Genomic DNA, 144,179 nt, shown 5'->3' with positions numbered 1-144,179 from the left:
GGCGGAAAGGCTTTGGGGAGTCAGGAGGTGAGTCACTCACCGCAGAATACCCAGCCTCTGACCTGCTGTTGTAGCCACAATATTTATATGGCTGGTCCAGTTAGGTTTCTGGTCAATGGTGACCCCCAGGATGTTGACGTTGGAGGATTCGGCGATGGTAATGCCGGTGAATGTCAAGGGGAGGTGGTTAGATTCTCTCTTGTTGGAGATGGTCATTGCCTGGCACTTTTCTGGCACGAATGTTACTTGCCACTTATGAACCCAAGCCTGGATGTTGTCCAGGTCTTGCTGCATGCGGGCACGGACTGCTTCATTATCTGAGGGGTTGCGAATGGAACTGAACACTGTGCAATCATCAGCAAACATTCCCATTTCTGACCTTATGATGGAGGGAAGGTCATTGATGAAGCAACTGAAGATGGTTGGGCCTAGGACACTGCCCTGAGGAACTCCTGCAGCAATGTCCTGGGGCTGAGATGATTGGCCTGCAACAACCACTACCATCTTCCTTTGTGCTAGGTATGACTCCAGCCACTGGAGAGTTTTCCCTCTGATTCCCATTGATTTCAATTTTACTAGGGCTCCTTGGTGCCACACTCGGTCAAACGCTGCCTTGATGTCAAGGGCAGTCACTCTCACCTCACCTCTGGAATTCAGCTCTTTTGTCCATGTTTGGACCAAGGCTGTAATGAGGTCTGGAGCCGAGTGGTCCTGGCAGAACCCGAACTGAGCATCGGTGAGCAGGTTATTGGTGAGTAAATACCGCTTGATAACACTGTCGACGACACCTTCCATCACTTTGCTGATGATTGAGAGTAGACTGATGGGGCGGTAATTGGCCGGATTGGATTTGTCCTGCTTTTTGTGGACAGGATATACCTGGGCAATTTTCCACATTGTCGGGTAGATGCCAGTATTGTAGCTGTACTGGAACAGCTTGGCTGGAGGCGCAGCTAGTTCTGGAGCACAAGTCTTCAGCACCACAGCTGGGATATTGTCGTGGCCCATAGCCTTTTTTTTTATTCGTTCATGGGATGTTGGCGTCGCTGGCGAGGCTGGCATTTATTGCCCATCCCTAATTGCCCATGAGAAGGTGGTGGTGAGCCGCCTTCTTGAACCGCTGCAGTCCGTGTGGTGACGGTTCTCCCACAGTGCTGTTAGGAAGGGAGTTCCAGGATTTTGACCCAGAGACAATGAAGGAACGGCGATATATTTCCAAGTCGGGATGGTGTGTGACTTGGAGGGGAACGTGCAGGTGGTGTTGTTCCCATGTGCCTGCTGCCCTTGTCCTTCTAGGTGGTAGAGGTCGCGGGTTTGGGAGGTGCTGTATCGCGGGTTTGCAGTATCCAGAGCACTCAGCCATTTCTTGATATCACGTGGACTGAATCCAATTGGCTGAAGACTGGCTTCTGTGATGGTGGGGATATCGGGAGGAGGCCGAGATGGATCATCCACTCGGCACTTCTGGCTGAAGATGGTTACAAACGCTTCAGCCTTGTCTTTTGCACTCACGTGCTGGACTCCGCCATCATTGAGAATGGGGATGTTTACAGAGCCTCCTCCTCCCGTTAGTTGTTTAATTGTCCACCATTATTCACGACTGGATGTGGCAGGACTGCAGAGCTTTGATCTGATTCGTTGGTTGTGGGATCACTTAGCTCTGCCTATAGCATGTTCCTTCCGCTGTTTAGTATACATGTAGTCCTGAGTTGTAGCTTCACCAGGTTGTTATCTCATTTTTAGGTATGCCTGGTGCTGCTCCTGGCATGCTCTTCTACACTCCTCATTGAACCAGGGTTGATCCCCTGGCTTGTTGGTAATGGTAGAGTGAGGAATATGCCGGGCCATGAGGTTACAGATTGTGCTGGAATACAATTCTGCTGCTGCTGGTGGCCTACAGCGCCTCATGGATGCCCAGTTTTGAGCTGCTAGATCTGTTCTGAATCTATCCCATTTAGCACGGTGATAGTGCCACACAACATGTTGGATGGTATCTTCATTGCGAAGTCAGGACTTCGTCTCCACGAGGACTGTGCGGTGGTCACTCCTACCAATACTGTCATGGACAGATGCATCTGCGACAGGTAGATTGGTGAGGACGAGGTCAAGTAGGTTTTTCCCTCGTGTTGGTTCTCTCACCACCTGGGTAAGGACGGCAGGTGTGTGGGTGGGTATCTCTGTGTGTGGGTCTCTCTCTGTCTCTTGCTCTCTGTCTCTCTCTCTCTCTGTCTGTGTGTGTGGGTGGGTCTCTCTGTGTGTGGGTCTCTCTCTGTCTCTTTCTCTCTGTCTCTCTCTCTCTCTGTCTGTGTGTGTGGGTGTGTCTCTCTTTGTATGGGTCTCTCTCTGTATTGAGTCCAGGATGGAACATAAACAGCTGCCCTTTTAAATCTTGTTTAATCCCCTCGTCATGTCTAATGGAAAGATACCTTTTTCCCTTGGAAAATCTCTGTCTGAGCCAGCCTGCAGTCGATCCTCTCGGATTTACAGTGCCTTGTATAGCCATGCAGGCAGGCACACTTCAGAGCTAACAAACCCGGCCGTGATATTGAACAGGGCTAATGTGGTGGTGGTGACTGCTTTGGAAAGGCTTCAAAAATGCTGCTGTAAATAGAAGCTGCTGCGGTGTGAGGCAGGTCTAACCGTGACCATGACTTGCCAAGGTCATTTAGTTTCTCCAAAAGAGAGCTAGGTGGTTTCCAGCTCAGGAGGCTTGATGAGAAAGTGGAAGGGAAGCAGATGGCAGAGCAAGCAGGAGTGAGTGAGCAGAGGCATCACCAAGGAAGTGTCTGGTCAGATGGGCCTGCCCTCAAAACATGCACAGTGACGCACAGATACGGAAACAGCTGCAGGTTGCAGCTCCGTCTTCAAACCGTCACAAAGACACTCATCTCAAAAGTAAAGCTTTGATATTTTCAAATTGAAGGACTTCAGGTTGATTTTGTTCACAAACCCAATCATCAGTTTCCTAATACAGTAGAGGGCCAGGCTGAATACAGAAAATACAGAGGAGATCTAGAAAAGGGAATAAGAGGGGCAAAGAGAGAGTAGATTAGCGGGTAACATAAAAGGAAACCCTTTTATAAACATATAAATAGTAAAAGGGTAGTCAAGGAAGGGTGGGACCGATTAGGGACAAAAAGATCTTGTGGAGGCAGAGGGCATTGCTGAGGTACTAAATGAATACTTCACTTCGGTCTTCAATAGAGAAGAGGATGCTGCCATTGTAGCAGTAAAGGAGGAGGTAGTAGTGATATTGGATAGGATAAAAATAGATAAAGAGGAGGTGCTTAAAAGATTGGCAGTGCTCAAAGTAGAAAAGTCACCCGGTCCAGATGGGATGTATCCTAGGTTACCGAGGGAAGTAAGGGTGGAAATTTTGGCGGCTCTGGCCACAATCTTCCAATCCTCCTTAGATATGGGAGTGGTGCCAGAGGACTGGAGAATTGCAAATGTTACACCTGTTCAAAAAAGGGGAGAGGGATAAACCCGGCAATTACAGGCCTGTCAGCCTAACATCGGGGGTGGGAAAACTTTTAGAGACAATAATCTGGGACAAAATTAATTGGTACTTGGAAAAGTAGGGGCTAATAAATGAAAGTCAGCACGGATTTGTTAAAGGAAAATCATGTTTGACTAACTTGATTGAGTTTCTTGATGAAGTAACGGAGAGGGTTGATGAGGGTAGTGTGGTTGATGTTGTGTATATGGACTTTCAAAAGACATTTAATAAAGTACCACATAATAGACTTGTTAGCAAAACCAAAGCCCATGGGATTAAAGGGACAGCGGCAGCGTGGATACAAAATTGGCTAAGGGACAGAAAACAGAGAGTAGTGACGAACGGTTGTTTTTCAGATTGGAGGGAAGTATACATTGGTGTTTCCCAGGGGTCGGTATTAGGACCACTGCTCTTTTTTATATATATTAATGACCCGGACTTGGGTACAGAGGGTATAATTTCAAAGTATGCAGATGACACGAAACTTGGAAATGTAGTAAACAATGTTGAGAATGGTAACAGACTTCAGGAGGACATAGACTGACGACTGACATGGCAGATGAAATTTAACACAAGTGTGAAGTGATGCATTTTGGTAGGAAGAATGAGGAGAGGCAATATAAACAAAATGGTACAATTTTAAAGGGGGTGCAGGAACGGAGAGACCTGGGGGTGTATGTACACAAATTTTTGAAGGTGGCAGGACAAGTTGAGAAGGCTGTTAAAAAAGCATATGGGATCCTGGGCTTTTTTAATAGAGGCATAGAGTACAAAAGCAAGGAAGTTATGCTAAATCTTCATTAAAACACTGGTTAGGCCACAGCCAGAGTACTATGTTTAATTCTGGGTATTTAGGGATATGAAGGCCTTAGAGAGGGTGCAGAAGAGATTTACTAGAATGGTGCCAGGGATGAGGGACTTCAGTTATGTGGAGAGACTGAAGAATCTGGGATTGTTCTCCTTAGAACAGAGAAGGTTAAGGGGAGATTTGATAGAGGTGTTCAAAATCATGAAGGGTTTTGATAGAGTAAATCAGGAGAAACTGTTTCCAGTGGCAGAAGGGTCAGCAACTAGAGGACAAAGATTTAGGGTGATTGTTAAAATAACCAGAGGTGACATGAGGAAACCTTTTTTTACACAGCGAGTTGTTATGATCTGGAATGCGCTGCCTGAAAGGGTGGTGGAAGCAGATTCAATAATAACCTTCAAAAGGGAATAAATACTTGAAGGGAAAAAATTTACAGGGCTACAGGGAAAGAGCAGGGGAGTGAGTAGAGCCATTGGATAGCTCTACCAAAGAGCCGGTACAGGCATGAAGGGCCGAATGGCCTCCTCCTGTGCTGTACCTCCTATAATACTACCTGCCAGCTGGCTTTTTTTTAAAAATAAATTAATTCTCAGGATGTGGGCATTGCTGGCAAGGCCCATCCCTAGTTGCCCTGAGAAGGTGGTGGGCCGCCTTCTTGAACTACTGCAGTCCGTGTGGTGAAGCTGGTGTTGGGGAGGGAGTTCCAGGATTTTGACCCAGCGACCATGAAGGAACGGCGATCTCTGTCCAAGTCAGGATGGTGTGTGACTTGTGCGGGGGGTGGGGGGATAGTGATGGATTGGAGATGTGTTGTGGGGAACCCAGCAGGTAACACTGAATCATCCCATCACCTTTCTCAAGGAGATAGATATATTTCTTAATGCTAAAGGGATCAAGGGATATGGGGAAAAAGCGGGAACGGGGTACTGAGTTAGACGATCAGCCATGATCATTTTGAATGGCGGAGCAGGCACGAAGGACTGAATGGCCTACTCTTGCTCCTATTTTCTATGTTTCTATGTTTCCCCTCATTCTCCCCTCTCCCAGGTTGATCCCTTTTCTTCCACATGGGGTGGATCCTGGGTACAGTTACCGCACTGTGGCAGGCTCAGGGTCTTTAGCTGCTAACTAACTTTCCGCAGCACTTTCTACTAGTTCAAAGCATGAGCCAAAATAAAACCCAGTGAAGGGTTATATATAATCGAGGTAACCACAGAAACCTAACTCTACCCAAAGCTCTGGTATAAAACTCACAAACTGTTGGTACTGTTTTTGAAATAAAGTCAGCCTTGTTAATGCATGGAAGTTGGTTGGCATTTTCTCCCCTCCCCTCGAGGTACTAACTCCTGGGGTACAGTTCCATGGCTCCGCTCCCCATCTCTCCTGTAGGTGCTGTCTGCTGCTGTATTATGGTGCTGAAGGTTGTTTAGCTCTACGATATTAATTCAACTGGCCATTCATTGTGTGTAAGTGGGCAGACTATTCCAGTGCATTGGTAGGGGGGGGAATGAGCGAGGGAGGGCACTCTCCCTCACTGTCCAATTTGGGGGAGGGAGGGCACTCTCCCTCACTGTCCAATTTGAGGGAGGGGGGCACTCTCCCTCACTGTCCAGTTTGGGGGAGGGAGGGCACTCTCCCTCACTGTCCAATTTGGGGGAGGGAGGGCACTCTCCCTCACTGTCTAATTAGGGGGAGGGAGGGCACTCTCCCTCACTGTCCAATTTGGGGGAGGGAGGGCACTCTCCCTCACTGTCCAGTTTGGGGGAGGGGGGGCACTCTCCCTCACTGTCCAGTTTGGGGGAGGGAGGGCACTCTCCCTCACTGTCCAATTTGGGGGAGGGAGGGCACTCTCCCTCACTGTCCAGTTTGGGGGAGGGAGGGCACTCTCCCTCACTGTCCAATTTGGGGGAGGGGGGGCACTCTCCCTCACTGTCCAGTTTGGGGGAGGGAGGGCACTCTCCCTCACTGTCCTGTTTGGGGGAGGGAGGGCACTCTCCCTCACTGTCCAGTTTGGGGGAGGGAGGGCACTCTCCCTCACTGTCTAATTAGGGGGAGGGAGGGCACTCTCCCTCACTGTCCTGTTTGGGGGAGGGAGGGCACTCTCCCTCACTGTCTAATTAGGGGGAGGGAGGGCACTCTCCCTCACTGTCTAATTAGGGGGAGGGAGGGCACTCTCCCTCACTGTCTAATTAGGGGGAGGGAGGGCACTCTCCCTCACTGTCTAATTAGAGGGAGGGAGGGCACTCTCCCTCACTGTCTAATTAGGGGGAGGGAGGGCACTCTCCCTCACTGTTCAGTTTGAGAGAGGGAGGGCACTCTCCCTCACTGTCCAGTTTGGGGGAGGGAGGGCACTCTCCCTCACTGTCGAGTTTGAGGGAGGGGGGCACTCTCCCTCACTGTCCTGTTTGAGAGAGGGAGGGCACTCTCCCTCACTGTCCAGTTAGGGGGAGGGAGGGCACTCTCCCTCACTGTCCTGTTTGGGGGAGGGAGGGCACTCTCCCTCACTGTCCTGTTTGAGAGAGGGAGGGCACTCTCCCTCACTGTCCAGTTTGGGGGAGGGAGGGCACTCTCCCTCACTGTCCAGTTTGGGGGAGGGAGGGCACTCTCCCTCACTGTCCTGTTTGGGGGAGGGAGGGCACTCTCCCTCACTGTCCTGTTTGAGAGAGGGAGGGCACTCTCCCTCACTGTCCAGTTTGGGGGAGGGAGGGCACTCTCCCTCACTGTCCAGTTTGAGGGAGGGGGGCACTCTCCCTCACTGTCCAGTTTGGGGGAGGGAGGGCACTCTCCCTCACTGTCCTGTTTGAGAGAGGGAGGGCACTCTCCCTCACTGTCCAGTTTGGGGGAGGGAGGGCACTCTCCCTCACTGTCCAGTTTGGGGGAGGGAGGGCACTCTCCCTCACTGTCTAATTAGGGGGAGGGAGGGCACTCTCCCTCACTGTCCTGTTTGGGGGAGGGAGGGCACTCTCCCTCACTGTCTAATTAGGGGGAGGGAGGGCACTCTCCCTCACTGTCTAATTAGGGGGAGGGAGGGCACTCTCCCTCACTGTCCTGTTTGAGAGAGGGAGGGCACTCTCCCTCACTGTCTAATTAGGGGGAGGGAGGGCACTCTCCCTCACTGTCTAATTAGGGGGAGGGAGGGCACTCTCCCTCACTGTCCAGTTTGGGGGAGGGAGGGCACTCTCCCTCACTGTCCAGTTTGGGGGAGGGAGGGCACTCTCCCTCACTGTCCAGTTTGGGGGAGGGAGGGCACTCTCCCTCACTGTCCAGTTTGGGGGAGGGAGGGCACTCTCCCTCACTGTCCAGTTTGGGGGAGGGAGGGCACTCTCCCTCACTGTGCAGTTTGGGGGAGGGAGGGCACTCTCCCTCACTGTCCAGTTTGGGGGAGGGAGGGCACTCTCCCTCACTGTCCAGTTTGAGGGAGGGGGGCACTCTCCCTCACTGTCCAGTTTGGGGGAGGGAGGGCACTCTCCCTCACTGTCCAGTTTGGGGGAGGGAGGGCACTCTCCCTCACTGTCTAATTAGGGGGAGGGAGGGCACTCTCCCTCACTGTCCTGTTTGGGGGAGGGAGGGCACTCTCCCTCACTGTCTAATTAGGGGGAGGGAGGGCACTCTCCCTCACTGTCTAATTAGGGGGAGGGAGGGCACTCTCCCTCACTGTCCTGTTTGAGAGAGGGAGGGCACTCTCCCTCACTGTCTAATTAGGGGGAGGGAGGGCACTCTCCCTCACTGTCTAATTAGGGGGAGGGAGGGCACTCTCCCTCACTGTCCTGTTTGAGAGAGGGAGGGCACTCTCCCTCACTGTCTAATTAGGGGGAGGGAGGGCACTCTCCCTCACTGTCTAATTAGGGGGAGGGAGGGCACTCTCCCTCACTGTCTAATTAGGGGGAGGGAGGGCACTCTCCCTCACTGTCCTGTTTGGGGGAGGGAGGGCACTCTCCCTCACTGTCTAATTAGGGGGAGGGAGGGCACTCTCCCTCACTGTCCTGTTTGAGAGAGGGAGGGCACTCTCCCTCACTGTCTAATTAGGGGGAGGGAGGGCACTCTCCCTCACTGTCTAATTAGGGGGAGGGAGGGCACTCTCCCTCACTGTCCTGTTTGGGGGAGGGAGGGCACTCTCCCTCACTGTCTAATTAGGGGGAGGGAGGGCACTCTCCCTCACTGTCTAATTAGGGGGAGGGAGGGCACTCTCCCTCACTGTCCTGTTTGAGAGAGGGAGGGCACTCTCCCTCACTGTCTAATTAGGGGGAGGGAGGGCACTCTCCCTCACTGTCTAATTAGGGGGAGGGAGGGCACTCTCCCTCACTGTCCAGTTTGGGGGAGGGAGGGCACTCTCCCTCACTGTTCAGTTTGAGCGAGGGAGGGCACTCTCCCTCACTGTCCAGTTTGGGGGAGGGAGGGCACTCTCCCTCACTGTGCAGTTTGGGGGAGGGAGGGCACTCTCCCTCACTGTCCAGTTTGGGGGAGGGAGGGCACTCTCCCTCACTGTCCAGTTTGGGGGAGGGAGGGCACTCTCCCTCACTGTCCAGTTTGGGGGAGGGAGGGCACTCTCCCTCACTGTGCAGTTTGGGGGAGGGAGGGCACTCTCCCTCACTGTCCAGTTTGGGGGAGGGAGGGCACTCTCCCTCACTGTCCAGTTTGGGGGAGGGAGGGCACTCTCCCTCACTGTCCAGTTTGGGGGAGGGAGGGCACTCTCCCTCACTGTCTAATTAGGGGGAGGGAGGGCACTCTCCCTCACTGTCCTGTTTGGGGGAGGGAGGGCACTCTCCCTCACTGTCTAATTAGGGGGAGGGAGGGCACTCTCCCTCACTGTCTAATTAGGGGGAGGGAGGGCACTCTCCCTCACTGTCTAATTAGGGGGAGGGAGGGCACTCTCCCTCACTGTCCTGTTTGAGAGAGGGAGGGCACTCTCCCTCACTGTCTAATTAGGGGGAGGGAGGGCACTCTCCCTCACTGTCCAGTTTGGGGGAGGGAGGGCACTCTCCCTCACTGTCCAGTTTGGGGGAGGGAGGGCACTCTCCCTCACTGTCCAGTTTGGGGGAGGGAGGGCACTCTCCCTCACTGTCCAGTTTGGGGGAGGGAGGGCACTCTCCCTCACTGTCCAGTTTGAGGGAGGGGGGCACTCTCCCTCACTGTCCAGTTTGAGGGAGGGGGGCACTCTCCCTCACTGTCCAGTTTGGGGGAGGGAGGGCACTCTCCCTCACTGTCCTGTTTGAGAGAGGGAGGGCACTCTCCCTCACTGTCCAGTTTGGGGGAGGGAGGGCACTCTCCCTCACTGTCTAATTAGGGGGAGGGAGGGCACTCTCCCTCACTGTCCTGTTTGGGGGAGGGAGGGCACTCTCCCTCACTGTCTAATTAGGGGGAGGGAGGGCACTCTCCCTCACTGTCTAATTAGGGGGAGGGAGGGCACTCTCCCTCACTGTCCTGTTTGAGAGAGGGAGGGCACTCTCCCTCACTGTCTAATTAGGGGGAGGGAGGGCACTCTCCCTCACTGTCTAATTAGGGGGAGGGAGGGCACTCTCCCTCACTGTTCAGTTTGAGGGAGGGAGGGCACTCTCCCTCACTGTGCAGTTTGGGGGAGGGAGGGCACTCTCCCTCACTGTCCAGTTTGGGGGAGGGAGGGCACTCTCCCTCACTGTCCAGTTTGGGGGAGGGAGGGCACTCTCCCTCACTGTCCAGTTTGGGGGAGGGAGGGCACTCTCCCTCACTGTGCAGTTTGGGGGAGGGAGGGCACTCTCCCTCACTGTCCAGTTTGGGGGAGGGAGGGCACTCTCCCTCACTGTCCAGTTTGGGGGAGGGAGGGCACTCTCCCTCACTGTCCAGTTTGGGGGAGGGAGGGCACTCTCCCTCACTGTCCAGTTTGGGGGAGGGAGGGCACTCTCCCTCACTGTCCGGTTTGTTGCGGGGGGGGAAGGGAGGGCACTCTCCCTCACTGTCCAGTTTGTGGGGGGGAGGGAGGGCACTCTCCCTCACTGTCCAGTTTGTGGGGGGGAGGGAGGGCACTCTCCCTCACTGTCCAGTTTGCGGGGGGGAGGGAGGGCACTCTCCCTCACTGTCCAGATTGGGGGAGGGAGGGTATTCTCCCTCACTGTCCAGTTTGAGGGAGGGAGGGCACTCTCCCTCACTGTCCAGTTTGGGGGGCGGGGAGGGAGGGCACTCTCCCTCACTGTCCAGTTTGGGGGAGGGAGGGAGGGCACTCTCCCTCACTGTCCAGTTTGGGGGGCGGGGAGGGAGGGCACTCTTCCTCACTGTCCAGTTTGAGGGAGGGAGGGAGGGCACTCTCCCTCACTATCCAGTTTGGGGGGCGGGGAGGGAAGGCACTCTCCCTCACTGTCCAGATTGGGGGAGGGAGGGTATTCTCCCTCACTGTCCAGTTTGAGGGAGGGAGGGCACTCTCCCTCACTGTCCAGTTTGGGGGGCGGGGAGGGAGGGCACTCTCCCTCACTGTCCAGTTTGGGGGAGAGAGGGAGGCCACTCTTCCTCACTGTCCAGTTTGGGGGAGGGAGGGAGGGCACTCTCCCTCACTATCCAGTTTGGGGGGCGGGGAGGGAAGGCACTCTCCCTCACTGTCCAGTTTGGGGGAGGGCACTCTCCCTCAATCTCCAGGAGTGAGGTGGGTGGGTGGGTGGGAGTCCCATGGCACCTTGAGTAAATCTTACCCCAACTTGGGAGCATTGAGGCCAATTGTAGAGTGCCCTCCACTTCCCCAGCACAGAGCAGCGATCCAAACCTGAGACCTCTGAGCGATATGACATTCCACAGTGCATTTACCCTTTGAACTTGAACCCATATTTAATGCATCAGCTGATTTGCTTTCCAACAGTTAAAGATGCTAAAAAGTGTCAACCATGGTTCAGTGGGTGGCACTCACACCTCAGAAGGTTGTGGTTCATACAGCACTCCAGAGACTTGAGCACAGACTGATACTCCAGTGCAGTACTGAGGGAGTGCTACACTGTAGGAGGTGCCATCTTATGGATGTGACGTTAACTGAGGCCCCGTCTGCTTTCTCAGGTGGATGTAAAAGATCCCAGGGCACTATTTCGTGGAAGAGTAGGGGATTTCTTTCCGGTGTCCTGGCCAATATTTATCCCTGAATCAACATCACTAAACAGATTATCTGGTCATTGTGACATTGCTGTTTGTGGGATCTTGCTGTGCACAAATTGGCTGCTACATTACAACAATGACTACGCTTAAAAAGTACTTAATTGGCTGTAAAGCACTTGGGACATCTTGAGAACATGAAAGGCGCTATATAAATGCAGGTTCTGTCTTTGCCTCACTGTTGGAAGAAAGCAATAGCTTCTTATTACTGTCCAAGCTCACTGTCACTATTACTGTCCAAGCTCACTGTCACTATTACGTCCAAGCTCACTGTCACTATTACTGTCCAAGCTCACTGTCACTATTACTGTCCAGGCTCACTGTCACTATTACTGTCCAGGCTCACTGTCACTATTACTGTCCAAGCTCACTGTCACTATTACTGGCCAGGCTCACTGTCACTATTACTGTCCAGGCTCACTGTCACTATTACTGTCCAAGCTCACTGTCACTATTACGTCCAAGCTCACTGTCACTATTACTGGCCAGGCTCACTGTCACTATTACTGTCCAGGCTCACTGTCACTATTACTGTCCAAGCTCACTGTCACTATTACGTCCAAGCTCACTGTCACTATTACTGGCCAGGCTCACTGTCACTATTACTGTCCAGGCTCACTGTCACTATTACTGTCCAGGCTCACTGTCACTATTACTGTCCAGGCTCACTGTCACTATTACTGTCCAGGCTCACTGTCACTATTACTGTCCAGGCTCACTGTCACTATTCTTAGTTAGGTTTTAGCAACCTGTAATGGTGGGTGTGTGAAAACTTCATGCATTGTCGATTAGATTTGTTTAGAAATACCCAGCAGAACAATTATAAATTCAGTTCTTGAGCAAGAGCTGTGTCGGTGGAGTATATAGAGCTGTCCGAGCTGCAGGCATTGCGAAGCATCAGGGAGGGGGAGATTTATCTGGATACTTTGACCCAGGAGGCAGTCACATCCCTTAGGTGAGGTAGTAGTTTAGAGTTGGTCAGTGGTCAGGGACAGGAGGATGTGACTGGCAGGTATGGGGACCCAGGATGCAGTGATGGAGGAGCCTCAGCCTTTGCCCTTGTCCAACATGTACGAGGTACTTGCTACCTGTATGGATGAGAACAAAGACTGCAGGGAGGATGGGCAAACTGATCACGGCACTGTGGTACAGGAGGCCATTCAAGTGGGGGGAGTAAAAAGGAATATGGTAGTGGTAGGGGATAGCATAGCCAGGGGGATAGATACTGTTCTCTGCAGCTACGACCGGGAATCCCGAAGGCTGTGTTGCCTGCCCGGTGCCAGGGTTAAGAATATCGCTTCATGACTGGAAAATAACTGGGAGCATGAGAGGGAGGATCCAGTTGTTGTGGTCCATGTAGAACTAGGAATGAGGTCCTACTGAGGGAGTTTGAGGAGCGAGGGTCCAAATTAGAAAGCAGAACCTCAAAGATAATAATCTCTGGATTACTACCTGAGCCACACACAAATTGGCAAAAGGTCAAACAGATCAGAGAGTTAAAAGCGTGGCTGAAAGAGTGGTGTGGGTAGCACGGAATTCATGGAGAAAGTACTGGGGAAAGAGGGAGCTGTTCCATTGGGACGGGCTCCACTTAAACTGGGCTGGGACCAGTGTCCTGGCAAATCGAATAATTAGGGCGGTAGATAGGGCTTTAAACTAATGGGGGGGAGGGTTCAGGTAAGGGTAAATTTATATGTCTAAAGAGAAAAGTCAAGGCTGTAGAGCAGAGTAGTGATTTGGGTGAAAACAAGTAGTGTGTGTCAGCAAGGGACAGAGTTTACCTAAGGTAATAGGGCATTAGTGACTAAGGTCACATCAGAGAAAAATAGTAAAAAGTTAACATTAAAGGCACTTTAACTGAATGATACAAATAGAGATAAAAGGGTTTGATCTAGTAACCATTACTGAGACGTGGTTGCAGGGTGACCAAGGTTGGGAACTAAATATTCCAGGGTATTTGACTTTTAGAAAAGATAGGCAAAATGGAGAGGAAGAGCCCTCATATAATAAAGAATGAGATAAAGGCAGTAGTCAGAAAGGATCTTAGCTCACAAAATCAGGATGTAGAATCAGATGGGTGGAGCTAAGAAATAACAGGGGCAGAAAATGCTGGTGGGCGTAGTTTATAGGCCCGCTAAAAGTAGTTATAGAGTTGGGCAGAGTATAAATCAAGAAATAAAAGGAGCATGTAACAAGGATAATGCAATAATCATGGGGGACTTTAATCTTCATATAGACTGGGCAAATCAAATTGGCAAAAGTAGTTTGGAGGACGAGTTCATGGAATGCATTCGAGACAGTTTTCTAGAATAATATGTCGAGGAACCAACTAGGGAACAGGCTATTTTAGATCTAATATTGTGTAATGAGACAGGATTAATTAGTAATCTCATAGTAAGGGATCCTCTGGGGCAGAGTGATCATAATATGATAGAATTTCACATTGAGTTTGAGAGTGATGTAGTTAAGTCCGAAACTAGGGTCTTAAATTTATGGTATGAGGGGCGAGTTGGCTAAAGTAGATTGGGAAATTAGATTAAAAGACATGATGGTAGATAAGCAATGGTGAATATTTAAAGAAATAATTCATAATTCTCAATGAATGTACATTCCCTTGAGGAATACAAACTTCATGGGAAAAGTGATCCACCCGTGGCTAACTAAAGAAGTTAAGGGTAGTATTAGATTAAAAGAAGAGGCTTATAATGTGACCAAGAAGAGTAGTAAGCCTGAGGATTGGGAGAGTTTTAGAAATCAGCAAAGGATGACCAAACAACTGATAAAAAGGGAGAAAATAGAATATGAGAGTAAACGAGCAAGAAATATCAGAACAGATTGTAAGAGCTTCTACAAGTATGTAAGAAGGAAGAGAGTAGCAAAAGTAAACGTGGGTCCCTTAGAGGCTGAGACAGGAGAAATTATAATGGGGAATAAGGAAATGGCCGAGACATTAAACAAATATTTTGTATCTGTCTTCACAGTAGAAGACACAAAAAACATGAATAATGGGAAACCAAGGGTGTAATGAGAGTGAGGAACTTAAAGTAATTCATATTAGTAAAGAAAAATTACTGGAGAAATTAATGAAACTAAAAGCCAACAAATCCCCTGGACCTGACGGCCTACATCCTAGGGTTTTAAAAGAGATGCTGCAGAGATAGTGAATGCATTGGTTTTGATCTTCCAAAATTCCCTAGATTCTAGAACGGTCCCCGTGGATTGGCAGGTAGCAAATGTAACCCCGCTATTCAAGAAAGGGAGAGAGAAAACAGGGAACTATAGGCCAGTTAGCCTGACATCAGTAGTAGGGAAAATGCTAGAATCCATTATTAAGGACATAGTAACGGGGCACTTAGAAAATCACAATCTGGTTAGGCAGAGTCAACACGGTTTTATGAAAGGGAAATAGTTTTTCACAAATCTGAGTTTTTCGAGGATGTAACTGGCAGGGTAGATAAGGGGAACCAGTGGATGTCGTATATTTGGATTTTCAAAAGGCATTCGATAAGGTGCCACATAAAAGGTTGTTACACAAGATACAGGCTTATGGGACTGGGGGTAATATATTGCCATGGATTGAGGATTGGTTAACAGACAGAAATTAGAGAGTAGGAATAAACGGGTAATTTTTGGGTTGACAGCTTATAACTAGTGGGGTGCAGCAAGGATCAGTGCTTGGGCCTCAGCTGTTTACAATCTATATGAATGACTTAAATGAGAGGACCGAGTGTAATGTATCAAAGTTTGCTGATGATACAAAGCTAGGTGGGAAAGTAAGCTGTGAAGAGGATGCAAAGGGATATAGACAGGTTAAGTGAGTGGGCGAGAAGGGGCCAGATGGAGTATAATGTGGGGAAATGTGAAATTATCCACTTTGGTAGGAAGAATAGAAAAACAGAATATTTTTTAAAAGGTGAGAGACTAAGAAATGTTGGTAGTCTGAGGGATTTGGGTGTCCTTGTTCACATCACAGAAAGTTAACATGCAGGTACAGCAAGCAATTAGGAAGGGAAATGGTATGTTAGCCTTTAATGCAAGTGGGTTGGAGTTTAACAGTGAGGAGGTCTTGCTGCAATTGTATAGGGCTCTGGTGAGACCACACCCGGAGTCTTGTGTACAGTTTTGGTCTCCTTATCTAAGGAAGGATGTACTTGCCTTAGAGGGGATGCAACGAAGGTTCACTAGATTGATTCCTGGGATGAGAGGGTGTCCTATGAGGAGAGATTGAGTAAAATGGGCCTATACTCTGGAGTTTAGAACAATGAGAGGTGATCTCATTGAAACGTATAAAATTCTGAGAGGGCTTTACAGGGTAGATGCTGAGAGCTGCTTCCCTTGACCGGAGAGTCTAGAACTAGGGGTCATAGTCTCAAAATAAGGGGTCGGCCATTTAGAACCAAGATGAGGAAAAATTTCTTCACTGAGGTTTGTGAATCTTTGGAATTCTCTACCCCAGGGTCTGTGGATGCTCAGTCATTGAGTATATTCAAGACTGAAATCGATAGATTTTTGGACACTAAGGGAATCAAGGGATATCGGGATAGGGCAGGAAAGTGGAGTTCAGGGAGAAGATTAGCCATGATCTTATTGAATGGCGGAGCAGGCTCGAGGGGCCGTATGGCCTACTCCTGCTCACATTTCTTATGTTCTTAATATGAGGGTGAAATACTGGTGGGTACAGGTCTGTCGCTGTATAATGGGTACAGTACTGGTGGGTACAGGTCTGTTACTGTATCACACTGGTACAGTACTGGTGGGTACAGGTCTGTCACTGTATAATGGGTACAGTACTGGTGGGTACAGTTGTGAATCAGTCTAACAACCTGTCCATGTTAAAAAAAAAAGGGATATGAAGAGAGAGATATGCTTGCAGGATTGTTTCTTTGGGTTGAGAGACGTAACCATTGAACAGTATAGAATCCCTGAGCTTCACATCTCAACAAAACGGGCGAGTTGCATCATTTAATTCTCCCTGTGCTGCTTGTAGCCGCTCTGGTCTATTTCGAGAGGTGGAAGGTTCTGCTGGATTTTTCTGCCCTTCCTGTTCTCTCTTTTTAGGAGGAATAAAAACGTGTTGTTTGGCTTTGAGGAGAAGCTGGTCGGAGGGTAAGGGAGGGTTGCAGTGGGCTGGATGCAGCAAGTGGGCAGAGGCGACAAATGGTGAAGGATTGGCGATAGAGGGCCCAATTCCATGTAGTTAGCGATTTTGGTTTTCCAGACCTACTCCAAACAAGAAAGGGATTTCCCCTCCCCCCAATCAGCTAATTGGTGAGTGAGATTTTAATGGGAGAACAATGGGAGTAATAGCAGAGTTCACTTTAGGTGGGGTTCGTATTGGCTATTGGTTGGGGGGGGGGGGGGGGGGTGGGTGGGGGGAGCCTTTGTTTAAGATGAGGGCAATCATCACAGAGCTTCTATCCACCAGCATGCTCACCGTTGTCATTGGTGTCTATTTCCTGCCTGTTCTTTGTCATTTCGAGGAGTGTGTTTATCGCCATTGGTTGTTTCTGGGGTTTGACTTTGTCGCCATTGGCTGTTTCTACGTTTGACTTTGTCGCCATTGACTGTTTCTGCGTTTGACTTTGTCGCCATTGGCTGTTTCTTCATTTGACTCTGCACTGCTCAATTTGATCTTCTAAAATGGAGAAGGCTGACTGGCATCTTCAGCCCAATTTTTAGAAAGCTTGGTGTTGTGGGACCTGGCACACTGTGAACAGCGCCACACAATGCTTGCTGACATTGGATCCCAGTCCTGCTGTTTGTAGCTCAGGATGTGGGGTTTGGGCATCCATGCTATCCCACAGTGCATTGTGATTGCCGCCTCCCGATTTAGTGATTGGGGAGGGGAACCTGCTCGCTTGGCCGACTCGGCGATTAGTGGCTTGCAATGCTACCGCCCACAAATAGGGGGAGCCCACACTTTTTTAGTCACATTAAATTCTGTCCGAGTAAAATTAAAGTCACCTCGAGAGTACAAAGACCAGGATGGCGAGTTTTAAAAATGAGGAAGTTGTGGAGTGCAAAGTTTTTTCACCAAAGCGTAATGGGATTGTGCCAAGAATTACCACGGTCTTTGAACGGTGGGTGCAAGAGACAATGAGATGAGTTTCTGCAGAGAAAGAATTCAGGGATATAATGAAACAGGAGTAGAGGTGTTTCATGCGACAGGCTCGTTGGCCTAATGAGATTTTCCTAAAAATAAAATCCTTATGCTCCTGCAGGCACATTTACTCATCTGTAAAGGGACAGTTTTTGCATTAATGTGCCAACTTTAAGTCTCCTTTTACCTATCCCAAAGTGTAGGCTGTGGCTCAGTGGTACCACCCTCTCCTCTGAGTCAGAAGGCCGCAGGTTTGTGTCTCACTCCAGAGACTTAAGCGCATAACCCAGGCTGACACTGAGGGAGTGCTGCACTGTCGGAGGTGCGTCTTTTGGATGAGATGTTAAACCGAGGCCCATCTGCCCTCAGGTGAACATAAAAGATCCCACGACACTATTTCGGGGGAAAAAAAAGCAGGGGAGTTGTCCCCGGTATCCTGGCCAATATTTATCCCTCAACCAACATCACTTTTTAAAAAAAACACATAATCTGCTCGTTATCACATTGCTGTTTGTGGGATCTTGCTGTGTGCAAATTGGCTGCCGTGTTTCCTACATGACAAAAGTGACTACACTTCAAAAGTACTTAATTGGCCGTAAAGCACTTTGGAATATCCTGAGGTCATGAAAGGCGCTGTATTAATGCAAGTTCTTCCCATCTATTATTTCTTTTCGTTCTTTTTATCTATTCTTCCATGGCCGTATGTAAGTTTTATAACCTGTACCTCTTTGTTTTGCAGGCTCACCGCTCAGTACCTTTACCCACAGGCCATTGTGCAGCCCGGAGTGGTCCTCCCAACCCAGCTGCAGTCGGTGACCTCCCCTTTCATTGACTATACCGCCTACGCCCAGTACGCCGCCTATGATCAGTACCCGTACGCCGCCTCGCCCGCTGCGAGCTACCTTGGATTCGGCTACTCCGCTCTCCAGCAGCCGGTGGCAGGCGGGAGTCCCGCTGCTGCCACTTTCGTTCAGTATCCCCCTCAACCACTGCAACCGGACCGCATGCAGTAACGGAAATGGAGGGAGGGAAGGAGGAAAAAAAAAACAAGGACCTCGCACCATCCACTCGGGACTGTTATTTTAAAGTGGAAAGCCACATAAGCGATTAATGGGATATTGCTGTCAAATCTGTTTGAGCGGGTGAATATCGAGAGCTGTTTGGAAGTATTATCGGGGGCAGAGGGCAGCCACCGGGGATCTGGGCTCCTCGAAGACGGGTCATCCCTTTCAGCTTATCCACTGGAAAAAGTGTCTTCAAACAGAAACTGAACATTAATCACGAGCCAGGAAAGCGGAGGTCTCTTGCCCTCTCACTCTCTGTCCCTCTCTCTCTTTCTCTTTCTCTCTCTTTCTCACTGTTACCCTCTCTTTCTCACCGTTTCTCTCTGTCTCTGGCTCTCTCTCACTGTCCCCTCCTCGCTCTCTCTCACTGTCCCCTCCTCGCTCTCTCTCACTGTCCCCTCCTCGCTCTCTCTCACTGTCCCCCTCTCGCTCTCTCTCACTGTCCCCCTCTCGCTCTCTCTCTCACTGTCCCCCCTCGCTCTCGCGCTCTCTCTCTCTGTCCCCCTCTCTCTCTTGCTTTCTCTCACTGTCCCTCCCTCGCTATCGCTCCCTCTCACTGTCCCCCTCTCTCACGCGCTGTCTCTCATTGTCCCCCCCCTCGCTCTCTCTCTCACAGCCCCACTCTTGCTCTCGCGCTCTCTCGCTATCCCCCCCCTCGCTCTCTCTCGCTGTCCCCCCCCCTCGCTCTCTCTCGCTGTCCCCCCTCGCTCTCTCTCGCTGTCCCCCCCTCGCTGTCCCCCCCCTCGCTCTCTCTCGCTGTCCCCCCCCCTCGCTCTCTCTCACTGTCCCCCCCCCCCGCTCTCTCGCTGTCCCCCGATTGCTCTCTCTCACTGTCCCCCCCTCGCTCTCTCTCGCTGTCCCCCCCCCCGCTCTCTCTCGCTGTCCCCCCCCCTCGCTCTCTCTCGCTGTCCCCCCCTCGCTCTCTCTCGCTGTCCACCCCCCCTCGCTCTCTCTCGCTGTCCCCCTTCTGGCACTCTCTATCCGACTGACCCCCTCTCTCTCTCTCTCGCTCTCTGACTGTCCCCCTCTCGCTGGCTCGCTCTCTGACTGTCCCCCTCTCGCTGGCTCGCTCTCTGACTGTCCCCCTCTCGCTCGCTCGCTCTCTGACTGTCCCCCTCTCGCTCGCTCGCTCTCTGACTGTCCCCCTCTCGCTCGCTCGCTCTCTGACTGTCCCCCTCTCGCTCGCTCGCTGTATGACTGACCCCCTCTCGCTTGCTCTCACTCGCTCTAGCTCTCTCCCGCTCGCTCTCTCCCGGTCACTCTCTCTCGCTCCCTCTCTCCCCTTCCCGCTCCCTCTCTCCCCTTCCCTCTCTCTCGCTCCCTCTCTCTCGCTCCCTTTCTCCCCCTCCCTCTTGCTCAATCTCTCTCGTTCTCTCCCCCTCCCTCTCCCCCTCCCTCGCTCCCCCTCCCTCGCTCCCCCTCCCTCGCTCCCCCTCCCTCGCTCCCCCTCCCTCGCTCCCCCTCCCTCGCTCCCCCTCTCTCGCTCCCCCTCCCCCTCTCTCGCTCCCACTCTCTCCCTCCCTCTCGCTTCCCCTCTCTCGCTCCCTCTCTCCCCCTCCCTCTCCCCCTCCCTCATTCTCCCCCTCCCTCCCTCGCTCTCTCTCCCCCTCCCTCGCTCTCCCCCTCCCCCTCTCTCGCTCCCCCTCCCTCCCTCCCTCCCCCCTCCCCCTCTCTCGCTCTCTCTCCACCTCCCTCTCGCTCCACCTCCCTCTCTCTCCCCCTCTCTCGCTCTCCCCCTCCCCCTCTCTCTCGCTCTCCCCCTCCCCCTCCACCCCTCTCTCTCTCCCCCCCTCCCCTGCTCTCTCACCACCTCCCCCTCCCTCGCTCTCTCTCCCCCTCCCTCGCGCTCTCTCCCCCCTCCCTCGCTCTCCCCCTCCCTCCCTCTCTCTCCCCCTCCCTCCCTCCCTCTCCCCCTCTCTCTCCCCTCCCCCTCTCTCGCTCTCTCCCCTCCCCCTCTCTCCCCTCCCCCTCTCTCGCTCTCTCTCCCCCTCCGCCTCTCTCGCTCCCTCCTGCTCTCTCTCCCTCCTGCTCTCTCTCTCCCCCCCCGCTCTCTCTCTCCCCCCCCCCGCTCCCTCTCTTCCCCCCCCTCCCTCTCTCCCCCCGCCCCTCCTCCCTCTCTCCCTCCGCCCCTCCTCCCTCTCTCCCCCCGCCCCTCCTCCCTCTCTCCCCCCGCCCCTCCTCCCTCTCTCCCCCCGCCCCTCCTCGCTCTCTCCCCCCCCCCTCCTCCCTCTCTCCCCCCCCCCCCCCTCCTCCCTCTCTCCCCCTCTCACTGTCCCCCTCTCGCTCGCTCTCACTGTCCTCCTCTCGCTTGCTCGTTCTCTCTCACTGACCCCCTCCCGGTGCGTGCGCGCTCTCTCTCTCTGTCCTCCTCTTACTCGCTCGCTCGTTCTCACTGTCCCCCCTCTCGCATTCTCTCTCACACTATCCCCCTCTCGCTCATTCGCGTGCGCTCTCTCGCTCACTCTCTCACACATTGTCCCCCTCTCGCTCACTCGTTCTCTCTCGCTCACTCACTCGCTCTCTCTCTCACACTGTCCCCCGCTTGATCACTTGCTCTCTCTCGCTCACTCTCTCTCTCTCACATTATCACTCGCTCTCTCTGTCACACTGTCCCCCGCTCGATCACTCGCTCTCTCTCTCACACTGTCCCCCGCTCGATCACTTGCTCTCTCTCGCTCACTTTCTCTCTCGCTCACTCTCTCTCACACTATCCCCCGCTCGATCACTCGCTCTCTCTCACTGTCCCCCGCTCGATCACTTGTTCTCTCTCGCTCACTCTCTCTCTCTCACACTATAATTCGCTCTCTCTCTCTCACACTGTCCCCTGCTCGATCACTCGCTCTCTCGCTCACTTGCTCTAGCTCTAGCTCTCTCACACTGTCCCCGCTCACTCACTTGCTCTCTCTCGCTCTCTCTCTCACTGTCCCCCGCTCGATCACTCACTCTCTCTCGCTCACTCGCTCTAGCTCTCTCACACTGTCCCCCGCTTGCTCACTTGCTCTCTCTCGCTCTCTCTCTCACACTGTCCTCCGCTCGATCACTCGCTCTCTCTTGCTCACTCACTTTCTCTCACACTGACCCCCGCTCGATCACTCGCTCTCACTGTCCCCCTCTCTTTCCCTTTCTGTCTCTCAGTGCCCACCCCTGCCCATTCCCCCCGTTACATAATGTATCCTCCCCTCATCCCCACCTCTTAGAATGAAGAGTAGCAGACTGTTTATTGTAAGGTACGAACTGCAGCAGACATGATGCAGGAAGATAAAAGAACACACACAAAACGCTATTTTTGTTGTATAAAAACTTTTATTATTTATCAATGCCTTACAGAGAAAAAAAATTGTGACTACTTTTTAATATTTATTGCGATGAGCTGTGAATCGCAACTGGGGAAAGAAGAAAAAAAAGGTTAGTTATTCAGCTACCAGTGTATAAATTATTGTAAGTAGATTATAAATTAATAGGTTGCTAATTAATTTCAATATGCAAAAAAAAACTTTGTTGGAAGGGAAGCAATATTTCTGTAGTCAGAACACTGTTCTATTTTCTTAATTTTGTAATTAATCTTAAGATCATCTCAACTTGGGTATATATTTTTTAAAGAAAAGCTTTTTTTTTTAGAAAGCCAATTATATATGAACAGGACAGTCATTTTTACCGATTTAATGATGCAGTATTCATCTCACCTTCTATTCAATACCCTGTAAGGTACTGGAACTTCCTATTTGTACACCTGCTATGTTGAGAAGTAAACTGACTAGATGTCTGAAAGATTTGGATACCAAACATTTTATACCCAGCTGAAATGAATGAGAAGTTTTAAGTTATAAATGGAATTTAAAAATTTCTTTTTTTTAAAGAAAGTTTTTTTTTTAAAAAAAGCAAAGTGTTTTAGGCTCAAAGCTACAATTATATAACGGCATTCCTATCAGACTGTAGCTGGTACTGGGAAAAATGTTCAATATTCTATTAAAGGAGCATAAATATCAAATCAAAGGTGGCCGTTCTCTTGCTGGTTTCCTGCTCGCACTAAGCTGGTTTGATTCTGTAACTGGGAGGTTGAACATTACACTGAGCTACCACAGCCTGCCGCTGTGATGATGGAGGGAGGGCTGCAGGTTAGATGTCTTCCCCCAACCCCCCTCCCATCCCGCCCCCATCCACAACAATGTCCAGGTGCCAATCTAGATGACACGGCTGGGGGTGTGAGGAGGGTAAATGAGAAGTCGCCTGGTACCTGCTGCGGGAAGAATTGATGGAATAGCAGAGGCAGCATCTGGCAAGCTCCTCGTCGTTCCGGTGATGGTAGTGGAGGCCCAGGTAGAGGTTAGCTGATCATCGCTGCAGCAACCCGTCCTTGTGTGGCCTGGAGTCTAATGTAACGAAACCGTGCTTTTAAAGGACTCTAGTTAAACTCCCAATCCCACTTCAAAGCATGTCTTGCAGGGACCGTTGTTACATTCACTCTTTCCTTTAACCTCTTGGCAGCTCCCAATCCTGGGGAGCTGGCCAGCGAGCTCAGTCTTGCAGCTGTACATGTGGCTGCAGCAAGGGGCTGTGAATGTCCTGCCTGCTGGGCAGTTTGGGGGAGGCCTTAGTGCAGTGATGTTGCCGGCAGATTACCAAGGCACTACTGAGAACTAAACCCAAGGTGGTTGTATCTACATGTTCTAAACTACAAACTGCTGACCACCTGACTGCTTCAGGCAGGCCACATTGAATCTAAAACCGCTTGCTTGATCAATGGCCAATTTCTTCCAAAGAGATATCTATAAACTCTATGATACGCAACATCTTACCCATTCTGTGTTCCTGCTAAATGTTCGTTGGGAACCAATTGCATGGTCCAAGTTTCCTTTCAGGGGTTAATTTAGTGCTGCTCACCTACTGAGCCAACAGAGTAATGATTCCCCTAGGTGTAGTTATGGGTGGAAATGTCCTTTCATTGTTCAGAATGCAGCCAATATTGAAAGACGGCCTCATCCATCCCAGAATTAAAGTCTCCCAGAATCCAGTCATGCGCACTTCTTGCCCTTCAAGGTTCTGCATCCGCTATGTGATCCCACCCAAATGCTGTAGCAGGCGGGACAGGGAGGGGGAGGGGTAGGAGCAATGTGTCCCTCACTGGCAACTATTTGCCAAGAACTGTTCTGCATCACTGAAGAGCTCTAAGCAATGTTGGGGTCTGGGGAGGGGATGGTGGAGAGTATCAATGGAATGCAGCACTTAGATCGGAATAATCCACAACCTCTACTGGAGCAAAGCCTCAACCAGCTGCTGTGCCTGAAGAAGTCGCCACAGGAAAGGTTTTTCTTTCCCACGGTATATCCCAAAGCTCATCCTATTAATGAACATAAGAGTTTCTAAAGAACAGAAAAAGACCATCTATATCATAAGAACATAAGAAATAGGAGTAGGCCATACGGTCCCTCGAGCCTGCCCTGCCATTCAATAAGATCATGGCTGATCTTCTACCTCAACTCCACTTTCCCGCCCTACCCCCATTTCCCCTATTGTCCAAAAATCTATCGCTCTCAGTCTTGAATGTACTCAATGATTAAGTGTCCACAGCCCTCTGGCATAGAGAAGTCCACAGATTCACAACCCTGAGTGAAAAAATTTCTCCTCATCTCAGTCCTAAATGGCCGACCCTGTATCCTGAGCTTATGCCTCCTAGTTTTAGACTCTCCAGCCGGGGGAAACAGCCTCTCAGCATCTACCCTGTGATCACCTCTCATTCTTCTAAACTCAAGAGTATAGGCCTATTCTACTGCATCTCTCCACATACCTGAGGAAGGAGGAAGTCTCCGAAAGCTTGTGAATTTAAAATAAAATTGCTGGACTATAACTTGGTGTTGTAAAATTGTTTACAATTCTCTCCACATAGGACAACCCTCTCATCCCAGGAATCAATCTAGTGAACCTTTGTTGCGCCGCCTCTAAGACAAGTATATCCTTCCTTAGGTAAGGGGAGCAAAACTGTACACAGTACTCCAGGTGTGATCTCAGCAAAGCCCTATATAAGACTTCCTTACTATCATACTGCAATGTCAAGTGTCAACCTTGGCTGAGTGTGGTAGCATTGTCACCTCTGAGTCAGAAGGTCATGGGATCAAGTCCCAATCCAGAGAATTGAGCACAAAATCTAGGCCAACACGCCAGTGCAGTATTGAGGGAAGTGTTGCGTTGCCGGAGGTGCCGTCTTTCGGATGAGACGTTAAACCGGGGCCCTGTCTGCCCACCTCAGGTGGACGTAAAAGATCCGACAGCACTATTCAAAAATAGCAGGGGGGTTCACCCAAGTGTCCTGGCCAATATTTATCCCTCAACCGATATCACTAAAACAGATTATCTGGTCATTATCACATTGCTGTTTGCGGGATCTTGCTGTGTGCAAATTGGCTGCCTCGTTTCCTACATCACAACAGTGACTACACTTCAAAAGTACTTCATTGGCTGTAAAGCGCTTTGGGACATCCTGAGGTGGTGAAAGGTGCTATATAAATGCAAGTCCTTATTATTTCTTTTTCTTTTAAAAGGTGAGTCAAGGTGAGAAATATTGATGCTGGGGAATGGAAGTCTTCCCAGTGTCAGTGCTAAGTAAGCACTCCCAGGTCAGGTATAGCACAGTCAAAGGCAAAGTAAAACTGCCTCGAATCTGCTCCAACAACGGGTGAAACTTTTAGCTTCAATGGGGGTGTAAAGCTGGCTGTTTCGGATAGGCCGCCCTTTATACACCCCGTCTGATTTTTCTTCCCACAGCAGAAATGGCGGCCGGGCTTGGTGTATAACGACCTGCCAATCCGACACAGTCAGCTTTACACCCCCACTGAAGTTGAAAGTTCCGCCAAATGTGCCTCAACTCCACCTTCAGAAAAGCACCTCTTTCTGCACCTGTGAGACATTTTTATGCCATTTTCAAACTTGTGGCGTGTCTGTCCTTCATCGTGCTAATGACAAACTCTCGCAGTTTTGTGCTGTAGTCTATGCCCACTAGGAACTGGCTCAAGACTGACCAAACTGACCTCACAAAGATGGCACACGGAGGCGCCATCATTCTGGGTTGCATTTTGGGATTAGGTTTGGATTTTCCCCATATCCTGCTCTGCTGAAGATGGTGCCTGTGAGGATAAGGATGTAGGCTGGGGGGAGGACAGCCAAAATGCTAACCATGGCACCATGGAGCAGGCTTTATAAGGGGGGGAGGAGCAGAATAGAAAGGTTGTAGTTATAGGGGATTCGATAATTAGGGGATAGATAGCGTCCTCTGCAGCCATGACCGTGAGTCCAGAACGGTTTGTTGCCTACCTGGTGCAAGGCTAAAGGATATCTCGGAGCAATTGGAGAGGAACTTGGAAAAGGAGAGGGAAGATTCAGTTGTCATGGTCCATGTTGGGACTAGTGACATAGGGAAGAAAAGGGAGGAGGTCCTGCTAAGGGAATATCAGAAGTTAGGAACTAAATTAAAAAAACAGAATCTCAAGGGTGGTAATCTCGGGATTACTACCCGAGCCACATACTAATTGGCATAGGGATAAACAGATGAGGACAGTGAACGTGTGGCTGAAAGACTGGTGTGGAAAGGAGGGGTTCCATTTCATGGGACACTGGCACCAGTACAGGGACAGGAAGGAGCTGTACCGCTGGGACGGGCTCCACCTGAACCGGAATGGGACCAGAGTCCGAGTGGAAAGGATAAATAGGGTTGTGGATAGGACTTTAAACTAGTAAGATGGGGGGAGGGATCTGGTGATAATAACATCAGTCTGAAGATAAAAGAAATAGGAAATGAGAGTAAAGGTCAGACCAAGGTAAGGAATAAGGGTAGCAAATGATTAGGGAACATGTACAGTTATAGAACACAAGTGCAAAATAACTGTTAAAAATATAGTGAGGGGAACAGTTATTAAAAACAAATTAAATTGCCTGTACTGCAATGTGCACAGAATCTGAAACAAAACGGGGGAACTCGAGGCAATCATTTGTAGCAAGGAGCCGGATGTAGTAGGGATAACTGAAACATGGTTACATAAGGAACAGGACTGGCAGTTAAATATTCCAGAGTATAATGTATTTAGAAAGGATGGGAAAGGAGAGTGGGGGGGGGGGGGGTAGCTGCACTAATTAGAGACAACATAATGGCAATAGAAAAAAGGGACATACGCGACATCACAACAACAACAACAACAACATGCATTTATATAGCGTCTTTAACATAGTGAAACGTCCCAAGACACTTCACAGGAGCAATAATCAAACAAAATTTGACACCGAGTCATTAGGACAGCTTGGTCAAAGAGGTGGGTTTTAAGGAGCGTCTTAAAGGAGGAGAGAGAGGTAGAGAAGCGGCGAGGTTTAAGTAGGGAATTCCAGAGCTTAGGGCCTACGCAGCTGAAGGTATGGCCACCAATGGTGGAGCGATTAAAATTGAGGATGTACAAAAGACCATAACTGGAGGAACACAGAGGTCGTGGAGGGTTGTGGGGCTGGAGGAGGTTACAGAGGTAGGGAGGGGCGAGGCCATGGAGGGATTTGAAAGAAAGGATGAGAATTTTAAAATTGGGCGTTCCTGGACCGGGAACCAATGTAGGTCGTCGAGCACAGGGGTGATGGGGTGATGGGTGAACGGGACTGTGCGAGTTAGGATACGGGCAGCAGAGTTTTGGATGAGCTCAATGGGCACCAGGATATAGCAGTAGAAAGGAGAAACAAGGTGCACAAAGGATTGGGAGAGACAGATAGCGCTAGAGTAAGAAATAGTGCGTTATTTGACTAAAAGAGAATACGAGAAGGTCTAAGATAGGTTTAGAGTGCATGTGTGTAAACGCACAAAGCGTGGTAAATAAGGTTGGTAAGCTGCAGGTGCAAATAGCCACATGGGAATATGATGTAGTGGCGATAACGGAGACCTGGCTCAAAAAAGGGCAGGATTGGGAACTAAATATTCCTGAATACAATGTGTTCAGAAAAGATAGGGAAGGAGAAAAAGGAGGTGGGGGGGGGGCGGAAGTATTGATTAAGGAGAATATTGTAGTGCTGGAGAGAGAGGACGTCCTGGAGGGGTCAAGGACAGAATCTATTTGTTTAGAGTTAAGTCACAATAGAGGCACCATTGCACTACTGAGTGTATTCTATAGGCCACCAACTAGTGGGAAGGATATAGAGGAGCAAATTTGCAGGGAAATTACAGAGAGGTGCAAGAACTATAGAGTAGTGATAATGGGGGATGTCAATGATCCTAATATAGACTGAGATAGTAATAGTGTAAAGGGCAAAGAGGGGGAGGAATTTCCGAAGTGTGTTCAGGAGAACTTTCTTGATCAGTATGTTTCCGGCCCAGGAAAGGAGGAATTGCTGGATCTGGTTCTGGGGAATGAGGTGGGTCAAGTGAAGCAAGTGTCAGTGGGGGAACATTTAGGGAACAATGATCATAGTATCATAAGGTTTAGATTAGTTATGGAAAAGGTCAAGGGGAAATTGAGAGTAAAAATACTTAATCGGAGGAGGGCCAATTTCAGTAGGTTTTGAACAGATCTGGCCAGGGTAAATTGGAATCAAAGATTGGCAGGCAAAACTGTAATCAAACAATGGGCAGCCTTTAAAAAGGAGATGGTTCTGGCACAGTCTAGCTACATTCCCATGAAGGAAAAAGGTAGGGCAACTAAAGCCAGAAGCTCCCTGGATGACAAAAGAAATAGTGAGTAAAATGAAGCAGAAAAAAGGGACATATGACAGATGTCAGGTTGATAATACAAGTGAGAACCAAGTTGAATATAGAAAGTACACAGGAGAAGTGAAAAAGGAAATAAGAGGGGCAAAGAGAGTGTATGAAAATAGACTGGCAGCTAACATAAAAGGGAATCCAACAGGCATGTAAACAGTAAATGGGTAATAAGAGGAGGGGTGGGGCCGATTAGGGACCAAAAAGGAGACCTACTTATGGAGGCAGAGAGCACAGCTGAGGGACTAAATGAGTACTTTGAATCTGTCTTTACCAAGGAAGAAGATGCTGCCAAAGTCATAATAAAAGAGGAGGTAGTTGAGATACTGGATGGGCTAAAATGAGGAGTTACTAGAAAGGCTAGCTGTACTTAAAGTAGATAAGTCACTCGGTCCGGATGGGATGCATCCTAGGTTGTTGAGGGAAGTAAGGGTGGAAATCTAATCCTCCTTAGATATGGAGATGGTGCCAGAGGACTGGAGAATTGCTAACGTTACACCCTTGTTCAAAAAAGGCTGTAAGGGTAAACCCGGCAACTACAGTCCAGTCAGTTTAACCTCGGTGGTGGGGAAACCTTTAGAAACGATAATCTGGGACAAGTATGGATAAATAAAAGAAAGCCAGCACGGATTTGTTACAGGCAAATCGTGTTTAACTAACTTGATTGAGTTTTTTGATGAGGTAACAGAGAGGGTGGATGAGGGAAATGCAGTTGATGTTGTGTATTTGGACTTTCAAAAGGCGTTTGATAAAGTGATAAAGTAATAGGCTTGTCAGCAAAATTGAAGCCCATGGAATAAAAGGTGTAGTGGCAGCATGGATACAAAATTGGCTAAGTGACAGGAAACAGAGAGTAGTGATGAACAGTTGTTTTTTGGACTGGAGGGAGGTGTACAGTGGTGTTCCCCAGGGGTCGGTACTCAGACCACTGCTTTTTTTGATATATATTAATGACTTGGACTTGGGTGTACAGGGCACAATTTCAAAATTTGCAGATGACACAAAACTTGGAAGTGTAGTGAACAGTGAGGAGGATAGTGATAGACTTCAGGAGGACGCAGTCAGGCTGGTGGAATGGCTGGACACATGGCAGATGAAATTTAACGCAGAGAAGTGTGCAGTGATACATTTTGGCAGGAAGAACGAGGAGAGGCAATATAAATTAAATAGTACAGTTCTAAAGGGGTGCAGGAACAGAGAGACCTGGGGGTATATGTGCACAAATCTTTGAAGGTGGCAGGATAGGTTGAGAAAGTGGTTAAAAAAGCAAAACGGATCCTGGGCTTTATAAATAGAATCCGGGGGTTCTGCAGGTGACACCTCTCTGTCTGAACACGGTGATTGCCTTGGCAACGGGCAGTTGCAGGGGCAGTCTGTAAACACCATGTATTGTTCTATATGTATAAATGCGTAGGCTTCAAGGAGCTCCTGAACATTTACCTGAGGAAGGAGGAAGTCTCCGAAAGCTTGTGAATTTAAAATAAAATTGCTGGACTATAACTTGGTGTTGTAAAATTGTTTACAATTTATAAATAGAGGCATAGAGTACAAAAGGAAGGAAGTTATGTTGAACCTTTATAAAACACTGGTTCGGCCGCAACTGGAGTATTGTGTCCAATTCTGGGCACCACACTTTAGGAAGGATGTGAAGGCCTTAGAGAGGGTGCAGAAAAGATTTACTAGAATGGTTCCAGGGTGAGGGACTTCAGTTACTTGGATAGACTGGAGAAGCTGGGGTTATTCTCCTTAGAACAGAGAAGGTTGAGAGGAGATTTGATTGAAGTGTTCAAAATCATGAAGGGTTTAGATAAAGTAAATAAAGAGAAATTGTTCCCATTGGCAGAAGGGTCAAGAAACAGATGACATAGATTTAGGACGATTGGCAAAAGAACCAAAGGCGACATGGGGAAAAACTTTTTTATGCATCAAGTTGTTATGATCTGGAATGTGCTGCCTGAAAGAGTGGTGGAAGCAGATTCTACTGTGGCTTTTAAAAAGGAATTAGATAAATACTTGAAGGGAAAAATTTTGCAGGGCTACAGGGAAAATAGCTGGGGAATAGGACTAACTGGATTGCTGTTACAAGAGCCAGCACGGGCTCGATGGGCCGAATTGCCTCCTTCTGTGCTGTAACCATCCTATGATTCTATAAGTTTATGGAGGGTGGAAGATGGGAGGCCGACCAGGAGAGCATTCGAACAGTCGAGTCTAGAGGTAACAAAGGCAAGGATGAGGGTTTCAGCAACAGATGACCTGAGGCAAGGGCAGAGACGGGCGACGTTACGTAGGTGGAAGTAGGCGGTCTTGGTGATGGAGGGGATATGTGGTCAGAAAATCAGCTCAGAGTAAAATAGGACGCCAAGGTTGCAAACGGTATGATTCAGTTTCAGTGGCCAAGGAGAGGGATACAGTCGTGGCTAGGGAACGGAGATTGTGGTGGGGGCCGAAGGCAATGGCTTCAGTCTTCCCAATATTTAGTCAGAGGAAATTCCAGTACTGGATGTTGGACAATCAGCGTGACAAATGAGAGACAGTGGAGGGGTCGAGGGAGGTGGTGGTGAGGTAGAGCTGGGTGTCGTCAGCGTACATGTGGAACCTGACGTCGTGTTTTCGGATGATGTCGCTGAGGGGCAGCATGTATATGAGAAATAGGAGGAGCCAAGGATAGATCCTTGGAGGACACCAGAGGTAACGATGCGGGGTGAGAAGAGAAGCCATTGCAGGTGATTTTCTGGCTTCGACTGGTTAGATAAGAATGGAACCAGGCGAGCGCAGTCCCACCCAACTGGACGACGAAGGAGAGGCGTTGGAGGAGGATGGTGCGGTCAACCGTGTCAAAGGCTACAGACAGGTCGAGAAGGATGAAGAGGGAGAGTTTACCACAATCACAGTCACATAGGATGTCATTTGTGACTTTGATAAGGCCCGTTTCAGTTCTGTAGCAGGAGCAGAAACCTGATTGGAGGGATTCAAACATGGAGTTGAGGGAAAGATGGGCATGGACTTGGGAGGTGATAACACGTTCTAGGGCTTTGGAGAGGAAAGGGAGGTTGGAGATGGGGTGGTAGTTGCAAGGACAGATGGGTCAAGGGTTAGTTTTCTGAGGAGGGGGGTAATGACAGCAAATTTGAAAGGTAGGGGGACAATACCTGAGGAGATGGAACCGTTAACAATATCAGCTAACATGGGGGCCAGGAAGGGAAGTTGGGCGGTCAGCAGTTTGGTGGGAATAGGGTCGAGGGAGCAGGAGGTGGGTCTCGTGTCAAGATGAGCTCGGAGAGGTCATGAGGAGAGATAGGAGAGAAACTAGAGAAAGATGCTGTTCAGGGCTAGGGCAGGGGGGATCCTTAGGGGAAAGGAGGGAAGTGGCAGAGGCAGCTGAATGGATGGTCTCAATCTTAGTGACAAAGAAGTCCATGAGCTCCAATAAGAGCTCTTCATTAATATAGAAGCAGAATCCATATGGATTGAGACAAAGGATAAGAAGGGATTGATCATGTTAATAAGGATATTCTACAGACCACCTAATAGTGGAAGGGAAGTGAGAATGAAATATGTAGACAAATCTATGAAATGAGTAAAAAAAACATTGAATAATAATCATGGGAGATTTCAACTATCCACAAATAAACTGGCAAGTAGATGTAGGGAAAAGGGAATGGAGTTTTCAGTGTACAGGACTCCTTTCTTACCCAGTATGTGAGAAGCCCAACAAGAGAGGGCCCACTGCTGGATCAATAAGTGTGGGGGAACAACAAGACAATAGTGATCATAACATAATAAAGTTTAAACTAATGATTGAGAAAGCTATAAGTAAGACAAAGACCAAAGTAATAGATTGGAAAAAGTTAATTGAGAATGGAACTAGGGAAGGAAACTTGGAAAATATTTTGAAAAAGAGATAGACAGCAGTGGGAAATATTTAAAACGGTGATCGATAGAGTTCAGGAGAAATATATTCCTCTAAAAAACAAGAACAAAGTAGCCAATAATGAAACACTATGGATGAATAAAGGGATAGGGTAAAACTGAAACTAAAGAAAAAGACATACACTAAGCACATAGACAATAAAGGAGAGCATGACAAAAGGAAATATGAAGAGGTTAGGAAAGAAGTCAAAAAAAGTTGGGAAAGCAAAAAAGAAACTACGAAACTAAATTATCAAAGAATATTAAACAAAATAGTAAAGTATTCTACAGACACATAATTAACAAAAGAAAAATCAGGATAGGGATAGGGCCACTAAGGGATGCACAAGATAAACTCCCAGGTAATGACAGTGAAATGGGAGAAATATTGAATAATTACTTCACGTCAGTATTTACCAGGGAAACTAACAAGGTGATCTTTAATTGTTACAAATTCAGAGCAGTGGTTACCTGCTCGGATTCAGTGATGTCGGTCACTCCAGTAATCGGGTCACATGTCTGCTACGTTTCAGAGACGACTCACGAGGCCCAGTATCTACTTGTATGATAGTATAACCCGGGGGATGTAACTCTGTCCCTTTGACGTACAGACTGGATACAGTAAACACGCACATGACCCCACGTGTTCCTCTCCGATCTTTGGATTGGCAGTACTGATGAACACTCTGGTGAGACAAAGTTGATGCCCAATCGCGAAGTTGGTTTATTTTGCAGTATACAAAAGACTGAATAAGTGAAGCAATTCCAGACTTTTAAAAACTTCTCCTACAATCCTTCCTGTAACAGCAAAGGTATGTGACATGGAATATTCACTTCTTGTTTTATGGCATTTTGGGTCAGCTTCTAGTAGGGAAAACTGACCGGTTATACCTTAATTCCAAGCTCAGACCTGGACATACCTTCTCACAGCCTTTGTTAGGTCTGACTGACCAGGAATATGGGATTTTCTCTCTTTGTTAATTCTGAATCCCAGGAAGCAAAATCTCACCAGATGACCCTGGCAAGTACCCCTGCTGAACTCAAATGAATTGAGTCACCTCAAACTAGCCTTCATTGTCTGAGGCATGCTGATTCAGACACCCCATCTGAATCTTAATCCACGTCTCTAGCCCTGCTGTGCAGCGATTTTAACTCCTTGATAGCTCAGTTTAATCAATAGTAGCATTTTTAACATATCGTACCAAGGTCTCGTCATGACGGCATTGTCAGAAATCCTGTAATGTGACATATCTCCCTTCCCCAGATTAGATCCCCTTAGACGTGAGCACTGCACTCACTCATGAAGACCATGCACTCAAATTAGGTATGCCACTGTGACTGCCGATCATCCCGGACCCCGCAAGCTGCGTTTAGACCTGCCTGGGAGATGTGCAACATTGTGCCTGGTTCCTCTGACTTTTTGTGTGATGCTTGGGCAGCCTTCTTTGATTTTCAAATTTCCTCTCAGCTCCTTCCAGTGGGTAGGGGAAAGTAAGGATTACACCCTTCTCCAACACCTCTCCTCCGTCATCCAGCTGGGTAGGACTGCTCTTGCCTTGCTCCATTCCTATCGATCCAGTCATAGCCAGAGAATCACCTGCAATGGCTTCTCTTCCCGCTCCCGCACCGTTACCTCGGGTGTACCCCAAGGGTTTATCCTTCGCACCCCCCTCATCTACATGCTGTCCCTCGGCGACATCATCCGAAAACACATCAGATTTCACATGTACTCTGATGACATCCAGCTTAGCTCTCTACCACCTCCCTCGACCCCTCCACTGTCTCTGATTTGTCACACTACTTGTCCGACTGAATGAGCAAAAATTTCCTCCGACTAAATATTGTCTTCGGACTCTTTCACAAACTCCATTCCCTAGCCACCGACTCCATCCCTCTCCCTGGCCACTGTCTGAAGCTGAACCAGACCGTTCACAACCTTGGCATCCTATTTGATTCTGAGGTGAGCTTCTGACCACATATCCTCTCCATCACCAAGACTGCCTACTTCTACCTCCTTAGTATCGCCTGTCTCCACCTCTGCCTCAGTTCATCTGCTGCTGAAACCCTCATCCATGCCTTTGTTACCTCTAGACTCGACTATTCCAATGCTCTCTTGGCCGGCCTCCCATCTTCCACCTTCCGTAAACTTCAGCTCATCCAAAACTCTGCTGCCCGTATCCTAACTCGCGCCAAGTCCTGTTCTCCCATCACCCCTGTGTTCGCTGACCTACATTGGCTCCCGGTCCGGGAACGCCTTGATTTTAAAATTCTCATCCTTGTTTTCAAATCCCTCCATGGCCTCGCCCTTCCCTATCTCTGTAACCTCCTCCAGCCCCACAACCCTCCGAGATCCTTGCGTTCCTCCAATTCTGCTTTCTTGTGCATCCCCGATTTTAATTGCTCCACCATTGGTGGCCGTGCCTTCAGCTGCCTAAACCCTAAGCTCTGGAATTCCCCAACTAAACCTCTCTGCCTCTCTCTCCTCCTTTTAGATTCTCCTTAAAACCCACCTCTTTGATTACGTTTTTGGTCACGTGTCCTAATATCTCCTTATGCGGCTCGGTGTCAAATTTTATTTGATAATTGCTTTGAAGCGCATTGGGACATCTTACTATGTTAAAGGTGCTATATAAATGCAAGCTGTTGTTGTTGTTCTCATTTTAGAATTCTTTTAATTGGATTGGAACTTGCAGGTAGGTAGGTTTTAAGGACCATCTTAAAGGAGGAGCAAGAGGTAGCGAGGCAGAGAGGTTTAGGGAGGGAAGACTGGCTGTTTAGAAAGGCAATTCCACAGCTTATGGCCTAGGCAGCTGAAGGCATGGCTGCTGATGGTGGAGCGATTAAAATTGGGGATGCGCAAGAGACCAGAATTGTAGGAGCGCAGAGGGTTGTAAGGCTGAAGGAGGTTACAGGGATGGGGAGGGGCAAAGCCATGGAGGGATATACAGCATCTTTCACAACCTCAGGATGTCCCAAAGCACTTCACAGCCAGTGAAGTATTTTTGAAATGTTGTCACTGTTGTAAATGTTGTCACTGAGGCAGGAGTGTTACTGGAGTGTCAACCTGATTGGTCTAAATGGCCAACGTTTATCGCTCACCCAACACCACCAAAAACAGACCATCTGGAACCTTGCTGTGTGTAAATTGGCTGCTGTGTTCCCCTACATTATAACAGTGACTACACTGTATTCAAAAATAAATCATTGGCTGTAAAGTGCTTTGGGATGTCGCAAAAGGTGCTTTATAAATGCAAGCACTTTCTGCTGAAGCGTAACGGCTAGGAATATTCCAGATTGTCTATCTGGTCTGTGCTGACTAAGGCAGCTCTAGGCGGCTGCTAAAATTGGCCTTAGTACCTTGGGTTAGGGAGTGAAGAAATCAGCCAGTCTTCCCGTTCCTGATCGCCATCCAGGACCTCGTGCTGCAGGAGATTGTTGGTGTGTGGAAGCCGAGCAAGGACAAGATTGGCCTTGATTGACATGTCTATGCTCCATGGCAAGTTGGGAGTAATATCGAGTAGCTAAAGAATTGTACCCAACATGAGTTGGCACTTTCAGGAGAGGTGGGGAGAAATCTGGTGGGTGGGGGTTGGGTAGGCGCAGGGGGATAGGGATGAAGCTACTGTCTATGCTTTGTTGGCACTGCACCACCAGTTCTGTTGGTTAGTAGCACCGTCAGGAGAGGCCAGTGAAAGAACGGGCATTGGACTGTTTGCAGCACATACTCTTGGCATTGAACTGAGCACCAATAACCAGGAGATGCTTATTTAATGAGTAATCCCAGAAGCTTTCTATAACAATGACAGATCACAAAGCCCTGAATGTGTTAGTATTTGTTTAAAAATGTATGGCCTAAAGGAAAAAGAATCTTGTTGGGTTTCATTCAAACTATATGTACTGTAAGTCCTATAAAATGAGAGCAATCCATTTTAAAAAGTATGTCATTAATCTACTTTCTCATCAGTGTTATTGACTAACTTCCCCTGGCAGTGAGCCAGTGGTTGTTTATCGTGTGACTTTCCGTAATGGCGCTGTTGGAATTGGTGAAGTTGTGTCCTGGTAGGGTTGCCAACTCTGGTTGCACGTATTCCTGGAGGTTTCATCGTGTCTCCTGATGGCTTTAAGGACATTTGATTTGAAAGATATTACACCAGTAAACACACTAAATAGGGCTGTCAATAGGACTTTAAACTAGTAAGATGGGGGGATGGGTCTGGTGAAAATAACATAAGTCTAAAGATAAAAGAAATAGGAAATGAGAGTAAAGGTCAGACCAAGGAAAGGAATAAGAGTAACATAAACAGTCAGAGAACAAATACAGTTATAGAACATAAGTGCAAAATGACTGGTAAAAAAAAAGTGAGGGGAACAATTATTAAAAACAAATTAAATTGCCTATGCAGTAATATGCACAGAATCTGAAACAAAACGGAGGAACTGGAGGCAATAATTTGTAATAAGGAGCCAGATATAATAGGAATAACTGAAACATGGCTACATAAAGAACAGGACTGGCAGTTAAATATTGCAGGATATAATATGTTTAGAATGGATGGGGAAGGAAGGGGGGGTGGGGTAGCTGTACTAATTAGAGACAACATAATGGCAATAGGAAAAAGGGACATAAGTAACATTGAGATAGAAACAGAATCCATATGGATTGAAACAAAGGATACGAAGGGATCGATAACATTAATAGGGATAGTCCACAGACCACCTTATAGTGGAAGGGCAGTGGAGGGAGAAATATGTCGACAAATCCATGTAATGAGTAAAAAACATTGAATAATAATCATGGGAGATTTCAACTTTTTTATTCATTCATGGATGTGGGCGTTGCTGGCAAAGCCAGCATTTATTGCCCATCCCTAATTGCCATTGAGAAGGTGGTGGTGAGCCGCCCTCTTGAACCGCTGCAGTCCGTGTGGTGAAGGTTCTCCCACTGTGCTGTTAGGTAGGGAGTTCCAGGATTTTGACCCAGCGACAATGAAGGATGGTGTGTGACTTGGAGGGGAATGTGCAGGTGGTGTTGTTCCCATGTACCTGCTGCCCTTGTCCTTCCAGGTGGTAGAGGTCGCGGGTTTGGGAGGTGCTGTCGAAGAAGCCTTGGCGAGTTTCTGCAGTTCATCCTGTAGATGGTACGCACTGCAGCCATGGTGCGCCGGTGGTGAAGGGAGTGAATGTTTAGGGTGGTGGATGGGGTACCAATCAAGCGGGCTGCTTTGTCCTGGATGGTGTCAATCTTCTTGAGTGTTGTTGGAGCTGCACTCATCCAGGCAAGTGGAGAGTATTCCATCACAGTCCTGACTTGTGTCTTGTAGATGGTGGAAAGGCTTTGGGAAGTCAGGAGGTGAGTCACTCGACGCAGAATACCCAGCCTCTGACCTGCTCTTGTAGCCACAGTATTTATGTGGCTGGTCCAGTTAAGTTTCTGGTCAATGGTGACCTTCCAGGATGTTGATTGGTGATTAAGTGCCGCTTGATCGCACTGTCGACGACATCTTCCATCACTTTGCTGATGATTGAGAGTAGACTGATGGGGCTGTAATTGGCTGGATTGGATTTGTCTTGCTTTTTGTGGACAGGACATACCTGGGCAATTTTCCATTGTCGGGTAGATGCCAGTGTTGTAGCTGTACTGGAACAGCTTGGCTAGAGGCGCGGCTAGTTCTGGAGCACAAGTCTTCAGCACTACAGCCGGGATGTTGTCAGGGCCCATAGCCTTTGTTACATCCAGTGCACTCAGCCATTTCTTGATATCACGTGGAGTGAATCGAGTTGGCTGAAGCCTGGTATCTGTGACGGTGGGGATATTGGGAGGAGGCCGAGATGGATCATCTACTCAGCACTTCTAGCTGAAGATGGTTGCAAACGCCTTGTCTTTTGCACTCACGTGCTGGACTCTGCCATCATTGAGGATGGGGATGTTCACGGACCCTCTTCCTCTCGTTAGTTGTTTAATTGTCCACCACCATTCACAACTGGATGTGGCAGGACTGCAGAGCTTTGATCTGATCTGTTGGTTGTGGAATCACTTAGCTCTGTCTATAGCATGTTGCCGTGTATCATGCATGTAGTCCTGTATTGTAGCTTCACCAGGTTGGCACCTCATTTTTAGGTACGCCTGGTGCTGCTCTTGGCGTGCTCTTCTACACTCCTCGTTGAACCAGGGTTGATCCCCTGGCTTGTTAGTAATGGTGGAGTGAGCAATATGCTGGGCCATGAGGTTACAGATTGTGCTGGAATACAATTCTGCTGCTGCTGATGGCCCACAGCACCTCATGGATGCCCAGTTTTGAGCTGCTAGATCTGTTCTGAATCTATCCCATTTAGCACGATGGTAGTGCCACACAACACGTTGGATGGTGTCCTCAGTATGAAGACAGGAATTCATCTCCACAAGGACTATGCGGTGGTCACTCCTACCAATACTGTCATGGACAGATGCATCTGCGACAGGTAGATTGGTGAGGACGAGGTCAAGTAGGTTTTTCCCTTTTGTTGGTTCGCTCACCACCTGCCGCATGCCCAGTCTGGCAGCTATGTCCTTCAGGACTCGGCCAGCTCGGTCAGTTGTGGTGCTACTGAGCCACTCTTGGTGATGGACATTGAAGTCCCCCACCCAGAGTACATTCTGTGCCCTTGCTACCCTCAGTGCTTCCTCCAAGCGGTGCTCAATATGGAGGAAGACTGATTCATCAGCTGAAGGAGGACGGTAGGTGGTAATCAGCAGGAGGTTTCCTTGCCCATGTTTGACCTGATGCCATGAGATTTCATGGGGTCCAGAGTCAATGTTGAGGACTCCCAGGGCCTCTCCCTCCTGACTGTATATCACTGTACTGCCACTTTTGGTTGGTCTGTCCTGCCGGTGGGACAGGACATACCCAGGGATGGTGATGGAAGAATTTGGGACGTTGGCTGAAAGGTATGATTCTGAGAGTATGGCTCCGTCAGGCTGTTGCTTGACTAGTCTGTGGGACAGCTCTCTCAATTTTGGCACAAATCCCCAGATGTTAGTGAGGAGGACTGGGCTTGGTTTGCCTTTGTCTTGTCAGGTGCCTAGAGGTCCGATGTCAGGTGGTCCGTCCGGTTTTATTCTTATTATGACTTTTTGTAGCAAGATTGTACAACTGAGTGGCTTGCTAAGCCATTTCAGAAGGCGATTAAGGATCAATCATTGCTGTGGGTCTGGAGTCACATATAGGCCAGACCGGGTAAGGACGGCAGATTTCCTTCCCTAAAGGACATTAGTGAATCAGATGGGTTTTTACGACAATCCAGTAGTTTCATGGCCATCATTACTGATACTAATGTTTTTTTATTCCAGATTTTTAAAATTTAATTAATTGAATTTAAATTCCCCAGCTGCTGTGGCAGGATTTGAATTCATGAGTCTGGATTATTAGTCCAGGTCTCTGGAGTACTAGTCCAGAAACATAACCACTATGCTACCGTACCCATAAATTGCCCCAAATAAACTGGCAACAAGAGGTAGGGAAAGGGGAAAAGGGAATGGAGTTTTTACAGTGTGTGCAGGACTCCTTTCTCACCCTGTATGTGAGAAGCCCAACAAGAGAGGAATCACTGGTGGATCTAATAATGGGAAATGAACCAGAGCAGGTAAGAGAAGTAAGCATAGGGGAACATCTAGGCAATAGCGATCATAACATAATAAGGTTTAAAATAATGATCGAGAAAGACGTAAGACAAAGACCAAAGTAATGGATTGGAAAAAAGCTAACTTTGAGGGGATGAGAATGGAACTAGGGAAGGTAAACTGGAAAAGAAACTTTTGACAGATAAGGAGATAGAACAGCAGTGGGAAATATTTAAAACGGTGATCAATAGAGTTCAGGAGAAATATATTCCTCTAAAAACCAAGAACAAATCAGCCAATAATGAAACACCATGCATGACTAAAGAGATAAGAGTAACATTGTAACTAAAGAAAATGGCATACTCTAAGTACATAGACAATAAAGGAGAGGATGACAAAAGGGAATATGAAGAGGTTAGGAAAGAAGTAAAAAAAATTAGGAAAGCAAAGAGATTAAATTATCAAGGAATATAAAAAGAAATAATAAAGTATTCTATAGACAAATAACAAAAGAAAAAACAGGATAGGGATAGGGCCACTAAGGGATGCACAAGATAAACTCTCAGGTAAGACAGTGAAATGGCAGAAATATTGAATAGTTACTTTGCCTCAGTATTTACCAGGGAGACTAACAAGGTGGGCAGGATATTAGAAGATATCAATAAAGATATAAAAAGATTTAAGATAGAAAGGGGGAAGATAATAGATAAACTAATCAAACTTAGAGAGGATAAAGCCCCTGGTCCGGATAGATTGCATCCAAGGATATTAGAAGAAGTTAGGGAAGAGATAGCAGAAGCACAACTGCATATATATAACAATTCATTAGAAAAGGGAATAGTGCCAGAGGACTGGCGGACAGCTAATGTTATTCCTATATTTAAAAAGGGAGATAGAATAAGTCCAAGGAACTATAGACCAGTTAGCTTAACGTCAGTGGTAGGAAAGATAATCTGGAAAAAGAAAATAAAGAGTAGTCAGCATGGATTTCAGAAGGGAAAGTTATGCTTGACCAATCTTATTGAATTCTTTGAAGAAGTAACAGAAAGGGTAGACAAGGGTAATGCAGTAGATGTAATACATTTGGATTTTCAAAAGGCCTTCAATAAGGTACCACATTATAGACTCATGACTAAGGTCCGAACATGTGGAGTCAGGGGACAGGTAGCAGAATGGATAGCAAGCTGGCTACAAAACACAAAACAGAGAGTAGGGGTTAAAGGTAGTTATTCAGACTGGCAAAAGGTGGGAAGTGGAGTTCCACAGGGATCGGTGCTGGGACCACTGTTGTTCACAATTTACATTAACAATTTGGACTCGGGAATCGAAAATACAATTTCAAAATTTGTGGACGACTCCAAATTGGGAGTGTAGTTAATACAAAGGAAGAATGCGCCAAAATGCAAGAAGTCATTAATAAACTTGCAGCATGGGCGTGTAATTGGCAAATGAATTTAAATATAGATAAGTGTGAGGTGGTACATTTTGGCAGGAAGAATAAGGAGGCCACATATTGCTTGGGTAAGAAAGATCTAAATGGGGTAGAGGAGCAAAGGGATCCGGGGGTACAGATACACAAATCACTTAAAGTAGTGACACAGATTAATAAAGCCATAAAAAAGCAAATCAAACACTCGGGTTCATTTCTAAAGGTATGGAATTCAGAAGTAGAGAAGTTATGTTAAACTTGTATAGAACCTTGGTTAGACCACACTTGGCGTACTGTGCACAGTTCTGTTCTCCATATTATAAAATGGATAGAGGCATTGGAGAAGGTGCAAAAATGATTCACAAGGATGATACTAGAACTGAGACGATATACTTACCAGGAAAGGCTGAACAGGTTGAGGCTCTTTTCTTTAGAAAAGAGAAGGCTGAGGTGTGACCTGATAGAGGTCTTCAAGATAATGAAAGAGTTTGATAGAGTAGACAGCGGGAAAATATTTCCACTTGTGGGGGGGAGTCCAAAACCAGAGATCATAAATATAAGATCGTCACTAATAAATCCAATAGGGGAATTCAGGAGAAACTGCTTTACCTACAGTGGTAAGAATGTAGAACTTGCTAGCACAAGGAGTAGTTGAGATAAATAGTATAGATGCATTTAAGGGAAAGCTAGATAAGCACACGAGGGAGAAAGAAATAGACAGATATGCTGATAGGGTTAGATGGAGTAGGGAGGGAGGAAGCTTATGTGGAGCATAAATACCGGCACAGAACAATTGGGCCGAGTGGCCTGTTTCTATGCTGTAGACTCGATGTAACTCAATTTCATGCTTTGCTGTTACTAACACCAGCGATCTAACTTTCAACCAGACTCATTTGAGGGTCAAATTCATTTGTTTATATGCATTTTGTCAATTGTAATGTTACAATCGATTGAAAGGAGACAGTCTGGCCACTAACCACTCATGAAGACAACATTAGAAAGAACTTGCATTTATTTAGTGCCTTTCACGACCTCAGGATGTCCCAAAGCATTTCACAGCCAATGAAGCACTTTTGAAGTGTAGTCACTGTTGTAATGTAGGAAACGCGGCGACCAATTTGTGCACAGCAAGCTCCCATAAACAGCAATGTGATGATGACCAGATCATGTGTTTTAGTGATGTTGGTTGAGGGATAAACATTGGCCAGGACACCAGGAGAATATCCCTGCCCTTCTTCAAATAGCACTATGGGATCTTTTACGTCCACCTGAGAGGGCAGACGGGCCTCAGTTTAACATCTCATCAAAAAGATGGCACTTCTGATTGTGCAGCTCTCCCTCAGTACTGCCCCTCCAATAGTGCAGCGTTCCCTTAGTACTGCCCCTCCGACAGAGCGGCGTTCCCGCAGTACTGCCCCTCCGACAGAGCGGCGTTCCCTCAGCACTGACCCTCCGACAGTGCGGCGCTCCCTCAGCACTGACCCTCCGACAGTGCGGCGCTCCCTCAGCACTGACCCTCCGACAGTGCGGCGCTCCCTCAGCACTGACCCTCCGACAGTGCGGCGTTCCCGCAGCACTGACCCTCCGACAGTGCGGCGCTCCCTCAGCACTGACCCTCCGACAGTGCGGCGCTCCCTCAGCACTGACCCTCCGACAGTGCGGCGCTCCCTCAGCACTGACCCTCAGACAGTGCTGCACTCCCTCAGCACTGACCCTCCGACAGTGCGGCGCTCCCTCAGTACTGACCCTCAGACGGTGCTGCGCTCCCTCAGTACTGACCCTCCGACGGTGCGGCGCTCCCTCAGCACTGACCCTCAGACAGTGCTGCGCTCCCTCAGTACTGACCCTCCGACAGTGCGGCGCTCCCTCAGCACTGACCCTCCGACAGTGCTGCACTCCCTCAGCACTGACCCTCCGACAGTGCGGCGCTCCCTCAGTACTGACCCTCCGACAGTGCGGCGCTCCCTCAGTACTGACCCTCAGACGGTGCTGCACTCCCTCAGTACTGACCCTCCGACGGTGCTGCACTCCCTCAGTACTGACCCTCCGACAGTGCGGCGCTCCCTCAGTACTGACCCTCAGACAGTGCTGCACTCCCTCAGTACTGACCCTCCGACAGTGCGGCGCTCCCTCAGTACTGACGCTCCGACAGTGCTGCACTCCCTCAGCACTGACCCTCCGACAGTGCGGCGCTCCCTCAGTACTGACCCTCAGACAGTGCTGCGCTCCCTCAGTACTGACCCTCAGACAGTGCTGCACTCCCTCAGTACTGACCCTCAGACAGTGCTGCGCTCCCTCAGTACTGACCCTCCGACAGTGCGGCGCTCCCTCAGTACTGACCCTCAGACAGTGCGGCGCTCCCTCAGCACTGACCCTCAGACAGTGCTGCACTCCCTCAGTACTGACCCTCAGACAGTGCTGCGCTCCCTCAGTACTGACCCTCAGTACTGACCCTCCGACAGTGCGGCGCTCCCTCAGTACTGACCCTCAGACAGTGCGGCGCTTCCACAGTACTGACCCTCAGTACTGACTCTCAGACGGTGCGGCGCTCCCTCAGTCCTACATTAGAATTCGTGAAGAACCTGCCCTCCGGAGATTTCACCAACATTGTAACCAGGTGACCGTAAACCTCGGCTTGAATCTCCAGCCCTCCCGTTTCCCCGGAGACTCCCCCCGTGCCCTGGGGCATGAAAGGGGATCTGCCCCTCCTGCTCTCCCCGCACGCGCCTCACTCGGCGCGGGAGACTGGTGAGCGCGCGGCCGCGGAGGGCTTGGCTCGAGATTCGGACACGAGCCGTCAATTCCGAGTGAGCGCGGCGGCCGAGCCTGCGCACAGCTGCTGGCGGCGCCACTGTTGCTATAGCAACCGGGGCTGGCGCGCTTCCCACTGCTTGTGTCCGAGTTGCCGATTCCCGATCATTGGTCTCTCGGGTTGCTCGTGGCATAGGCTGGGATCCATCTTAAATTGTTGGAGACTCCAGGACAGTCCGGGAGGGTTGGCAGCCCTGGGTGCTATTTGAGCACGGACTGTCCCAGCTGGTTGTGAGCGAGGCCCGGCGGACAGGGCCCGGCGATAGAAAACAAACGGCAGCAAACTTCACAGGAACCATGTCACCGGGAGCCGAAGGCCAGATAATGACTGTGTGAATGGATCCGCCACAGCGAGTGGGTACGAAGTGTCTGCAACACACTCGGGGTCGTGTCACTGTCACACATTTGGGGTCGTGTCACTGTCACACATTTGGGGTCGTGTGTGTCAAACACTCGGGGTCGCCACATAAGAGGTTAGTGTGCAAAATTAAAGCACATGGGATTGGGGTAATATACTGGCATGGATTGAAAATTGGTTAATAGACAGGAAACAGAGAGTAGGAATAAATGGGTCTTTTTCGGGGTGGCAGGCGGTGACTAGTGCGGTACCGCAGGGATCAGTGCTTGGACCCCAGCTATTCACAATATATATCAATGATTTAGATGAGGGAACTGAATGTAATATTTCCAAGTTTGCTGACGACACAAAACTAGGTGGGATCGTGAGTTGTGAGGAGGATGCAAAGAGGCGTCAAGGCGAATTAGACAAGTTGAGTGAGTGGGCAAATACAGGGCAAATGCAGTATAATGTGGATAAATGTGAAGTTATCCACTTCGGAAGGAAAAACAGAAAGGCAGAGTCTTATTTAAATGGTGATAGATTGGGAAATGTTGATGTACAAAGGGACCTGGGTGTCCTTGTACACCAGTCACTGAAAGCAAACATGCAGGTGCAGCAAGCAGTTAGGAAGGCAAATGGTATGTCGGCCTTCATTGCAAGAGGATTTGAGTACAGGAGAGCAAGGATGTCTTATAGCAGTTATACAGGGCCTAGGTGAGACTACACCTGGAATATTGTGTGCAGTTTTGGTCTCCTTACCTAAGAAAGGATATACTTGCCATAGAGGGAGTGCAGCGAAGGTTCACCAGACTGATTCCTGGGATGGCAGGGATGAGGAGAGATTGGGTCGACTCGGCCTGTATTCACTCGAGTTTAGAAGAATGAACAGGGATCTCATTGAAACGTATAAAATTCTGACAGGGCTAGAGAGACTAGATGCAGGGAGGATGTTTCCCCTGGCTGGGGGGTCCAGAATGAGGGGTCATCGTCTCAGGAGACGGGTGGGACATTTAGGACTAAGATGAGGAGAAATTTCTTCACTCAGAGGGTGGTGAACCTGTGGAATTCCCAATCACAGAAGGCTGTGGAGGCCAAGTCACTGAATATATTTAAGAAGGACCTAGATAGATTTCTAGACACAAAAGGCATCAAGGGGTATGGGGAGAGGGCAGGAATATGGTTTGAGGTAGAGGATCAGCCATGATCGTATTGAATAGTGGAGCAGGCTTGAAGGGCCGAATGGCCTACTCCTGCTTCTATTTTCTATGTTTCTGTGTGTCACTGTCATACACTCGTGGCCGTGTCTGACACACTTGGGTCATGTCACTTACACTCGGGGCCGTGTCTGTCACACACTTGGGGCTGTGTCACTATCACACACTTGGAGCCACGTCTCTAACACACATTCGTGGCCGTGTCTCTAAAACAAACTCGGGGCTGTGTCTATTGCACACTTGGTGCTGTTTCTCTATCACGCACTCAGGGCCGTGTCTGTTACACACTTGGGACCGTGTCTCTATCACATACTCAGGGCCGTGTCTCTATCTCACACTCGGGGCTGTGTCTGTTACACACTTGGGACCGTGAGCTCGATTTTAAAACAAAAGTCTGGGTGCGTTGGGGGCGGGCCCGGGCGCAATGAAAATCGACTTTTCAAGGAGAGGGCAGAAATCCTGACTCCAAGACACCGAAGAACACGCACGATCCTGAGTCATCTGGGTGAACGCGCCATTCCCGAATCTGGAAGTTTTAATTGCCGGTGGGACGATATTTAAACCACGAAATCAATTAGCTAACGTCGTTAAAAATGAATAAATGTAATTTAGATTGAAGGCAAGCTGATTTCAACGCTGCCTCAATGTGTTTCCCGTGCTGTGTGAAACACGGCATTGGGAAGTTGTCAGGTTTCAGCCGGCAGCCATTTGGACATTTAAATCCCTGTTTGACAGATGGGGATAAAGGGTCAGTTATTGCAGCAGGGCACTCAGTTCTCTCAGACAGATTTTTGGCTGGGAGATCTTTGTGTTTACACTGAAAATTCTTGGTTTCCACTCAGAATTGCTCTGTTTACACATATTTACCAACTTTTCAGACCCCCTCAAACAGACATCATCAGGAAGGGGGGGGGGGGGCACCATGCCTGCATTCACCACTACATCCGAGGACGAGCAACATCACCATCCTCACCAGGCACAGCGTGCACTTCCGCCACTTGTGGCTCCACAACATAGTGCTGCGCCACAGGCACAGTCTTAAAATTAGAGCCAGGCCTTTCAGGAGTGAGATTAGAAAACATTTCTACACACAAAGGGTGGTAGAAGTTTGGAACTCTCTTCCGCAAACGGCAATTGATACTAGCTCAATTGCTAATTTTAAATCTGAGATAGCTAGCTTTTTGGCAACCAAAGGTATTAAGGGACATGGGCCAAAGGCAGGTATATGGAGCTAGATCATAGATCAGCCATGATCTTATCAAATGGCGGAGCAGGCACGAGGGGCTGAATGGCCTACTCCTGTTCCTATGTTCCTATGCAAAAGAGCACAGAGGGCAACAACAGAGAGAACGATGTCGCAGGAGGCACTACCCTCATCAGAGGGTCTACAGACCGAGGCTCAGCTTCCTGGCTTCTCTGAGGAGCAGTCCATATGGAGGCTGAGAGTGAGTCGCCAGGTGGTCGCAGACATCTGCAGCCTCCTTCATGCCAAACTGCTCCCGGCTGGGCCTGGCAGCATCTCATTACCCTTCGCAGTTAAAGTAACCACTGCCCTCAACTTCTCCGCCTCCAGATCATTCCAGGGTGCCACCGGTGACATTGCCGGGGTCTCTCAGTCGTCTGCACACAAGTGCATAAGACAGGTCACCGACGGTTTGTTTCGCAGATTCCACGCTGTGGCTGGCTTCCCACGGGTGCAGGGTGTAATCAATTGCATGCATATAGCAATCCGAACACCTCCACACAAGCCAGGACTGTTCATCAACAGAAAGGGTTATCATTCCATCAACACTCAGCTCGTTTGTGACCACCGCAAAAGATTTCTTCACGTGTGCGCCAGATTCCCTGGCAGCTGCCACGATTCATTCTGAGGGAATCCAATATCCGAGGTCTTTTCCACGCACCGAATACCCTTAAGAGCTGGCTCCTTGGGGACAAGGGATACCCCCTGCACATGTGGCTGATGACACCTCTGAGGAACCCCATCAGCGGGCAACAGCGTTGATACAATGACAGCCATATCGCCACCAGGTCTATAATTGAACATGCAATAGGATTGTTGAAGATTCGATTTCGGTGCCTCAATCGTTCTGGGGAAGCGCTTCAATATGCACCAGCGAGAGTGGGTCACATTATAGTAATGTGTTGTGTCCTGGACAACATGACGCAACAGCGAGGGGGACCGGGTGATGAGGCCCCATGCCCTCATCCAGCATCCACATCTGCCATCCACACTGAGGAGCAGCAGGAGGAGGGGTAGGAGAAGGAGGAGGATGAATCCATGGGCAGAGCAGCGACTCACCTGGCTGCACGTGAGGCCAGGGAGTCACTCACATGTGAACGGTCCTCATAAGATCAGAAAGTGAGAATAGTCCAGTCCTCACATCACCTGCAAAGAACAGTGCCAACACCAGCCCTCCCTTCCCCCCCCCCCACCCCGCACAAAACAGTCCTGCAACTACACATGCACCCACTGTAAAGTCACCCACGGGGTGGCATCAAGTTTCGTCATGATGAAGCACATGAAAGGGCGCTATCACAAAAACCAGTCAAGAATGGGCAAGACTTGGCAGTAATGGTGAGAACGATAACATTTAATGTGACTTTAAAAAAAAACAAATATAAATAAAAAACATGACAGTCTGTCGGACACCCTTGTGCATACCCTTCGTGATCACAAAACCTTAGCCTTTCTCTTCCTACTACTTCTACGTAGTGCAGCAGAGGTAGTAGCAGATTGCTCATGTCCATGGCTGGACTGCTTAGATGCTTTCGGCCTACGTCCTCTAGGTTTTGGAGCACATGAGGGCCCCTCCAAAGACTGCTCCACCTGCACCTGTGCAGAGGCAGACTCGGCCACCTGGAGAGGAGGCAGCATTTATAAATCACAGAACAATACCTGGTGATTACAGATAGTCTTTTCAACTGCCCGTTGCCAAGGCAACCAAAGTGTTCAGACAGATAGGTGTTACCTACAGGGCCACCGAATATACAAACGGCCAGAACAAAAAAAAAACAGAGAGAGAGGCAGAAACATCCGGAAGGAAAAGACAGCAATTGACCCGTTATATTAAAAATAGATAACTTTTGTTCGCTGGTGGGGTTACGTGTAGCGTGACATGAACCCAAGATCCCGGTTGAGGCCGTCCTCATGGGTGCGGAACTTGGCTATCATTCAGGCCCTGACAACGGCCCTGACAAGGAACTTGATAGCCAAGTTCCGCACCCATGAGGACGGCCTCAACCGGGATCTTGGGTTCATGTCACGTTACACGTAACCCCACCAGCAAACAAAAGTTATCTATTTTTAATATAACGGGTCAATTGCTGTCTTTTCCTTCCGGATGTTTCTGCCTCTCTCTCTCTCTTTTTTTTGTTCTGGCCGTTTGTATATTCGGTGGCCCTGTAGGTAACACCTATCTGTCTGAACACTTTGGTTGCCTTGGCAATGGGCAGTTGAAAAGACTGTCTGTAATCACCAGGTATTGTTCTGTGATTTATAAATGCGAGAGGTTCGAGGATTTCTTGACATACTCCTGGATCACATCACTCCTACCACCCTGCTGGAGAATAGTTTGGAGGACATGAATGGTGCCTTGAAAGCCCAATTGTAAAGTTTCTGTCTGCCTCTTTAAGGCAGCAGAACGTTGTTCACTGTGAGTTTGAACGGCCGTTGTCAGGGCCTGAATGGACTCGTTTGTAAGCCATGCTTGAAGGTCAACAGAGGCTAGCCTTCTCTCCATCGCAGATATTCCTACTCTTACCTGCGGCACTATCTCAGACATTTACATAAGAACATAAGAAATAGGAGCAGGAGTAGGCCAATCGTCCCCTCGAGCCTGCTCCGCCATTCAATAAGATCATGGCTGATCTGAAGTGAGTGGAGAATGTGGGCTGCAGTTACCTGTGACACTATCTCAGACATTTCTGCAGTTACCTGCGACACTACCTCAGACATTTCCACAGTTACGTGCGACACTATATCAGACAGTTCCTCATGTCCCTGTGACACTATCTCTGAGATTCCCTCACTTGCCTGTGCCACCATTCCACTAATGCAGGAGTTGGACTCCTCCATCCTCTGCGCTATTATGAAGAGTGTGCTTGGCAGCTGTTCAATACCTTGCAAATGTGCTGCTGTCCTTCAATCGTTCTCCTTTTAAAGGATGGCCCTGGGGTTCAGCATCTGCTTCTGAGGCTGAACCCCAGGGCCATCAGGCTGAGCAGAGCCTGGAGAGGAGTGCGGACTCTCCACAGCTGTCCCTGCCACCAGTGTCTGCTCATGTTCACTTGTGTGTGGTGACTCACCAGGTGCCAACCCAAATAATTGACTATTAGGTGTGAGTATCTGCGCTGGTGGATGGCTCGTTAAGATGTGACAGTGCACCCTCAGAGGCTGGCAGGTACTCTGAGGTATCGCCCTCTCCCGTCACTGCGGTAGTTGAAACGCCTGTAAGAGAACAGAAGGCAATAATAAGCATCATCACAGATGTGTCATGTTGCGATGAGCATACTGAGATGTTCAACATGCCAGTTGCTGTTAACATCAATTCATATTGTGTGTGATGAATGTTAAAGTTGTGTCACCAGACGTTTGTGGGGTGCCAGTCTCGGCATCCCCGACGGACAGGCACTCAAGGGTGCGGCTGATCTCCAGGGCCTCCTCCTCCGCCTCTGTGAATACCACTATTTGTTGTGGCCCCCCTCCAGTCCTCGTCCTTGCGCTTGCATTTTGCGCTCTCTTCTTCTACAAGAGGAGAAAGTGCAGACGTGTGAGTGAGTGATGGCGAAGTGGTCAGCCGATGAATGCATTGCTTTGGGTGAGGCTGACCGTGAAAGAAGTGCAACAGAGGGTGAGTATGAGACAGAGACATCACATTGTATCAGGATTGGGATGAGTGGTAGTGGTGGGGTCACAAATGGGGGAGGCGAGGAAGTGAAGGTAAGTTGAGGATGAGCCTTAAGTGGGTGTGAGGAGTGATGTGATGGAGTAGTCTTGGCAGTGCAGAATGAGTTGGTGGGGGGGACGGGGTGATGTGAACCATGGAATTTTTTTTAAATTCGTTCATGGGATGTGGGCATCGCTGCGAGGCCGGCATTTATTGCCCATCCCTAATTGCCCTTGAGAAGGTGGTGGTGAGCCGCCTTCTTGAACCGCTGCAGTCCGTGTGGTGACGGTTCTCCCACTGTGCTGTTAGGAAGGGAGTTCCAGGATTTTGACCCAGTGACGATGAAGGAACGGCGATATATTTCCAAGTTGGGGTGGTGTGTAACTTGGAGGGGAACGTGCAGGTGGTGTTGTTCCCATGTGCCTGCTGCTCTTGTCCTTCTAGGTGGTAGAGGTCGCGGGTTTGGGAGGTGCTGTCGAAGAAGCCTTGGCGAGTTGCTGCAGTGCATCCTGTGGATGGTATACACTGCAGCCACTGTGCGCCGGTGGTGAAGGGGGTACCAATCAAGCGGGCTGCTTTATCTTGGATGGTGTCGAGCTTCTTGAGTGTTGTTGGAGCTACACTCATCCAAGCAAGCGGAGAGTTTTCCATCACACTCCTGACTTGTGCCTTGTAGATGGTGGAAAGGCTTTGGGGAGTCAGGAAGTGAGTCACTCACCGCAGAATACCCAGCCTCTGACCTGCTCTCGTAGCCACAGTATTTATATGGCTGGTCCAGTTAAGTTTCTGGTCAATGGTGACCCCCAGGATGATGATGGTGGGGGATTCGGCGATGGTAATGCCGTTGAATGTCAAGGGGAGGTGGTTAGACTCTCTCTTGTTGGAGATGGTCATTGCCTGGCACTTTTCTGGCACGAATGTTACTTGCCACTTATGAGCCCAAGCCTGGATGTTGTCCAGGTCTTGCTGAATGTGGGCTCGGACAGCTTCATTATTTGAGGGGTTGCGAATGGAACTGAACACTGTGCAATCATCAGCGAACATCCCCATTTCTGACCTTATGATGGAGGGAAGGTCATTGATGAAGCAACTGAAGATGGTTGGGCCTAGGACACTGCCCTGAGGAACTCCTGCAGCAATGACCAGGGGCTGAGATGATTGGCCTCCAACAATCACTTCCATCTTCCTTTGTGCTAGGTATGACTCCAGCCACTGGAGAGTTTTTCCCCGATTCCCATTGACTTCAGTTTTACTAGGGCTCCTTGGTGCCACACTCGGTCAAATGCTGCCTTGATGTCAAGGGCAGTCACTCTCACCTCACCTCTGGAATTCAGCTCTTTTGTCCATGTTTGGACCAAGGCTGTAATGAGGTCTGGAGCCGAGTGGTCCTGGCGGAACCCAAACTGAGCATCGGTGAGCAGGTTATTGGTGAGTAAATGCCGCTTGATAGCACTGTTGACGACACCTTCCATCACTTTGCTGATGATTGAGAGTAGACTGATGGGGCGGTAATTGGCCGGATTGGATTTGTCCTGCTTTTTGTGGACAGGACATACCTGGGCAATTTTCCACATTGTCGGGTAGATGCCAGTGTTGTAGCTGTACTGGAACGGCTTGGCTAGAGGCGCAGCTAGTTCTGGAGCACAAGTCTTCAGCACTACAGCTGGGATGTTGTCGGGGCCCGTAGCCTTTGCTGTATCCAGTGCACTCAGCCGTTTCTTGATATCACGTGGAATGAATTGAATTGGCTGAAGACTGGCTTCTGTGATGGTGGGGATTTCGGGAGGAGGCCGAGATGGATCATCCACTCTGCACTTCTGGCTGCAAACGCTTCAGCCTTGTCTTTTGCACTCACGTGCTGGACTCCGCCATCATTGAGGATGAGGATGTTTGCAGAGCCTCCTCCTCCCGTTAGTTGTTTAATTGTTCACGACTGGATGTGGCAGGACTGCAGAGCTTTGATCTGATCCGTTGGTTGTGGAATTGCTTAGCTCTGTCTATAGCATGTTGCTTCCGCTGTTTAGCATGCATGTAGTCCTGAGTTGTAGCTTCACCAGGTTGGCACCTTATTTTTAGGTACGCCCGGTGTTGCTCCTGGCATGCTCTTCTACACTCCTCATTGAACCAGGGTTGATCCCCTGGCTTGTTGGTTATGGTGGAGTGAGGAATATGCTGGGCCATGAGGTTACAGATTGTGCTGGAATACAATTCTGCTGCTGATGGCCCACAGTGCCTCATGGATGCCCAGTTTTGAGCTGCTAGATCTGTTCTGAATCTATCCCATTTAGCACGGTGGTAGCGCCACACAACACGTTGGATGGTATCCTCAGTGCGAAGACGGGACTTCGTCTCCACGAGGACTGTGCGGTGGTCAATCCTACCAATACTGTCATGGACAGATGCATTTGCGACAGGTGGATTGGTGAGGACGAGGTCAAGTAAGTTTTTCCCTCGTGTTGGTTCGCTCACCACCTGTCGCAGGCCCAGTCTGCTAGCTATGTCCTTCAGGACTCGGCCAGTAGTGGTGTTGCCAAGCCACTCTTGGTGATGGACGTTGAAGTCCCCCACCCAGAGTACATTTTGTGCCCTTGATACTTTCAGTGCTTCCTCCAAGTTGTGCTCAACATGGAGGAGGACTGATTCATCAGCAGGAGGTTTCCTTGCCCATGTTTGACCTGATGCCATGAGTCAATGTTGAGGACTCCCAGGGCCACTCCCTCCTGACTGTATATCACTGTACCGCCACCTCTGATGGGTCTGTCCTGCCGGTGGGACAGGCCATACCCAGGGCTGGTGATGGAACAGTCTGGGACGTTGGCTGAAAGGTATGATTCTGTGAGTATGGCTATGTCAGGCTGTTGCTTGACTAGTCTGTGGGACAGCTCTCCCAATTTTGGCACAAGTCTCCAGATGTTAGTGAGGAGGACTTTGCAGGGTCGACTGGGCTTGGTTTGCCGTTGTCGTGTCCGGTGCCTAGTGGTCCGTCCGGTTTTATTCTTATTATGACTTTTCGTAGCGAGATTTTACAACTGAGTGGCTTGCTAGGCCATTTCAGAGGGCAATTAAGAATCAACCACATTGCTATGGGTCTGGAGTCACATTTAGGCCAGACCGGATAAGGACAGCAGGTTTCTTTCCCTCTGGGGCATTAGTGAACCAGATGGGTTTTTACGACAATCCGGTAGTTTCATGGCTACCATTACTGATACTAGTATTTTAATTTCAGATTTTTATTTAATTAATTGAATTTAAATTCGCCAGCTGCCGTGGCGGGATTTGAACTCATAACTCTGGATTACTAGTCCAGTAACATAACCACTATGCTACCGTACCCTATTTTGTGTAGGAGAATCAGTAAGTGTACTCACTTTTGCTGACCTAGTTAGGTCATTGAAATGCTTTCGACACTGGACCCAAGTGCGGGATATGTTGCTCCTGCTGGTGACCTCCTCTGCCACTTCGAGACAGGCCTTCTTGGTAGCAGAGGCATAGCGCTTCCTCCTGTGGGTTGGGTAAAATAGTTCCCTCCTCCTCACCCTGGCCAGCAGCACCTGAAGTGAGGCATCACTGAATCTTGGAGCAGCCTTGCCCCTGTGCTGCTCCATTGGGTCTTCTTGCTCCTTGATTCAGCAAAATCCATTGGAGCAATGGCCCTTTAAATCCAGACTGCAGCTGACAGCCTGTCATGCGGGTGCACAGTCTGTCCACTGCGCAGCTTTCAGACGGAAACAAGATTAATGGCCACCAATTAAGTTGCGATTGTGTGGGGAACGGTAAGTTTTTATTATTCGTGTTTGCCGCATGCCCATTGACCGCCCACTGCTGCCATCCCGCCGCCTTATTAAAATCGTGCCCCATGTCCCTATCACATACTCGAGGCGGTGCCTGTTGCACACTCGGAGCAGTGTCTTACACAGTCGGGGCTGTGTCTCTGTCACACACAGGGGGTCGTGTCTCTAAGACATTCAGGGCCATATCTGTTACACACTCGTGGCCATGTCTCTAATACACTCTCGGGACTGTGTATCTATCACACACTCGGGGCCCTGTCTATTACACACTCATGGCTGTGTCACTATCACACACTAGTGGCAGTGTCTCTTTCACACGTGGCCGTGTCTCTATCACACATGTGACTTCGTGTCTCTGTTGCACACTTGTGACTGTGTCACTATTGCACACTCGTGGCCGTGTCATCATCACACACTCGGGGCCATGTCACTATCACACACTCGGGCTGTGTCCATTACATACTCAGGAACGTGTCTCTATCACACACTCCGGTCTGTGTCTGTTACACACTTGTGACCATGTCCCTGTCACACTCGGGGCTGTGTCTGTTACACACTCAGGGCTGAGTCTCTGTTGCACACTCGGGACTATGCCTCTATCACACATTCGCGGCCATGGTTGTATCACATATTTGTGGCCGTGTTACTATTGCACACTTGGGGCTGAGTCTGTTACACACTCGGGGCCGTGTCTCTATCACACACTTATGGTCATGCCTCTATCACACACTCGGGGCCTTGTCTGTTACACGTGGCCGTGTCTCTAATACACACTCAGGCCATGTCTGTTATACACTCGGGGCCGTGTCTCTAACACACACTCGGGGCCATGTCAGTTACACACTTGTGGCCGTGTCTCTAACACACTCGGGGCCGTGTCTGTTACGCACTCGTGACCGTGTCTCCAACACACACTCGGGGCCAATGTCTGTTACACACTCTGGGCTGTGACTCTATCACACACTCAGGGTCGTGTCTCCAACACACTCAGGGCCGTGTCACTAACACACACTCATGGCCGTGTGTCGATCACGCTCGGGGCTGTGTCTCTATCACACTCATGTGTCTAACACACACTTGGAGCCGTGTCTCTATCACACTCGGGGCCATGTCTCTATATTAAACATATAAATAGTTAAAGGGTAGTCAGAGGAAGGGTGGGGCCGATTAGGGATCAAAAAGGAGATCTTGTGAAGGCAGAGGGCATGGCTGAGGTACTAAATGAATACTTTGCATCTGTCTTTACTAAAGAAGAGGATGCTGCCAATGTCACAGTAAAGGAGGAGGTGATAAAGATATTGGCTAGGATAAAAATAGATAAAGAGTTACTTAAAAGATTGGAATACTCAAAGTAGAAAAGTCACCCAGTTGCTGAGGGAATTAAGGGTGGAAACTATGGAGGCTCTGGCCACAATCTTCCAATCCTCCTTAGATATGGGAGTGGTGCCAGAGGACTGGAGGATTGCAAATGTTACACCCCTGTTCAAAAAAGGGGAGAGGGATAAACCCAGCAATTACAGGCCTGTCAGCCTAAAGTCGGTGGTGGGAATACTTTTAGAGACAATAATCCGGGACAAAATTAATTGGTACTTAGAAAAGTATGGGCTAATAAATGAAAGCCAGCACGGATTTGTAAAAGGCAAATTGTGTTTGACTAACTTGATTGAGTTCTTTGATGAAGTAACGGAGAGGTTTAATGGGGGTAGATATTGTGCACATGGACTTTCAAAAGAGGTTTGATAAAGTACCACATAATAGCAAAATTGGACCCATGGGATTAAAGGGGCAATGACAGTGTGGATATGAAATTGGCTAAGGGACAGAAACCAGAGAGTAATGGTGAACGGTTGTTTTTCAGACTGGAGGGAAGTACACAGTGGTGTTCCCCAGGGGTCAGTATTAGGACCGTTGCTCTTTTTGATATGTATTAATGACCTGGACTTGGGTATACAGGACATAATTTCAAAGTTTGCAGACGACATGAAACTTGGAAATGTAGTAAAATTGAGAAGGATAGTAATAGACTTCAGGAGGACATAGACAGACTGGTGAAATGGGCAGACACATGGCAGATTAAATTTAACACAGAGAAGTGTGATGTGATACATTTTGGTAGGAAGAGTGAGGAGAGGTAATATCAGCTAAATGGTACAATTTTAAAGGGGGTGCAGGAACAGAGAGACCTGGGGGTGTATGTACATACACAAATCTGTGAAGTTGGCAGGACAAATTGAGAAGGCTGTTAAACAAAACATATGGGATCCATCTCTTTATAAATAGAGGCATAGAGTACAAAAGCAAGGAAGTTATGCTAAACCTTTATGGTTAGGCCAGTGGCAGAAGGGTCAGTTACCAGAGGACACAGATTTAAGGTAATTGGCAAAAAAAATAGAGGCGACAGGAGGAATTTTTACGTATCGTGCCTGTGCTGGCTCTTTGAAAGAGCTATCCAATTAGTCGCACTCTCCCCTGCTCTTTCCCCGTAGCCCTGGAAATTTTTCCTTTTCGAGTATGCAATTCCCTTTGGAAAGTTATGATTGAACTGCTTCCACCGCCCTTTCAGGCTGTGCATTCCAGATCATAACAACTCGCTGCGTAAAAATATTTCTCCTCATCTCCCCTCGGCTTATTTGTCAATTATCTTAAATCTGTGTCCTCTGGTTACTGACTCCCTATCTACTCTATCAAAACCCCTCATAATTTTGAACAATTCTATTAAATCTCCCCTTAACCTTCTCTGCTCTAAGGAGAGCAACCCCAGCTTCTCCAGTCTCTCTACATAACTGAAGTCCCTCATACCTGGTACCATTCTGGTAAATCTCTGCATCCTTCCTAAAGTGGTGCCCAGAATTGGATACAATAGTGTAGCTGAGGTCTAAGCAATGATTTATAAAGGTTTAGCATGACTTCCTTGCTTTTGTACTCTGTGCCTTTATTTATAAAGCCCACGATCCCTTGTTTTTCAACAGCTTTATCAACTTGTCCTGCCACCTTCAAAGATTTGCGTACGTAAACCCCCAGGTCTTTCTGTTCCTGCACCCCCTTTAAAATTGTACCATTTAGTTTATATTGCCTCTCCTAATTTTTCTTTCCAAAATGCATCACTTCACACTTCTCTGCATTAAATTTCATCTGCCATGTGTTTGCCTATTTCACCAGTCTGTCCATGTTCTCCTGAAGTCTGTTACTATCCTCCTCACTGCTTGCTACATTTCTAAGCTCTGCAAATTTTGAAATTATGCCCCCTATACCTGGTCCAGGTCAGTAATATATATGAAAAAGAGCAGTGGTCCTAATACCGACCCCTGGGGGGCACCACTGTATACTTTCCTCCAGTCTGGAAAACAACTGTTCACCATTACTCTCTGCTTTCTGTCTTGCAGCTAATTTCATATTCATGCTGCCACTGCCCCTTTAATCCCATGGGCTTCAATTTTGCTAACAAGTCTATTATGTGCACTTTATTCAGCCTGTAACTTACTCCTGGATATCTTTTATTCTATATATTAACCACCTGAATCTCTTGATTAGATTCCAGCCTGTAACTCACACCCAGGTATCTATTATTCTACAAATAAACCACCTGAATCCCTTGATTAGATTCCAGCCTGTAATTCACTACCGGGTATCTGTTATTCTATAAGTAAACCACTTGAATCCCTTGATTAGATTCCAGCCTGTAACTCACTCCTGGGTATCCGTTAATCTATATATAAACCACCCGAAACCCTTGATTAGATTCCAGCGTGTAACTCATTCCCTGATATCTGTTACTCTATATAGAAACCACTTGAACCCCTCGATTAGATTCCAGCGTGTAACTTATTCCCGGGTATCTGTTACTCTATATAGAAACCACTTGAACCCCTCGATTGGATTCCAGCCTGTAACTCACTTCCGGGTATCTGTTATTCCGATTGGTCATTCACTGCCCATTGTATCACCAAAGATATCAGTGGAGTAAAAATTGAGAAAATCATTGAGATCAGCTTTCTCATTTTCAACAAAGGCCCATTGGAATTCAAATCTTTTGCAGATGCATGCGAGTGTATTGAAGCGCTTTGTGAGACCACCTGTTACAGAGTCCATGTTGGGGGAAGAAAATATTGACCTGAAGTCGGTCCTTCACAGGTTTGTCTTGATGATCCACGGCTGTAGTGTTACCATGTTCACTTTATGTAGATGGTGGGTTTGAATGTAGTAATACCACTGATACTTCTGGAGGGCGGATAAAGAACAATAAAAAGAATCCGCATTCTTATAGCGCCTTTCACAACCTCAGGACGTTCAAAGTGCTTCACAGCCAATGAAGCATTTTTGACGTGTCGTCATTGTTGTAATGTAGAGAAATGCAGCAGCCAATTCACACACAGCAATGTGATAATAACCACATAATCCGTTGTAGTGATGTTGGTTGAGGGATAAATATCGGCCAGGACACCGGGGAGAACTCCACTGCTCTTCTTCGAAATAGTGTCATGGGTTCTTTTGTGTTCTCCTGAGAGGGCTGACGGGGCCTGGGTGTAATGTCTCATCTGAAAGACAGCACCTCCGACAGTGCAGCACTCTCTCAGTACCGTACTGGAGTGTCAGCATAGACTTTGTGTTCAAGTCTCTGGAGCGGAACTTGAATGTTTGCTGCGACAAGCTCACATTAATAATTTCTTTCCATTTTCCTCTCAACTGCGCCAGTTCAGTGATAAGACTGTTGTTCTCAGCAACAGTAGCATCTCAGTACTGAAGGACTAGATTCCATTCATTGACAGGGATTAGAATTTTTAGCCAAACTGATGCGAGTAAAACACATTTCAATTTGGACGTGTGTTTGAGTAGGCTAATAATGTTACTTCTGATTATGCAAGTCAGGTTCAATTCTAGCAAATCATTCAATGCTGGGCATTTAAGCTTTGTAGATTCTTGGTCAAAGGATGCACACAATCGCCACCAGCTGATCACCGTGTGTCAGACAGTGAACGGGAATATTTTTCCTCAAACTCTCCCACATTTGTGGACATGCGTTCAAAATACTGTGTGATGACTGAAGACATCTAAAGAATGCGATAGATCAATTGATGACTGTCGAATCAAAACCAACTAGGTTCAGGGTACGTGCTGCACATGGAGAGAAAAGCACCTGTGGATTCTGTCCAAGAAGCTCCACCTGAGCTCCAGTTGGTCCCATCATGAGCTTGTCCATGGCAGAGTTTGAAATCTAATCTGTGTTTGAATCACCTCGGCTATTTCCTCGATAGTCTCCTTGGTAAAGTCTGTGAAGCACAAGAAACATTCCTGCATCACAAAGTTTCCCACAGGTACTTGACGAATGTATCTGATCAGTAGTGCTTTCTGTTCCTTGTGTGAACAGTCTGATGCTACATTGCATATTATTGAAAAGTACTTTGCCTCTGTAACTCTAAGATTGTTTTCACGATGTGCCCGGTGCATTCTTCAACATATTTATTTTGACCCTCAGGTGACAAGTCACATACTTGAAGTCTTACATTTTGCACCTGTGCTTCTTTCACACAATCAACAAGGTCGCCCAAAATCTGATCATACTTGGCTAAAAATTCAATAAAACCCAAGAAATTAGGAACATAGGAACATTAGGAATAGGCGTAAGCCATTCAACCGCTCAAGCCTGCTCCACCATTCAACCAGATTATGGCTGATCTGTACCTCAACTCCATTTACTCGCCTTTGCTCCATATCCCTTGATACCCTACCTAACAAAAATCTATCAATCTCAGTTGTGAAAGCTTCATTTGTCCCCCAGCATCCACAGTCTTTTGGGGGAGAGAGTTCCAGATTTCCACTACCCCATGTGTGAAAAAGTGCTTCCTGATTTCACTCCTAAGTGGCCTAGCTCTAATTTTAAGATTATGTCCCCTTGTTCTTGATTTCCCCCACCAGAGGAAATAGTTTCCATTGCCATTGGATTTATCACCTGGCTTGGAGCTTGTGCCATGGAGAGCTAATCCTTGTTCAACATCTAAAATACATTTAAGAATTTTCTTCCACTTTTCATTTGTAAACTGTTTGTCAATGCTTTTATCACCTTTCAACCTTCCTCTCCCATCTATCCATTTCATGCGATCCCTGTGTGCGTTACTTTTTCTGTGATCAGGGATTGGTTTATACAGCTGGTGTCAGCTGTGAGCTGCAGTCCACCCAATTGTCACGGCTAAGGTTGGAATAAAACTTCAAGTCGTTGCATCCTGCAGAAAATTCAATACAGAATGCAACAAACAGCAAAAACAACAACAACTTGCATTTATATAGCACCTTTAATGTAGTACAAATTCCCAAGGCGTTTCACAGGAGTGTAATGAAGCAAAATTTGACACTGACCCACATAAAAAGATATTAGGACAAGTGAGATAGGTTTTAAGGATCGTCTTAAAGAAGGAGGAGAGGTAGAGAGGCAGAGAGGTTTAGAGAGGGAATTCCAGAGTTTAGGGCGAAGGCAGCTGAAGGCACAGCCGCCAATGGTGGGGCGATGGAAATCGGGGATGCAAAAGATGCCAGAATTGGAGGAGTGCAGAGATCCCGGAGGGTTGTAGTGCTGGAGGAGTTTACAGAGATTAGGAAGGGCGAGGCCATGGAGGGATTTGAACACAAGGATGAGAATTTTAAATTCGAGGGGTTGCCAGACCAGGAGCCAATGTAAATCAGCAAGGACATGGGCGATGGGTGAACGGGACTTGGTGCAAGTTAGCACACGGACATCAGAGTTTTGGATGAGCTGAAGTTTACATATTTATGCTGCATCTCTCCAGTCACGTTCAATTTTGTCACCATTAGGACGAGTGCAGGTGAGAAGTGCCCAGGGAAACAGTTTTCCTCTGATATCCCCTCTTAGATGGAATTTTATTTTCCAGTTATGAAGCGCAAGTCTGTCTGTGTCATCCTGTTGTGTAGGTCGTGCACTTGAAAAGAATTTTCTCAACTGAAACATGAGACGGTTCATGTTCATCTTTTTATTCTTTGGTCTTCTCCTCATGTGCTTCACCTAGACTAGTAGCAGCAGGATTACCAGCTTCTTCATTTTCTTTGGTTTCAGTCTCAAACTGGTCCCGCTCCATCTTGTGCATCCTCGATTTCCTTTGCTCCACTATTGACGGCTGTGTCTTCGGCTGCTTAGGCCCTAAGCTCTGGAATTTTCTCCATAAACCTCTCCGCCTTTCTACCTCTCTCTCCTCCTTTAAATTGCTCCTTACAACCTTTTTGACAAAGCTTTTGGTCACCTGTCCTAATATCTTCCTACGTGGCTAGGTGTGAAATTTTGTCTTATAATGCTCCTGTGAAGGGCCTTGGGATGTTTTACTATGTTAAAGGTGCTAAATAAATGCAAGTGTGTTAGTTATAAGAACATAAGAAATAGGAGCAGGAGTAGGCTATACGGCCCCTCGAGCCTGCTCTGCCATTCAATAAGATTGTGGCTGATCTTCTACCCTCAACTCCACTTTCCCATCCGATCCCCATATCCCTTGATTCTCTTAGTGTCCAAAAATCTATCAATCTTGAATATACTCAATGACTGAGCACCTTCAGCCCTCTGGGGTAGAGAATTCCAAAGATTCACAGCCCTCTGAGTGAAGAAAGTTTTCCTCATCTCGGTCCTAAATGGGCGACCTTTTATCTTGAGACTATGACCCTTAGTTCTAGACTCTCCAGCCAGGGAAAACAGTCTCTCAGCATCTAGTCTATCAAGCCCTCTAAGAATTATGTATGTCTCAATGAGATCACCTCTTATTCTTCTAAACTCCAGAGAATATAGGCCCATTCTATTCAATCCCTCCACAAAGGACAACCCTCTCATCCCAGGAATCAATTGCACACCCTCTAAGGCAAGTATATCCTTCCTTAGCTAAGGAGACCAAAACTGTACACAGTTTTCCAGGTGTGGTCTCACCAGAGCCCTATATAATATTTCACCACTCTCTATCTCTGAACTCTCTGCCTTCCCCAATGACTCTGAAGATTTCCCGCTGCACTGAATCTTCTTCTCCCTGCTTCTTGCTCTGCAATTTTATCTCAGCTTTTCTTTTCATTTACTGATTTACTAAATACAACGGAGACCCTGCAGAATTCCGATTTTCTGCTTATACAGGTAAAAGCTCACTATTCCAGGAATTTCTTAAACAGCTTCTAGCATCCTGATTGACTAGGTGCCCCTGGCCAATATTTATCCCTCAACCAACATAATTAAAAACAGATTATCTGGTCATTGCTCTTTGTGGGACCTTGCTGTGCACATTTGGCTACTGCCTTTCCTACATTACAACAGTGACTACACTTCAAAAGTACTTAATTGGCTGTAAAGCCCTTTGGGACATCCTGAGGTTGTGAAAGGCACTAAATAAATGCATGTCTTTTTTCTTTAACTGAAAACACAACATTGATAAACAACAAAGGCCTAGAATTTGCCAAAAATCCTGATTGTTTAGCTCCGGTGGGCGAGGCTTTAGTGAGTTATACTGAGGCTGGGGAGCTACCGAATGCAAATCCGTTTGATCAACAGTGTGAATTACAAAAATTTAGTGCTAGATTTTTTTGAATAGAAAAGAAATAGGAAGTTCAGATTCATACAATTCAGAATCATTGTAGTTATGTGTGTTTTCGTAAAATTGATTATATTTGACCAATCACCAAGTGAAGTAAAGATTTTTAGCTTAGACCAGTTTTAGGCCAATGTTTGTTAGAATAAAACTTACAGTTTCATTGTAAAAAGTGGTTTCTTTCCACAGCTTTCATGAATAGTGGAATAATTTTTCAGATTAGAAAAACCACTCGATGTGGGCAATTTTAAGTTCTGTTAGTGGGTGCTGATTGACCTGTATTCGAGGATAATTAAATGTCAGTCGTGCTGCGATGGTGTGTTTTATGGTCAGGAAGTTATCACTCTAGTCGGAAGAATGAAATAAGAAAAAATGAAATTTATGACTACAGAAACAGCTGAAATCTGTTCAGATACGGAAAATAAACCTTTCTGAATAATACCCAAAAGAAAGAAAAAGTGATTTAATTTTTTTTCATATTTTCAATTTTTTTTTGTGTGGTGTGTCAATGATTTCCTTACAGATCTGACAATTATATATGCTGTTTCGTTTAAGCAAAAACAAAGATAAAATTTGTAGTTTTACCCACAAGAAAAAATTCATTTGATTTTTGTTCAAGAGTTCCAACAGATCGTGTGAAATAAATATGAAAGCTGTAAAATTTTTATGAATATGTATTCGCAGCATGAAAATCACCTTTAAGAAAGTTCACGATTGCAGTACAAGTGTGCGGAATTCAGTGAATATACACATAGTAGCTTCAAAGTTGTAGTTTATAACTTTTTTTTCATTCATGGGATGTGGGCGTCACTGGCAAGGCCATCATTTATTGCCCATTCCTAATTGCAATTCAGAAGGTGGTGGTGAGCCGCCTTCTTGAACCGCTGCAGTCCGAATGGTGAAGGTTCTCCCACAGTGCTGGTTGGTACGGAGTTCCAGGATTTTGACCCAGCGACAAGTCAGGATGGTGTGTGACTTGGAGGGGAACGTGGCAGGTGGTGTTGTTCCCATGCGCCTGCTGCACTTGTCCTTCTCGCGGGTTTGGGAGGTGCTGTCGGAGAAGCCCTCGGCGAGTTGCTGCAGTGCATCTTGTAGATGGTACACACTGCAGCCATGGTATGCTAATGGTGAAGGGAGTGAGTGTTTAGGGTGGTGGATGGGGTGCCAATCAAGTGGGCTGCTTTGTCCTGGATGGTGATGAGCTTCTTGAGTGCACTCATCCAGGCAAGTGGAGAGTATTCCATTACACTACTGACTTGTACCTTGTAGATGGTGGAAAGGGTTTGGAGAGTCAGGAGGTGAGTCACTTGCCGCAGAATACCCAACCTCTGATCTGCTTTTGTAGCCACAGTATTTATGTGGCTGGTCCAGTTTACTTTCCGTTCAGTGGTGACCGCCAGGATGTTGTTGGTGGGGGATTTGGTGATGGTCATGCCATTGAATGTCAAGGGGAGGTGGTTAGACTCTCTCTTGTTGGAGATGGTCATTGCCTGGCGGGAATGTTACTTAACATTTATCAGCCCAAGCCTGGATGTTGTCCAGGTCTTGCTGAATGCATGCACAGACTGCTTCATTATCTGAGGAGTTGCGAATGGAACTGAACACTGTGCAACACCAGTGAACATCCCCACTTCTGACCTTATGATGGAGGGAAGGTCATTGATGAAGCAGCTGAAGATGGTTGGGCCTAGGACACTGCCCTGAGGAACTCCTGCAGCAATGTCCTGGTGGCTGAGATGATTGGCCTCCAGCAACCACTACCATCTTCCTTTGTGCTAGGTATGATTCTAGCCACTAGAGAGTTTTCCCCCTGATTTCCATTGACTTCAATTTTACTAGGACTCCTTGATGCCCCCCTTGGTCAAATGCTGCCTTGATGTCAAGGGCAGTCACTCTCACCTCATCTCTGGAATTCAGCTCTTTTGTTCATGTTTGGACCAAGGCTGTAATGAGGTCTGGAGTCGAGTGGTCCTGGCAGAACCCAAACTGAGCATCGGTGCGCAGGTTATTGGTGAGTAAGTGCCGCTTGATAGCACTGTTGATGACACCTTCCATCACTTTGCTGATGATTGAGAGTAGACTGATGGGGCGGTAATTGGCCGGATTGGATTTGTCCTGCTTTTTGTGGACAGGACATACCTGGGCAATTTTCCACACTGTTGGGTGGATGAGAGTGTTGTAGCTGTACTGGAACAGCTTGGCTAGAGGCGTGGCTAGTACTGGAACACAAGTCTTCCGTACAACAGCCGGGATGTTGTCAGGGCCCATAGCCTTTGCTGTATCCAGTGCACTCAGCCGTTTCTTGATATCACGTGGAATGAATTGAATTGGCTGAAGACTGGCTTCTGTGATGGTAGGGATCACGGGAGGAGGCCGAGATGGATCATCCACTCGGCACTTCTGGCTGAAGATGGTTGCAAACGCTTCAGCCTTGTCTTTTGCACTCACGTGCTGGGCTCTGCCATCATTGAGAATGTTTTTAATATAACGGGTCAGTTGCTGTCTTTTCTATGTTTCTACCTCTCTATCTCTGTTTTTTTTTTGTTTGTTGTTTTTTTTTGGTGATTTGTATATTCTGAGACCTGGCAGGTAACACCTGTCTGTCTGCACACTGATTACCTTAGCAACGGGCAGTTGAAAAAACTGTCTGTAATCACCAAGCATTGTTCTGTGAATTATAAATGCGATTTCATTTCGAGGATTTCATTTTCACATCGTTCACCTGACGAAGGAGGAAGCTTCCGAAAGCTTGTGAATTTAAAATAAAATTGCTGGACTATAACTTGGTGTTGTAAAATTGTTTACAATCATTGAGAATGGGCATGTTCATAGAGCCTCCTCCTCCCGTTAGTTGTTTAATTGTCCACCACCATTCACGACTGGATGTGGCTGGACTGCAGAGCTTTGATATGATCTGTTGGTTGTGGGATTGCTTGGCTCTGACTATAGCATGCTGCTTCTGCTGTTTAGCATGCATGTAGTCCTGAGATGTGGCTTCACCAGGTTGGCACCTCATTTTTAGATATGTCTGGTGCTGTTCCTGGCATGCTCTTCTACACTCCTCATTGAACCAGGGTTGATCCCCTGGCTTGTTGGTAATGGTGGAGTGAGGAATATGCCGGGCCATGAGGTTACAGATTGTGCTGGAATAGAATTCTGCTGCTGCTGATGGCCCACAGCACCTCATCGATACCCAGTTTTGAGCTGTTAGATCTGTTCTGAATCTGTTTCATTTAGCACGGTAGTAGTGCCACACAGCAAGTTGCATGGTGTCCTCAGTGTAAAGACGGGACTTCGTCTCCACAAGGACTAAGCGGTGGTCACTCCTACCAATACTGTCATGGACTGATGCACCTGCGACAGGTAGATTGGTGAGGACGAGGTCAAGTAGGTTTTTCTCCCGTGTTGGTTCTTTCACTACCTGCCGCAGGCCCAGTATGGCAGCAATGGTTTTTTTTCGTTCATGGGATGTGGGCGTCGCTGGCAAGGCCAGCATTTATTGCCCATTCTTAATTGTCCTTGAGAAGGTGCTGGTGAGCCGCCTCCTTGAACCGCTGCAGTCCGTGTGGTGAAAGTTCCAGGATTTTGACCCAGTGACGATGAAGGAGCGGCGGGATGTTGTGTGACTTGGAGGGGAACTTGGGGTGATGTTCCCATGTACCTGCTGCACTTGCCCATCTAGGTGGTAGAGGTCGCGGGTTTGGGAGGTGCCGTCAAAGAAGCCTTAGCGAGTGCTGCAGTGCATCCTGTAGATGGTACACACTGCAGCCACGGCGCGCCAATGGTGAAGGGAGTGAATGTTTAGCGTGGTGGATGAGGTGCCAATTAAGCGGGCTGCTTTGTCCTGGATGGTGTCAAGATTCTTGAGCGTTGTTGGATTAGGGTTAGGGTTAGGGTTAACCCTAACCCTAACCCTAACCCTAACCCTAATGCACTCATCCAGGCAAGTGGAGAGTATTCCATCACACTCCTGACTTGTGCCTTGTAGAAGGTGGAAAGGCTTTGGGGAGTCAGGAGGTGAGTCACTCGCTGCAGAATACCCAGCCTCTGACCGATTCTTGTAGCTATTGTATTTATGTGGCTGGTCCAGTTAAGTTTCTGGTCAATAGTGACCCCCAGGATGTTGATGTTGGGGGATGTTGATAACACAGTTGACGACACCTTCCATCACTTTGCTGATGATTGAGAGTAGACTGATGGGGTGGTAATTGGCCGGATTGGATTGTCCTGCTTTTTGTTGTCAGGACATACCTGGGCAATTTTCCACATTGTTGGGTAGATGCCAGTGTTGTAGCTGTACTGGATTCAGTTTGGCTAGAGGGATGGCTAGTTCTGGAGCACAAGTCTTCAGCACTACAGCCGCGATGTTGTCGGGGCCCATAGCCTTTGCTGTATCCAGTGCACTCAGCAGTTTTTTCATATCACATGGAGTGAATCGAATTGGCTGAAGACTCGCTTCTGTGATGGTGGAGATATTGGGAGGCCGAGATGGATGATCCACTCGGCACTTCTGGCTGCAAACACTTCAGCCTTGACTTTTGCACTCTGAGGTTTGGGATGTTCATGGAGTCTCCTCCTCCCGTTAGTTGTTTAATAGCCCACCACCATTCATGATGTGGCAGGACTGCTGAGCTTTGATCTGATCCGTTGGTTGTGGAATCGCTTAGCTCTGTTTATAGCATGTTGCTTCCGCTGTTTAGCATACATGTCGTCCTGTATTATAGCTTCACGAGGTTGGCACCTCATTTTTAGGTGTGCCTGGTGCTGCTCCTGGCATGCTCTTCTACACGCCTCTTTGAACCAGGGTTGATCCCCCAGCTTGTTGCTTAATGGTAGAGTGAGGAATATGCTGGGCCATGTGGTTACAGATTGTGCTGGAACACAATTCTGCTGCTGCTGATGGCCCACAGGATGCCCAGTTTTGAGCTGCTAGATGTGTTCTGAATCTATCCCATTTTGCATGGTGGTAGTGCCACACAACATATTGGATGGTGTCCTCAGTGTGAGGAGGGACTTCGCCTCCACAAGGACTGTGCGGTGGTCACTCCTACCAATACTGCCATGGACAGATGCATCTGCGACAGGTTGATTGGTGAGGACGAGGTCAGGTCAATGTTGAGGACTCCCAGCGCTACTCCCTTCTGACTGTATACCACTGTTCCACCACCTCTGGTGAGACAGGACATACCCAGGGATGGCTATGGAAGAGTCTGGGACTGTTGGCTGAAAGGTATGATTCCGTGAGTATGGCTATGTCAAGCTGTTGCTTGACTAGTCTTAGGGATAGCTCTCTCAATTTTTGCACAAATCCCCAGATGGGTCGACTGGGCTTGGTTTGCCTTTGTCGTGTCCGGTGCCTAGTGGTCCGTCCAATTTTGTTCTTAGTGTGACTTTCTGTAGCGGGATTGTACAATTGAGTGGCTTGTTCGGCCATTTCAGTGGGCAGTTAAGAATCAACCACATTGCTGTGGATCTGGAGTCACATATAGGCCAGACCAGGTGAGGACAGCAGGTTTCCTTCCCTAAAGGTCCTTAGTGAACCAGATAGGTTTTTACAACAATCCGGCAGTTTCATGGTCACCATTACTGATAATAGTAATTAACATGGTGATAACATACTAGCTTTTTTATTTCAGATTTTATTTAATTAACTGAATTTAAATTCCACAGCTGCTATGGCAGGATTTGAACTCATGTCTTTAGAATATTAGTCCAGGTCTCTGTATTACTAGTGCTAGTAACATAACCACTATGCTACCGTACCTGCTAGTTTATAACTTCTTACCAAATAGGATCAGCAGAATATACTGAGCCCATTTGGAAATGGTTAATTAAGCTAACCCGTGAATCTACAGTAGTAATATAGCGCGTAATGCATGTCTCCCCCCATTGATCCCATCGACCTTGACAATGAGTACTGCATTCATACTGGCTGCCGAGGGCCCTAACTTTATCCTTTTAAGGGCTTGAGAGACCGATGGATTTTTTTTATTTCAAAGAGATGACATCAGCCTGCCCATTTTCCAAGGCCTGTCAAAGTGTGAGACAAATCAGAAACAGAACTTTGGAGATAATTTATTCCCATTTTTTACTGTGGTGAATGTCCCAGGCCGGGCTGCCTGGCCAGCGGCCAGTGTGAGCATACTCAGAACGCTCGGGCATATGCTGTGGGATCCAGCAGGCTGCCCCAGGAGCTATGCTCCGGGTTGAGTTGGCAGAGATGAGTCATTACAATCTGCGTCTCTTACAGGGCTAATGGAAGGCCGGAGGGATTTATAACAAAGCCCCTGGGCCAGGCCATCCCAAAGTGTAAAATGGTGAGAGCGAGACTGGGCGGATTTGTAAATGCTCAGGAGCCTAAGGTCTATGCAACCCCCTTGTGGGTCGTGCAATGTTGTTCAACTCATCAGTGTCTCTCTTTATAGTGTCTCTCCTCCCAGTACTCACAGCTTCCTTCACCCTACAGTATTTTAAACCCCAAGCGTCGCCTCACCCAGTCACCACCTCTTGATTTACCTCCTTTTTTTCCCGACTGTTTTCAACCTTAACTTTGTTGTGCGCTTTGGACGATTAGCTGTCAGTTGGCTAGAGGAATATAGTACATTACAGTGAAGGGTGTACTAGAGGCAGGGCTGTCTCAGAGTGGGGTGCTATATTGTCAGGTATGTTATGGTGCTTGAATAATTCAGAGGGTGCACTATAGGAAGGGGCATCCTGTGGTGAGAGGGGGCTTACAGACATAATTATGTCTAATTTATTACAGAAATAGTGTATTATAAAAAGGGTTTATTATAGAAATACGGTATGATAGAGAGGGTGGTTTATATAAAGGTTGTATTATAGAAAGGGTGTGTTATAGAAAGGATGTATTATATAAAGGATGTGTTATATAAAAGGTGTATTATAGATAGAATATATTATAGAAAGGGTGTATAATAGAAAAGATGCGTTATAGAAAGGGTGTATTATAGAAAAAGTCTGTTATAGAAATGGTGTGTTATAGATAGGGCGTATAATAGAAAGTGTAAATTATAGAAAGGGTGTATAATAGGGTGTGTTTTAGAAAGGGAGTATTATAGAAAAGATGTGTTTTAGAAAGGGTGTATCATAGAAATGGTGCATTACAAGGGTATGTTACAGGGTGGGGTATGCTATACAAAGAGTGTATTGTACAAATGGTAATTAATGGTAGGGTCTGACAGTGGAGATAGGGTCTGGGCTGACAGTGGAGGTAGGGTCTGGGCTGACAGTGGAGGTAGGGTCTGAGCTGACAGTGGAGGTAGGGTGTGGGCTGACAGTGGAGGTATGGTCTGGGCTGACAGTGGAGGTAGGGTCTGGGCTGACAGTGGAGGTAGTGTCTGAGCTGACAGTGGAGGTAGTGTCTGAGCTGACAGTGGAGGTAGGGTGTGGGCTGACGATGGAGGTAGGGTCTGGACTGACAGGGTAGGTAGAGTCTGGGCTGACCGTGGAGGTAGAGTCTGGGCTGACGGTGGAGGTAGGGTCTGGGCTGACAGCTGGAGTTGTGTGAGGTCAAGGCTAATAGTGGAAATTAAGCTGATTCCAAATTGACTGCAAGGATTAAGCTGGGTCTGGGCTGACAGTACTACTGCTGTTACTCAAAAGCAAAATACTGTGAATGCTGGAAATCTGAAATAAAAACAGAAAATGCTGGAAGTACTCAGCAAGTCAGGCAGCATCTGTGGAGAGAGAAACCGAGTTAACGTTTCAGGTCGATAATCCTTCATCACAACTGGAAGAAGTTGAAGATTAAACAGTTTTTGAGTAAGTACACAGCCAGGGGAAAGGTGGGGGTGCAGGGGTGATGGTGGGGAGGAAAGAACAAAAGGGAAGGTCTCTGATAGGGTGGAGGGCAAAGGTGATTAAATGACGAAAGGGATGATGGTGCAAGGCAAGGATGGTGGTAATGGGACAAGTTAAGAAACAAAAGATGGGTCTAGAGGAGCTGTAAATGGCAACAGCAGAACCATTACCAGCAGCTGCTGTCCAAAAAAATGGGAGCAGTGATTGTGATCTGATGTTATTGAAATCAATGTTGAGAATTTCCCTTTTGTTCTTTCCTCCCCTCCCCTCCCACCCCCCTTTCCTTGGCTCTGTATTTGCTTAAAAGCTGTTTTATCTTTAACTTCTTCCAGTTCTGACAAAGGGTCATCGACCTTAAACGTTAACTCTTTTTCTTTCTCCACAGATGCTGCCTGACCTGCTGAGTGTTTCCAGCATTTTGTGTTTTTGCTACTGCTGTTACTGATGGCCTGCTCCACCAACGGGAGTGTGGCCCTGAGTGTGTGATGTTTCCTGCCTTCTCTGTCTTGCCGTGCATTGAGGAAGCCTAAGTTAAGCTTTTTCAAATCCTGTATGAGGCGTGGGTCCAGGCAGATCTTGGCCAGCCTCGAGATCTCGGCCAGTCTGGAGGAGGCCTTGATTGGGAGGCCTGCTGGGCTCCCTTCACGTCAACGTTCTCATCTCAATGGACAAAGTGCCCAAATAGTTGCAGTCGTTGGAGACCGATGGTTTCGGAGGCAGTGGATTCTGTGATCCTCCTGCTCTCTGCTTGCTTGACATCATTCTACCAGTGGACTCCAAGTATTGATCGGAGGCACCATTGGTCAGAGGTGTCCAGTCTGGAATAGTCACAAACTGTAGGAGCCATGTGTCAGGACTGGGATAACAATAATCTGAGCTTGGTAGCTAATTGGGTTCTTGACTTCCACACTTGTCAAGCAATTTCATAACCCCTCTGACAATCTCTATTTGCTGGCATATCTCTCCTTCACAGGCAACTGAGCTGTATATTGAACTCCCATGGTAGTTGCAATTATCAGCTATTTCCATGATTTTGTTCACAGCGCTGGAAACCGGAGGATTTGCGATTCCAAAGTTCCTCACTTTGGTTTTCTGCCAATTGAGCTCAAGGCCCAGTGGTTCAGTCTCATCTTTGGGGATACTGACAGTGGGAGTTGGTTTATTAAAGGGCCAGTCCTTCCCAGCCCATTCTGTACAACAGGCTTTGCAAAGTCTTCACTTGACCTTTTAAGCTGAGCTTTGCACATTCCAGAGCTGGAATATTTGCCTATATTGCTGGGATGAGCCAGTGTAAGAACAGTGTAACTACTGCAAATGGATCCTGATTGGCTACTTTATATTAATTAACAGTAAGAGATTCTAATTGGATGGTAGCTCACTGCCATCTTGATTTGTTAAATTGTACAGAATAAATTTTGTAAACTGTCTAATCACGAGAGGAGAAGAAAATGTAGGCCTTTGTTAGTGAATAAAGTCTCCACATCACCCTTTATCAGTAACGTGCAACAGGTTTCTTGGGCGTGTCATTCTAGGAAGTCTCTGGCCTTCAGATATCTCTGTGCCACTCACGTTCTCATTTGCATTGCACACCCGTCCTGCTAACTCAGTCCCCTTCCCCCTCCCCCATCCCCAGTGACACATTCACATATTGCTGCGGATTCATTCTCCCAAGCATAGAATCATAGAAAGGTTATAGCATGGAAGGAGGCCATTCGGCTCATCGAGTCTGCGCCGGCTCTATGCAAGAGCAATCCAGCTAGTCCCACTCCCCCACCCTATCCCCGTAACCCTGCAAATTTTTTCCCTTTCAAGTACTTATCCAGTTCCCTTTTGAAGGCCATGATTGAATCTGCCTCCACCACCCACTCTGGCAGTGCATTCCAGATCCTAACCACTCGCTGTGTAAAAAAGCTTTTCCTCATGTCACCTTTGGTTCTTTTGCCAATCACCTTAAATCAATGTCCTCTGCTTCTTGACCCTTCCGGCAATACGAACAGTTGTGATAAAAACGGAGACTGCAATCCTCTTAAAACTATCGTTTCCTACAGAAAGTGGGTACAATTGTGTGCCAATTTGGTTAGTTCTGTGCCTATTATGGTGCTTGAGAATTCTGCCTCTTTCGATATTATTGCCTGGTTATTGGGAATTTGTCAGCCATGGCTCAGTGGTAGCATTCTCACCTCTGAGTCAGAAGGTTGTGGGTTCAAGTCTCACTCCAGAGCTAGTACTGAGGGAGTGCTGCACATGAAACATTAAACTGAGGCTCCATTTGCCCTCTCAGGAGGACACAAAAGATCCCATTTGAAGAAATGTAAGCGAGTCCTGGCCAATATTTATCCTTTCAACCAGCTGCACTAAAACAGATTATCTGGTCATCATCACATTGCTGTGCACAAATTGGCTGCTGCATTTCCTACATTACAACAGTGACCACACTTCAAAAAAAATTACTTAATTGGCTGTGAAGCACTTTAGGATGTCCTGAGGTCGTGAAAGGCGCTATATAAATGCAAGTCTTTTTTTCACTTTTGCCAAAAATTACTGCCAACTTGGAATTATCTATTTGCAGGTTGATTAACCCTTGAGGAGCCAGCAGTTGCACGAATCTCCGCATTCCCTGGTCCAGCTACCTATCAGTTCAAACACTGATGCTGAAAAATTCCCTCATTTTACAGCGATGTTAATGATGATATAGTGGCAGTAGCTTAACACTGGGATATTAATGTGATATGGATATTACAGGAATTTCTCCTCGCCAGCCTCCCGGACTTCAGCCTCCACAAACTCCAACTACCCGCTCCCTGCCCGCCCATCCCTCACCGACCTCGATTGGCACCATGATCCCCAACGCATTGAATTCAAAATCCATGTCCTCATCTCCAATCCCCTCATGTCCTCCCTCTATCCTATATCCACAACCTCCTCCAGTCTTACGTCTCCTCCTGTGTCCTTCAGTTCTCTGGCTGTGGCCCTGCTGTGGATTCCCCCTCCCTTCACCCCATAACTGGCGTCAGTGCCTTCAGCTGCCTCGGCCTCCCTCTCCTTCCCTAAACCTTTCCCCCTCCCTAGCTCTCTCCCCACCTTTAAAACCCTTTTAAAAACCCATTTATTCAACCAAACCTGTGACTCTCCTATTGCTGCCCAGATTCCGTCTTCTCCTCTGTGAAGTACTTTGAGCCATTTCCTTCCTAAAAGGCAAGCTGATGTTGTATGTATTATGAAGGTGAAAATTTAAAAATTCTAAATTAAAAATAAAAATGCCCATAGACAATCTGGTGAACTCTTGCCTGAAGTTAGATGGGATCGAGTGTAAGTTCCGGATACGCCAGGTCCCGACCTTCGCTGCCAGTTTTTTTGAAGTGGAGACTCCATCCATCCCAATCAAGGACCCCCACATCAGAGGTGGTCATGACTGGGGGAGGGGGAGAGAACTTGTGGGTCGGAATTTCCTCGGTCTTGGGCGTCTGGTGCACCTTGGGGCAGAGGAGGCGTATAGGGGGCTCCTGGCCAGTGGAAGTGGGGGCTCATCTGAGCAGGAGCCCCCCAAGACCCAGGCTGCCAGACTTGACAAATCAGCCCCCGATAGCCCCCCTCACCCCAGCCGCAAGGGCTGTGGGACTGGGGTTGGGACTGCAGGGGTTGGTGGGAGGGGTCCACTACAATTTCCACCCTCCTATTGTGGCGGGCACCCAACATATGCCCCTGGAGGTGCATGTGCCCCCTAGTGATTAGGAAATCTCCCCTCGACTTCAGAAAGCCCAGTGGCATCAGTGGCGGAGGCCCCCAGTGGGCACATCCCAGCAATTATCGCAGGATCGCAGGCCCATGGGCTTTTGGCCCTGCTCTCCCTATCATCCCTTCCTTTCCATTCTTTCTCTCTTTAATTTTTACTATTTTAGCATTAACCTGTAACCCCATTGTGAAAACGTTAACTAGTCCGGGGAAACTGATCCACCCCTAGGCCACCAATGACTCTGTCCTGTTCCTATCTGATGTGGAAATATGTATTAATAAAATGACTGGGCCGTTTCATCTTCAGGACTCTTTTCATTTGATTGGCCAGTTTCTAGCCAAACAAATTGTAGGCATTGTTGCAAAGTTGCCACCAATTCCTAAATTGAGATTGGGGCAAGGAAGGAGATGAAGAGTGGGATTGGGGAAAGATTTCAAACTGGAAGAACGAGCAGCAGAACTGGTAGAATAGAATGTAACAGTTAGTCAAAATCTAAAAGTAAAGTTAAAATAAAAATAAGAGACAGACACTAGGAGATAAAAGAGAGAATAGGAAGGAAAAAAGGATGCAGGATGCTGGAGGCCCCAGTAGGCCCGAGGTTTGTATCTCACACTGCTTTCAGCGGCAGCTCTGAAGCCCCAGGTCGAGGCACTGACAGTGACATGGAGTTTGTACTGTTTACGCTGATGAGCACCTCTGGCACATGAGTACCATGTCTTGCCAATCTGCCATTAAAGAGGCGTTGAGTTCATGGAAAATTGTTTAGCAATCTGTGATGGCCTAAGCTTTTCAAACCGTTTTACTTGAGAGTAACAGCATCACAACGGAAGGGACATAGGCCTCATCTGGCTCCTTTCCTCCCGCCAAACAAAGATAAGAGCAGCACCTCTGTGATATTTGCCTTCCGCGAGGGAAATGTTTAAATATCTTCATTATTCATTTAGGAACCAAGGTGAAGGGCCAAGGGTCCTTAGTGCAAGGCCTCAGCCAAGATTGAAAAGAGTAAAGGAAAAGAAGAAAGAAAGAAAGAAAGTACTTGCATTTATATAGCGCCGTTCATAACCTCAGGACGTCCCAAAGCGCTTTACTTTTTGAAGTGTAGCCACTGTTGTAATATAGGAAACACAGCAGCCAATTAGCACACAGCAAGATCCCACAAACAACAATGTGATAATGACCAGATAATCTGTTTTAGTGATGTTGGATGAGAGATAAATATTGGCCAGGAATTTGGAGAAAGCTCCCCTGCTCTTCTTCAAAATAGTGCCGTGGGATGTTTTACATTTACCTGAGAGGGCAGACGGGGGATTGATACTGGGACTGAGTTTTAAAATCATGTATATTGTAGAAGGAAGCAAGGACTGAGGACGGTATGGGATTCAACAGTTTTAGGTAAGAGTAGGTTAAAGTAGGAAACTCTGCACTGCGTCTCGATTTCAGCACAGTGAGGATACAGAGTGGGTCAGAGCTGGTGAACAGCTCTGTCTGTAAATTGACTGCAGCACTAGATTCCTGGCTGTGTGAGATTCCCCCCAGTGCAGGCCAGGTGTACACCCTCCTCCATCACTCTTTATCTTCGAAGTGCAGTTGCCCGGGGTTTTCCCCATCCTGTTTGGTTGCTCGTGTCGCCACCCGGACTCTGCCATCAGAGCTGTCGCCAGGGGAGATGGGTGGTTCCCCATTCTGATAATCTGTCACAAAACCAACAGAATATTTAAGAGACTCGTACAGTGGGGGCCAGACAAAGTGAGCAAAGGCATCAAGCAACATTTTTGGCTTGCAAGGCAGAAAGTGCAGTTCACAATGTGGAGCCGTTCAGAAAACTGCTAAGATGGCGGCAGACAGACTGACAAGACAGTTTTTGTACTAGAAATCTTTTTGGATGATTGTGAAAACGAGCTCAATATAAGCTCTTTTTTTCCCCAAGCACCCCAATCTTGAGATAGTCCAGGACTACACTAGTATGGCTCTGTCCCACTCTGTATCCTCACTGCTGAAATTGAGACTCAGTGGAGTTTCCTACTCTAGCTCACTCTTCCCTAAAGCTGTTGAATCCCATACCATCCTCAATCCTTGCTTCCTCCTACAACATACAGGATTTTAACACGCAGTCCCAGTAATGTTTAATCAATACCCCCTTCTTCATTACTCTCTTCAGTCTTGGACAGGGCCTGCACTATGGGCCCTGACCCTTCAAACTTGGCAATGTAAACAGCTGGTTATAACGGCTCTCTGCAAACATCAGGAGAGCCTTGGGTTTAGAGAGGGTGTGGGGAGTGACACTCACCTCACAAGCACTGCATTGTCATGCAACCCCTTACTCTGAAAGGGGGGCTATAATCAGAGCCAAGCAAGACCATTCTTGTATGTGGCCATGATCCCGCTGAAAGATTATAGGGCGATAGGATAAAAAGGTTTAAAATTACGAAAGGATTGGACAGTGGGGATAGAAACAGACTGTTTCCAGTAGTTGAGGGGTCAAGAGTGAGGGGCCATAGATACAAGATTAAATGTAAGAGATTTAGATCAGAGGGCAGGAGAAACATCTTCACACAGAGAGTTGTGAGGCTGTGGAATTCACTTCCAGGATTAGTGGTTGAATCAGAAAATGATGCAGCACAGAAAGAGGCCATTCGGCCCATCATGCCTGTGCCAGCTCTTTCAAAGAGCTATTTAATTAGTCCCCCTGCTCTTTCCCCATAGCCCTGCAAAATTTTCCCCTTCAAGTATATATTTAATTTCCTTTTGAAAGTTATTATTGAATCTGCTTCCACCAGCCATTCAGGCAGTGCATTCCAGATCATAACAACATGCTGCGTAAATTTTTTTTACCTCATGTCGCCTCGGGTTCTTTTGCCAATTACCTTAAATCTGTGTCCTCTGGTTACCGACCCTTCTGCCACTGGAAATAGATTCTCCTTATTTACTTCATGATTTTGAACACGTCTATCAAATCTCCTCTTAACCTTTGCTCTAAGGAGAACAACCCCAGTTTCTCCAGTTTCTCCACGTAACTGAAATCCCTCATCCCTGGTACCATTCTAGTAAATCTCCTCTGCACCCCCTCTAAGGCCTTGACATCCTTCCTAAAGTGGTGCCCAGAATTGGCCACAGTGCTCCATCTGGGACCTAGCTAGTATTTTATAAAGGTTTAGCATAACTTCCTTGCTTTTGTACTCTATGCCAAGGATCCCGTATGCCTTTTTAACAGCCTTCTAAACTTGTCCTGCCACCTACAAACAGGTCTCTCTGTTCCTGCACCCTCTTTAAAATTATACTATTTCGTTTATTTTGCCTCTTTTCATTCTTCCTACCAAAATGAATCAGGACATCGTGAGTGGTTGAGGCAGAAACTATGTCAACTATGTCAAGATTAGATTGGAGAGGTGGATGAAGGGAAAGGGGATGAAAGGATAGAGGAACAGGGTGTGTAAACATGATTATTTGCTCACATGGAGGGTAAACGCCAACACGGGCTGGGTGGGCCGAATGGCTTGTTTCCATGTTGTAACCTCCACGTATTTCTAAGTATGTCAGTATGTGCGGCAATTCAGGGAACCAATTGCACAATAGCATCGGTTAGATTCACAATTTTACTTTTGATGTTTCATTATTTGGTGAGAAAAAGAGCTGATTGCAATTCAGTTTACCAGACTCAGCCTTCCCTCCGTCCCCCCCCCCCCCCCACCCCACCTCACTTCTCCCTCTTTCCTGAAATGAAATCCCGTTGACTGACACTTGTGACTTGGTTTTCTTTTCCCGCTAATCCTGTAACACGTGTGTGAGCCTCTCTGTGCTCACATGGCCACACATTTCATGGTTGGTTCTGTAGTTCTAAAAGTAGCAGTTTCTGGGGCAAAGGGGGGTGGTGGGGTACAAGCTTCTTCAGAGCTCAGTTGAGTTTCACATTACTGTGTCGTTAGTGAGAGGGGTGCAGATTGTGAATGTATTTTGATTGTTGATTTGTGCGTTTTGTGGACTGTTTGTAGAGTGGGGGGTGGAGGGAGGGAGGATTTTGAGTTTGATCCTGATTGGTTGAGCAGATGGATGGTCAACGTCCAACCCTGAGGTGGGACTGAGTGGCGGGTTAGGAACACAGGAACAGGAGTAGGCCATTCAGCCCTTCGAGCCTGCTCCGCCATTCAATTAGATCATGGCTGATCTGTACCATCAACTCCATTTACCCACTTTTGCTCCATATCCCTTGATACCCTCACCTAACAACAATCCATCTATCTCAGTCTTGAAAATGTCAGGTTTCACGTTATCAGGGTACAGGAACAGAGAGATCTGGGGATATATGTACACAAATCGTTGAAGATGGCAGGGCAGGTTGAGAACAGTTTAAAAAAGCATGTGGATCCTGGGCTTTATAAATAGAGGCATAGAGTAAAAGTATGGAAGTCATGATGAACCTTTATAAAACACTGGTTCTGCCACAGCCGGAGTATTGTGTCCAATTCTGGGTACCGCAATTTAGGAAAGATGTGCAGGCATTAGAGAGGGTGCAGAAGAGATTTACTGGAATGATTCCAGGGATGAGGGATTTTAGTTACGTGGATAGACTGCTGGGGTTGTTTTCCTTGGAACAGAGACAGTTGAGAGGAGATTTGATAGAGGTATTCAAAATCATGAAGTGTCTAGGCAGAGTAGATAGAGAGAAACTGTTCCCATTGGTGGAAGGGTCAAGAACCAGAGGACATAGATTTAAGGTGATTGGCAAAAGAAACAAAGGTGACATGAGAAAAAACTTTTTTTACACAGTGAGTGGTTAGGATCTGGAATGCACTGCCCAAGGGGGTGATGGAGGCAGATTCAATCATGGCCTTCAAAAGGGAACTGGATAAGTACTTGAAAGGAAAAAACTTGCAGGGCTACGGGGAAAGAGCGGGGGAGTGGGACTAGCTGGATTGCTCTTGCATAGAGCCGGCGCAGATTCGATGGGCCGAATGGCCTCCTTCTGTGCTGTAACCTGTCTATGATTCTATGAGTGCCTGAGCTTTTTGAAAGTTGATGTTGTGTGAGAAGTCAAGCTTTTCATAGTTACAATTACTGCCCACTACTAGCCAGATTCAGAATTACCGACCTCTCCCACACTGAGAAAATATGAAGCTGCGTACTGCATTTTTATTTGCTGACTGATGCCTCAGCTTGGGAAAGTCCCGAGTTGCCATGGTAGTGCTTATACAGATGGGCCTGCACAATAGACTTGACCTTTCACCCAGGTTTCCCAATGGAAAAATAAAGAGCTCCATATAAATTGGACACTTGTTAAGTACATTCCACTTGGACCAATAAATAAAAAGCAGAGCATAGCAGCAGGAAAAGTCCCAAGGAGCAACAAGAACAATTAAACAGCGGCAAAATAAAGAGAGAGCGCCGACATTTTAATCAGCCTCAACAATGGTTAAAGTAAGGGGCCTAGAAATTCAGGCTCGCCCATCTCTGTGTGCGCGGGGGCTACTGGGAATGATTCCTGCACCTCAATGGTGAAGCCCGAGATGCTTCCGGTATTAGGTCCAGGCCCTCATTATCATCGAGCTGGAAAGGTCCCAAGGAGCAACAAGAAGAATTAAGCAACGGTGAAAAAAGAGTGCCGACATTTTAATCAGTCTTTGGAAAACATGTATGATCCACTCTGCCTCCGTCACTCTCAAAGCATCCGCACCCCTGTTACACGAGCTGGGAGTTCCATCAATTTCCAGGTAACAGCAGGATATTCAGCACATGAACCAAAGGGAGAACTTAGTTTTACTATCCTAGGAGTTAAATGTTCAAAAAGAAGGACTTGCATTTATAAAGCGCCTTTCACAACCTCAGGACATCCCAACGTGTTTTACAGCCATTGAAGTACTTTTGAAGTTTAGTCACTGTTGTAATGTAGGAAACGTGGCAGCCAATTTGCACACAACAAGATCCCACAAGCAGCAATGTGATAACGACCAGATAATCTGTTTTTAGTGATGATGGTTGAAGAATAAATATTGGCCAGGACACCGGGGAGAACTCCCCTGCTCTTCTTCGAACAGTGTCATGTGATCTATTACATCCACCTGAGAGGGCAGACGGCACCTCGGTTTAATGTCTCATCCAAAAGACAGAACCTCCGACAGTGCAGCACTTCCTCAGCACTGCGCTGGAGTGTCAGCCTGGAATTTGTGCTCAAGTTTCTGGAGTGGGACTTGAACCTGAGTTCAGTCAGAACCCAGCCACGGGCGGGATAGAAGGAATGAAGTTCATTAATATCACATCCCCAGGGAATCCCACACCACACCACCAGAAATGAATTACTTTTTTTAAAAGTGCACTCACTGTTCTAATGCAGACAAACATTGCGGCCAATCTGTACACAACGAGGCCCCACAAACAACAATGAGATGAACAATTAATTAATCGGTTTTTGGTGATGTTGGTTGAGTCGGGGAATATTGGCCAGGACATCGGGAGAACTCACTTGCTCTTCAGCTGGTGCCTTGTGATCTTTTACATCCACCTGAGAGGGCATGCGGGGCCTCGGTTTAACATCTCCTCTTTGAGATGAAACCTCCAACCATGTAGCATGCTTGATGCATTGAACTGAAGTGCCGGTTGGGGCTTGAACCCATGACCTTCCCACTAAAACAAAGCTTCAACAGCCTTCACCTAGTGAGGTAAATTTGAGCTCATCCAAAACTCTGCTGCCCGTATCCTAACTTGCACCGAGTCCTATTCACCCATCACCCCTGTACTGGCTGACTTCTCATCCTTGTGTTCAATCCCTCTATGGCCTCCCCCCTCCCTATCTTTGTAACCTCCTCAAGCTCTACAACCCTCCGAGATCTCTGCGCTCCCCAATTCTGGCCTCTTGCGCTTCCCTGATTTTCATCACTCCATCATTGGCGGCCGTGCCTTCAGCTGTCTAGGCCCTAAGCTCTGGCATTCCCTCCCTAAACCTCTCCGCCTCTCTACCTCTCTCTCCTCCTTTAAGACACTCCTTAAAACCTACCTCTTTGACCAAGCTTTTGGTCACCTGTCCTAATATCTCCTTATGTGGCGTGGTGTCAAATTTTGCCTGATTACACTCCCGTGAAGCACCTTGGGACATTTTACTACATTGAAGGCACTATATAAATGCAAACTATTGTTGCTGTCAACTATTTTGAAAAATAAAAAAATGGATGGTCCAGTATGCCTCCCCGCCATTGGGAAGAGATCGCTCCCCCCTCCCCCCCCCCCCCAGCATGTGGAGGCCAATCAAGAATGATTGTTTTAAAAATGTGCTCCTTTATTTTGGGGGTCCAGATCACTTGTCGAGCCTGGACTGCTCCTGGTGGGACCTACTCCTGCCCTTCTGGAGACCTGTATGCCAGTACGCCTCATCTCAATGGACATACCAGCCTCCAGCACTACATGGATCTAGGGAAATGAGAACTGCCAGTGTAGGGAAGCCATGTCCCTCTGGCTCTGTACCCCCAGTGACACTTGCCTTGTAGGTGGTGGGTGGAGATTCTGCCCTTAGTAGGCATGACGGGAAATGCCTGTAATGGCGGAGGCCTGACGGGAATCCCAGTAATGGTGGCGGTCTGACAGGAAGTACCTGTAATGGTGGAGGCCTGACAGGAAATGCCAGTAATGGTGGAGGCCTGACAGGAAATGCCTGTAATGGTGGAGGCCTGACAGGAAATGCCTGTAATGGTGGAGGCCTGACAGGAAATGCCAGTAATGGTGGAGGCCTGACAGGAAATGCCTGTAATGGTGGAGGCCTGACAGGAAATGCCAGTAATGGTGGAGGCCTGACAGGAAATGCCTGTAATGGTGGAGGCCTGACAGGAAATGCCAGTAATGGTGGAGGCCTGACAGGAAATGCCTGTAATGGTGGTAGCCTGATGGGGAATGCCTGTAATGGTGGAGGCCTGACAGGAAATGCCTGTAATGGTGGAGGCTTGACAGGAAATGCCTGTAATGGTGGAGGCCTGATGGGAAATGCCTGTAATGGTGGAGGAATGACTAGACCGGGTCCCTGATGTTTTCTGTTAGATTCAGCCGGTCCACCGCCAGACAGGACACCAGTGGAACCCTGGTGGACTCTGAGGGTTCCTTTGTCTTTCAGAAAGCAGTGGGGTTGATATGAAGAGCCCTGATACCCACATGGGTACCATGTGTGGCTCTTAGTGCTTAAGGAAGCTGCATATCATGTTCAACCGATGCCTCCTTTCCACGGGGAAAAGGGGTGGAAGTGTTGCTCCTTATAAAGGGCAGTTGTTACATCCTGATCCATGCGTGCACCTTGGACAGCCTGATGCTCTAGATGTGGAAGGACCCAGTAGCATGAAAACTTATATCTTACACCTCTTCGGGAAGAGCCATCTCTAATCCAGATGATGTGAGGTAGATCAGTGGGCAGCAGATGGCACAACCCTGTGGCAGTCTCTCTGAAGCAGAGGTGGCAAAGGCAGGGCTCCTCCAGCAAGTCCAGGTCCTGAGGCAATGACCAGCCTGGCCAGAGTGAGCCAAGAGTCATTGCACCTCCTCAAAGAACTCCTACTTCCTTATCTCGATTATGCAGCATGTTCAACCTCCCCCAAAGGAGCAGCCTCAGTTGTTTGTGTGTAAGATACCACATCAAAGACAACAGAAACTAACAGCATTGAAGGGAGGTACTGGTGGAAACCCCCGCCCCCCTCTAACTAAAATGCAAAAATAGTGCTGTATTCAACAAAACCAACCAGTAGATGGGAGCAGGAAATTACAAAGGGACATAGACGGGCAAAACTGTGGCAAATGGAGTTCACTGTGGGGAAGTGTGAGATCATCCAAAGATAAATTAGAATCCCAATCGCCCCTCCCGGTTACCCCCCTCTCAATCCCCCCCCCCTTCTGATCGACCCCCTCTCAATTGCGCCTTCTTCTTCCAACCACCTCCTACCGATCCCCTCCTCTCCTGGTCGCCCCTATCTCTATTGCTCCCTCCCTCCCTCTCCTGGTCATTCCCCTCCCTACCGTTCTGGCACAGGGATTGATCCCTCAGGTAAGTATCTGGGGATTGTGCCAGCTCCCTCTACTGTTCTGGGGCTAGTTGATAATGTGTGTTATATGTGCGAGGCAAACCAAAAGGGGCAGACTTTTGCACGTGATCTCCTTTAAGCAAAGCAAAGAAGCTAAACATGACATACCCCGGGGTTGAGTGTTATCATACATTACAGAAGCAATTTTAGAAGCGTTGGGCGTTGATGGAAATTCCATTGGGGTGAACTCTGCAAATCAGGTCAATATTCAGCTTATGTGTGGAATACAAATATAATGATTGGAAGGATTTCCAGGTCCTACTACCCACCAAATGACTTTTTTAAAGTGATAGTGACTTTCAAACAAAGTCACAGTATTGGTCAACAGATTAGTATTCTGGGGTGTTCCCAACATCATACAGATACGTGGGTGTAGTGTACGATACAGATGTTTTGTACACTCATCTTACTGCTGATGTGTGGGTGTGATGCTGGCAATGTATAACCATTTAAAGGGGAACGTGACCCTGGGAGAGGCAAAATACTTTCAATATGAAGTATTCACTTCAGAAAGAGTATTAATTCAGAAAGGAAAACAGAAACAACCTGCATTCGTGTGGCACTTTATCACATTTCTCAGGATGCCCCAAAGCGTTTCACATCCAATTAATTTCTTTGAAAGAAAGAACTTGCATTTCTATAGCTCCTTTCATGACCTCAGGATGTCCCAAAGCACTTTACAGCCAATGAAGCACTTTTGAAGTGTAGTCACTGTTGTAATGTAGGAAACGCAGCAGACAATTTGCGCACATCAAGATCCCTCAAACATCAATGTGATAATGATCAGATAATCTGATTTTAGTGATGTTGGTTGAGAGATAAATATTGGTCAGGACACCGGGGAGAATCCGCCTGCTCTTCTTTGAATAGGAATGGAATCTACAGGTATCTTATACATCCACCTGAGAGGGCAGACTGGACCTCGGTTTAACATCTCATTCTGAAAGACGGCACCTCCGACAGTGCAGCACTCCCTCAGTACTGCACTGGAACATCAGCCTGGATTATATGCTCAAGTATCTGGAATGGGGATCTGAACCCACAACCTTCTGACTCAGAGGCGAGAGTGTTACCCACTGAATCAAGGTTGACACCTATTTCAATGTAGCAACTTACAATGTTTCTCCTTCCCTCACTGCTTCTGGAAGCCTCTACACTGTAATGCGGGCCTTACTATGATGTGGGTCAGCATCTTGTTTGAGTCCATCATACAGACTGGTTGGAGAAGAAAGGGCATATCATTTGTACCGCCGGACTCTTTGGCATTGTTTGAATGGTATGGTCTAATCTTTGCAGAGGTTTGAAGAGAACACTGGGGTAGAAATTAGTTTCGGCCCATTTTCAGGCCTGAAATAGGCGGCTTCAGAAGCTGGAGGCCCAAGGCTCACCTGAAATTGGGCGTCCAGAGGCAGCTCGCCAGTTCCACGAGGATTCAGTTGGGCCAGCTGCCTCCATGGTAGTGGCCCTCAGATAGGTCCTGGGAGGGGGTAGGCGATCAGGAGGAGGGGAGAGGGGGAGGGGAGGCTATAGGGAGGGACGGGGTGATCGGGAGAGAGGGGGATAATCGGGGGGAGAGGAGAGAATTGGAAGGGAATGGAGTGTTCGGGGTGCAAGGAAAGGGATTGAGGAGGGGTGGCAATCGGGGAGGGAGGGGAAGGGATTAGGGGGCAAGGGGCGGTGATCGGAGGGGACGGGAAGGGATTGGGGGGCGAGGGGTGGTGATCGGGGGAGAATTCCTGCTCCTCCCGGCTCCACCTTCTGGTAAGCATTTTTTACAAAACATGCCTTTTTGATGACGGCCTCCAGCGGCTTGTGAGAACAGCTGGTCAGGCCACAAGTGAGCATGGTTATCCTGAAGGCAGTCAGTGCCTAATTTTCGTTTCCATTGAAGGATTTTTGTGGAGCCAGGAGGAGCAAAAATCTCCCAAAAATGAAATAAATTCTGGGCCTTTTCTTAGGTGAGCCCTGGTTAGGCCGCTCACCGCCTGGTACAAATAGGCGGAGCCATCGCAGTGCACACATCGTCCATTTGTACCAAAAAATTGCACACAGGGCCCTACATCCGGCCTAGGGTCCCATAGACATATTTAAGGAGCCTTACACTCGAAACAGGAGGGAGGGTTTCCCGCTCATTTACAGGTGTAACTGAAAATTTCATCAGGTGAGCCTTGGGTGTCGATGCGGCGGCTGAGGTGCCCCCTGATTTGAACCTACCAGCCCCCGTTTTCCAGGCAAGAAATGGGCAGCCAGCAGCTGGAAATCTCCCCCATAAAGTCCCGAGCAGAAATTGCCATTTTCTCTATCAAACCCACTCCATCCATCAACCAATCTTCATTCATGGGTTTCCCTCTCACACCATTTCTTGATCCCCTACTTTAAGGAACATCAAGTCCCTTCCTTTTTCTCCCCTTGATAAAAAAGATCTAGCAAGTTGTTTGATACCTCGCTAACCCTCAATTCCCCCATCTCACTGTCTGGGAGAAGAGATTCACCGATCGCACTCTCCCTGTGGGGAGCCATGCTCAAAGTGAGTGAGGATCAGAGAGAGGGCTACAACACGGTAGAAATGATTCTCCAACTGGCACTCTGTTTGAACATGGCCACCCGCCCCCTGTTGGGAGGTGGTTTACCCTACAAAGCATGACTGCTTAGGCAAGGTACCAGAGGGCACTCTGTTCTCATGGAACTGTACCAGGGGCACTCGGTGCTCATGGAACTGTACCGGGGGCACTTGGTGCTCATGGAACTGTACTGGGGGCACTCTGTGCCCATGGAACTGTACCGGGGGCACTCGGTGCTCATGGAACTGTAACAGGGACACTCGGTGCCCGTGGAACTGTACCAGGGGCACTCGTTGCTCATGGAACTGTACCAGGGACACTCTGTGCCCATGGAACTGTACTGGGAGCACTCTGTGCCCATGGAACTATACCGGGGGCACTCGGTGCTCATGGAACTGTACCAGGGGCACTCAGTGCTCATGGAACTGTACCGGGGGCACTCGGTGCTCATGGAACTGTACTGGGAGCACTCTGTGCCCATGGAACTATACCGGGGGCACTCGGTGCTCATGGAACTGTACCAGGGGCACTCGGTGCTCATGGAACTGTACCGGGGGCACTCGGTGCTCATGGAACTGTACCGGGGGCACTCTGTGCCCATGGAACTGTACCAGGGACACTCAGTGCCCATGGAACTGTATCAGAGGGCACTCGGTGCCCATGCACCTGTACCAAAGGCCACTCGGTGCCCATGGATCTGTACCAGGGGCACTCGGTGCCCATGGAACTGTACCAGAACGATTACCTTGAACGAGGAGATGCTGATTGAACTTTTATGAAAAACGTTGACACTATATTTCCTTGGACCTTCTGTGCGCTGTAACTTCGCCGGAAATTGGGCGGGAATCCTGCTTACACTCAAAGCCATGGCAACGCAGTGGCAGAAAGTCCGAGGAAATTCGGGGCCTTTATGTTTTCAAGTAACTGCAGTAGAGACGGGAAGAAGAAGGGAGAGCCTGGCATGAATATTCTCAGCATCAGACGCTGCCTTTAACAGCCCGAACTACACTTCATTCTGTTTCATTTGCTATTGCAAAATGCATGACCCAAACCCCAACCTTGAGGAACAGCACAGGCATAGGAGCCCTTCCCGCTGAAAATTCCCGGCTATTTATTATCTAGAACGCATAAACAAAAGGCTTTATCTGCTCCATCTTAACATTCTGCCGCTAGATTGTTTAACTGGTGCATATTGTTTCAGTAATGAAGCATGTGGGAAGAGTCAGTGAATGAAAAAGCATTCTGAGCGAAGGAGAGGAGGAATTTAACAAAAAGTAAAAACAGTCAGTGACAGAACGGTAACAGAGGTGATTGATTCCACGCTCTTGGGTGTCGGTTATATCTGCACCCTGTGGCTTACTTATCCAGCTGATCTTTAACCCTGTTGTAAATAAGGGTTAGTTCTATAATAAGCGTAGCCTGGTTAGGGTGTGCCTGATTGTAATCTCCAGGAGCTATAACTCATTAAGGAGAGAGGCTGCCGGGGGGCCTTTACTCTATATGTGTTTTAATACACCGATTGTGATTTGAAAAATAAGAGGAGTGTTCACTAAACAGAAGGATGGCGTAACATGGCAACCGTGCAAACACTGAGCAGGTGCCCAGTTAACCTCTCATTCTAAACATGCTCTTTATAAACCTAGATTGAATGACAAAGGACTGACTTGCTTAAGGTGTAAAAGCGTATGACATACAGGAGCTGTTCAGCCTCCACCACCAGAACTCCATCTTGGTGGAGTCTGGCGCAAACCAGTCAGCTCATTGTCAGCTGTGGCTCAGTGGGTAGCCCTCTCGCCTCTTGATGTCAGAAGGTTGTAGGTTCAAGCCCCACTGTTGAGACTTGAGCACAAAATCCAGGCTAGCAGTACTAAAGAAGGATAGGAAGCACTAACCTTTGTGGCCTTCCCGCCCCCCCACCAACCTGACGTGCAGTCTTATGAATGAGATGTTAAACTGAGGCCCCATCTGCCCTCTCAGATGGATGTAGAATATCACCATGGCAATATTTTGAAGAAGAGCAGGGGAGTTCTTCCTGGTGTCCTGGCCAATATTTATCCTTCAACCGACATTACTAAAAACAGATGATCTGGTCATTATGATGTTGCTGCTTGTGGGATCTTGCTGAGCGCAAATTGGCTGCTGGGTTTCCTATATTACAACAGTGACTACACTTCAAAATTGTCTGTAAAGTGCTTTGGGACATCTTGAGGAGGTGAAAGGTGAAAGGTGCTGCAAGTCTTTCTTTCTATAAGTTATCAAATAATTTAGGGGCCATTTTCCCATCAGCAGCGCCCAGGGAATGCTTTTTACCTGCCCACTGCTGACAGGAAGTAGGGATGTAGACCAATGACATTGGGTCTGCACTGCTTTTACCTTGCCTCGGAGCTGCCCCAAAGGGGCGGAAATGGGCCTGTGCCTGCATAAGCACAGGCCCAGCGTTGTCATGGAAGCAGCACTTTCCCAGCTACCACCTCAATTTTCTGTAGCTGCCTTGGAAGGACACAGGGGTGCCCGAAGAGACTAGCGGTTGACCTTGTGTCTGGGACCACCTCGGATTGCAGGACCTGAGGTGGTGGGGGTGGGGGGTGGGTAGTTCAGCAATAGGAGGGAGGCCATGAATGTTAGAGCTTCCTGTCCTTCTTCTTCAGGCTTGGAAACATTCTGGTTGCTGTTCTTCCAAAACCAGTGACCGGACCGTTGGCCTTTCGGGCCTGTAGCTTTGCTTCTGCTTCTGCCCTTGTTTCCTGGCTCATGGCCTACAAGGGTTGGGCCTGCCCAGAGGGTAAATCCAGGCCACGCTGCTTGTCCGATATCCAGTATTGAATGAGCAGATATTTCCTCCAATTAAATACTGGGAAGACCGAAGCCATTGTCTTCGGCCCCCGCCACCGACTAGCCACCGACTCCATCCCTGTTCCTGGCCACTGCCTGAGACTGAACCAGACCGTTCAAAACCTTGGTGTCCTATTTGACTTGGCCCCTCCTTATCTCTGTAACCTCCTCCAGCTCTACAATCCTCCCAGATCTCTACACTCCTCCAGTTCTGGCCTCTTGCGCATCTCTGATTTGCTGCACCCCACCATTGGCCACCGTGCCTCCAGCTGCCTAGACCCTAAGCTCTGGAATTCCCTCCCTAAACCTCTTTGTCTCTCTACCTCTCTCTCCTCCTTTAAGATGTTCCTTAAAACCTGCATCTTTGACTAAGCTTTTAGTCACCTGTCCTAATATCTCCTTATGTGACTCAGTATCAAATTTTGTTTGATAACGCTCCTATGAAATGCTTTGGGAACGTTTTACTATGTTAAAGGCGCTATATAAATGCAAGTTATTGTTGCAGTATGTTAATGGCCCTATCCATTAACACAGGACCATTAAGAGCTTCTTTACTGCCTCTAGAGTTCAGCCTCCACCAATGGAACTGCATCTTCAGTGCTCTGTCTGGCTCAAACCAGTTGGTTTACTGCTTATCAGATGCTTTGGGGCCAATGTTCCCATTAATCCAATTATTACATGCACACCACTGATGGGAAATAGGAGTGGAGATCCATGATGTTGAGTTTCTCCCTCTTTACCTTGCCCCAGGCATTCTGGGACTTGACCAAAGGGGCAAGCCTGGGCCTTGGTCTGGACCTGCAATAAGGACGGGCCCAGCATTGTCATGGAAATGAAGCAGGAGGGGGTTGTCCCGGCTCTCACACCTCATTTTCCTAGAGTTACCTCAGAAGGCCATCCAGACACAGGAAATTTAGGTAACGGTATGACTGCCTGCCCAGTCCCAGGACAGCAGTCCCGATCAAGGAGTAGGTGGTGCTATACCAGGAGCCGTGTAGATAATTTAAACAGTGAGACCAAGCCACCCAGTGCTCAGGCAGGGAGCTGGTACAATGTAAATAGACTGAGACTGTCACACAGCTCTGGTTCAGTGGGCTGCCCTATTCAAATATGGCTGCGTTTAGTGACACTACCCAGTCTAATTAACAAGTTTTATAGTTGCACCACCAGGCAGTGGGAGGCCAATAATCACCCAATGCTTTGTCCGGAATCTGTCATTTGATGCAGTCAACACTACCGAGTGGGACTGTACATGGGGGGCGACACTGGGGCTCTTCCAATACAATTCTGTAGGATGTTAACTGTTCAAATGCAGGTTCTGTGTGCTTTTTTCTTTCTATCTCCCTGTTTCAGTGTATATGTCTCTGTTTTTGTTTGTCTCTATCTGTCCCTGTCTCTCTGTCTGTAGGTTTGTCTCTGTTTGTCTGTCTCTGTCTCTCTGCCTGTCTGTTTGTCTCTGTCTGTCTGTAGGTTTGGCTCCGTCTGTCTCTGTCTGATTTAGTCCTTCTGTGTGAGGTATATCTGAAGCCACCTGTGAACTTTCTCTGCTTCCTCTTTCACATGATTGACTAGTGAACTGTGAGATCCAGTCCCCAGCTCCAAGGTTTGGTGCAGAGATTTGCATGTCTTTATTTAGAAAACCCCCACCTGCACGACCGACATTCTCTGACACGTTTTTGGCCGCCCCCCTTTTCCAACAGTGTTCTACTAAATATAACTGTGAACAAATTGGGCCCAATTTTCCTTCATTATCAGCACAACATAACTGTGTGGGACAGGCTCGATGGACCAGCTGTTTCTTCCTGTCTCATTGGCTCACCTCCTGACTCTCTAAAGCCTCTCTACCACCTACAAGGCACAAGTCAGGAGTGTAATGGAATACTCTCCACTTGCCTGGATGGGGGTGCCTGCAATAACATGAAGAAGCTCGATACCATCCAGGACAAAGCAATCCACTTGATCATCCATTAGCCTAAACATCTATTCCCTCCACCACCGACGCAACATGGCTTCAGTGTATACTATCTACAGGATGTACTGCAGCAACTCACCAAGGCTTCTTCGGCAGCACCTCCCAAACCCAAGACCTCCACCACCTTGAAGGACAAGGGCAGTAGGTGCATGGGAACACCATCACCTCCAAGTTCCCCTCCAAGTTCACCACACGGACTGCAGCGGTTCAAGAAGAAGGCCCAACACCTCCTTCTCAAGGGCATCTGTGGATGGGCAATAAATGCCGGCCTTGCTAGCAATGTTCGTATCCCAAGAATGAATTTTTATAAAATGTGTCTATTTGTATGTGGAGCTGGAAATGTGTAAGTTTTTCATGATGTCAGTTTCGATCATTGATTAGTTAACACGTGTCTGTGTTTTTGCTGGAACTCATTGACAAGCTGAAGGAACAAAAGAAAAGAACGAGGACTTGCTTTTAATGGGTTTATAAATAAACAGAGAATGATTTAATCCTCAAACCAGCATCCAGGAAGAAGTAATGGGCTGATGGAGTCCCGGTGGGATATTTAGCAGTCATGTGTAACGGAGAACTCTGGAAAGTGTGTAACGTCTTATCATTAGTGCTAAATGTCAGTTTGGCTCAGTTAGTAGCACTCTAAGCCCTACTGCCAAACGGTTGTGGGTTTAAGGCTCCCTCAGGAATTTGAACACGTCGGCCCGGAATTTCCTCAGAGTTGCTCTCACTCCAGTGCTGAAGGGCAGGAGAAACCACAGTAAAGGTCCGGTGGCAGAATGAGAGTGACTCTGAGGAAATTCCGGGCTGCCACTCCAATATAGTACTGAGGGAGTGCTGCATTGTTCCATGGTCTCGCCCCTCCCTATCTCTGTAACTTCCTCCAGCTCTACAACCCTCCGAGATCTCCCACTTCCTGTGCCCTATCATTGGTGTCCGTGCCTCCAGCTGCCTAGATCCTAAACTCTGGAATTCTCTCCCTAACCTTCTCCGCCTCTCTACCTCTCTCTCCTCCTTTAAGGTGCTCCTTAAAACCTGCCTCTTTGATCAAGCTTTTTGTCACCTGTTCTTAAGTCTCCTTCTTTGGCTCAGTGTTAATTTTTGTTTGATTACGCTCATGAAGTGCCTTGGGTTGTTTTATGACATCAAAGGTGCTATATAACTACAAGTTGTTGTTGTTATATTAAGCTGAGGCCCTGTCTCCTAGTTCAGGTGGATGTTAAAGACCCAGTAACACTATTTGAAGAAGACTTTCTCCTTTAACCAACACCACCAAGAACAGATTAGTGGCTCATTCATCTCATTGCTGGCTGTGTAAACCAGCACAAAATGGCTGCCGTGTTTGCCTACATAACAACAGTCACTGCACTTCAAAGTAATCCAATTTGATCTGAAGCCCTTTGAGATGTTTCTGAGAGACATTCTCTTTAGATTAAATCTTTCTTTCTGACGATACCTCAATTACTCTGCGAATAATTTATTGGAACGCAGCTCATTCTGAGGAGCAACCAACAACCAGAGGGAGAGAGAACTTGCATTTCTGGAGCACCTTCCACAACCTCAGGGCGTCTCAATGCACTTTACAGCCAATGAAGTACTTTTTAAGGTGTAGTCGCTGTTGTAATGTAGGAAACAAGGCAGCCAATTTGTGCATAGCAAGGTCCCACAAACAGCAATGTGATAAATGACTAGACAATCTGTTTTTAGTGATGTTTATTGTGGGGTAAATATTGGCCGGGACATCAGGGAGAACTCCCCTGCTTTTCTTCGAAATAATACCATGGAATCTTTTATGTCCACCTGAGGGGGCAGACGGGGCCTCGGTTTAACATCTCACCCGAAAAATGGCACCTCTGACAGTGCAGCGCTCCCTCAGTCCTGCATTGAAGTGTCAGTCTGGATTTTGTGTTCAAAGTCTCTGGAGTGGGACTTGACCCCATGACCTATTTAAACTCAAAGGCGAGAAAGCTCCCTCTACACTGTCCCATCAAACACTCCCAGGGCAGGTGCAGCACAGGTTAGATACAGAGTAAAGCTCCCTCTACACTGTCCCATCAAACACTCCCAGGGCAGGTGCAGCACAGGTTAGATACAGAGTAAAGCTCCCTCAACACTGTCCCATCAAACACTCCCAGGGCAGATAGTCAGAAAGTTGATGGCACCACGGACAAAAACCAAAACCTTCAGGACAGGGGGAATGAGAGACAAGAAAAAATGGAAAGCAAGTGTCAGAAAGAAGCACCTAACACAGGGAGATTAGCCGTAGTATGATTTATCCCTATTTCATATCAGCTCAGTGAAGTGATCTTGACATCTATATATGGGAGCAGAATGCAGCTGCAAATGTCTGACGCTGCATGTTGCTGGGAGCACTTTCCTTCATTATCTGGTTAAATATATCCCAGTCCTCGGGGAGAGATAACTGTACAATGTCTCCAGTGTAACAGGCTGTCACGTTTCCTTCAAACAGCCAGAGACACTTCCTGCTGCTCGCATCCAAATTAAGCAACTTTGAATCAGTGTTCACTGCTATCCGGACTTTGCAAAAGTTCTTTTTCATCTCATATCATTCTGTAGCATTCTAAGTGAATGACTGTCTCATGCTGCTTCTTTACAGGCTATATACAAATGAGTAGAAGGGGGCAATTAATTTACATTCGGTATGTGCGGTTCGGGTATGTCTCAGTGTCTCTCAAAGTTCATCTATTATCTTTATTCATCTTTCATTCTGTAAGTAAGGTGTCGCTTTCTCCAGCACATCTGGACTCGTATCTCCGCTATTTCATTCTCCAGTTTGTCTGGACCCACGTCAAGTGCTAACTGCCACTTCAGAATAAAGCGCTTACAGGTCAGATACAACAAAGCTTACGTGCAGAGTGAAGAGGTGGCGAGATTTCGCGCTCCACATTTAGCCTGAGGTGCCAGAAAGGGAGGCAAATCGAGACAGGGCTAAAACCACATAGGTCCTGGTAGAGTGGCTTTAATTTTACTGACATAAAATGGAGGAACTTTTGGCTCATCCTAGTATTGAGTCAGCATTATCCTTAAAATAGCAGACAGGAATTTCATGCAAATATATTAAAGCCTTCCTTACTTATAACAGAGGGCATAGCCCCAATTCATGAGTATCAGTATCATAGACCTAGTGGGTTAGAAACAGAGCAAATCTCCCTCTGTATTGCCCAACAATGTTCATGAGTGCTTAGGTGTGAATTCCACAGCAACCATCTAAAGTGGTCTGCCCAAGTGACCTTGTCCTCACCTTCCACCCCACCAGCCTCCACATTCAATGTATCAACCTCCGTCATTTCCGCCACCTCCAGCACGATCCCACCACCAAACACATCTTCCTCTCCCCTCCCCTTTCAGCATTCCGAAGGGACCGCTCCTTCTGCGACACCCCGGTCCACTCTTCCATCACCCCCAACACCCATTCTCCTCCCCACGGCACCTTCCCGTGAGAGCACAGGAGATGCAACACCTGCCCCTTCACCTCCTTGTTTCCCACCGTCCAGGGCCCCAAACAATCCTTCCAGGTGAAACAGCGATTTACTTGTACTTCTTTCAATTTAATATACTGTAATCACTGCTCACAATGTGGTCTCCTCTACATTGGGGAGACCAAACACAGATTGGGTGATCGCTTTGTTGAACACCTCCGCTCAGTCCGCAGGTGTGACCCTGATCTGCCGGTCGCTCGCCATTTTAATTCTCTGTCCCGCTCCCACTCTGACCTCTCTGACCTCAGCCTCTTACACTGTTCCAATGAAGCTCAATGTAAGCTCGAGGAACAGCATCTCACCTATCGTTTAGGCACTTTACAACCTTTCAGACTCAACACTAATTCCAATAACTTCGGATCATAACCACTGCTCCCATTTTTTAGGACAGCAGGTAATGATTCTGATGTTGCCATTTCCAGCTCCTCTGGTTTGTGCTGTGGACTCTTGCCTACTGGGATTTTACCAGGAAAGTCAAACTAATACTTACTAAGGTGCTAATTGGAGTTGGGAGGGCTGAATATTCTGGAGTTTTGCTTGATATTTTTCAGAGATTGGGGATTGTTTACACAGAACTTTCCTTCAGGAGATTAAACAGATGGGTGGAGTCCATGATAGAGAAGCTTGTCACCATCATCGTCATCGGTCGACTATGGTTGCAGCTCGGTTGCTCTTTCATCGACTTTTTCTGTCACGGTTTGCTGTTTGCGGAGGTCCTCCGTCAAGGTTCCCACTGACCCTCTTCCAGGCACTCATCAGCCCAAAGCCGCGGGCACTTTCTGGAGGTGGCCTCCGCCCGGCGAGTAGCTTGTGCCCGGTCTGTGGGTTGGCATGTTGAGACCCCCCCACGCTTCCCCCTCCCCCAAGCTGCATATCACTACGAAGCCTTTCAGTTGGCAAAGATGGAGACAGACAGGAGCTTCAAGGCTCTGTGAGACGTGCTCCTAGCTGTAATGTGGGGGTCGTGCCCACAGGTGCCCTCCAGCGCTGACCCCGCCAGAGTTTGCATCTCGTCTCATGTGCATGGGGCAGGCGGGTGCAGACGCCACTGTCAGCATATCTCCAGCGCCCACTTGCCCCATGCAGTCAGTAGGTTCGGTGCCCACCTGCTGTTTGGTAGGAAGGGGCGGTTGCTCAGAACACCCCCTATGCCACCCGAGATCCCAGCTATGGGCCCCTTTGCGAAGGGGACAATCCAACAATAATCAAAAAAAACTAACAGACATTTATTTGGGGTACAGGCCACTCCAGTTGGCTGGGCCTTCCCAGTGGGGCCCACTTATGCCTATCTGGAGGTTGGTACTGGTCTCCAGTCCAATGGTGGGTCCCAACGGAGCCAGGGAAGTAGGAATTCCTCGCCTAGGGAGTCTCTATCCCTGGTTTTGCTCGTAGGGCATTGCTTACCACCTTTGATTCCCTTGCCCCCAGACAAACCTTTACTGTCTCCCATTCCAATCACTCCCTCAAGTCCAAGGGGCACAGAGTTGAATGTATCTAGCACTGGTTTAGCCATTCATCACCAGATCTGGTTGGACCAAACGCTGCCAAAACCACTCACTACTCCAGGATCATCCAGGAGACCAAAGATAATCTCCAGCTTCTTATCTCTGCTACTCTGCTAATCAACCACACCATCCTCCTCCAATGCCTCTCTTCCATTGTCCAGCTTGATGGGACTGCACTCGCTTAATTTCACTCTTACCGATTGTAGCCAGAGCATCTCCAGCAATGGCTTCTCTTCCCACCCCCGGATCATTACTTCTGGTTAGACCGCACCTGGAGTACTGTGAGCAGTTCTGGGCACCGCACCTTCGGAAGGACATATTGGCCTTGGAGGGAGTGCAGCGTAGGTTTACTAGAATGATACCCGGACTTCAAGGGTTAGGTTACGAGGAGAGATTACACAAATTGGGGTTGTATTCTCCAGAGTTTCGAAGGTTAAGGGGTGATCTGATCGAAGTTTATAAGATATTAAGGGGAACAGATAGGGTGGATAGAGAGAAACTATTTCTGCTGGTTGGGGATTTTCGGAGTAGGGGGGCACAGTCTAAAAATTAGAGCCAGACCTTTCAGGAGCGAGATTAGAAAACATTTCTACACACAAAGGGTGGTAGAAGTTTGGAACTCTCTTCCGCAAACGGCAATTGATGCTAGCTCAATTGCTAAATTTAAATCTGAGATAGATAGCTTTTTGGCAACCAAAGGTATTAAGGGATATGGGCCAAAGGCAGGTATATGGAGTTAGATCACAGATCAGCCATGATCTTATCAAATGGCGGAGCAGGCACGAGGGGCTGAATGGCCTACTCCTGTTCCTATGAGTCCCCCAAGGATCTATCCTTGGCTCACTCCTCTTCCTCAATTACATGCTGCCCTTGACAACATCATCCACAGACATGGGGTCAGCTTCCACATATATACTGACCACACCCAGATCCATCTATCCACCACCTCTCTTGACCTTTTCACTGCCTTTGTGTTGTCAGACTGCTTTTCTAATATCCAATCCTGGATGAGCCATAATTTCCTTCCATTTGAACATTGGGAAGACCAAAGCCATGTTCTTTAGCTCCCACCACAAACTCCGTATCTTTGCCACTGATTTCATCTCCCTCTCTGGCAACTGTCTCAAGCTGAACCAGACTGTTTGCAACCTTGGCACCTTATTTGACCCTAAGTTGAGCTTCCCACCCCATATCCTCTCCTTACAATGGCTGCCTTCCACCTCTGTAACTTTGCTCGCTATCTTATTCCATCTGTTGCTGAATCCCTCATCCATGTCTTTGTTCCCTCCAGACTCAACTATTCCATTGTTTTCCTGGTCAGCTTCTCATCTTCTACACTTCATGAACTTCATCTCATCCAAATCTCTGCTGCCCTTATCCTCTCCCACATCAAATCCCCCTCACTCATCACCACAGTCCTCGCTGACCTACATCGGATTCTGGTTCCCCAAGACTCAAATTTAAAATTCTCATCCTCGTGCCTAAATCCCTCCATGGCCTCACCCCTCCCGATCGCTGTAACCTCCCCCAGCCCTATCACCCCTCCCGCTCCCAAACTCTTCATTCCTCTGACTCTGGCATCTTGTGCACCCCCCCTCTTTCTTTGCCCCACCACTGGCGGCCATGCCTTCAGCTGCCTAGGCCAGAAGCTCAGGAATTCCCTCCTAAACCCCTTCGCCTCTCTCTCCTCCTTTAAGATGCTCCTTAAAATCTACCTCTTTGGCTGAGCTTTTGATCACCTGTCCTAATATCTCCTTCTTTGGTTCGGCGTCCATTTTGTTGATAACGCTTCTGTGAAGCGCATTGGAACATTTTTCTATGTTAAAGGCACTATATAAATGCAATTTGTTTTTCTTGGTATAATTGCTGTTGTCAGCTTGTGGACAGAGGTTCTGACCCTCATAAGAATGGCCGGAAAATCCTGGAAAAGGCAGGGAACCTGGCGCCACCAAGACTCTTCCCGATTACCCTGGAGTAGAGCAGAGCCCCCTCCCCCCACCATGAATTTTCAGGGCTTATCAGTCTGGGCTGCATTCAAACCCAGGTTCCGTAGGTGAAAGGTCAGTGTTGTAACTGATTGCACCAGCCAATTCCTTGGTTTCCATTTGACCTAGTTTAACAAATTTCCTTATCATGAAACAAGATTGAGATCAATTGGACGGTCCTGAGCTGCTCAAACAAGGTGTGAATGAAAAATTAAAGCGACTTTGATGCAATCGGCTACCTGGGACATGTCTAAGCACGTCCTAACAATTCCGATTAAAGGACTGCAAAGGGAGATTAATGTACTCAGTTTCAAATTGATAAATATGTTTGACATTTATATTTTGACACCGTATACTTACACTGATAACAAAACAGTCATAAAGAGAGAAGGGCTCATTAGAAAGTCATAGAGAGACAGTCAATAAAAAGAGAAACCGGCTGATTCATCAAAGCACATTAATGTAATGCCCCGTTCTGTTTGAGTTGTTTTTCTTTGTTGAGATTAACCCACAGTTTGGATAAACATACAACACTAGCTGCTGCCATCTCTTTCGTCATTCCTATTCAAACATTAATTTTGAACTCACCTACAGTGCCAGCTGATTTTGACTGAATCCTTTTTTTAAGAGCTTGTCCTTGGTGTGAGACGATGCACCCACAGCTCTTTGCGAATCCCATTCTTTTTATTCATTCTTGGGATGTGGGCGTCGCTGGCAAAGCCAGCATTTATTGCCCATCTCTAGTTGCCCTGAGAAGGTAGTGGTGGGCCTTCTTATTGAACTGCTAGAGGTTTGATACAACTGAATGACTTGCTATGCCACTTTAGAAGGCAGTTAAGTGTCAACCATGTTGGTGTGGGGACTGGAGTCACATAGGCCAGACCGGGTAAGCATGTCAGGTCTCCTTCCCTAAATTCAAATTCTCAAACAGCCTTGGTGGGATTTGAACTCTTGTTCCTTGAATGATTAGTCCAGGCCTCTGAATTACTAGCATAGTAACATAACCACTATACTTCCGTACCCATTTTAGAGCCAGCCATGGCAGGAGTAGAGGAAGACTGTTCTAGAACATTCATCGATCCTCGCTTTAATTGGTGTTTTAAAAGAAAAAAAGACTTGCATTTATATAGCACCTTTCACGACCTCAGGACGTCCCAAAGCGCTTTACAGCCAATGTCGTACTTTTGAAGTGTAGTCACTGTTGTAATGTAGGAAACACAGCAGCCAATTTGCGCCTAGCAAGATCCCACAAACAGCAATGTGAAATGACCAGATCATCTGTTTTAGTGATGTTGGTTGAGGGATAAATATTGGCCAGGATACCAGGAGAACTCCCCTGCTCTTCTTCAAAATAGTGTCATGGGATCTTTCACGTCCACCTGAGAGGGCAGATGGGGCCTCGGTTTAATGTCTCATCCGGAAGGAGGTGCCACCGACGGTGCAGCTCTCCCTCAGTACTGCACTGGAGTGTCAGCCTGGATTATGTGCCAGGAGAGGGAACCCACAACCTTTTCAGACTCAGATGCGAGAGTGCTACCAACTGACCCACGGCTGTTGGTTTTGGTAAACATACAGTTTTCCAGGTAGATTCTTACTCAACAAGAGGAGGGGTGATAGCCCCCACACCCTCATATTCTCTGCGTGGGCGATTAGTGTCCAGAATGCTGCCGTGTGCCTCCCTCTCCTAGAGCGGCTGAGATTGCAGAGAGGGTGCAGAGAATCAAGGCTGTAAATTTATATCTTACCAGCAGACCCTACGGTGTGCTAATGTGACTCCATGGGTACTGGTGGTATAAACTGCTGGTGTCTCGGCATTTTGAAGAGAGAGAAAAGGAGCTCACTACAACAACAACTTGTGTTTATATAGTGCCTTTTACATCCCAAGACACCTCACAGGAGCGATATCAAACAAAAATTTGACACCGAGTCACATAAAGAGATATTAGGACAGGTGACCAAGAGCTTGGTCAAGGAGGTAGGTTTTAAGGAGCGTCTTAAAGGAGGAGAGAGAGGTAGCGAGGTGGAGAGGTTTAGGGAGGGAATTCCAGAGCTTAGGGCCTAGGCAGCTGAAGGCACGGCCGTAAATGGTGGGCAATGGGAGGGAGCGATACTCAAGAGACCAGAATTGGAGGACCACAGAGATCTCAGAGGGTTGTAGGGCTGGAGGAGGTCACAGAGCTAGGGAGGGGCGAGGCCATGGAGGGATTTGAAAACAAAGATGAGAATTTTAAAGTTGAGGCATTGCCGGACCGGGAGGCAATGTAGGTCAGCGAGCACAAGGATGATGGGTGAACGGGACTTGGTGCGAGTTAGGATATGGGCAGCAGAGTTTTTAATGAGCTAAAGTTTATGGAGGGCATATACAAGCGCCCCAACATGCTTCACAAAGGCATGATGATAAACAGACACCAAGTCAAAGATGAAAAGATTGGATGGAGGCATCCTAAAGCTTACTCAAAGAGACGGGCTTTAAGGATGGTCTTAAAGAAGGAAAGAGAGATAGGTTGAAGGGTTTATAGAGAGGGAATTCCAGAGTGGTGGGCCTAGGCAGCAGAAGACAAATGGCCCATGGTGGGACTAAGGGAGGAGGGATGGACATGTGACCGGTGTCAGAGGATTGGAGAGTTTGGGGGGTGGGGAGTTGGTAGGGGAGATTGTAGCACTGAAGAATTTAGTGAGGGGCGAAGTCCTGGAGCGATTTAAACAGAAGGATGAGAATGTTAAATTTGAGGAGTTGGAGAACCAGCAGTCAGTTGAGATCATCGAGCACAGGTGCGTTTGGTGAGCTGGACTGAGTGCGAGATAAGGGCCTCCATTTTAGCACCCGCTATCGGGTGCGTTCCTGGCGGGGGGGCTCCAAAAATCGGGGAATCCCGGAGCGGGTCGGGAGCCCAGCTCCAACCCACCCACTTCTGGGTTCCCCACAGACGCGCCGGCATGCGCGCGCAGCCCCCGCATGTGGGACTCCCGCAGGCAATTAAAGCCAGCGGGATGCCACTTAAGAGTATTTATGTTGCTAGTTCAGGTCGTTTACAGACCTGATTGAGCTGTTATATGAGGAGGGGTGGGATTTTGCAATGTACTGAGACTGTTTCCCGTACTGGGGGAAACACTCCCAGTTCAAACGGACGTGTTGCAGCCAGCAGCCTGTGGCAGCTGCAAAGGTCCATTCGACAGGTGGGGGGGCGGGGAGACCCTTCACCATCGCAGGAGGCCACTCCATCACATTGGACAAAGTTTGGCCTCCACCACCCTCCTCCTAACAAGAAAATTCACCGACCTGGAACCGCAACCCCGGTGTGAGGACACACTTACCTACCTTGTGGACCCCCTCAGACATACACCTTCCAGATGGGGGCCGCCGTAGTTGCAGTCATGACCTCCTCGGAGGACGAATAGCATCACCAGCCTCGCCGGCCACGCCGTCCGCCCCTGACACATGGAGCTCCACAACACGATGCTGTGGCACATCCACCTGCACAGCAGGAGGGAGGGCAACCGCAGAGAGAGATGCGTCGCAGGAGGCACTACCCTCGCCACAGGGTCTACAGACCGAGGCTCAGCTTCCTGGACCTCTCTGAGGAGCAGTGCATACGGAGGCTCAGAGTCAATCGCCAGGTAGTCGCGGACATCTGCAGCCTCCTTAATGACGAGCTGCTCCTGGATGGACCAAGCAGCATCTTCTTACCTGTCGCCGTCAAAGTCACCACTGCCCTCAACTTCTTCGCCTCCGGATCCTTCCAGGGTGCCACCGGGGACATCACCAGTCTGCACACAAGTGCATAAGGCAGGTCACTGACGGCTTGTTTCACAGGGCCTCGCACTACATCAACTTCCCCATGGATGACTGCAGCCAGACGGAGAGGGCAGTGGGATTCCACTCTGTGGCTGGCTTCCCACGAGTGCAAGATGTAATCGATTGCACCCACATAGCAATACGGGCACCTCCACATGAGCCAGGACTGTTCATCAACAGGAAGGGGTATCACTCCATGAACGCTCAGCTTATCTGTGACCACCGCAAGAGATTCTTACACGTGTGCGCCAGATACCCTGGCAGCTGCCACGATTCCTTCATCTTCAGGGGGTCCACTGTACCACCCCTCTTCCACTCACCCAACACCGGCAAGGGCTGGCTCCTCGGAGACAAGGGATATCCCCTGCACACATGGCTTATGACACCTCTGAGGAACCCCACCACCGAGCCACAGCGTCGATATAACGACAGCCACATCACTACCAGGTCTACAATTGAGCGGGTTATAGGGCTGCTCAAGATGCGCTTCAGGTGCCTTGATCGTTCTGGGGGAGCACTCCAATATGCGCCACGCAGAGTGGAAAGCATTATAGTCGTGTGTTGTGCCCTGCACAACAGGGCACAACAGAGAGGGGTGCCGCTGGAGGAGGCCCCATCCACATCCGCCACCCATATTGACGACGATGAGGAGGACGAGGAGGAGGAGGAGGCCGAGGAGGAGCGACCCATGGGCAGAACATCGGCTCACCTGGCTGCTCGTCAGGCCAGGGAGGCACTGATATGTCAACGGTTCTCCTAACATCAGACTGTCTGAAGAGTCCAGACCTCATCACCTGGACAGAGGAGCGGCCATACCAGCCCCCTCCCCTTCCCCCTGCATGGAACAGTGGTGCAATTACGCCTGCACCCACTGTAGTATGACCCAATGGGTGGGACCAGGTGTTCGTCTTCATGGTGAGCCCCATGAAAGGGACCTATTGCACAAGCCGGTCAAGAATGGACAAGACGTGGCAGTAGTGGTGATAACAAAGGGGTTTATTGTGGATGTGCACTAAACAAATATCAATAAAAACATGACAGATAGTCATACACCCTCGTGCATTCCCTTTGTGCTTACAACACCTTCGCCTTGCGCTTCCGGGAACCCCTACGTGGTGCTACCCCTGTGGTTCCAGCAGAGGTAGTGGCAGGTTGCTCTTGTTCATGCCCTGACCGATTAGATGCTTTGGGCCAACGCCCTCTGGGTTTCAGTGCCCGTGAGGGCCCCTCCAAAGACTGCTCCTCCTGCACCTGTGCAGGGGCAGGCTCGGCCACCTGGAGAGGGGGCAGCATTGTGGGTACTGGTTGAGAGGGGGGCAACGGGTGCGACGTGGGGGCACTTTGAGTGGTGTCCCCACTTCCATGTCCCCTTTCACCACCATCCCTCTCGTGGCCCAGGCCCACGTCACTCTTTCCACCCTGCTGGACGGCAGTTTGGAGGACCTGTGTGAGGCCTTAGAAGGCCACTTGTAAAGTATCTGTCAGCCTGTTTAAGGCAGCAGAGTGTTGCTCACCCTGAATCCGAACGGCCGTTGTCAGGGCCTGGATGGACTCATTGTTGAGCTGTGCGTGACGCTCGAGGGAGGCTAGCCTTTCCTCCATCGCAGACGTTCCCGCACCTACCCGCGACACTATCTCGCAGATACCCTCCTGTACCTGTGCCACCATTCCCCTCATGCAGGAGTTGGACTCCTCCATCACCTGCACGATTATGGAGAGTGCACGTGGCACCTGTTTTTTTTTATTCGTTCACGGGATGTGGGCGTCGCTGGCGAGGCCAGCATTTATTGCCCATCCCTAATTGCCCTCGAGAAGGTGGTGGTAAGCCGCCTTCTTGAACCGCTGCAGTCCGTGTGGTGACGGTTCTCCCACAGTGCTGTTAGGAAGGGAGTTCCAGGATTTTGACCCAGCGACAATGAAGGAACGGCGATATATTTCCAAGTCGGGATGGTGTGTGACTTGGAGGGGAACGTGCAGGTGGTGTTGTTCCCATGCGCCTGCTGCTCTTGTCCTTCTAGGTGGTAGAGGTCGCGGGTTTGGGAGGTGCTGTCGAAGAAGCCTTGGCGAGTTGCTGCAGTGCATCCTGTGGATGGTACACACTGCAGCCACAGTGCGCCGGTGGTGAAGGGAGTGAATGTTTAGGATGGTGGATGGGGTGCCAATCAAGCGGGCTGCTTTATCTTGGATGGTGTCGAGCTTCTTGAGTGTTGTTGGAGCTGCACTCATCCAGGCAAGTGGAGAGTATTCCATCACACTCCTGACTTGTGCCTTGTAGATGGTGGAAAGGCTTTGGGGAGTCAGGAGGTGAGTCACTCGCCGCAGAATACCAACCTCTGACCTGCTCTCGTAGCCACAGTATTTATATGGCTGGTCCAGTTAAGTTTCTGGTCATTGGTGACCCCCAGGATGTTGATGGTGGGGGATTCGGCGATGGTAATGCCGTTGAATGTCAAGGGGAGGCGGTTAGACCCTCTCTTGTTGGAGATAGTCATTGCCTGGCACTTATCTGGCGCGAATGTTACTTGCCACTTATGAGCCCAAGCCTGGATGTTGTCCAGGTCTTGCTGCATGCGGGCTCGGACTGCTTCATTATCTGAGGGGTTGCGAATGGAACTGAATACTGTGCAGTCATCAGCGAACATCCCCATTTCTGACCTTATGATGGAGGGAAGGTCATTGATGAAGCAGCTGAAGATGGTTGGGCCTAGGACACTGCCTTGAGGAACTCCTGCAGCAATGCCCTGGGGCTGAGATGATTGGCCTCCAACAACCACTACCATCTTCCTTTGTGCTAGGTATGACTCCAGCCACTGGAGAGTTTTACCCCTGATTCCCATTGACTTCAATTTTACTTCAATTGACTTCCAGTACCTCGGCAATGTGCTGCTGCCCCTCGACAACTCTCCTTTTCACGGCTGGCCCCCAGGGTTCAGCATCTGGGTCCAGCTGAGCAGATCCTGGAGAAGAGTGCTCCCACCGACGTGGACTCTCCACGGCTGCCCCTGCCACCAGGGTCTGCTCGTGCTCACATGTGCGTGGTGACTCACCATGTTCAAGCCCAACTAAGTGAGGACTGGGACCCACCGAGGTGTGTGTATCTGCGCTGGTGGATGCATGGCTCGGATGTGATGATGGACCCTCAGAGACCGGCAGGTCCTCTGAGGAATCGGCCTCCACGCTCACGGCGCTCGCAGATGGCCCTGCAAGAGAACAGAAAGCAATATTAGGCATGTGGACAGATGTTGAGGTGCGGCAGATGCCAAGTGATGCTAAGATCATTCGCTATCATGAGTGCTGAGTGTCAGCTTTCTGTCACCGGCCGTTTCTGCAGCCCCAGCCTCAGCATCCGCCACGGACAGGCACTCCAGCGTGTGGCTGAGATCTAACGCCTGCTGCTCTGCGTCCGTTAGCACCACCTCGTGTGGCGGGCCCCCTCCGGTCCGTGCCCTCTCCCGGGCGTTCTGGCATCTCTTCTCCTGTCAAGGCAAAACACAGAGGCTTGATTGAGTGATGCTTGCATGGTGAGATGCTGTATGCATTGGTGTGGGTGGGTTGAGCGTGAGGGAGATGGAATGGAGGGTGCGTGTGCCACATAGCCATGACATTGTATGGGGATTGGGGTGCGCGGTAGTGTTCGAATGGGGACAGGGGTGGTGAGTACGTGCAGGCACGGTGAGGGTGATAGTTGAGTGGATGTGAGGAGTGATGCGAGAGTGTTGTGGTGGCAGTGCAGAAGGGGTTGTGTGGTGGTGGAGGTGATGTGGAAGACGGAGTGTGGGAGAATGCGTAAGTGTACTCACTTTGCCGGACCTAGTTAGGTCATTAAATCTCTTGCGGCACTGGACCCAGGTCCGTGAGATGTTGCCGCTGCTGCTGACCTCTTCTGCCACCTCCGACCATGCCTTCCTCGTGGTGGAGGGAGGGCACTTCCTCCCATCTGATGGGAAAAATGTTTCCCTCCTGCTCCTCACCCCATCCAGCAGCAGCTGGAGCGAGGAGTCCGAAAATCTTGGGGCAGCCTTCCCCCTAGAGTGCTCCATGATGTTCTAGTCGCTGTTTGCAGCAGGAGGAGCATTGGTGGACTGCCCCTTTAAATAGAGCTCCACCAGCTCTCAGACATTACTGCGCATGCGGAGTCTGCCGGCGCGCAGCTGAGCAGCGGGAAACCTGGAACCAAAGGTAAGTGGCTTCAATTATCCCATAATTGTGCGCGGAGCACACTGGTTTCACCGGGCGTGTTACCCACGCGCCCAATAGCCCCCCCGCCGTGAACCCGCAGCCCTGGTAACATCGAGCCCAAGATATGGAAAGCAGGGAAAAATGGGAGGCTGGCCAGGAGAGCGTCAGAATAGTTGCGTCTGGAGGTGACAAATGCACAGATGAGGGTTTCAGTGGTGGATGGGCTGAGACGGGGCGGAGACGAGCTATGGTGGAAGTCGACAGCTTTTGTGATGGAGAGAAGATGGGGTTAAAAGCTCAGTTTGGGGTAAAATAGGACACCGAGGTTGTGAACAGCAACATGATAACATTCTACGACACATCAAATCTGATTCACAGTCACTGTGCCAATCGTCCCAGTGAAACTGTCCTGGCATCACTGCGGTTTAGCCACTGGCGGGCAGATTCTCCCCTATGGGCACCTGCTGGGGGGAGGGGCCCCACGAGGAAGTCACTGCCCATGTTTGTCCTCCCCTTGGGCCATACAACACCTGGTGCTGCCCCACTCCCCACCCTCCCCTCCCTGCCTGGACTGGACCCCATGCCGATAAAGTAGAGAGGGAATCAGAGTCCATGTGCAGGCCCGAGAGGCCTATAGATACACTCCTGGCAACCAGCAGTGAGTCATAAGAACATAAGAAATAGGAGCAGGAGTAGATCATACAGCCCCTCGAGCCTGTTCCGCCATTCAACAAGATCATGGCTGATCATCTACCTCAATTCCACTTTCCCGCCTTATCCGCATATCCCTTGATTCCCTTAAGTGTCCAAATATCCATTGGGGCCTGAAGATTATAATGGGGCCGGGGTGAGGGAGGGGAGAATGTACTGTACCTGTTCAGTCTCTACCCTGCCCCTGGGACCCTCACAGACTGTCCGGCCTGCTAGGCCCTTACACCAGTTTCTCAGACGCCCCAGAAAACCTACTCACAGGAAAGTGAGGTGGGTGGGGCTGGGAATGTCCGCTCACATAATATTATATCAATGCTGGGCTAGGCCTACACCGGGTGTAAGCCCGGTGATTTATCACTGGGAAGCCCTAGCGGACCGGAGACCTGACGTAACGCTCTGCACCTCACTTTCCCCTTGCCTGCACCAGCAGGGAAGCCAATTGCCCAGGCACAGGGAAGAGGACAATCTACCTTTGTAGCTGAGAAGGTGGCACAGCAAACAAGAGCACCAGTGGGAGGCATCATTGAGTCCGTCTTCTCAATATCGCACGCCGTGCTGCGATGCATTTGTTCCCATGGAAACGCCCGTGGATCTCCCAGTGCCGGCTTTTTGGAATGGACCCTGGTTGATAAGCCTCGTTATAAGCCCCCAACTCACCTATCCCAACGCACCTGTCCCAACTCACCTGTCCCAACTCACCAGTCCCAACACGCCAGTCCCAACGCGCCTGTCCCAAAGCACTTGTCCGTGTATTGCATGGGTGACCCCCACCTTAGTGGGGGATACAACTACTGCTATGCAGGCCACAGCTGGCACATTTAGTGTGCCTGCTGTGGCTCAGTGGTAGCACTCTCGCCTCTGAGTCAGAAGGTCATGCGTTAAAGTCCCACTTCAGAGATTTGAGTACAAAATCTAGACTGACACTCCCAGTGCAGTACTGAGGGAGTGCTGCACTGCTGGAGGTACTGTCTTTCAGATGAGACATTAAACCGAGGCCCTGTCTGCCCTCTCAGGTGGACATAAAAGATCCCACGACAATATTTCAAAGAAGAGCAGGGGAGTTCTCCCCGGTATCCTGGCCAATATTTATCCCTCAACCAACATCACTAAAAAACAGATTATCTGCTCATTATCACATGTTTGTGGGATCTTGCTGTGTGCAAATTGGCTGCCGTGTTTCCTACATTACAAAAGTGATTACACTTCAAAGGTGCATCGTTGGCTGTAAACTGCTTTGGGACGTCCTGAGGTCATGAAAGGTATGATATAAATGCAAGTCTTTCTTTCTTAAGGTGCAGCTTTAAAAGGGAGAATCACCCCCAAAACGGTGGAAGACTGCCTTCTAGGATCTGCGCAGTAGGCTACAGCAGAGTCCTGGCTGAGAGCCAGTGTAGATGGAGCTTCCCCCACCCCACCACACACACTGAGGGATATAACTGGGTCCCTGCGGGTCCTGGGCTGGTTCTCTTTGCTCAGTGTGCACTGTGATACTTCCAGGCCGCCCGACTTTCCTCAGCAGGTGTTGTTTACCCTCTACTCCTCAGCGCTTGCTTCTTTCAGCTGTTTGAGAATCAACAATGCCAGGCCTCCCCGCTCGGCCTGTTTGCTCTCCCTACCTTCTTCATTAGAGGGCTTTTTTTGTGAGCAAGCCACTCTTTAAACTGTCGCTCCTTTTGTGTTTGTTGAGGTGGGGAATGAAGTGAAAACATTTTTTCCAAAGGTTCTGTTTGTGGGATTTTAGTGTTGACCTGTGTGGACTCGAGCGTCTGGCGCCACTCTCCCGCTTTCCTTTCGTTCATGTTGCCCGTCAATAAAACCTGTCCTTTAAACGACTTCACAATAGAAACAGGAATACATTACTATGTACAGGGGGAACATAGGAACAGGAGTAGGCCATTTAGCACCTCAAGCCTGTTCCAGGAGTGAATATCACTGCAGATCATTCTTTAAGAAAAGAAAGAGCCTTCTGAAAGTACTGCTCCTGTGCCACAATCCCAGTTGAAACCAACCTTTCGCATAGTCTGCAAACCCATAGAAATTACAGCATGGAAACAGGCCGTTCGGCCCATCCAGTTGGTGTTGGTGTTTATCTCCCACACGAGCTGTAGTCCCAATTCCGTGTCCCTCTCCCCCACTTTGTTCCCATATCCCTTTATTCCCGCTTCCTTCAACCGTCGATCTAACCTATTCTTAAATGTTGATATGGTGGGGTAGCGATGGGTCCTCGTCGTGCCTGTTTTACAGGCAGATAACAAGGGCATAAAGGACCAATTTCAGGGTGCAGCGTTCCGCGCCCGATCTGTGCCTGCGTGGTGGACGTCACTATAATAGTACAATAGCGGCCTTGCAGGGGTCCCAGGCGGCCACCCGAAACAGCCGTTAGGCCCCTTACATATGTACATGAGGGGCCTGATCCATGTTTTAGACCCCCATTTAGGAACTGGGCCTGCTCCGCTCGGGATTCTTCAGCAGTTGCCTAAGCAGTGACCACCCACAAAAGGTATGTTTTTAAAAAAAAAAGAAAGGAAGGTTCCTGTGGAGCCAGGAGGGGCAGGAGTGCTCGTCCGACTCCACAGTCCTTGCGATCACTTTGCTGTTCCAAGCCCCCTCGCCTGGGACTTATCTTTGGGTCGCTGCTGGTGAGGCAAGCGGATTGATATTCTTCTTACTAAAGTGAGCGAGCTGCCTGTGGAGGTGTGACAGGCACCGGCAGCTCACGCAAAGAATGTTAATGAGACCTAAGGTCCAATTTTGGGCCGGTCTTGGGCCTCCTGGTTGGGGCACACGCTGTTGGCGATCCAGTGGTTATGGATCCGAAAACAGGCCTTAAGCAATTTCCACCCCATCGTCTCCACTTCAATCACTAACTCCGGACATGCATTCCACTGCTTCACAACCCTCTGTGTAAAAAAAGCTTCACCTGCTCTTTGTCCTAAATCTCTTACGTTTAATCTTAGCGGGGTGTTAAATCACTGGGTGGAAAGCAGGGAAGAGGAGCTGGACCTCCCACCTGGAGAGTTGCTGTGCGGGCCATTTTAGCAACTGGTTTGCATTAACATTCCGCTGGTCACCTTCCCGCCCGATCTTCATGGACCAGCTAGCCACGCCTGATTCGGACAGGCCGGACACCACCCGCCGGCACTCAGGGGCGGGAGTGTTTGACTGGAGGTGAAGGGAAGAGTCCAAGCAACTGAGGACCCAAACTTTCCTTGCGAGGCTCGGAGAAGCACTGCTGCTCCTGCTGGCCTCACAAAGGTAACTTTAGTACTTACCTTTTGGGGTCTCCACTTCTGTTGTGGTGGGCTTTATTGGACCGAGTGTCCACAGCGATCACTCAGTAGGCCGCTATCGATTCCAACAGATCCTTCTAGTCAGTCACATGATCACATACACACACACACACACACACAGCCTTCAGGAAACGTCTTAATTATTGCACAGGAGCTACACTGCAATGATTCCCCACTACTGTTCTTTCCATAGTTAATGTCACTGAATCATTATCAATCGCTCAGTATTATAGAATGAGAAAACAACAGTAAGTCTATCAGCAGTGCCTTGGGAAATACGATAGGGTATATTTTTCTTCGCTCATCCTAAAGCACAGGGATTGGGGGGGCAGTGAGCATTACATTTGTTCATTTCCCTCCGGGTCAAAGGTAAGTGGCTGCCTATGGGGGTAAAAATTGTTGCAACCTTTACAAAAGCAGTAAATATTTTTAAATACCTGTCAGCATTTCCATAGACCAAAAAGTGGCTGGAAAAACATATGTGGAGGCAGGAAGTAGAATCTATGCACCCTCTTCTGGCAGCAGCTGACACCCCCTCACCCCCGGTTTGATAGCTAATGGAGTGGGTGGAAGGCAAGTTGCATTATTTGGCACTAGTGAGGACAGCAGTGCAGGAAATGGCAGCTGGGTTCAACACTATGTAGAGTGCCAGCAGGACTTTTGAAAAGATGTAGAAGAAGGTGGCACACCTTAAGAAAGCTGCCCAGTTAAGACGTCCCAACAATGCCGCTTACCAGGTAGGCTGGCCAAGGCTGCAGGTCACACGGTGCTCCCTGCTCCACATTTACTGCTGCCCATGCCAAACACCTACACAATCTTACAGCTCATTCATTGCTTACCGTGTATGTCCATACTCCAGCAGGGCACAAATTCCAGCTGCAACTTATAACTGACAGCCTTGGTACACTTTCATCTTGATAGAGCTTCACACATAAAATCATTGTAATACAACCTAGCTGCATGATGCATGGTCACTTACTGATGCAGTATGACTGTCATCAATGGAAAGTGCAGCTGTGCTATGAAATTGGGTAGCCATGTCATGTTGCTGTTGTTAAGGTGACAGCAGTGGTGCAGTGGCTCAGTGGTAGCACTCTCACCTCTAAACCATGAAGGTTGTGGGTTCTATTCCCACTCTAGAGATTTGAGAATATAATCCAGGCATACACTCCCTGAGGGAGTGCTGCACTGTTGGTAGATGCTGTCTTTTGGATGAGATGTTAAATCGAGGCCCTCTCAGGTGGTTGTAAAAGATCCCATGGCACTATTTTGAAGAAGAGCAGGGGAGTTCTCCCTGGTGTCCTGGCCAATATTTATCCCTCAACCAACATCACTAAAACAGATTATCTGGTCATTATCACATTGCTGTTTGTGGGACTTTGCTGTGTGCAAATTGGCTGCCATGTTTCCTACATTACAACAGTGACTACACTGAAAAAGAACTTCATTGGCTGTAAAGCGCTTTGGGACATCCTGAGGACATGAAAGGTGTGATATAAATGCAAGTTCTTTCTTTATTTCCTTTCTTTGCTATTGCTATTCTGTGCGGCAGGTGAGAAAATGCTGCTGAACTATGCATCAGTCATCTGTTTGATACATGAGTATCAGACACATGCAGCATATTGATAGTTAATGAAGGGGTTCCCGTTGGTAGCCTGGAAGAGGGTGAAGACAAAAAAAGATTGAGCTCGGGTTAACTTTGACAGCCACTGGCAGTGCTATCGCTATGGTGAATGTTGGCTGCAGACATCCTTCCGGCAGATAGCCCAACTCTGCAACTGGCTCCATGCTGACCCAGTGCTTGTAGAGGCGGTTGTTGCCATTCACTGTCATGTAGGTGGGCCAAGGCCTGCACATTCTATATACACATCCACGTCCACAAAGGGCCCATTCATTTTGGGCTGCAACACCGTAGGGCCCATTTGAGATAGGGTTACAACACTGAAGGGCCCATTTGAGATAGGATTACAACACTGTAGAGCCCATTTGAGATAGGGTTTCAACACTGTAGGGCCCATTTAAGATAGGGTTACAACACTGAAGGGCCCATTTGAGATAGGATTACAACACTGAAGGGCCCATTTGAGATAGGGTTTCAACACTGAAGGGCCCATTTGAGATAGGGTTTCAACACTGAAGGGCCCATTTGAGATAGGGTTTCAACACTGAAGGGCCCATTTGAGATAGGGTTACAACACTGAAGGGCCCATTTGAGATAGGGTTACAACACTGAAGGGCCCATTTGAGATAGGATTACAACACTGTAGAGCCCATTTGAGATAGGGTTTCAACACTGTAGGGCCCATTTAAGATAGGGTTACAACACTGAAGGGCCCATTTGAGATAGGATTACAACACTGAAGGGCCCATTTGAGACAGGATTACAACACTGAAGGGCCCATTTGAAATAGGGTTACAACACTGTAGTGCCATTTGAGATAGGGTTACAACACTGAAGGGCCCATTCTTCAAATCATGCTGTCTTTACCAGGAGAGTGTAGGATCAGTTTATTTACCCTAAAATGTACTGTTAGGTGAAAGAAAAAAATATTTATTTTAGTACATATCCCAACAACAATTAATAACAAGACAGTACTAAAAACACCCGCAAATTAGAAAACGAAGTAAAGAAACCTCTGTGCCTTTATGAGCTCAGTCACTCCTAGAGTTTATCTCGGGCCCACTCCAGAGGGGGGAAGGGAAAGCCTAGTCCCATCCTGTCCTGAGTAGGTGGAAGATTGTAGTCTTTAACTACAGCCATGGCTCTTTCTCAGCGAGGCTCCTTTAGGTTGGTCTGTAAATGGAGGTGGGCACCAGAGCCAGATTTCTCCAGTCCCCCGGGGCCATGTCCAGCTCCAGTGCCACTGGCCTTAGCGACCAGATCCTATGCACTCGTATCTCTTCTGATACCGTGCAATTAAGTCAAAGTGACTTCAACTGTTCAGCTCCTTTAATCTGAACGTCTGTTGACTCTGATTCAGTTGATGCTCGATTGCACTCAGGAGCACTGAATATCATGCCACTGTGCAGATTAGACTGCAGGCTTGGCTGGAATCCCAGATTCAAAAGTGTTGCAGATATGAGCTTGGGTTCATGTCCTGGTCTTGTTGCACTATACTTACAGAATACCATTCTCCCCACCGAGATGATGGTCTATTAAAACAGGCCTTCTCATTACATTTTCTCCACTCGCTGGGGCCTCTCGTTACTGGAAAAAAGTATCACCTTTACCGATATCAGCTTTTTATTTCCAGATCTTAAAACAAATTCTCAAACTACCTTGAGTGGGATTTGAAACACTTTCTTTGGATTACTAGTCTGGTAACATAACCACGGCACTACCGTAGTCATGATTAATGCGTTAATCAATTGTGAAAGAAGAAAGAAAGAAAGAACTTGCATTTATATAGCGTCTTTCACAACCTCAGGACGTCTCAAAGCGCTTTACCACCAATGAAGTACTTTTGGAGCGTAGTCACTGTTGTAATGTAGAAAACACAGCAGCCATTTTGAGCACAGCAAGGTTTGACAAACTTGTGATAATGACTAGATAATCAATTTTTTTGTGGTGTTGGTTGAGGGATAAATATTGGCCAGGACACTGGGGAGAACTCTCCCGCTTTTCTTTGAAATGAGATCTTTAAGTCCACCTGAAAGGGCAGATGGGGCCATGATTTAATGTCTCATCCGAAAGATGGCACCTCCGACAGTGCAGCACTCCCTCAGTACTGTATTGGAGTGTCAGCCTGGATTTTGTGCTCACGTCTCTGGAGTGGGACTTGAACCCACGACCTTCTGACTCCGAGGCGAGAGTGCTTTCTGTATCGGGTGTAGAAAAATCATGAATGTATTCTGTATAAACGGTTTAGAGTTTTGATACAGCTACTGATGGAGGAAATGTCCTCCACGGACTGTACATACAGGCTGCGGCCATGGGCTGTGTAATAAGCTTCATCTGAGACCATCGTTGAGTTACTTCTAGTTTATGTCGAGGCCAATTTGTAACTTGAAGTTTGTCAGGGTGGCTCTGTGTCCTTTCCCCTCACAGCAGGGACAGGTCTACTACAGATGCGGGCCTGACAGATACAAATAAAGGCATGAGATTAGAGAGTTTCCACTCAGGATGATTGGCAGGAAACAGCGGGGGGGGGGGGGGCGGGGGTTGCAGGTAATCTGAGTGTGTGACAGGATTGAGATACCATATCCAGACCAACTGCCTGTCTACAATGCCGCCCCTTTAGAGTGCCATAGACTGAAGCTGTGTACTCTCACGGAGTTCATGTCTGATGGGACAATACAAAACTTTAGTCACAGGATCACATCACTATGCTTTAACCACAAGTTCCATATTTTAAATACATTTTGAACCAATTGGATCTGTCGCATATGTGCCTCAGTGGTAGTACTCTTGACTTCTAAGTCAGAAGGTTGCAGGTCCAAGCCCAACTCCAGTGCGTAAAGCACGTAATCTAAGCTGACACTTCAATGCAGCACTAAGGCAGGTGCCATCTTTCAGATGAGATGTTAAACTGAGGCCCCTGTTTGCCTGTTCAGGTGGATGTTAAAGATCCCATGGCACTATTCAAAAAAGAGCTGGGGAGTTCTGATATCCTGGCAACAACAACAGCATGCATTTATATAGCGCCTTTAAGGTAGTAAAACATCCCAAGGCACTTCACAGAAGCGTCATCAAACAAAATTGGACACCAAGCCACATAAAGAGGTATTAGAATCGGTGAGGTAGATTTAAGGAGCGTGTTAAAGGAGTAGAGGTGGAGAGGTTTAGGGAGGGAATTCCAGAGCTTAGGGCCTAGGCAACTGAAGGCACAGCCGCCAATGGTGGAGCGATTAAAATGGGGATGCGAAAGAGGCCAGAATTGGAGGAGCACAGAGATCTTGGAGGATTGTAGGGCTGGAGGAGGTTACAGAGATAGGCAGGGGCAAGGCCATGGAGGGATTTGAACACAAAGATGATCATTTTAAAATCGAGGTGTTCCTGCACCGGGAACCAATGTAGGCCAGCGAGCACAGGGGTGATGTGTGAACGGGACTTGGTGCGAGTTAGGATACCGACAGCAGAATTGTGAATGAGCTGAAGTTTCTGGAGGAGGAAGATGGGAGGACAGCCAGGAGATCACTGGAGTCTAAAGGTAACAAAGGCTAAATGAGGGTTTCACCAGCCGATGGGCTGAGGCAGGAGCGGAGATGGGTGATATTACGGAGGTGGAAGTAGGCGGTCTTGGTAACGGAGTGGATATGTGGTTGGAAGCTCATCTCAGGGTCAAATAGGACGCCAGGTTGCGAAAAGTCTGGTTCAGCCTCAGACAGTGGCCAGGGAGAGGGATGGAGTCGGTGGCGAGGGAATGGAGTTTGTGGCGGGGACTGAAGACAATGGCTTCGGACTTCCCAATATTTAATTGGAGGAAATTGCTGCTCATCCACTTGGACAAGCAGGGTGACAAATCAGAGACAGTGGAGGGGTTGAGAGTGGTGGTGGTGAGGTAGAGCTGAGTGTCGTCAGCATACATGTGGAATCTGATGTTGTGTTTTCGGATGATGTTGCCGAGGGGCAGCATGTAGATGAGAAATAGGAGGGGGTCAAGGATAGATCCTTGAGGGACTCCAGAGGTAACAGTGCAGGAGCAGGAAGAGAAGCCATTGCAGGTGATTAGATAGGAATGGAACCAGGCGAGCGCAGTCCCACCCAACTGGACAATGGAGGAGAGATTTGGAGGAGGATGGTGCGATCAACTGAGTCAAGTATTTATCTCAACCAATATCAGCAAAAAAACTAGTCATTCACCTCATTGCTGTTTGTGGGACTTTGCTATGCGCAAATTGGAGTGGATTAAGTGGAATGGAATGGATGGAGTGAAATGGTTTTAGTGGAGTGGAGTGGATTTATTGGAGCGGAGTGGATTTATGGGAGTGGAGTGGATTTAGTGGAGTGGAGTGGATTTATTGGAGTGGAGTGGATTTAGTGGAGTGGAGTGGATTTAGTGGAGTGGAGTGGATTTAGTGGAGTGGAGTGGATTTAGTGGAGTGGAGTGGATTTAGTGGAGTGGAGTGGATTTATGGGAGTAGAGTGGATTTAGTGGAGTGGAGTGGATTTAGTGGAGTGGAGTGGATTTAGTGGAGTGGAGTGGATTTATTGGAGTGGAGTAGATTTCTGGGAGTGTAGTGGATTTAGTGGAGTGGAGTGGATTTATTGGAGTGGAGTGGATTTAGTGGAGTGGAGTGGATTTAGTGGAGTGGAGTGGATTTAGTGGAGTGGAGTGGATTTAGTGGAGTGGAGTGGATTTATTGGAGTGGAGTAGATTTCTGGGAGTGTAGTGGATTTAGTGGAGTGGAGTGGAGTGGATTTATTGGAGTGGAGTGGATTTATTGGAGTGGAGTGGATTTAGTGGAGTGGAGTGGATTTAGTGGAGTGGAGTGGATTTATGGGAGTAGAGTGGATTTAGTGGAGTGGAGTGGATTTATGGGAGTGGAGTGGATTTATTGGAGTGAAGTGGAATGTTTGAGTAGAGTGGATTTATTGGAGTGGAGTGGATTTAGTGGAATGGAGTGGATTTAGCGGAGTGGAGTGGAATGGTTGAGTGGAGTGGATTTATTGGAGTGGAGTGGATTTAGTGAAGTGGAGTGTATTTATTGGAGTGGAGTGGATTTATTGGAGTGGAGTGGATTTATTGGAGTGGATTTAGTGGAGTGGAGTGGATTTATTGGAGTGGAGTGGATTTATTGGAGTGGAGTGGAATGGTTGAGTGGAGTGGAGTGGATTTAGTGGAGTGGAGTGGATTTATTGGAGTGGAGTGGATTTAGTGGAGTGGAGTGGATTTATTGGAGTGGAGTGGATTTCTTGGAGTGGAGTGGAGTGGATTTAGTGGAGTGGATTTAGTGGAGTGGAGTGGATTTATTGGAGTGGATTTAGTGGAGTGGAGTGGATTTATTGGAGTGGAGTGGATTTATTGGAGTGGATTTAGTGGAGTGGAGTGGATTTATTGGAGTGGAGTGGAATGGTTGAGTGGAGTGGAGTGGATTTAGTGGAGTGGAGTGGATTTAGTGGAGTGGAGTGGATTTATTGGAGTGGAGTGGAATGGTTGAGTGGAGTGGAGTGGATTTAGTGGAGTGGAGTGGATTTATTGGAGTGGAGTGGATTTCTTGGAGTGGAGTGGATTTAGTGGAGTGGAGTGGATTTATTGGAGTGGAGTGGAATGGTTGAGTGGAGTGGAGTGGAGTGGAATGGTTGAGTGGAGTGGAGTGGAGTGGAATGGTTGAGTGGAGTGGAGTGGAGTGGAATGGTTGAGTGGAGTGGATTTATTGGAGTGGAGTGTAATGGTTGAATGGAGTGGATTTATTGGAGTGGAGTGGATTTAATGGAGTGGAGTGGTTTAGTGGAGTGGAGTGGATTTAGTGGAGTGGAGTGGATTTATTGGAGTGGAGTGGATTTAATGGAGTGGAGTGGATTTAGTGGAGTGGAGTGGATTTATTGGAGTGGAGTGGATTTATTGGAGTGGAGTGGGTTTGTTGGAGTGGAGTGGTTTAGTGGAGTGGAGTGGATTTAGTGGAGTGGAATGGAATGGTTGAGTGGAGTGGATTTATTGGAGTGGAGTGGTTTAGTGGAGTGGAGTGGAATGGTTGAGTGGAGTGGATTTATTGGAGTGGAGTGGTTTAGTGGAGTGGAGTGGATTTATTGGAGTGGAGTGGATTTATTGGAGTGGAGTGGATTTATTGGAGTGGAGTGGGCTTAGTGGAGGAGAGCTGCATCTGTTTATCATGTTTGCAATCGTATCATCTTAGCACCATTATTTCCTTAATATCTATACGTGTGCAGGTGAATGCTGAGCATTGTTCGAAGCAGTGGTTAGGAGAGAGAGTTGGTGGTACCTGGGATGGATATTGGGCAGAATTGGGATGCTGCAGGCAGAAACCAACAAACAATCCAGTGCACATCTAGAACGCCTACTTCTCAACAGGTCCCTGCCCAAAACAGACCCCAGAGAGAGGCGTAGTCAAATCAGGAGCAGATTCCAATTCCAAACAGAGAATCAGCTCAGGGACCATATTTGTGTGGTACAGGCTACAAAGTGAGATTTGCTTTGGCTGCCTTACTGGTCAGCTCACAAGATGATACCAAGACTTGTAAATCCCAAAGAGACACAAGGGTTTAGACTGGCTGTGTGTTTTGAAAGTGACTACGTTGCTGGACACAACAAATGGTGGAGTTGGAATGTATTTCCAGGGATATCACTGAGCTGAGATTATTACAGTGCACCATTCCACAGCTGGTGCTCTGATCCTCTGGTGGGACACTGCTGTCTTCCTTCCTTCCATCTCTTTTCCATAAATAATGTTTTTAATGTTCAGAGAAAGCTCCCGCCCTCTTTCCTAATTGTAAACATCAGCTACCCTAGAAGTTCTGCACGCGTCTAAGCACAACGCTAATCGTAGCAAGAAGCAGCGGAGGCAGGTCACAAGATCACAAGATAGAGACGGACAAGAAAGGACATCTTGGCTCATTAATCCAGCTGTTTGGATAATGATTTTTGCCTCCATTATTTTAGGAACAGGAGCAGGCCATTCTACCCCTCGAGCTTGTTTCGCCATTCAATTAGATTGTGGCTGATCTGTACCTTAATTCCATCAACCCACCTTGGTTCCATAACTGTCAATATCCTTGCCTAACAAAAATCTATCACTCTCAGTTTTGAAATTTTCAATTGACCCCCAGCCTTAACAGCTTTTTGGGGAAGAGAGTTCCAGATTTCTGCTATCCTTTGTGTGAAGAAGTGTTTCCTGACATCAGCCTTGAAGGGCCTGGCTCTAATTTTAAGGTTATGCCCCCTTGTTCTGGACTCTCCCACCAGAGGAAATAGTTTCTCTCTATCTACCCTATTAAATCCTTTAATCATCTTAAACACCTCAATTAGATCACCGCTTAATCATCTGTACTCAAGTGAACACTCTTCTGACTTCAGTCCTAAATGTGCCTTTTGCCAGTTTGAACCTGTGTCCCCTTTTCATACTCTCAGGATTTAACTTGCAGCAGTGTTCCAGATTCACCAAGGGCCGATTTTATCTCCGTCCGCCCGATATAAACAGGATAAATACTTGAAGTGGAAAAATTTGCAGCACTATGAGAAAAGAGCAGGGGAGTAGGAGTAATTGAATAGATCTTTCAAAGAGCCAGCAGAGGCATGATGAGCCGTATGGCCTCCTTCTGTGTTGTATCGTTCTATGATTCTATGATTATATCTCCCCCTTTACCCAACTATCTCACCCCTTACCCAACAGTCTTCCCCTTTACTCAACAACCTCCCCCTTTACCCAAATATCTCCGCCCTTGCCTATCTCCCCATTTACTTTGCTCTCTCCTCATTTATCAAACTATCTCCACCATTTACATATCTATCTCCCCCTTTACTTATCTCCCCCTTTACCTATCTCCCCATCTATCCAACTCCCTCCCCTTTACCCAACCTTCTCTCCTTTTAAATAACTATCTCCCCCTGTACCCAACTATCTCCTTATTACCCAAATATCACCCCCTTTACCCAACTATTGCCCCCTTTACCCAAATATCACTCCCTTTACCCAACTACTTCCCCTTTTACCCAACTATCTCCCCCTTTACCCAACTATCTCCCTTTTACCCAACTATCTCCCCTTTACCCAACTATCTCCCTCTTTACCCAACTATCTCCCCCTTTACCCAACTATCTCCCTCTTTACCCAACTATCTCCCCTTTTACTCAACTATCTTCCCCTTTACCAACTATCTCCCTTTTACCCAACTATCTCCCCTTTACCCAACTATCTCCCCCTTTACCCAACTATCTCCCTTTTACCCAACTATCTCCCCCTTTACCCAACTATCTCCCCTTTACCCAACTATCTCCCTCTTTACCCAACTATCTCCCCCTTTACCAACTATCTCCCTTTTACCCAACTATCTCCCCTTTACCCAACTATCTCCCCCTTTACCCAACTATCTCCCTTTTACCCAACTATCTCCCCCTTTACCCAACTATCTCCCCTTTACCCAACTATCTCCCTCTTTACCCAACTAGCTCCCCCTTTACCCAACTATCTCCCTTCTACCCAACTATCTCCCCCTTTACCCAACTATCTCCCTTTAACCCAACTATCTCCCCCTTTACCCAACTATCTCCCCTTTACCCAACTATCTCCCTCTTTACCCAACTATCTCCCCCTTTACCCAACTATCTCCCCTTTACCCAACTATCTCCCCCTTTACCCAACTATCTCCCTTTTACCCAACTATCTCCCCATTTACCCAACTATCTCCCTTTTACCCAACTATCTCCCCCTTTACCAACTATCTCCTCCTTTACCCAACTATCTCCCCCTTTATCCAACTATTGCCCCCTTTACCAACTATCTCCTCCTTTACCCAACTATCTCCTCCTTTACCCAACTATCTCCCTTTACCAACTATCTTCCTTTTACCCAACTATCTCCCCCTTTACCCAACTATCTCCCCCTTTTTCCAACTATCCCCCCATTTACCAAACCATTTCCCCTCTACCCAATTATTTCTCTATTTACTGAGCTCTCTCCCACATTTACCCAACCATCTCTCCCTTTACCCAATGATCCCCCTTTACCCAATTATCTCCCCCTTTACATAACTATCTCCCCCTCTACCCAACTATTTCCCCCTTTACCCGTACCTTGCCTTTTATCACGTTGCCCTTTCACCTCTGGGATTGAGCGGTGCAGTCAGTTATCGCACTGCTCTTTCACCTCTGAAAGAGTGTTAAAATAATAGCATTGAGTTCAGATAGATGGAAGTAATACTCAGCTGGTCTGTAGACAGACGAGGCCCTCCAAGGGAAGTGAATAACTTTCCTTTGTGGGGGCCAGGAGGAGCAATGAAAGTCACGGCCTTCCTCCTGTGCCCACCGCCACCCCCCGCCCCTGCCATTCATAGAGTCATAGAGTTATACAGCACGGATAGAGGCCCTTCGGCCCATCGTGTCCGCGCCGGCCATCAAGCCCTGTCTACTCTAATCCCATATTCCAGCATTTGGTCCGTAGCCTTGTATGCTATGGCATTTCAAGTGCTCATCCAAATGCTTCTTGAATGTTGTGAGGGTTCCTGCCTCTTGTGGAATCCTCCCAAACTCCCACCCCGTGATTTACCAGCCTGCCAGCGAAACGTCCCTTGGTCCTGATCGATGACCTCCAGCTGCCTGGAATTCCTCATTCACCCACCTGCCAGTTGGCGCTATCTGCTGGTGTTGGGCAGGCGGCTGATCAGCAGCAGGTAGAGGAGGCCCGAGAGTCAAAACACCCCGGGCCTCAAATTGAGGCCAGTGCAAGCCTTTTGCACCCGTTCCCCCTCCCCATCCCCCGCCTGCCCAAAACCCGCCGGGCATTAAAATCAGTCCCATTAGTTTGAACCGTACTAGTCTGTGACCAGGGGTGGCCGAAGGTTATTCAAACATAACTGTTGTACTAAACTGGAAGGGGTGAGTAAATTCATGAATCTCACATTGAATCAAAAGGACAACATCAAACCAACCTCAAAACCTTGGGGCTGATTGGCTGGTCATCAACCTGTGCTCTGCTGTTGCAGTAGGTGACCAGAAAATGGTTGCCGTCTCTGCATGAAGCACTGTCATCACCAACGCCAACACCATCATTACCAACGCCAACACCGTCATCACCAACGCCAACACCGTCATCACCAACACCGTCATCACCAACGCCAACACCGTCATCACCAACGCCAACACCATCATCACCAACACCGTCATCACCAACGCCAACACCGTCATCACCAACGCCAACACCATCATCACCAACACCGTCATCACCAACGCCAACACCGTCATCACCAATGTCAACACCGTCATCACCAACACCATCATCACCAACACCAACACTGTCATCACCAACGCCAACACCGTCATCACCAACGCCAACACCATCATCACCAACACCGTCATCACCAACGCCAACACCGTCATCACCAATGTCAACACCGTCATCACCAACACCATCATCACCAACACCGTCATCACCAACACCAACACCGTCATCACCAACGCCAACACCGTCATCACCAATGTCAACACCGTCATCACCAACACCATCATCACCAACACCAACACTGTCATCACCAATGTCAACACCATCATCACCAACACCAACACTGTCATCACCAATGTCAACACCATCATCACCAATGTCAACACCGTCATCACCAACACCATCATCACCAACACCAACACTGTCATCACCAATGTCAACACCATCATCACCAACACCAACACTGTCATCACCAACGCCAACACTGTCATCACCAACACCAACACCATCATCACCATCACCAACACTGTCACCACCTACACCATCACCATCATCACCAACACCACCAACACCAACCAAAACAGCAACACCAACAACAACACCAGTGCCGACAACAACAACAACAACTCGCGCCTTTAACGTAGTAAAACATCCCAAAGCGCTTCACAAGAGCGTTATCAAACAAAATTTGACACCGAGACACAAACAGAGATATTAGGACAAGTGGCCAAAAGCTTGGTCAAAGATGTAGGTTTTAGGGAGCGTCTTAAAGGAGGAGAGAGAGGAAGGGAGGTGGAGAGGTTTAGGGAGGGAATTCCAGAGCTTAGGGCCTAGACAGCTGAAGGCACGGCCGCCAATGGTGAAGGAAAGAAAATTGGGGATGCATAATAATCTGCTATTGGTGGAGTGCAGAGATCGCGGAGGGTTGTAGGGCTGGAGGAGGTTACAGAGATAGGGAGGGGTGAGGCCATGGAAGGATTTGAAAACAAGGCTGAGAATTTTAAAATTGAGGTGTTGTTGGACCGGGAGCCAGGGGTGATAGATGAACAGAACTTGGTGCGTTCAAGTCCCATTCAAAGAGGGTACCTTTAACCTATGTTCCAGTCTCTCTATCTGGTAATCTAATAGTGTGTGCCTGTTTTCTGATTCCATCCCTCTTTCATTTGTGGTCTGGTGGTCAGTGTGAAACTTTTTTCTTTGCTAGTCTGGTTCAGGGTTGATTTATTGCATGTCTTTTTCTCTCCCTCGCCCCCGCGGTAGAATTGTCAAGCTGAGTTGTCTATGAGTAGCTGAGGAGGGAGATGTGTCCATTTGATCCTTGGTGCCACAGAGAAGGTTATACATCCACTTCCCTTTGCAGTATAGTTGAAGGTGAACGTATACATGTGCCCTAGTATATATGAGAAGACCCCAAGATACATGTCCGGAGCTTGACTAAAACCCCAAAGCATTAAAAAAAAGCCTAAAGACTTATGCTAATCACATTAGTAATCAACAGTGTGCTGAACTTACAAATTACTCCCTCAGAAACTGAGTGAAATTTGAATAACATTTGATAGACAAAATTATTGTGCTTGAATCTAATTTATGCCAATCTAATCTGACTGGATCTGTCCAGATCCAACCAGACCCAACTTCACCAGACTCAACTCCATTCAAACCCAAAACAACCCACCCTACTCTTTGACTGCTGCTGGTGTTGAAAATGCTCTGGTTTCATCATTTCTGGCTTGAGAAATATAGGATTCAAGGAATCAGATATTTCAGGTTTCAATTTGTGTCCTTGTGATATGTGGTCAATGCATTTTTCAGCTTATTTCCTCACTGGGCAATCTGGTATATCTCTCAGACTGACAAACATTGATGTGGAGATGCCGGTGATGGACTGGGGTTGACAATTGTAAACAATTTTACAACACCAAGTTATAGTCCAACAATTTTTATTTGAAATCTACAAGCTTTCGGAGACTTCCTCCTTCCTCAGGTAAAACATTGATGACCTTCATACCTTTGAATAAACAGGTTATGGTTTTAAGGCCCACTCCAGGACTTCAACATATAATCCAGATCGACACTCCAGTCAAGCACTGAGTCAATGCTGTGTTGTTAGACGTGCCATCATTCAGGTAGACTGAGTCCCAATCTGCTTGCCCTCATGATTCAGGTGAACATTAAAGATCTTAACCACCGCTCCTATTTTCCCATGGACATTCTGTAACCATTTACACCTCCTCTTGACCCATCTTTTGTTTCTTTACTTGTCTCGTTATCATCCCTTTTGCTATTTAATCACTCCTGCCCTCAACCCTCTCACAGACTTTTCCCTTTTGTTCTTTCCCTGCCCTGTACTTGCTCAAAATCACTAACATCTTCCAGTTATGATGAAAGGTCTTCAACCTGAAACATTAACTCTGTTTTTCTCTCCACAGGTGCTGCTTGAGCTGCTGAGTGTTTCCAGCATTCTGGGCTTTTATTTCAGATTTCCAGATGCGCAGTGTTTTTCTTTTGTTTTAAAGATCCCATGGCACTTTGAAGAAGAGCAGGGAGTTCTCAGGTTGTCCAAGCCAACATTCTTCCCCCAACCAACACCACCAAAGGAATTGGTGATCATCTCATTGCTTTTTGTGCGATATTACCGTACACAAAATGGCCACCTTGTTTAAGTACAAATGTTATTTCCAAAATATTACGTAGTCACTGTGGTTGCCGTGTATCCGGGTGCTTCCAGATTGTACACCGGCAACGATGGTGCCCTTGGCCTGTTCTATTGGCTGCGGCAAACCCTCCTGTATGTTGCGGTCACTCTGGGAGAGCGGAATGATGCAACTGCTAACTCATTTACCTTTGGGACTTTGAACACTGTTTGTGGGCTCCTGGTACAGTCAGCAGGGTCATGTTATGGGGTGGGGACACGTTTCTGGGGGCAGTGTGGCAGAACAAAGGTGGACCATATAATGGCTTAAGGGTCAGCTGTGGCTCAGTTGGTAGCACTCTTGCCTCTCAGCCAGAAGGTTGTGGGTTCAAGTCCTACTCCAGGGACTTGAGTACATAATCTAGCCCTCTCAGGTGGATGTAAAAGCTCCCATGGCACTATTTGAAGAAGAGCAGAGGTGTTCTCCCTGGTGTCCTGGCCATTTCTTATCCCTCGACCAACATCAATAAAACAGATTTTCTGGTCATTATCTCATTGCTGATTGTGGGATCTTGCTGTGTGTGTTTCTTACATTGCAACAGTGACTACACTTAAAAAGTACTTCATTGGCGGTAAAATGTTTTGGGACATCCTGAGGTTGTGAAAAGCACTAAATAAATGCAAGTTTTTGGTTCTTTAACAGTCAACAGACCCTTCACCTATTTTTGGTGCGTGTTGCTTAGCGATCTAGAATTTAAATGATATTTACTGTTGATTGTGGGGCCCACAGATGCCACTATGAATTATAAAGTGTAATAATTTGGTAGATAAAGAGTTAAAGGTGCAGTACCACCTTTATTACAGTCAGTTGTAGAATGACACAATCGCAGGCTCCAGGGTTAAAAGCTCCTTGGAATGGCAGTGACAGTAGCTGGCTTACAGAACTCCTGCCATCAACTATTATCATAGTTGGGTTCTAAAAACCTACAGATTGTGGGAGAAGGGAATAACTGAGGGGGTGAAGGAGTGTCCCAGTTATGAGATCCTGGGGACGAATGAGTTAAAAGTAGGGACACTGTGATGAGAACACATTGGTGTCCTTTCTAATCTCCTACGCTACATTCCATTGCCAGTCATATCTAAAAGCCATGTAATAAAATACGCTTGTGATATATGTATGGTTAAGACCAGCTTTCTTAAATGGGAGAATGGGACTCAGGCTGTATGAAGACTGCTCCCTTCTGCTCCAGAATCGTCCCAAAACCTATCAACTGCAGTAGATAAGCCACTGTTTATTACCTTCTGACACAGTACAGCTAGATCTGGAGCAAGTGTAGAGGTTTAACGTTCCCAAATGCGAGCAAGTTTCAGATGATGGATTTGCAAGTTAATAACTTTTTGGCCCAGTGCCCTTAAATGTATCTGGGTTGCCGGGGCCGTGCGAGTCTTTAAAAATGATCAACAGCTTTTCAGAAGCCGCAGAATAGGAGCCGCTGACACCTTGCGCTGAGTGTGCCGCAGTGCAATGGTTCTGACAGATAATGTACTCCTTTGTGACTGAGGGAAGTTAGCAGTGACAGCCTTTGGGAAGGCTGCAGGCCTCCGAGGTGTGGAGGATGACTTGATGTGTGCCAATGCGAGGGAAGGTATTACACACTCGCACAATTAAAATCAGCTGCTTTCCAAATGAATCTGGAAAGTATTAACGCATCCCTTGTATGTGATATCATCTTCACATCAGTTGCTATGTTCAAAGTCAGATTGGATGCACGATAAAGGCTGTGTCAGGAATGGGGCCATGACTTGAGGTGAGGGAAGAATCATAGAATCATACAATGATACAGCACTGAAGGAGGCCATTCAGCCCGTCTTGTCCGTGCCGGCTCTTTGAAAGAGTTATTCAATTAGTCCCACTCCCCTGCTCTTTTCCCATAGTCTTGCAAATTTTACCTTTTCAAGTATTTATCCAATTCCCTTTTGAAAGTTATTATTGAATCTGCTTCTATTACCCTTTCAGGCAGTGCATTCCAGATCATAACAACTCGCTGCTTAAAAATTCTGCATATCGCCTCAGGTTCTTTTGCCAATCACCTTAAATGTATGTCCTCTGGTTACCGACCCTTCTGCCACTGGAAACAGTTTTTCCTTATTTACTCTATAAAAACTCTTTATGATTTTGAACACCTCTATCAAATCTCCCTTTAATCTTCTCTGCTCTAAGGAGAACAACCCTAGATTTTCTAGTCTCTCCACGTAACTGAAGTGTTTCATCCCTGGTGCCATTCTAGTAAATCTCTTCTGCACCCTCCCTAAGGCCTTGACAGCCTTCCTAAAGTATGGTACCCAGAATTGGATACAATACTCCAACTGGGGCCTAACCGTGTTTTATAAAGGTTTATCATAACGTCCTTGCTTTTGTATTCTATGCCTCTATTAATAAAGCCCACGATCCCATGTGCCTTTTTAACAGCCTTCTCGACTTGTCTTGCATCTTCAAAGACTTGTGTACATACACCCCGGGTCTCTCTATTCCTGCACCCCCTTTTAAATTGTACCATTTAGTTTATATTGCCACTCCTCATTCTTCCTACCAAAATGAATCACTTCACACTTCTCTGCGTTAATTTCATTTGCCTTGTGTCTGCCCATTTCACCAGTCTGTCTATGTCCTCCTGAAGTCTGTTACTATCCTCCTCACTGTTTACTACATTTCCGAGTTTCATGTTATCTGTTCGGAGCGTGGTTAATAAGGTTAGTGAGCTGCAGGCTGAAGTCGCCACATGGGACTATGATATAGTGGTAATAAAGGAGACCTGACTCTAACAAGGGGAGGATTGGGTACTTAATATTCCTGGCTAAAACATATTCAGGAAAGATAGGGAAGTAAAAAAAGGAGAGGGCAGGGTGATGCACTCCAAACTCATCTTAGTCTGCCTCACATTTCCCCCCTGTCTGATCCATCCTATTTCTGAACTATTCTTTATTCTAATGCTGTTTGTCTCTCCCAGTGCTCTGTGTACCTTGTTTCTCCTCTCTAATGCTTCATCCTGATGCCCCGCCCGCTGCCAAATTAGTTTAAACCCTCCCCCACAGCACTAGTTAACCTCCTTGCAAGGACATTAGTCTCAGCTCTGTTGAGGTGCAACCTGTCCACTTGATCCCAATGCCCCAGGAATCTGAAGCCCTCCCTCCTGCACCATTTCTCCAGCAACGCATTAACCTGTTTTAACCTACTATTCCTATGCTCACTAGCACATGGCACTGGGAGTAATCCAGAGATTACTATCTTTGAGGTCCTGCTCTTTAACTTCCTCCCTAGCTCCTGAAACCCTGTGCGTAGGACTTCAACCCTTTTCTTGACGTGAGGCGAAGGATGGGGCCATGACTTTAGCTGAGGGATAGGGCCGTGATTTGCCACAGGGAATGGTTGAGGCAAAGACCATTGTATCATTCAAGGGAAAATGAATAAATATTTGAAGTAGACAAATATACAGGGCAATGGGGAAAGCGTGGGACAATAGGATTAGTCTTAGCCTGCTTTAGCAAAAGAAACAGTAGAAACATGATGGTCTGAATTGCCTCATTCTAAGCTATAAACTTCTATGATTTTATGGGTCTAAGCAATATTAACATCCCTTGAACGATTCAATGGTCTTTGCCTCAACCATTCCCTGTGGCAAAGTATTCCAAGCCCCAACAACCCTCTGCCTTGAAAAAACAAATTCTCCTAACCTCACTCCTCACTCTATTAATGACTATTTTAAATTGATGACTACTCATCAATTTACTCACCGGCGCGGACACGATGGGCCGAAGGGCCTCTATCCATGCTCTATGACTCTATGACTCATAACTAACTTCCCAACCAATGGAAATAATTCTCTATTCATTCTATCAAAATGTTTCATAATTTTCAAAACCTCTATTTGCACTTTTAGCCTTCTCTGCTCCAGCTGAAATAGTCCCAGTATCTGAGGTCTCTCCTCATAACTATAGTTTCACATCTGTGGCATCGTCCTGGAGAATCTACGCTGCACATTATGGTTTACATGATTTTTCTATAATTGCGGGGGGTGGGGGGGAGCAGAATGGGAACAGCATACAGCACTTTAGCTGTGGCCTAACCAATGTTTTGTGTATTTTTAAAAATTCAATCTCGGGATGTCAGCATTGCTGACAAGGCCGGCATTTATTGCCCATCCCGAGCTGCCCTTGGGGAGGTGGTGGTGAGCCGCCTTCTCTTTGAACCGCTGCAGCCCGTGTGGTGAAGGTGCTTCCACAGTGCTGTTAGAGATGGAGTTCCAGGATTTTGACCCAGCGACAATGAAGGAACTGTGATATATGTGCAAGTCAGGATAGTGTGTGACTTGATGGGGAACATGGAGATGATGGTGTTCCCATGCACCTGCTGCCCTTGTCCTTCTATTGTAATCAATTTTACAACACCAAGTTATAGTCCAACAATTTTATTTGAAAATCACAAGCTTTCGAACCTTCGAGGATTTCATTTCCACATTCACCTGAGGAAGGAGGAAGCCTCCGAAAGCTTGTGATTTTCAAATAAAATTGTTGGACTATAACTTGGTGTTGTAAAATTGTTTACAATTGTCAACCCCAGTCCATCACCGGCATCTCCACATCTTGTCCTTCTAGGTAGAGGAGGTCACGGGTTTGGGAGATGCTCTTGAAGAAGCCTTGGCGAGTTGCTGCAGTGCATCCTGTGGATGGTACACACTGCAGCCACGGTGCGCCGGTGGTGAAGGGAATGGATGTTTAAAGTGGTGAATGGGCTGTCAATCAAATGGACTGCTTTGTCCTGGATGATGTCGAGCTTCTTGAGTGTTGTTGGAGCTACACTCATCCAGGCAAGTGGAGAGTATTCCATCACACTCCTGACTTGTGCCTTGTAGGTGGTGAAGGAGGTGCGCCACTCACTACAGAATACCTAGCCTCTGACCTGCTCTATCCACAGCTTTCGTCACTACTTCTTTACTTTTGTACTCTATGCCCCTATTTATAAAACCCAAAATGCTGTTGACCTTTTTATGATTTTATCTACCTGCACTCATACTTTCAGGGAATTATGTTCGAGCTCCTGGGTCTCTTTGTCCATCCACACCATTCACAGTCTTTCCATTAAGTGTATTCTACCATTCCTAGTTTTTCTTTTCTCAAAATGTATTACCTCACACTTATCCACATTGAATTGCGTTTGCCACCTGTCTGCCCATTCCACTAACCTGTCTGCCCATTCCACTAACCTGTCTGCCCATTCCACTAACCTGTCTACATATTCCTGAAGTCTTTTACAGTCTTCCCCTCACTATTTACCAAATCCAACGCTTTTGTATCATCCAGAAAATTTCAAGATTGTGCTTCCTATGCCCAAGTCCAAATCATCTAATCTATCAAGATCAAAAATGGACCCAGCACTGACCACATGGTCCACCACTACCAACCCCATTCCAATTTAAGCAATGTCCATTTAAGGTGAAGAAGGTGAGGCTGTGGCTTGAAGTGAGAGATGGGACCCTGGATTGAGCTGAGGAATGGGGCTATAGCTGTTGCATTACCTACATTACAACAGTGACTACACTTCAAAAGTACTTCATTGGCTGTGAAGCACTTTGGGACATAGGAACATAGGAACAGGAGTAGGCCATTCAGCCCCTCGTGCCTGCTCTGCCATTTGATAAGATCATGGCTGATCTGTGATCTAACTCCATATACCTGCCTTTGGCCCATATCCCTTAATACCTTTGGTTGCCGAAAAGCTATCTATATCCTGATGTCATGACAGGTGCTATAGAAATGCAAGTTCTTTCTTTCTATATAGCTTGAGATCAAGATGGGCACATAGCTTGAGATGAGGAATGGGGCCATGCCTTGAGGTCTGAAGGTTGTTAAAAATTCACTGACTATCTTTATAACTAATAATAATTCCGTTACACTTATTTTTTTATCACTTCCTGTGTGAAGACCATTTCCTTCTCAAACACACGAACTCTATGCTTCATATGATGTGTCCTTTCACAGGGAAGGTGGCCCAGTTTCATCAGTTAATCTAATTTGCAGTAAATTGCGTACTGGGATTCACATCAACTCTTTCTTTCTTAGTCTCCTCAGATCTGAAATTTTAAGATTAATGACAATATTTATCTACAATTTGAAACGTGCACAGATACATAAAAAGCCAGACAAGGTTCAGATAAATACTGTACAACAAAATGACAAATCAGCAATGTCCTTTTCAGAGATCACAACAGCAACTTGCATTTGTACAGTGCCTTTAATGTAGTAAAATGTCCCAAGGTACTTCACAGGAGCGATTTTTAAACAAAATTTGACACCGAGCCACATAAGGAGATATTAGGATAGGTGACCAAAAGCTTGGTCTAAGAGGTAGGTTTTAAGGAGTGCCTTAAAGGAGGAGAGAGAGGCAGAGAGGTTTAGGGAGGGAATTCCAGAGTTTAGGGCCTAGGCAGCTGAAGGCACGGCAGCGAATGGTGGAATGATTAAAATCAGGAATGTGCAAGAGGCAAGAATTGGAGGAGCGCAGAGGTCTCGGAGGATTGTAGGGCTGGACGAGGCTACAGAGATAGGGAGGGGGAAGGCCATGGATGGATTTGAAAACAAGGATGAGAATTTTAAACTCAAGGTGTTCCCAGAGGTCAGCGAGCACAGGGTTGATGAGTGAACGGGATTTGGTGCAAGTTAGGATACGGGCAGCAGAGTTTTGGATGAGCTCAGGTTTATGGAGGGTGGAAGATGGGAGGCTGGCCAGGAGAGCACTGGAATAGTCAAGTCTAGAGGTAACAAAGGCATGGATGAGGGTTTCAGCAGTAGATGAGCTGAGGCAGGGGTGGAGACAGAAGAGTTTGTAGCCTCCCCCAACCCCCTCCCCCCACTCTCGTCTGTACTCCGAAGATTAACCTCCTTGATCACAACATTTACAATGACATCAGATTAACAGGAGAAATAAGTTTTTTTAAAAACATTAACAATTAACAGTCATGTTAGATAAGTAAAGAGGGAATAACTCTAAAATAAATATGGGCAATGCCAATTTGTTTACAACGTGTCACATATCATACAGTACATGAGGTGTAAGGTGCTGTAGATTGTAGGAGTGAGCGGGGGTAACTGTGACTTTGTGTGACAGTGTAAAACGGGCGACAGTGAATTGGCAGCCCCTATTACATCTCTCCCCATTTTTATTTCCATTGAGGTCAATGGAAATCGGACTGCTGATTCGCTATCACCTGTTTTACACTAGTGCAGAAAATCAAAATGACCGTCAGTGAGTTTTAAATGAGTGGTCAGGGTTCTGCAATTGATTCCAGCTAGGGGAAGCATGTAATGCTGCTTTAGCTCACTGTGTCTGTGCTCGATCGTCTTTGGTTAACAGTTGCCCTGTGCGGGTAGGTTGGAGCTTTCATGGTGTTTAAAATGATCAATGGATTCGATAGGGTAGATAGAGAGAAACCATTTCCTCTGGTGGGAGAGTCCAGATCAAGGGGGCATGACCTTAAAATTAGTGCTAGGTCGTTCAGGGGTGATGTCAGGAAGCACTTCTTCACACAAAGGGTAGTGAAAATCTGGAAATCTCTCCCTCAAAAAGCTGTTGAGGCTGGGGGGTCAATTGAAAATTTTAAAACTGAGATTGATAGATTTTTGTTAGGCAAGGATATTAAGGGATATGGAGCCAAGGTGGGTAGATGCAGTTAAGATAGAGATCAGCCATGATCTAATTGAATGGTGGAACAGGCTCAAGGGGCTGAATGGCCTACTCTTGTCACTATATTCCAATGATGAGATGCCATGTGTTGACGTGCCAGCAGAATTGGGACTAGGAGTGGAGACCAGTTGTTCAAGACTTCCTCCAGATTTAACCTCATGGATTCCATTCAACCATGTTCCGATCCACATTGATCAATGGGGGTGGGGTATGATACGAATATTTAAACTGCAATCTTACAGACGTCACATCAGTGACACACTGCATAAAGTCTCACACTGATACCGAAAGATTCTTTCTTCAGTTACATGGTGTTAAGGCAACAAGCCATTTTAACAATGTTTCAAAGACCCACTCTGAAGTCCAGGACCACCCTGTCCAGCTCAAAGCTCCGGCCTTCATTAACCCTTGACTAACCACTGCTGTCTGTATTCTTATATTAAAATTGCAACCGCATAAATTCACAATTTGTGACTTCTCCATATCATTAGATACAGAGGTAAGTTAATGCAAAAACAGACTCTTACTTAAATATAAAGACATTTGATTCTATGTCTACCCTGTCAAACCTCTTCATAATTTTAAAGAACTCTATCAGGTCACCCTTCAACCTTCTCTTTTCTAGAGAGAAGAGCCCCAGCCTGTTCAGTCTTTCCTGATAATTATATCCTCTCAATTCTGGTATCATTCTAGTAAAATGCAATGAACATTCGGCGTTCAGTAGCGTCCTGTGACAGGCAGAGACTCAACTTGAGCTATAAATCATTGTTACCCAATGTTCAGACAGGCGTACTTTTTAGCAGTTAGTTTGAAACCAGTTTCCACATCTTCCATTCTAGAGTCATGGTTCATTCCCAAGCTCCTTAGTTCAGGTGAGGCTGCTCTATAGAGCAGTTTCGCAAATGCTAAGGAGCAAGGGTAAGAATGGCTGCCATTGTAAGAACGTAAGAACATAAGAAATAGGAGCAGGAGTAGGCCATCCGGCCGCTCGAGCCTGCTCCGCCATTCAACAAGATCATGGCTGATCTTCTACCTCAACACCATTTTCCTGCACTATCTCCATATCCCTTGATGTCTTTCATATCTAGAAATCTATCGATCTCTGTTTTGAATGTACTCAATGACTGAGCCTCCACAGCCGTCTGGGGTAGAGAATTCCAAAGATTCACCACCCTCTGAGTGAAGAAATTTCTCCTCATCTCACCCCTAAATGGCCTACCCCCTATTCTGAGACTGTGACCCCTGGTTCTAAATTCCCCAGCCAGGGGAAACATTCTCCCTGCATCTACCCTGTCGAGCCCTGTAAGAATTTTGTATGTTTCAATGAGATCAGCTCTCATTCTTCTAAACTCTAGAGAATACAGGCCTAGTCTACTCAATCTCTCCTCATATGACAATCCCACCATCCCAGGAATCAGTCTGGTAAGCCTTCGTTGCACTCCCTCTATGGCAAGTATATCCTTTCTTAGGTAAGGAGACCAAAATTGTACACAATACTCCAGGTGCGGTCTTACCAAAGCTCTATATAATTGCAGTAAGACATCTGTATTCCTGTACTCAAATCCTCTTGTAATAAAGGCCAACATACCATTTGCCTTCCTAATTGCTTGCTGCACCCGCATGTTAGCTTTCAGTGACTCATGTACAAGGACGCCCAGATCCCTTTGAACATCAACATTTCCCAATTTTAAAAAATACTCTGCATTTCTGTTTTTCCTACCAAAGTGGATAACTTCACATTTTTCCACATTATATTCCATCTGCCATGTTCTTGCTCATTCACTTAGCCTGTCTATATCCACATGAAGCCTCTTTGCATCCTCCTCACAACTCTCATTTCCACCTAGTTTTGTGTCGTCAGCAAACTTGAAATATTACACTTGGTCCCCTCATCCAAATCATTGATATAGATTGTGAATAGCTGGGGCCCAAGCACCGATCCCTGTGGTACCCCACTAGCCACAGTCTGCCAACCTGAAAAAGACCCGTTTATTCCTACTTTCTGTTTTCTGTCTGTTAACCAATTCTCAATCCATGCCAGTATATTACCCCCAATTCCATGTGCTCTAACTTTGTTCACCAACCTCTTGTATGGGACCTAATCAAAAGCCTTCTGAAAATCCAAATACACCATATCCACTGGTTCCCCCTTATCTATTCTACTAGTTACATCCTCAAAGAACTCCAATAGGTTTGTTAAACATGATTTCCCTTTCATAAATCCATGTTGACTCTGCCAAATCCTATTATTATTTTCTAAGTGTCCTGTTATCACATCCTTTATAATAGATTCTAGCATTTTCCCTACTACTGATGTCAGGCTAACAGGTCTGTAGTTCCCTCTTTTCTCTCTCCCTCCTTTCTTAAATAGTGGGGTTACATATGCTACTCTCCAATCTGCAGGAACCATTCCAGAATCTATAGAAATTTGGAAGATGACAACCAATGCATCCACTATCTCTATAGCCACCTCTTTCAAAACCCTGGGATGTAGATCATCAGGTCCTTGGGATTTATCGACTTTCAGTCCCATTAATTTCACTGGTACTATTTTTTCACTAATACTAATTTCTTTCAGTTGCTCATTCTCGCCAGACCCTTGGTTCTCTAATATTTCTGGGAGGTTTTTTGTGTCTTCTTCCGTGAAGACAGACACAAGGTATTTGTTTAATTTCCTTATTCCCCATTATAAATTCTCCCGTCTCTGTCTGTAAGGGACCCATATTTGCCTTCGCCAGTCTTTTCCTTTTTACATACCTATAGAAGCTTTTACAGTCTGTTTTTATGTTTCACGCTAGTTTACTCTCATATTCTATTTTCCCTTTATCAATTTCTTGGTCCTCCTTTGCTGAATTCTAAAATGCTCCCAATCCTCAGGATTTCTGCTTTTTCTGACAACTTTATCTGCCTTTTCCTTTGATTTAATACTATCTTTAATTTCTCTTGTTAGCCACGGTAGACCACTTTTCTTGTTGGATTTTTGTGCCTTAACGGAAATACATTTGTTGCAAATTATGTAATAATTCTTTAAATGCTAGCCATTGCCTGTCTATCGTTACACTTTTTAATGTAGTTCCCCAATCAACCACAATCAACTTGCGCCTCATACCTTCGTTGTTTCCTTTGTTTAGATTTAAGACCCTAGTTTTGGATTGAACTACATCACTTTCAAACTTAATGAAGAATTCTATCACTCTTCCCTAAGGGCTCCTTTACAACAAGATTCTTAATTAACCCTTTCTCATTGTACAATACTAGATCTAAAATAGCCTGTTCCCTAGTTGGTTTCTCAACATACTGATCTAGAAAATCATCTCGTATACATTCCAGGAATTCGTCCTCCACAGTATTAGTGCTAATTTTGTTTGCCCAATCTATATGTGGATTAAAGTCCCCCATGATTACTGTATTACCCTTGTTACATGCACTTTTAATTTCCTGCTTTATACCATGCCCTACATTACCATTACTGTTTGGTAACCTATAAACAGCTCCCACCAATGTTTTCTGCCCCTCGCTGTTTCTTAGCTCCACCCAAACTGATTCTACATGTGACATGTGTGGTGTGTGTGTGGTGTATGTGCGTGTGTGATGTGTGTGGTGTGTGTGTGTGTGTGTGTGTATGTGTGTGTGTGCTTCTTAGCATAGGGTAGAAGATTAGCCCTGATCTGATTGAATGAGAAAGCTCGAGGGGCCGTGTGGCCTACTCCTACTCCTATTTCTTATGTTCTTATTCTTAAAACTCAGCATAGGCAGAGTTACATGGACCGAATTTGAACGCAAGTAATAAATGCAGTGCCAACACACTGCACTGCCTCTTCTTTAGCGGATGCCCTATTCCCTCTCCCAGGGCCATACAAAGAAAGTGGTTCAGGCAGAAAGTTCAATTGGGAAGCAGTTGATCCTTCTCTAGAGACAAGACAGAACTGTTAGCCTAACAAAATAAAAATAAACAACAGAACGGTTTCAGTTTCAGGTTGGCCAGAAAAATAAGAGAAACAAAGAAAAAAAGAAAGCAAGAGCGTTTATATCGTGCCTTTCATATCCTCTGAAAGCGCTTCACAGCCAATGAGGTACTTTTTGAAGTGTAGTCACTGTTGGACGGTAGGGAAATATGGCAGCCAATTTGTGCACAGCAAGGTCCCACAAACAGCATTGTAATAATGACCAGATCATCTGCTGTTTTTAGTCATGTTGGTTGAGGGATAAGTATTGGCCAGGACGCCAGGGAGAACTCACCTGCTCTTCTTCGAAATAGTGCTATGCGATCTTTTACATCCACCGATTTAACGTCTCATCCAATAGACGGCATCTCTGACAGTGCAGCACTCCCTCAGTACTACACTGGAGTGTCAGCCTAGATTATATGCAGAGGTCTCTGGAGTGGGGTTTGAACCCACAACCTTCTAACTCAGAGGCAAGAGTGCTACAGAGGCCCTGAATTTCCTTGACCGTTCTGCCGCTGCGCTGCCGTAACTTTGGTGGAAGTGCAGTGGAAACCTGGTTTACGTGTGTAAGCAGGGTTTCCATAACATTAAGCCAAAGTTACGGCAACAGAAAGTTCAAAAAAATCCAGGGCCAAATTCTTCGAGCATTCTACCGAATGGAACAAAATCGACCTCTGTTGTGTTTTTCTAAAGAGCTCGAGCCTGGTCTCTGACAGTATTTTTTTGTACCAAAGCTGTTTCATGACCGCACAAATCTTGCACAAGCCTTTATCCATCACACTTTCAAACAGTAAGATCTGTGAAAAGTGATCCTGAATGATTCTTCAGTCTGGGTTTTGTCTCCTCAGGAACCATCAGTTTCCACCTCAATCAGGAATGCCTGTGCTATTTTTACAACCAGAAGTTGATGCTGAGGTTGCTCCTTATCTAGAGCAGCCTCTGACAAGTTGCATTCCGGAAACTTAACTTAGAAAGCACTGGAAGATATTGAGATGGATGGGGTAAGGAGGAGGGAGAAATACAAACAGTTAAAGATAATGAACATGTGTTGTGCCTGAATGAAAGGAAACAATTTAGATTGATAAAGGACTCCTTACTTTACAAGGGAAGAGATGGACTGAAAGAATTTGATGCTGGGATGTCGGTAACCCAGGTTTTATTGCCCGTCCCTGAGGACATTAAGAGTCAACCACATAGTATGGGACTGGAGTCACGTGTACACCAGACCAGGTAGGGGTGGTAGGTTCCGTTCCCTGAAGAAGATTAATGGACCAGTTGGGGTTTCATGATTATTTTTCTGATACCAGCCCACAAAGATTACCAGATTTATTGAATTCAGTTCCAGAACTTGCCATGGAGGGATTTGAACTCACAGCCTCTGGGCTGCTCGTCCAGGGCCATAGGCTGCTATACCCAGGTGAAAGAAGGTTGTCTCGGCAAAGGCCTAAAACCAGATCCTCCTGTATGGTGCACTGTGCTCTTAATATGATCCTGTGTCAGCCATAACCAGTTTAATGATATCTTCAGCCCTGTAATGCACACAACCTTTTTTCAGTCCTCTACAGTTGGGAATTGAGTGGCACTCACTGAATTAGAAGAAAGGACTTGCATTTATATAGCGCCTTTTACAACCTCAAGATATCCCAAAGCGCTTCACAGCCAATGAAGTCTTTATGAAGTGCAGTCACTGTTGTAATGTAGGGATACACGGCAGCCAATTTGTGCACAGCAAGGTCCCACACACAGCAATCAGATAAATGACCAGATAATCTGTTTTACTGATGTTGGTTAAGGGATAAATATTGGCCAGGACACCGGGAAGAACTTCCCAGCTCTTCTTCAAATAGTGCCGTGGGATCTTTTGCATCCACCCAAGAGAGTGGACAGGGCTCCAAAAGACGGCACCTCCGACAGTGCAGCACTCCCTCAATACAGCACTAAAGTATTAGCCTAGGTCGTGTACTACACGTCTCTGGAGCGGGGCTTGAACCCAGAACCTTCTGACTTAGAGGTGAACAGTAAGCTCAGGCCACAGCAGCAAAGTAACCATTGCCCACTCTTTTGCACTTAGTCCTTCAAATGCCACCTATTGCCATCATATGCTGGACTCTTCCTTAATGATAACCAATGACAAATAAATAATCATTACAAAAGTTCAAGTCAAGGGCGTGGCATCAATTCCATCTGTTGTTGGCATGTGAATGTTGAAGTCTTGAGTTGACACAGTGCTGTCCCTTCGTGCTCATGCTTTGTCTCAGGAACATTACTCCCAACTTATTACTCCTTCCAAATGATTCTAGTGTGGAAGGAGCACATGTGCTGGCTGGGTACGGTGTTTCATCAACTGCCTACTGGGATTGTGGTGGCTCCAGTCTTCCTCGGAATGTACTGTACGAGGCCCTTGCATCTACATCTGCCATGGCCAGGGCTGTGGTAGCTCACTGGTCTCACGTGCTTTCTGCCACCTTCTCCTAACTCTGTGCACCAGATTCTCATGGTGGGGGGGAATGGCCTTCAGTCCCATAAAATGTGTGCCTCCTTTCCCTGAATCTTTGCAGTAGGACCTCCAATGCCTGGACAATAAACCAATCTTCCATCACTCTGTAACACTCCATTCTGAGGCAATTTTGTTCAGTTAACTGCTGCCCCAGTGTCTCCAGTACTATTTCACCTATCTCTATGCCTCCTAAAAGCAGTTCACAGCTGATTACAAGGATTGCTACCTGTTCTATTTCATTAGCTTGCCCATTACATAGGAGTTAAAGCAATTGTTTCGCTCACTGAGTTGGTGTTGGCTGTGTCTCAATGGGCAGCACACTCACCTCTGAGCCAGTAGATTGTGAGTTCAAGTCCCACTCTAGAGACTTGGGCACATAATCCAGCCTGATACTCCAGTGCAGTACATACAAATTAAGAGCAGGAGTAGGCCATTCGGCCCCTCAAGCCTGCTCTGCCATTTGATAAGATCATGGCTGATCTGATTGTGACCTCAACCCTACTTTCCCGTCTACCTACTATAACCTTTGACTCCCTTGTTAATCAGAAATCTATCTAACTCAGCCTTAAAAATATTCAATGACCCTGCCTCCACCACTCTCTGGGGAAGGGAGTTCCACAGACTCACGACCCTGTGAGAGAGAAAAAATTCTCCTCATCTCTGTTTTAAATGGGAGACCCCTTATTTTTAAACTGCGGCCCCTAGTTCTAGTCTCTCCCAGAACGGGAAACATCCTCTCAGCATCAACCCCTTCTAGTCCCCTCAGGACCTTATATGTTTCAATAACATCATCTCCCATTCTTCTAAACTCCAGTTTATACAGGCCCAACTTGTCCAGCCTTTCCTCATAAGAAAACCCCCTCATCCCAGGAATTAGTCGAGTGAACCTTCTCTGAACTGCCTCCGAAGCAATTATGTCCTTTCTTAAATAAAGAGTCCGAAGCTGCACACAGTATTCCAGATGTGGTCTCACCAATGCCCTGTACAACTATAGCAAAACATCTCCACTTTTAGATTCCATTCCCCTTTCAATAAATTATAACATTCCATTTGCCTTTTTAAAAATTCGTTCATGGGATGTGGGCGTCACTGGCGAGGCCAGCATTTATTGCCCATCCCTAATTGCCCTTGAGAAGGTGGTGGTGAGCCGCCTTCTTGAACCGCTGCAGTCCGTGTGGTGAAGGTTCTCCCACAGTGCTGTTAGGAAGGGAGTTCCAGGATTCTGACCCAGTGACGATGAAGGAACAGCGATATATTTCCAAGTCGGGATGGTGTGTAACTTGGAGGGGAACGTGCAGGTGATGTTGTTCCCATGTACCTGCTGCTCTTGTCCTTCTAGGTGGTAGAGGTCGCAGGTTTGGGAGGTGCTGTCGAAGAAGCCTTGGCGAGTTGCTGCAGTGCATCCTGTCGATGGTACACACTGCAGCCACCGTGCGCTGGTGGTGAAGAGAGTGAATGTTTAGGGTGGTGGATGGGGTGCCAATCAAGTGGGCTGCTTTATGCTGGATGGTGTCGAGCTTCTTGAGTGTTGTTGGAGCTGCACTCATCCAGGCAAGTGGAGAGTATTCCATCACACTCCTGACTTATGCCTTATAGATGGTGGAAAGGCTTTGGGGAGTCAGGAGGTGAGTCAATCGCCACAGATTACCCAGCCTCTGACCTGCTCTTGTAGCCACAGTATTTATATGGCTGATCCAGTTAAGTTTCTGGTCAATGGTGACCCCCAGGATGTTGATGGTGGTGGATTCGGCGATGGTAATGCTGTTGAATGTCAAGAGGAGGTGGTTAGACTCTCTCTTGTTGGAGATGGTCATTGCCTGGCACTTGTCTGGCGCAAATGTTACTTGCCACTTATGAGCCCAAGCCTGGATATTGTCCAGGTCTTGCTGCATGCGGTCTCGGACTGCTTCATTATTTGAGGGGTTGCGAATGGAACTGAACACTGTGCAATCATCAGCGAACATCCCCATTTCTGACCTTATGATGGAGGGACGGTCATTGATGAAGCAGCTAAAGATGGTTGGGCCTAGGACACTGCCCTGAGGAACACCTGCAGCAATGTCCTGGGGCTGAGATGATTGGCCTCCAACAACCACTACCATCTTCCTTTGTGCTAGGTATGACTCCAGCCACTGGATAGTTTTCCCCCTAATTCCCATTGACTTCAATTTTATTAGGGCTCCTTGGTGCCACACTCGGTCAAATGCTGCCTTGATGTCAAGGGCAGTCACTCTCACCTCACCTCTGGAATTCAGCTCTTTTGTCCATGGTTGGACCAAGGCTGTAATGAGGTCTGGAGCCGAGTGGTCCTGGCGGAACCCAAACTGAGCATCAGTGAGTAGGTTATTGGTGAGTAAGTGCCGCTTGATAGCACTGTCAACGACACCTTCCATCACTTTGCTGATGATTGAGAGTGGACTGATGGGGCAGTAATTGGCCGTATTGGATTTGTCCTGCTTTTTGTGGACAGGACATACCTGGGCAATTTTCCACATTATCAGATAGATGCCAGTGTTGTAGCTGTACTGAAACAGCTTGGCTAGAGGCGCAGCTAGTTCTGGAGCACAGTCTTCAGCACTACAGCTGGGATGTTGTCAGGGCCCATAGCCTTTGCTGTATCCAGTGCACTCAGCCGTTTCTTGATATCACGTGAAGTGAATCGAATTGGCTGAAGACTGGCTTCTGTGATGGTGGGGATATTGGGAGGAGGCCGAGATGGATCATCCACTCGGCACTTCTGGCTGAAGATGGGTGCAAACGCTTCAGCCTTGTCTTTGCACTCACGTGCTGGCCTCTGCCATCATTGAGGATGGAGATGTTTACAGAGCCTCCTCCTCCCGTTAGTTGTTTAATTGTCCACCACCATTCACAACTGGATGAGGCAGGACTGCAGAGCTTTGATCTGATCCGTTGGTTGTGGAATCGCTTAGCTCTGTTTATAGCATGTTGCTTCCGCTGTTTAGTATGCATGTAGTCCTGAGTTGTAGCTTCACCAGGTTGGCACCTCATTTTTAGGCACGCCTGGTGCTGCTCCTGGTATGCTCTTCTACACTCCTCATTGAATAGGGGTTGATCTCCTGGCTTGTTAGTAATGGTAGAGTGAGGAATATGCCAGGCCATGAGGTTACAGATTGTGCTGGAATACAATTCTGCTGCTGCTGATGGCCCACATTGCCTCATGGATGCCCAGTTTTGAGCTGCTAGATCTGTTCTGAATCTATCCCATTTAGCACGGTGGTAGTGCTACACAACACGTTGGATGGTATCCTCAGTGCAAAGACGGGACTTCGTCTCCACGAGGACTGTGCGGTGGTCACTCCTACCAATACTGTCATGGACAGATGCATTTGCGACAAGTAGATTGGTGAGGATGAGGTCAAGTAGGTTTTTCCCTCGTGTTGGTTCGCTCACCACCTGCCGCAGGCCCAGTCTGGCAGCTATGTCATAGAGTCATAGAGTCATAGAGTTATACAGCACGGATAGAGGCCCTTCGGCCCATCGTGTCCGCGCCGGCCATCAAGCCCAGTCTAATCTAATCCCATATTCCAGCATTTGGTCCGTAGCCTTGTATGCTATGGCATTTCAAGTGCTCATCCAAATGCTTCTTGAATGTTGTGAGGGTTCCTGCCTCCACAACCCTCTCAGGCAGTGAGTTCCAGACTCCAACCACCCTCTGGGTGAAAAAGTTCTTTCTCAAATCCCCTCTAAACCTCCCGCCTTTTACCTTGAATCTATGCCCCCTTGTTATAGAACCCTCAACGAAGGGAAAAAGCTCCTTAGTATCCATCCTATCTATGCCCCTCATAATTTTGTACACCTCAATCATGTCCCCCCTCAGCCTCCTCTGCTCCAAGGAAAACAAATCCAATCTTCCCAGTCTCTCTTCATAGCTGAAGCGCTCCAGCCCTGGTAACATCCTGGTGAATCTCCTCTGCACCCTCTCCAAAGCGATCACATCCTTCCTGTAGTGCGGCGACTAGAACTGCACACAGTACTCCAGCTGTGGCCTAACCAGTGTTTTATACAGCTCCATCATAACCTCCTTGCTCTTATATTCTATGCCTCGGCTAATAAAGGCAAGTATCCCATATGCCTTCTTTACCACCTTATCTACCTGTTCCGCCGTCTTCAGGGATCTGTGAACTTGCACACCAAGATCCCTCTGACCCTCTGTCTTGCCTAGGGTCCTCCCATTCATTGTGTAGTCCCTTGCCTTGTTAGTCCCTCCAAAGTGCATCACCTCGCACTTTTCCGGGTTAAATTCCATTTGCCACTGTTCCGCCCATCTGACCAACCCATCTATGTCCTTCAGGACTCAGTCAGCTCGGTCAGTAGTGGTGCTACCGAGCCACTCTTGGTGATGGATATTGAAGTCCCCCACCCAGAGTACATTTTGTGCCCTTGCTACCCTCAGTGCTTCCTCCAAGTGGTGTTCAACATGGAGGAGGACTGATTCATCAGCTGAGGGAGGGCGGTAGGTGGTAATTAGCAGTAGGTTTCCTTGCCCATGTTTGACCTGATGCCATGAGATTTCATGGGGTCCAGAATCAATGTTGAGGACTCCCAGGGCCACTTCCTCCTGACTGTATATCACTGTACCGCCACCTCTAGTTGGTCTGTCCTGCAGGTGGGACAGGACATACCCAGGGATGGTGATGGAAGTGTCTGGGACGTTGGCTGAAAGATATGATTCTGTGAGTATGGCTATGTCAGGCTGTTGCTTGACTAGTCTGTGGGACAGCTCTCCCAATTTTGGCACAAGTCCCCAGATGTTAGTGAGGAGGACTTTGCAGGGTCGACTGGGCTTGGTTTGCCGTTGTCATGTCCAGTGCCTAGTGGTCCGATGCCGGGTGGACCGTCCGGTTTTATTCTTATTGTGACTTTTTTTAGCAAAATTTTACAACTGAGTGGCTTGCTCGGCCATTTCAGAGGGCAATTAAGAATCAAACACATTGCTGTGGGTCTGGAGTCACATATAGGCCAGACCGGGTAAGGACGGCAGGTTTCCTTCCCTCAAGGACATTAGTGAACCAGATGGGTTCCTAATCACTCGCTTTACCTGCATACTAACTTTTTGTGATTCATGTACTAGGACACCCAGATCCCTCTGTACCTCAGAGTTCTGCAATCTCTCTCCATTTAAATAATATACTGCTTTTCTATTCCTGCTGCCAAAGTGGACAAGTTCACATTTTCCCACATTATACTCCATCTGCCAAATTTTTGCCCACTCACTTAACCTATCTATATCCCTTTGCAGACTCCTTATGTCCTCTTCACAACTTACTTTCCTACCTACTTTTGTGTTATCAGCAAATTTAGCAACAATACATTCGGTCCCTTCATCCAAGCCATTGATATAGATTGTAAATAGTTGAGGCCCCAGCACTGATCCCTGTGGCACTCGTTACATCTTGCTAACCTGAAAATGACCAATTTTTGCCTACTCTCTGTTTCCTGTTAGCTAACCAATCCTTTATCCATGCTAATATGTTACCCCCTACACCATGAGCTCTTATTTTGTGTCGTAGCCTTTGATGTGGCACCTTGTCAAAAGCCTTCTGGAAATCCAAGTACACCACATCCACAGGATCCCCTTTATCCATATTGCTCTTACTTCCTCAAAGAACTCTAATAAATTAGTCAAACACGATTTCCCTTTCACAAAGCCGCATTGACTCTGCCTGATTGCATTGATATTTTCTAAGTGCCCTGCTATAACCTCCTTAATAATAGATTCTAGCATTTTCCCTATTGCAGATGTTAAGCTAAC

The 144,179-nt window shown here is 47.6% G+C and overlaps 1 protein-coding gene and 1 long non-coding RNA gene across 5 annotated transcripts in view; both read left to right on the top strand.

Moving 5' to 3' along the window:
- LOC137335380 (RNA-binding protein 38-like) overlaps positions 1 to 19,386 on the top strand; it is a 73,827-nt gene extending 54,441 nt beyond the window's left edge. The window contains exon 4 of the mRNA XM_068000725.1: positions 18,251 to 19,386. Coding sequence (XP_067856826.1) covers positions 18,251 to 18,524 — 274 coding nt within the window. The 3' untranslated portion in view covers positions 18,525 to 19,386. The remainder of the gene's footprint in view (positions 1 to 18,250) is intronic.
- Positions 19,387 to 44,111: 24,725 nt separating this feature from the next.
- LOC137335505 (uncharacterized) lies at positions 44,112 to 124,904 on the top strand. 4 transcript variants are annotated; one of them, XR_010966441.1, is made up of 4 exons: positions 44,112 to 44,512; positions 58,310 to 58,404; positions 123,615 to 123,756; positions 124,022 to 124,904. It is a non-coding gene; the product is annotated as an uncharacterized lncRNA (long non-coding RNA). The 4 variants fall into 4 exon arrangements; XR_010966442.1 differs by lacking the exons at positions 123,615 to 123,756; positions 124,022 to 124,904 and adding an exon at positions 73,225 to 74,648 and having other exon boundaries at positions 44,112 to 44,397; XR_010966439.1 differs by lacking the exons at positions 123,615 to 123,756; positions 124,022 to 124,904 and adding an exon at positions 73,225 to 74,648.
- The last annotated feature ends 19,275 nt before the right edge of the window (positions 124,905 to 144,179 follow it).

Source organism: Heptranchias perlo, chromosome 19, assembly GCF_035084215.1.
Source record: "Heptranchias perlo isolate sHepPer1 chromosome 19, sHepPer1.hap1, whole genome shotgun sequence".
Taxonomy (NCBI): Eukaryota; Metazoa; Chordata; class Chondrichthyes; order Hexanchiformes; family Hexanchidae; genus Heptranchias; species Heptranchias perlo.
Note: the sequence above shows the minus strand (reverse complement) of the source record. Positions and strands in the feature narration are given on the sequence as shown.